We start from the raw sequence: 141,625 nt of genomic DNA, 5'->3' as shown, positions 1-141,625 counted from the left end.
ATCATATATCCTTAAAAACCTATAGATCTATGGGAGAGGATGAAGAATGTCAACTATCCTCCTCTTTAGTGATGATCCACGTGGTAGGGCTGTGAAGACTATCCTCAAATCGTTGTACAATCCTTCTCATTGTGCGGACCACGCAATCAAAAGGGGGGTTGCCCCTTCTTACTGTCCACATGCCCCAATAGGGGCTGTAGGTTAAGGAGGAGAGGGAGAGAGGAGAATAGGAGGTGACAGCAAAAAAGAACTTAGTCTATGGCTCTTTGGTTTTCTCCTATTAGTGGGTTTCTATCCAATAATCTCTTATTGGGTCTTATTGGATCTCATCCATAGGATCCAATAATTCTAGGGCTTATTGGATATCCAATAAGATAAGGGCACCAACGGATATCTTATATCTGAATCGTCGCAACACCTACCATATATGTGTGACCCTTTAGGTCCAATATCGAGCTGGCCATAAGTTATACTTGTCAGAGATTATTCTAGCTCAATGAATTATTATAAATGTTCTAGGCCACTACGTCGCAATACCCAGATGATACAAGGGAATCTAATCCATTGGATCTGTTCTCCCTTAGTTATCTAGTCTTTTATCTATCTAATACCCCAAAGATCATATACCGGGCATGGTGTTGTCAGACTCATATGATTTCTACTCGAGTCTCGCTCTAATCGGATTCCCCCGGAGAACTCTTTTTCTCTCAATCTGAATGACCCTAGCAAGGGATTTATTTTAGCAAGAACATATAGGATATTTCTCTTATGACACCGAGAGTGGATGATCCTTTATCGACTCTCAATAGCCCTCGTATGGTTGGCTAACACTCCCGATTATCGGCTATGTTAGATCTGAAACTTCTAGGCCTGAGTCCGGTATCAAAGAGTGGAGTACTCATACAAGACATCCTTGGTGTCTCAAGTCTAAGGACCAGATACACCACTAGGATGACAAAATTATTATTTGATAATAAAGCATCATTAACTATCCAACATCCTCTGAACGGATCTATTAGTAAACTCATTCTCCAATGAGCACCTACACTATATCCTTAGGATCCCCACATGAGCAACCATGAGATTAGCCACCTCCATCATATGGACGGGTATACAACACACCAGTCTATCTGATTATCTTGATATCCCTCTTGAGTAACCTATAACCAGGATTATTTAGGGTTTGTGTTTAAAGATGAATTGGTCTCATTATCATGATCTCATTATTGAATCTCAAATTTTGATGATGAAATCAATTGATAAATTGTTTGATCTAATCTATATGTTGAGAAAAGTGTGCAGGATTAACTACGATAGCAATCAAGGCATAAAGCAAAATGAAGTGCTGGAGTTAAGATCAAGAATTCTTTGGGAGTTCGAGAGTTCCTCGGGAGTCCGGAGGTTCGTCGGAAGTGCCGTCGGAATTGGCCAAGGAGAAGCTCGTCGAAACTCGCCAAGAAGACCATCGTAAAGTCCAATAGCTTATCAGGAGTCCGTTAAAAATTATAGAGAGATCATCGGAAGTCTGTCGAAAGATCATTGGAAGCTCGCCAAAAGAAACCTAGACTTACCGGACTGGTTTTGTTTAGTGTATGCCTTAAAAATCATAGTTAGCACATAATTAGGCTTAGGTTTGGGAGGTAATCACATTAAACCTGTTAAGGGCCAACTAGGCCCCTAATTGGACTAGTTTAGGCCGAATTCAAGGCCCAACCAGGTTTCTGAACCTTGTTTGGTGGTAACACCACTAGATTGGGACGGTGAAACCACCCAGGGCTCAATCACCAAGAAGCCTGTGTGGTGATACCACCAGCAATTATTACTACCAAGCGATGGTACCGCCGGTAGTTATTACTGCCAAGCGATGGTACCACTAGAGCACAGTCTCCAAGGCTCTATCAGGCAGTAGTACCGTCAGACTGGGTGGTGGTACCACCTAATGTTAGTGCTGCAGGCGGTGGTTTTGCCCAACACAGGCAATGGTACCGCTAGTACCAGGAAACCTGTGATGAGGCACTTTTTGGCTCTAATTTTGAAGTTATTATGGCCTATAAATACCCATCCTTTTCTGCATGAAAGGACAATCAAAGTGTGAAAAAAATCTTTACGTATTGGGGTGTAAAAGTATTGTAAAAGTGTAAAGAGTCCTCCTCTCTCTTTTTAGTTTTGCAATCATCCAAGAAGAGGTGTGAGGCCTGTAAGGGTTGTCTCCTAAACCCGTGAAAAGGAGAAAGCACTGTAAAGAGGTGGTTGGTCTTCGCCTATTGAAGAAAGACCACTAGTGGATGCCGGTGACCCCGACGAAGGAGGAATCGGGAGTGGACGTAGGTCGGACGACTGAACCACTATAAAATTGGCGTGTTCTTTTCTTGGTGCATACTTTACTTCTGCTGCATTCCACTTTACTTCATTGTAAACTATCCAATCCCCTCTTCTCTACTCACTTACAAACTTGTTCAAGTCAAATGATATTTTAATATGGTTTTTGTTAAACTAAGAGTTTCATCATACGAAGTTTTCCGAAAGTGATTAAATTTATTATTTTTATCCATTGTACTAATTCACCCCCCCCCCCCTCTCTCTTAGTGTCCTTCTTGATCCTAACAATTGGTATCAGAGCAAGGTTACTCTCATTTTGGTTTGAAACCTAAGAGAGATGACATTTGTCGGCAACCAAGAGGGTCACTCAATCACACTTCCACCTATGTTCAATGGATCGGATTACACCTATTGAAAAACTAGAATGAGAATTTTTCTAATTTTTATGGATTTTGAGTTATAGAATATTATGAAAAACTGCTTTCAAAAGTCTTCTCTTCCAATGAACGATTGGAATGAGTTGAAGAAGAAGGCTTTCTCTTTAAATGCCAAAGCTATGAATGCCTTATTTTACGCTTTAGATAAAAATGAGTTCAATCAAGTGTCTATTTGTGAAACGACTTTCTATATTTGGCATACACACGAAATTACTCATGAATGCACTAGTAGAATAAAGGAGTCTAAAATAAATCTTTTAGTCCATTCTTATGAATTTTTTTGGATGAAACCAAATGAGACTATTGGAGATATGTACACCCGGTTTACGGATATCATCAATGGTCTAAAAGCACTTAACAAAAATTTTTCTAACTTTGAACTTGTTAATAAAATATTGAGATCCCTTCTAAAGAATTGGGATCGTAAAGTAACGGTCATTCAAAAGACTAAGAATTTAAATAATTTTTCTTTTGAAGAACTTATCGAGTTGTTAATAACCTATGAGATAACTTGCAACGCTCATAAAGAGCTTAAGAATAACCTTCCAAAGAATAGGAAGGATATGACACTAAGAACTCATGAAGACCACTTGAAAGGAAGTTCAAGTGAGGAGGACTATGATATGTTGAATCTCGAATTTTGATGATTAAGTCAATTATAATTTGTTTGATCTAATCTATATGTTAAGAAAAATATTCAGGATTAACTACGATAGCAGTAAGACATAAAACAGGTGTTGTGCCAAAGTCAATATTGAGATCTCATTGGGAGTTCGAGAGTTCGTTGGAAGTTCGAACATTCGTCAAAAGTTCTACTAGAACCAACCGAGAAGTCCAGAAGCTTACCAAAGAAGCTCATCATAAAGTCCAGGAGATTGCGAGGAGTTCACCGAAACATTACTGAGAGTTCGTCGAATGTTCACCGGAAGTACGCCGGAAGCTCGTCGGAAGAGCAATTGATGCACCAGAACAAGAAGCATTATAATTATGTCTTAATTATCATAGTTAGAGCATAAATTAAGTTAGGATCGGGAGGTAATCCCACTAACTTAATTAGGGGCTAATTGAGCCCTTAATAGGACTGAATTGGGCCGAATTGATCAGCCAATTTAGCCCTTGAATTCTTGGCCAACGGTGGCACCGCCTAGAAAGCAGTGCCCCCCCAAGATATCTGGGTGGTGGTACCACCCAAACTAGGTGGTGGTACTGCCGGCAGTGAATGCTGCCAGTGGTGGTACCGCACCTGTCAAGTGGTGGTATCGCCTAGTATCAGATCAGCGGTGGTAGTACCTGCTAGTCATAAGTGCCCAGCAAGCCAATCACGTGAGTGATGGCACGTGTGACTTGATACAGAATCTTTTTGCTTATTATATTTTGGCATATATCACTTTATAACTATTGCATAAATGCATACATATATTGTGATGTCCTTGGATTTGTGCAATGGGAATCGGATCGTGATGAGATCATGATAATGAGATCGATTCACCTTTAACACATATCCTAAATAATCCCGGTCATAGGTTACTCGAGAGGGACATCGTGATAACCGGATAGACTAGTGTGCTGTATACCCGTCCATATGATGGATACAGCTGGTCTCATAGCTGCTCGTGTAGGGACACTAGGGATACAGTACAGGTGCTCATTGGAGAATGAGTTCACTGATTGATCCGCTTACGGAATGCTGGATGGTTGATGATGCCTTATTGTCAGACAGCGATTTCGTAGTCCTAGTGGTGTATCTGGTCCTTAGACTTGAGACACCAAGGATGTCCTGTATGAGTGCTCTACTCTTTGATACCAGACTTATAGGTTTGGCTGTCCCCAGATCTAGTACAGCTGGTCATTGGGAGTGGTAGTCGACCTTACGAGGGCTATTGAGTGTTAATAGAGGATCATCCACTCTCGGCATCATGAGAGGAATATCCTATGTGTTCTTGCTCAGACAAATCCCTGGCCAGGGTCATTCGGGTTGAGAGAGAAAGAGTTCTCCGGGAGAATCCGATTAGAGCGAGACTCGAGTAGAAACCGTATGGGTCTGACAGCACCATGCTCGATATACGGTCTCTGGGATATTAGATGGATGAGGGACTATAGGTACATGGTAACTGAGGACAGACAGGTCCAATGGATTGGATTCCCCTGTATCGTCTGGGGACTACGGCGTAGTGGCCTAGTACGTCCGTAGTCGATGAGTCGAGTGAATTATTACAGAGATAATAATTCACTGAGTTAGAAGGAGTTCTGACAGGTATGACTCACGGCCAGCTCGATATTGGGCCTAGAGGGTCACACACATATGGTAGGCATTGCGATGAGTAGAGGTTCGGATATGAGATATCCGACGGAGCCCTTGTCTTATTGGATGCAGATCCAATATCCACTAGGGAAGGACCCATTAGGGTTTGACACGGGATCTCTATAAATAGGAGGGATTCACAGCCTCATAAGCTATAGTCTTTGCTTGCCTTTCCTATTCTCCTCTCCCTCTCCACCTCAGAGTAGGCCTGAAGTTTTGAGGAGCGTCGTCGCAACCCTGCTGTGTGGATCACCGCTAGAGAGGAGGACGCTTGACCTCCTTCACCCTCTCCTAAGGATCTACAAGGAAACAGGGATATACGATCTCCCTAGGTAACACAATCTCTATACGCAGTTTTGTGTTTTGCGGATTTTTGCGCACCAATCTTCGCACGACGACGAACATCTTTTTGGGAATCGGGGATTTTGTTTTCTTGTTCTTCCGCTGCGCATACGATGTCGCCCCCAATGATTTCCCAACAGTGGTATCAGAGCCAGGTTGTTCGTGCGAATGATTGCTTTTGAACTGCGTGTGTTGTGTTTAGGAAGAATTTTGACGTCAAAATCGTTGACGCAAAAGCGAGGAAGGGCAGCAACAGTTGCTGCCCTCGATCTGCATGCCTGCAGCCACCTGCAACGGCAGCCGCAGCCGCAGCCAGGCAGCACAACGCCGGCGCATGCGCAAGCGCTGTGCCTGCAGCAGCCAGCCGGCGGTCTGCTTGCAGCAGGCTTGCTGCTGGCGGGGCTGGCAACCCACGGGCAGAGGCGCCGCAGGGCAGCGGCACCTGCAGCCGAAAGGAAGCGGCGCCTGCCGCCGCAGGGCAGCGACGCGCGACGCTTGCCGCCGCTGCTCCCGCGGGCGAAACCCCCCCACAGGGGCGGTCGCCCGGCGGTACAGCACCGCTTGCGGAGGCAGCGGCGCCCGAAGGGGGCGCCCACCCGCAGCGGCCTCGCCCCGCCGCACAGGCCGCCGCCAGCAGGGTGGCGGCGGCGGCAGCGGCGGCAGCGGCAGCAGTAAGAGGGAATTAGGGTTTTGGGCAAAAAGACAGTTTTGCCCCTGTGTATTTGAGAAATTCCAGTTTCTGTCTTTTGTCAAAATTACGAAAATACTCTTAGGAATTGAGAAATTCCCTATATATCCCTGATTTCAGAAAATATTAATTAATTAAAAGGTTTAGTTGATTATTATTTTTATTATTATCTAGTAGTCCTACATGATGATGATTATTTATACATATGATGTATGATGTGTGGACGGATGATCATGGACCGTGTGATGTGTGTACTTGTGATTATTATTATTGAGGTCTGCGAACCTCCATTATATTTCTCGTTTATTGTCAGGCCTGCGTGCCTATGATTAAGTTGTAATCACATGAGGAGGCGCAGCGGGAGCGTGGATGCGATAGCGGGACCCACGAGACGGACGATCGTGATGCATGGAGATGCATCAAGATGTTGACGAAACCGACGAGGACGAGATGGACGATCACAGGGCATGGAGATGCACCGTTGCACACATAGATCTTGATGTGAGTGATTAGGCCTACTGGCTCGGGCCTAATCATATTAGGTTGTGGTCCATGATCATCTGGTGTGATTGCTTATACACATACTAGATATGTATATATATTTGCATGCGATGTAGATATATATTAAATATGTATATGTGTGACATGTCATATTAGGAGACCAAATTATAGAAACATCTCTCGATAATATTAAGTCGGTAAACGTGAGGCAATTAGATTGACCCACGTGGCCTTCCATCGTTATGAGTAGGAACCGATTCCCGGTGTAGGTTGAGTTGGTCGAGTCCCTCGAGACTCACATATATCGCGATTCGCTATCTTGCTTACGACATAGAGATGTCACCGGTGACCTAAGGACATGGTATGCTTGGTCGAGTCCCTCGAGGGTATATCATCAAATCAGACTCATCTTGTAACGAAGGTGTTGACTTAACCGAGCATCATGGTTGGTCGAGTCCCTCGAGGCCATGGTGATTCGAAGGCCGAACAGGACGGGAATCACAAGGAGTTGTGATCGGCAAGAGTTGCCTACCTTTTAGGCTTAGTGTGATTGGTCGAGTCCCTCGAGGTTACACTAAGACGCTGATTGGATCCTGATCCCCACTAGAAGTCTGCCGGAGACTTCCGTTTCACGTGCTGAGGGTGTCGCGTGACTCGTTAGTAAAATAGTGGGAGCTTATTAAGATAGAAGTCCATATCTTGATAGTTTATTTCTTGCAAAATCTGCATGTTATACATTTCTGCTACATCTTTATTTTCAGAAAATGTCGCTTTCAAATCCCTTACGTGGCATACTTGATGTCAACCGCCTCACTGGTTCAAATTATACGAATTGGCTCCGTAACTTGAGAATTGTTCTCACAGCGGAGAAAATCGTGTACGTCCTTGATATAGTGATGCCTACGCCCGAAGAAGGGGCAAGCGAGGATGAGATCGCTCGCTACGTGAAGTACATTGATGACTCCACTCTTGCTCAGTGCTATATGTTGGGCTCTATGACTCCAGAGTTATAGAGACAACATGAAAATATGGATGCCAGATCCATTCTCCTACATGTCCGCAAATTGTTTGAGGAACAGGGAAGGACTCAACGATATGAGATATCCAAGAGCCTTTTCCGCGCTAGGATGACTGAGGGGACACCAGTTCAGAACCATGTCCTAAAGATGATTGAGTGGATAGAGAAACTCACAGGTCTAGGAATGGTCCTAGAGGATAACTTGTGTGTGGACATTGTGCTTCAGTCCCTACCAGATTCCTTTTCACAGTTCATAATGAATTTTAATATGAACAAGCTTGAGGTGACTCTCCCAGAGCTCCTTAATATGTTGAGGGAGGTAGAGAGTACTATTAAGAAAGCGAAGCCAGTTCTCCACACTGGTGAGACCAGAAAGAAAAGGAAAGCAGAAAGGTCCCTTAAGAAGGGAAAGGGCAAGGGCAAACAAGGTAAAGCAAAGGTTGCTAAGAAAGACCCAATAAAGGACAAAGGCCAATGTTTCCACTGTGGTAAAGATGAGCACTGGAAGAGGAACTACAAAGAGTACCTTGTAGAAAGGGCGAAATAGAAGCTTAGAGAAGCTTCAGGTATATTCATGATCAATCTCCAATTGGCAGATTTTTGTGATAATGCATTGGTATTGGATACCAATATTGCTTATCACATCTACAATTTATTGTAAATTCTAGCAAAGCCGAGGGGAGATTGACGAGAGGAATATTGCATAAAGGTTTGTTTATGCAAGACACTACTCCACATATCATGAATGTAAGTGTCTAAGAGGAAACGAGATGAGGTGAACAGTGCATACCTATGGCATTGTAGGCTAGGTCACATCCATGAAAGAAGGATTCAAAAGTTGCTAAATAATGGATATCTAGATCCATTCGACTATGTGTCATATGCAACTTGCGAGCCTTGCCTTCGTGAAAAACTGACCAACTCTCCATTTAACATACATAGTGATGTATGTGGACCCATGTCAACTCATGCCATTGGAGGTTACTTCTACTTCATTACATTTACTGATGATTTCTCAAGGTATGGATATGTGTACTTAATGAAGTACAAGTCCGAGGCCTTTGAGAAATTAGGAGAGTATAAGAATGAGGTGGAGAACCAGACTGGAAAGAGTATCAAAACTCTTCGATCAGATCGAGGAGGTGAGTACTTAAGTACAGAGTTTACTCAATTCCTCAAGGATCATGGGATATTATCCCAATGGACACCTCCTTACACACCTCAGCTCAATGGTGTTTCTGAAAGGAGAAATTGTACTTTATTATATATGGTACGGTCCATGATGAGTTTCGCTGACCTACCCATCTCATTCTGGGGATATGCCCTAGAAACCGCAACTTACCTTCTGAACAGAGTTCCAACTAAGTCGGTAGTGTCTACACCATATGAGATATGGAAAGGGAAGAAGCCTGATCTTAAGGTTGTTAAGATTTGGGGCTGCCCAGCCCACGTTAAAAGACACAACCCTGATAAGTTAGAATCAAGGACAGAGCGATGCATATTTGTAGGATACCCCAAGGAAACTTGTGGGTATTACTTCTATCATCTCGAGGACCAAAAGGTCTTTGTAGCTAAGAGAGCAGTGTTCCTTGAGAAGGAACACATTCTTGGCGGAGACAGTGGGAGAATGATAGAGTTGAGCGAAGTTAGAGAACCAAGCTCAAGCACCACTCTACAGCCCGAGTCTGTTCAGGTACCTAATACACAAGTTTTAACTTTACGCATGTCTGATAGAGTATCTCATCCTCCTGAGAGATATGTGGGACATATTAGAGGAGAGGATGCTGAGGATATTGATCCTCAGACCTACGAGGAGGCTATTATGAGTATAGACTCCGGGAAGTGGCAAGAAGCCATGAATTCTGAGATGGATTCTATGTACTCCAATAAGGTTTGGAACCTAGTTGATGCGCTCGAAGGTATTGTACCCATCGGTTGCAAGTGGATCTTTAAGAAAAAGATCGGAGTAGATGGAAAGGTAGAGACCTATAAAGCAAGGCTAGTGGCTAAGGGGTATCGTCAAAGGCAAGGTGTTGACTACGACGAAACCTTCTCACCCGTAGCAATGCTAAAATCCATCAGAATTCTATTGGCTATTGCAGCACACTATGATTATGAGATCTGGCAGATGGATGTGAAAACTGCATTCCTCAACGGGAACCTCGAGGAGGAGGTGTATATGATGCAACCTGAGGGATTCGTGTCCAAGAACTGTCCAAATAAGGTGTGTAGGTTGCTTAGATCCATTTATGGACTAAAGCAAGCTTCCCAAAGTTGGAACATAAGATTTGATGAGGCAATCAGATCTTATGACTTCGTTAAGAACGAAGATGAGCCTTGTGTGTACAGGAAGGTAAGTGGGAGCGCTATCACCTTTTTGGTGTTATATGTGGATGACATCCTCATCATTGGGAATGACGTGGGAATGCTATCCACAGTAAAGACTTGGTTATCTAGACACTTCTCCATAAAGGAATTAGGGGAAGCATCCTATATCTTGGGGATTAGAATCTATAGAGATAGATCCAAGAGGATGCTTGGCTTGTCCCAGTCCAGGTACATAGAAACCATTGTTAAAATGTTTGGCATTGAAAATTCTAAGAAAGGGCGAACATGGATATGATACCTTATGCCTCAGCAATATGGTATATCATGTATGCCATGTTATGTACTAGGCCTGATATAGCGCATGCTCTGAGTGTCACGAGCAGGTATCAGGCGGATCCAGGCTTGGAGCACTGGAAAGCAGTAAAGTGTATCCTTAAATACTTAAGAAAGACTAAGGATCTTTTACTAGTATATGGAGGTAATAGCCTTAAGGTTGAAGGCTTCACTGACTCAAGTTTTCAGTCTGATGTCGATGATAGCAAGTCGAATTCAGGGTATGTGTACACCTTGAATGGAGGAGCAGTGTGCTGGAAGAGTTCCAAGCAAGATACCACTGCTGACTCGACCATAGAGGCGGAGTACATTGCTGCATCGGATGCAGCAAAGGAGGGAGTCTGGGTGAAGAAGTTCATCACAGATTTGGGAGTCGATACAGATAGCGATAAGTCGACTTCCTTATATTGCGACAACTATGGGGTGATTACTCAAATAAGGGAACCCAAGTCTCATCAGAAGTGTTCTGAGGAGGTTCCAACTTATAAGAGAGATCGTAACCCGAGGAGATGTAGCAGTGGAAAGAGTTCCATCCGAAGATAACATTGCAGATCCACTGACAAAGCCATTGTCTCAGATTGTCTTTGAGCGTCACAAGAGTCTGATGGGGATCAGACACATAGGTGATTGGCGTTAGGTCAAGTGGGAGATTGCTAGTCATAAGTGCCCAGCAAGCCAATCACGTGAGTGATGGCACGTGTGACTTGATACAGAATCTTTTTGCTTATTATATTTTGGCATATATCACTTTATAACTATTGCATAAATGCATACATATATTGTGATGTCCTTGGATTTGTGCAATGGGAATCGGATCGTGATGAGATCATGATAATGAGATCAATTCACCTTTAACACATATCCTAAATAATCCCGGTCATAGGTTACTCGAGAGGGACATCGTGATAACCGGATAGACTGGTGTGCTGTATACCCGTCCATATGATAGATGCAGCTGGTCTCATAGCTGCTCGTGTAGGGACACTAGGGATACAGTACAGGTGCTCATTGGAGAATGAGTTCACTGATTGATCCGCTTACGGAATGCTGGATGGTTGATGATGCCTTATTGTCAGACAACGATTTCGTAGTCCTAGTGGTGTATCTGGTCCTTAGACTTGAGACACCAAGGATGTCCTGTATGAGTGCTCCACTCTTTGATACCAGACTTATAGGTTTGGCTGTCCCCAGATCTAGTACAGTTGGTCATTGGGAGTGGTAGTCGACCTTACGAGGGCTATTGAGTGTTAATAGAGGATCATCCACTCTCGGCGTCATGAGAGGAATATCCTATGTGTTCTTGCTCAGACAAATCCCTGGCCAGGGTCATTCGGGTTGAGAGAGAAAGAGTTCTCCGGGAGAATCCGATTAGAGCGAGACTCGAGTAGAAACCGTATGGGTCTGACAGCACCATGCTCGATATACGGTCTCTGGGATATTAGATGGATGAGGGACTATAGGTACATGGTAACTGAGGACAGACAGGTCCAATGGATTGGATTCCCCTGTATCGTCTAGGGACTACGGCGTAGTGGCCTAGTACGTCCGTAGTCGATGAGTCGAGTGAATTATTACAGAGATAATAATTCACTGAGTTAGAAGGAGTTCTGACAGGTATGACTCACGGCCAGCTCGATATTGGGCCTAGAGGGTCACACACATATGGTAGGCATTGCGATGAGTAGAGGTTCGGATATGAGATATCCGACGGAGCCCTTGTCTTATTGGATGCAGATCCAATATCCACTAGGGAAGGACCCATTAGGGTTTGACACGGGATCTCTATAAATAGGAGGGATTCACAGCCTCATAGGCTAGAGTCTTTGCTTGCCTTTCCTATTCTCCTCTCCCTCTCCACCTCAGAGTAGGCCTGGAGTTTTGAGGAGCGTCGTCGCAACCCTGCTGTGTGGATCACCGCTAGAGAGGAGGACGCTTGACCTCCTTCACCCTCTCCTAAGGATCTACAAGGAAACAGGGATATACGATCTCCCTAGGTAACACAATCTCTATACGCAGTTTTGTGTTTTGCGGATTTTTGCGCACTAATCTTCGCACGACGACGAACATCTTTTTGGGAATTGGGGATTTTGTTTTCTTGTTCTTCCGCTGCGCATACGATGTCGCCCCCAATGATTTCCCAACAGTACCGTCCAATAACGGTGGTGGTACTGCCAATATCCCGGATTCCGAGGATGTGACACTTTTTGGCTCCAATTTTGAAGCCATTGGGGTCGATAAAAATCTCACCCTTTTTTGCCTAAAAGGGCACGAAAGCATTAGCTTAATCTTGATTCTTGAGTCATAAAAGTGTTGTAAAAGTTAGAGTTCTCCTCCATCTCTTGGCCTTGTAAGCATCCAAGAAAGAGAAGTGAGACTTGTAAGGGTTATCTCCTAAACCCGGGAAAAGGAGAAAGTATTGTAAAGAAGTGTTCGGTTCTCACCTATTGAAGGAAGGCCTTTAGTAGACTCTAGTGACCTCGTCGGAGGAGGAATCCAAAAGTGGATGTTGGTTACATTGATCGAACTACTCTAAATTCTGGTTTGCTTTTCATTTGTGTAATTTACATTATTGCAAACCTCCTTAATCTTCTCTTGTACTTTTACAAAAGCTTTCAATTTATAAAAAAAAATAAATTAAAAAATGATACTAAAAATAAAATTGAACCTAAAAAAGAACAAGTGATATGTTATGAATGCAAAAAGCCGGGACATTATAAGAGTGAATGTCCCCAATCAAAGAAGAGATAACAAAAGAAAAAGAAGGCTCTTAAGGCAATATAGGACGACTCAGGTGTTAGGATTAAGGGTCAGCACTGAGAGGGGGGGTGAATTAGTGCAGCGGTAAAATAATGTCGGTTTAAAAACTTTCGTACGATAAAATCATTTCTGATGAAAACCGATTTTGGAAGCTTAATAACTTGGAAGCATATTGACTAAGTAAAGTAGTTTGTAGTATGTAAATGGCAAGAATAAAATGCAAACCAGAGAACACAATAGTTTTACCATCATAAGCTAGGAGCAAGAGATGATACCTTGATAGTGGATGCTTAAGGTATATGACCAGAGATCCATATCAATTCTCTAAGCTCACTAGCATAGACGAAGGATATGTCACCTTTGGAGATAATAACAAAATAAAATCATTGGCAAAGGAACCATAGATAACAAATCCACCTTTTCTATTGAAGATGTGTTGTTAGTTTGATGGCTTAAAGCATAACCTTTTGAGCATTAGTCAATTGTGTGATAAAGGATACATCATTAAATTTGAATATAATGCTTGCATTATTGAAAAATCACACAAAAACACATCTATAATTGCACTAAAACAAAATAACGTATACACTATTGACATTAATAATCTTTATAATTAAATATGTCTTTCGGTTTTGAATGACGATGCTTGGCTTTGGCATAGGAGATTAGGTTATGCTAGCATGAAACTAATCACTCAAATTTCATCTAAAGAACTTATAAGAGGAATTCCTCATATCAAGTTCGTCAAAGATAATGTGATGCATGTCAACTAGGAAAACAAATAAAATGTAGCTTCAAAACTAAGAACCATATAAGCACCTCTAGACCTTTACAATTGATCCATATGGACTTGTTCGGATCAATTGTTACATCAAGCCTAGGAGGTAGCAAATACGCATTTGTCATCGTGGATGATCATAGTAGATACATATGGACTTATTTTTTGACACACAAAAGTGAATGCTTTAGGTATTTCTCTAAGTTTTGTAAACTTATTCAAAATCAAAAGGGTTTTATGATTTCGTTAATTCGAAGTGATCACAGTGTGAATTTTAAAATCATGATTTCCAAGAATTTTGTGAATCTAATGGATACAACCACAACTTCTCTACTCCAAGAAATCCTCAACAAAATAGAGTAGTAGAAAGAAAGAATAGAAACTTACAAGAAATGACAAGAACCATGTTAAACGAACATAGCCTACCCAAATATTTTTGGGCCGAAGCTGTGAATACGGCATGCTATATTATGAATAGGGTTCTAGTAAGACCACTACTTTCCAAAACTCCTTATAAGTTATGAAACAACAAAAAACACAACATTTCATACTTTAAATTTTTCGGATATACATGTTTTATTTTGAATGAAAAAGATGTCTTAGGTAAATTTGATGCAAAATCCGATGAAGGAATTTTTCTTAGCTATTATTTTGCTTTTAAAGCATTTTGTATCTTTAACAAAAGAACTTTGATTATAGAAGAATCTATTCATGTTGTTTTTAATGAAGTTTTCAAAGTTAAGAAAAATGATTTTGATGATGATATTAATTTTGACGCTTTGAATTTAAATGAAATCCTTTCTCCATCTAGCAACTTGGATGCATCTACTTTCGAAACATCCTTACCCAAGGATTGGAAGTATATAGATGCTCATCCTAAGGAGCTAATCATACGAAACACATCTAAAGGGGTTCAAACTCGTTCCTCTCTTAAGAATTTTTGTACAAACGTCACTTTTCTCTCCCAAATTGAACCTAAATGTATTGACGAGGCATTGAAAGATGATTCATGGGTCATCGCAATATACGATGAATTAAATTAATTTGAGAGAAATGAGGTGTGGAAGCTTGTTCCTAGGCCAAATGACCATTTAGTTATTGGTACTAAATGGGTCTTTAGAAATAAGCAAGATAAATTTGGTAACGTTGTTAGAAATAAGGCTAGATTAGTGGCCAAAAGTTTCAATTAAGAAGAAGAGATCGATTATGAAGAGACATTTACTCTTGTGGGACGATTAAAAGCCATAAGGATGCTCCTTGCCTATGCTAGTAGTAACAATTTTAAGTTATTTCAAATGAATGTTAAAAGTACTTTTCTTAATGGCTTTATTTCCTAAGAAGTTTATGTTGAACAACCTCTCAGATTTGAGAATGATAATCTCCATAATCATGTGTTTAAATTGACTAAAGCTCTCTATGGATTGAAACAAGCCCCAAGGGCTTGATATGAGAGACTTAGCTCATTTCTTATCGAAAATAATTTTTCTAAAGGCAAGGTCGATACTACATTGTTTATCAAAAATTTTAAAAATAATTTTTTTATTATTCAAATTTATATTGATGATATTATTTTTGGTTCTACGAATGAATCTCTATGTGAGTCATTTACTAAAAGTATAAGTCTTGAATTTGAAATGAGTTTGATGGGAGAATTAACTTTCTTTTTTAGGCTTACAAATCAAACAACTAAGTAATGATATTTTTCTTAGTCAAATAAAATATGCTCTAGATTTACTAAAAGGGTTTAATATTGATAGCTCAAAAGCTATCAACACTCCTATGAGCACCTCCACTAAGTTAGACATTGATGAAAGTGGAGAAAGCTTTGATCAAAGAGCTTATAGGGGTACGATAAAAAATTTACTATACCTCACCGCAACTAGACCGAATATCATGTTTAGTGTAGGACTATATGCTAGGTTTCAATCATGTTAAAAAATTTACTATACCTCACCGCAACTAGACCGGATATCATGTTTAGTGTATAACTATATGCTAGGTTTCAATCTAATCCTAAGATATCTCATCTTAAAGTAGTTAAGAGAATACTTAGATATCTTAAAGGAACCACAAATCTAGGATTATGGCATCCAAAATCCGAGAACTTTGAGCTAATTGCTTGTACTAATGCAGATTTTGTAGGATGTAGATTAGATAGAAAAAGCATATCTGGAACATGTCAATTTTTAGGACACGCACTTGTTTCTTGGTCTTCTAAGAAATAAAACTTGATTGCACTATCTACAACCGAAGCTGAGTACATTGCAGCTAGTGCATGTTGTGCACAAGTTATGTGGATAAAAAACACTTTAGAGGATTATAAGATTCATCTTAAAAGCATTCCCATAAAATGTCATAACACAAAAATCTCATTCAACACTTTAGAACTAAACATATTGATATTATGCATCACTTTATATGAGATCATGCCAATAATCATGATTTAATCTTAGAGTTTATTGATACAAAACATCAATTAGCCGATATTTTTACAAAGCCTTTAAGTGAAGAATAATTTGATTTTATTAGAAGAGAATTAGGAATGTTAATTTGTCCGAATGCATGAGTTTGTTAAATTTCATTTTTGGACTTTCTTGATTCTTTGGATCAATCACTTAAATCTTCTCCTCTTATGATGTGAATTTTACATGATAATATAAATAAGGTTGTGTGCTTCACGACAATAAGATGTTTACTTTGATGTTGGAATTGTGTGCTTTAGTGCTAGAAATTTCTATGATATTGTGATATCTTTAAATGATGAGCATGTTATCATACAATGATGCAATATCATGTTTACTTTGATGCTGAAAATTTCTATGATGTTGTGATCTCTTTAAATGATGAGAATGTTATCATACAATGATACAATATCGTGTTTACTTTGATGTTGAAAATTTCTATAATGATTATGATCTCTATTGAATATTGAGAAGTTTTAATCATACATCGGATTCTTAACTTTTGAGTGCTACAAGCACTAATGGTATTACCTCATGCAAGTAGTGATGAAAGGCTATGACAAAATATTTTATAAATACATAAAGTGTTTATACATATCTTGATATTTGATATATAGAAGTAATTGACAAATGCATCTCTCATGGATTTCACTCTTATGAATTTTTAATGAGAAATGGATTCGATGTAATACTCTTCTCACTATGAAGTTTTATTCGTGAATTTCTCCTTCGTTTGATACTCCTCTCCCATGAATTCTTCTCATGAAAATTGAAGGAATTCCAATTGATATCTTAATCCTTGAATGATGAATTTTCGTATGTGATAATGAAACCATGTATTAACGAATCCCTTCTCGTCTGTGATAATAAAAGCATGTGTGTGATAATTTTCGTGGGAATTTGATTTCATATGGATATCTCGATCCTTTTCATGAATCCCTTCTCTTTATCAAAATGAAAGCATGTTTTAATGAAATCTTATTTATCGTTTTTTGACTTGATTCAAATCATTTCACAAATTTAGTTCTTAATGGATTCCCTCCTTACCTTCTTTCCTCCTCTTCACGCAAAATTGTGATGACAAAGGAGGAGAAGTTGTTGGAATCTATCACTTTAATGTTGATAACATTAATGATGAGAACTTTTGAGTGTGAAACTTGCTTGATGATAAAGGGGGAGAAATAATACCAAAATGTGGTAAATTGATGACAAATGTATGTAATATATTTCATCATATATACTTGAAATGTTTGCTTGATAAATTTCTTTCATTATGATATGATATCTAGAGCTTAACTTGCTATTTTACAATTGATATCTTGCCATAGAATGATGAATTGCTATCTTTATCATCTTTCATATTTGAAATATCATACTTGAAAATGGATGTCATACCTTGACATCATTTTGAGAAATACTTGGCATCGTATTTTGAGAATGTTAGATCATGATAGGAATCATGATGTGCATGTTGATAAGTTTAATGAACTTATCTTATCAGTTTGTTTCTTGAATTCAAAGGCCTTGAATTCAAGAATGTCTTTTCTCAAGTATGGCATATAGATAGGGGAGTTAAGGTTAACTCCGTCATCAATTGATTGTCATCATCAAAAGGGGAGAGATTATTGAATCTCGAATTTTGATGATGAAGTCAATTGTAATTTATTTGATCCAATCTATATGTTGAGAAAAGTATGCAGGATTAACTATGATAGCAGTAAGATATAAAGCAGGTGTTGTGTCGGAGTCAAGATCGAGATCTCATTGGGAGTTTAAGAGTTCGTTAGAAGTTTGGACGTTCGTTAGAAGTTCTGCCAAAACCAACCAAGAAATCCAGGAGCTTGCCAAAGAAGCTCATCGGAACTCGCTAAAAAGATCGTCGTAAAGTCTAGGAGCTTGCCGAGAGTTCGCCGGAACATTGCCGAGAGTTCGTCGGATGTTCGTCGGAAGTACGCCGGAAGCTCACCGGAAGAGCAATTGATGCACCGGAACAACAAGCACTATAATTATATCTTAATTATCCTAGTTAGAGCATAAATTAAGTTAGGATTGGTAGGTAATTTCACTGACTTAATTTGGGGCCAATTGGGCCCTTAATAGGGCTGAATTGGGCCAAATTGATCAGCCATTTCAGCCCTTGAATTCTTGGTCGACGGTGGCACTTCTTGGAAAGCAGTGCCCCCCCAGGATATCTAGGCGGTGGTACCGCCCAGTATCATATCAGCGGTGGTAGTACCGCCTAGTAATAGCGGTGGTACTGCTAGTAACCCGGATTTCGGGGATGTGACACTTTTTTGCTCCAATTTTGTAGTCATTGGGGTCTATAAAAATCCCACCCTTTTTTGCATGAAAGGGTACGAAAGTATTAGCTTAATCTTGAATTCTTGAGTATAAAAGTGTTGTAAAAGTTAAAGTTCTCCTCCTTCATCTCTTAGCCTTGTAAGCATCCAAGAAAGAGGAGTGAGACTTGTAAGAGTTATCTCCTAAACCTGGGAAAAGGAAAAAGCACTGTAAAGAGGTGTTCGGTCTTCACCTATTGAAGGAAGGCCTTTAGTGGACACCGATAACCTCGTCGGAGGAGGAATCCGAAAGTGGATGTAGGTCGCATTGACCAAATCACTCTAAATTTTGGTTTGCTTTTCGTTTGTGTAATTTACAGTATTGCAAACCTCCTTAATCTTCTCTTACACTTTTACAAAAGCTTTCAAGTTCAACTTCTCTTCGAAACAAATTGAATCGAAACCATTTTTATCATAATCGGTTTTAATCGAAATAAATATTTTTCTAAAATCGTGAAAGTTTTTAGCTGCACTAATTCACCCCCCCTCTTAGTTCCGCTCTTGATCCTAACATGATGATGACTTGGCACTCTTGACAAGAAAGTCCAAAAAATTCATAAAAAGAAATAAATCTAAAAATGATACTAAAAATAAAATTGAACCCAAGAAAGAATAAGTTATACGCTACGAATGCAAGAAGTCAGGATATTTCAAAAGCGAATGTCCCCCAAATAAAGAAGAAACAATCAAAGAAGAAGAAGGCGCTCAAAGTAACATGGGATGATTCGAGTGATTCCGAAGACAAAGAACAAAGCAACAAGGAAATTACCAACTACGCACTAATGGCTATTGGAGATGAGGTAAGCGATTCATTAGATGCAAATTTATTTTTCAATGAGCTTTTAAGTATTTTTCATGATTTGTTCAATGAATGTAGAATAATAAGCAAAAAGTTTAATTATTTGAAAAAGGAGCATGCTCTTTTAAATAATGAATTTAAAAAACTTAAGCATGATAATCCTTCGTTGCCTCCATGCATTAAGTATAAACACTTAGAGGCACTTAAGAAGGAAAACTTATGACTCAAAGAAACTCTAGAAAAGTATAAGACTGGTAGCAAGTCCTTGAACATGATCCTTGCCAATAAGGGTCACGTTCATAGAAGAGGCAGAATTGGATTTGTGAGTAACTCTCACCAAAATCCAACCACCTTTATTAAAGATCCTACCTTGCATGTATCACCCCGCACCAAATGCAACTCTTGCTGCAAACTCAGAGATATTGCTTATAAATATTCATTTAAGAGATATAGTCCACATAAATTGATTTGGGTTTCTAAAGGTGTTGAATCTCAGATTTTGATGATGAAACCAATTGATAAGTGTTTATGATTTGATCTGTGTTTTGAATGATGCAAGATGCTTCGATTAGGATGAGACAATTAAAGCAGGAAGAATCATGTTGGGCCAATGGAACATGTCAGAAGATTGGACGTCGAGCCGGAGGATCGGTCGACGTATCGACAGAAGGCTTCGGGCCATAGATTCGGGCCTCAGGCTAAGAAGAACGGATATTACGCCAAGGATATCAAAGTTGCAGAGTCAACTAGCCAATTGGGCAATAGGCCACAAGAGAGGACGATGCACCAAAGAATCGGACGAAACATCGATGGACCAATGACATACCGGACAACATGATTCAAGCTTAGCAATAATTGTCTAGATCGAAGTGTATTTTTAAATGTGCAGGATTAACTATGATAGCAAAGCATAAAGCAAAATGAAGTCCCGAAGTCAAGAACGCGATTTCGTTGGGAGTTCGAGAATTCGTCGGAAGTCCATACATTCATTGGAAGCTCTATTGGAACCAACCGAGAAGTCAAAAGCTTCCCAAAGAAGCTTGTCAGAACTTGCCAAGAAGATCGCTGTGAAGTCCAGGAGCTTACCGTGAGTCCACTAGAACATTGCCGAGAGATCGTCGGAAGTTCATCGGAAGATCGTCAGAAGCTCGCCGGAAGAAACTAGACTTACGAACTTGTTTAGCTTAGGAAATGTCTTAGAATTCATAATTAGCACATAATTGGGATTGGAATTGGGCCAACCCAATTAGGAGCTAGTTGGGCCCATGTAAAACTGTGTTGGGCCCAATGAAAAGGCCCAAACAATGACCCAAGAGGTGGCACCGTCATGGCACAGTCTCTAAGACTGTGTCAGGCGGTGGTACCATCGATCTGGGCGGTGGTACCACCTAGACACAGCCTCCGAGAGGCTATAGGCGGTGGTACCGCCAATCTGGGTAGTGGTACCGCCCAACACAACCTCCCAAGCGATTGTACCGCCCAGTGTAGTGTCAGTGTCAGACTGACATAGGCGGTAGTACCGCCCAAACCCAGGAAACCTGAGATGAGATATTTTTAGACTCAGTTTGAATCAACTTGAGGCTTATAAATACCCGTCTCATCCCTGGTTAAACAACACAAGACTTGAGAGTAAAAATAGAAAGAAATGCTGCTGCAATCTTGTATGAACTCCTCTCAAAAGTTCTAAGTGTTAGAATAGTTTAAGAGAGGAGTAAGTGGGGGAGGGGGGGGGTGGGGGTGTAATGGTTATCTCCTAAACCTAGTAAAAGGATAATCAAGTTGTAAAAGGTGGTTGGTCTTCCCCTATTGAAGGAAGACCGATAGTGGATGCTGGTGGCCTCGACGGAAGAGGAATCGACGGAGTGGATGTAGGTCACGATGACCGAACCACTATAAAAATCTGATTTGCATTTCCTTTGAGCACTTTACTTTTATAGCAAACTGCCTCTCCTCTTTACTGTGCTTTTACTATGCCTATACTCGCATATGCTTTCAAGTTTTCGAAAATGGATTTAATCACAACAAAGTTTTGAATCGACGTAATTTTTACCGCTGTACTAATTCACCCACCCCCTCTTAGTGCCGACTCTTTTCCTAATAGTTAGTATCAGAGCCTCGTAATTTCTCATTTGGTAACACCCAAGAGAAATGGCTCTTTTCGGCTTTCAAGAGGGTCACTCTCTCATTCATCCTCCCTTATTCAATGGGACGAACTACACATATTGAAAAACTCGAATGAGAGTTTTCTTACTTTTCTTGGATTTAAATTTATGGAGTATTGTTGAAAATGGTTTTCGAATGTCTTCTCTTCCAATGAACCATTAGAATGATTTGGAGAAGAAGGCATTTTCTCAAAATGCAAAGGCTATGAATGCCTTATTTTGCGCTTTAGATAAACTGAGTTTAATCATATTTCTACTTGCGAAACAGCTTTCGATATATGGCATACTCTTGAAATCACACACGAAGGTACAAATAGAGTAAAAGATTCGAAGATTAATTTTTTAATGCATGATTTCGAGCTGTTTCAAATGAAGCTGAGTAAAACTATTATTGACATGTATACCCGCTTTACAGATGTCGTCAATAGGTTAAAAGCTCTTGGCAAATATTTTTCGAATCTTGAACTTATGAATAAAGTTTTACGCTCACTTTCTAAAACTTGGAATTCAAAAGTAATGGCTATTCAAGAATCAAAAAACTTGAACCATTTACCAATTGAAGAACTTATAGGATCTTTGTTGACCTATAAAATGATATGCAATTCACGTGAAGAACTTGAGAACCACCTTCCAAAGAACAGGAAGGATTTTAGACTTAGAACAATTGAAGACCACTCGAGCATAAGCTCAAGTGATGGTGAACTTGAAAAAACAAGAATCAAAAATTAAAAATGAACTTTAAAAGAAGAAGAAGGCTACTTTAGATGAATTAAGCTCATCCGAAGACGAGAAGAGAAATAAAGGCGAGGTGGCAAACTACGTCTTAATAGCATTCGACGATGAGGTAATCAAAATACCTTTAATTTATTTTAAAATTATATGATGCTTTTCATGAGTTATTTTTAATTTAGTTTAGAATAATTATTTTTCTTAAAAATTATATGTTTAAAAATGAAAATGTATAAAAAATATGATCATGCTAGTAATTTTGAAAATGATAATGAAAATTGTATGTTTTATGTTAATGTAATAAAATGTTAGATTTAAATCTAAAGATCCTATGTTTGTTTTTCAAGAAAAAATAATGTGTATCTTGATGATTTCCGATTTTGATTAAAATCATGCTTAATGTCTTAATGAAAATATTAAAAAGTTTGATATCATGCTTAATGATGATGCATGGCTTTTGTATGAAAAACTAAGCATGAAAAGTTAGATTCATCTAAAAAGAAAAATACATGACTATAACAAACAAAATGATCTTGATGGAAAATGCTTTATGTTTGATGAAATCAATTTCGATGATGCATAATGATGTAATTATGTAATGAAAATATTAAATATTTTGAAAAAATGTTTTGATGTCATGCATAATGATCATGCTTAATAAATTTCAAAATTATGCATGATTCTTGAGATTTATGGATTATCAAATTTTACGGTACTGAAAGTGGCTTTTTTAGTTTTTAAACGTTGATGTATATTTTTATTTAGCATAAATAAAATAAATCACATGAATTGAAACAACTAAAAAGAGGAAAGGTTTCTCCTTGAAAAATTTATTTTTCCTTACTTTATCAATTTTTCCAAAAAGGAGATTAACGAATCTATTTATATCACCTTTATGAATATTTGGACCATAAAAATGATTTTGATGAGTTGACTTTGAATGAGACTTATCTTGATTTTTTGAGATTTATAACTTGAGATTTCTTATGCATGAATCAAGATATTATATCATTTGATCTCCTATGTTTATTTTTGCTATTTATAAAAACAATTTGATTAAATAAATCATGTCTTGTGGCATTCATGATTTGATATTATTATCTTTCATGACATGATATGCAAATTCCTTTGTATTTATGGTTGTAAACCTCATGTAATAAGTAGAGCATTGATGTGAAAATTGTATTCTTCCACTCTACTTCTTGTTTCTTGTTTACAATAACAAAAAGGGGGAAAGAAAATAGCTAGCATCTTAAAGAAAACCAAATTTGCTAGCTTGAATGATAAACTTAGACATGTTAGATCTTCCAAATGCATAAATTCCTCTTATACATTTTTCGGATTATGATCTTGATCTCTTGAATTTTAGACTTGATCTATCATTTTTTATGATTGAAATATTGATATAATGATTTGGAATCATACATTTTATATTTTGGAAATATACATGATAATTTGGTATTATGCATGCTATACTTCAACTTATGATAATGATGCATGCAATGATGAAATGTTTATGATTAAAAATTGTTTTGACATTCATGACTTGATTTTTCATCTTTGTTGTTTAACCTTTGTCATAATTTGGAAATTGATGAATTGCATAATTGTTTTAGTTATTTCCCTTTGTTTACAATGACAAAAAGGGGAGAAAGAATTTCTACCATGCACATCCCTTCTATTTGACAATGACATAGGGGGAGCAAATTTTGCTAACTTGCTAGCTATCTTGTATACTTCAAGAAGATGCAAGAAGATTGCTCATCTCAAAAGATGTAAAAATCTTGCCAACTTTCATGTGTGTAAAATTTGCTAGCTCACAAATTGTAAGGAGAAAAAAAACTTGCTAGTTTGCTTGCACATCTAAAGAGAAGCAAAAACTGCAAACATACATATCGTAAAGAGAGGCAAAACTTATTAGTTTGCTCATCTCAAAAGTAAGAAATGCTATCTTGCAATATCAAGCAAAAGTGCTATTTTGCCTATCTCAAGAAGCAAAACTTACAACTTGCACATTGCAAAAGGAAGCAAAAATAGCTAGCTTGCATATTCTAAAATTTTGTAAAATTTTTGCTAGCTTGCATGATGATAAAACTGGAGATTTATAATGCAACGATTTGAACTTGTATCTCAAACACTTAGATAGTTGCACTTCTCCTTTTTGTTGATGACAAAGGGGGAGAAGTATGATGTTATGCATAAGTTTATGATAACATGTTGCTTGAATTTTTGAATCTAAGAGTCTCTATCAATATGGCATATTGATAAGGGGAGTTTGTTTAAACTCAGGGAGTTAAGGTTAACTCCATCATCAATTAATTGTTATCATCAAAAAGGAAGAGATTGTTGAATCTCGGATTTTAATGATGAAACCAATTAATAAGTGTTTATGAGTTGATCTACGTTTTGAGTGATGCAGGATGCTTCGATCAAGATAAGATAATTAAAGCAGAAAAAATCATGTTGGACCGGTGGAACATGTCAGAAGATTGGACGTCGAGCTGGAGGATCGGTCAACGTATCGACAGAAGGCTTCAAACCATGGATTTAGGCATCGGGCTAAGAAGAGCGGATATTGGCCCAAGGATATCGGAGTTGTGGAGTCAACTGGCCGATTGGGCAATAGGCCACAAAAGAGGATGATGCACCGAAGAATCAGACGAAGTGTCGATGGACCAATGACATGCCGGACAACATGATTCAAGCTTAGTAATAATTGTCTTGATTGATGTGTGTTTTTACATATGCAGGATTAACTACGATAGCAAGGCATAAAGCAAAATGAAGTCCCGGAGTCAAGAATGCGATTTCATTGAGAGTTCGAGAGTTCGTCGGACATCCAAATGTTCATCAAAAGTTCTACCGGAACCAATCGAGAAATCCAGGAGCTTGCCAAAGAAGCTTTTCAAAACTTGCCAAGAATATTATCGTGAATTCTAAGAGCTTGTCAGGAGTCTGCTGGAACATTGCCGAGAGATCGTCGGAAGTTCGCCGGAAGATTGTCGGAAGCTCGTCGGAAGAAACTAGACTTACGGACTTGTTTAGCTTGGGAAATGTCTTAGAATTCATAGTTAGCACATAATTGGGATTGGAATTGGACCAACCCAATTAGGGGCCAGTTTGGCCCATGTAAGAACTGTGTTGGGCCCAATGAAAAGGCCCAAACAGTGACCCAAGAGGTGGCACCATCGTGACATAGTCTCTGAGACTATGTCAGGCGATGGTACCGCCTGTCTGGGCAGTGGTACCACCTAGCACAGCCTCCTAGGCGGTGGTACCGTCCAGTGCAGTGTTAGTGTCAGACTGACACTAGCGGTGGTACCGCCCAGTATAGGGGGTGGTACTGCCTGAACTCAGGAAATCCAGGATGAGATGTTTTTAGGCTCCGAGTTTGAATCAACTTAAGGCCTATAAATACCCCTCTCATCCCTAATTAAATAACACAAGACTTGAGAGTAAAAATAGAAAGAAACGATGTTGCAATCTTGTGTGACCTTCTCTCAAAAATTCTAAGTGTTAGAATAGTTTGAGAGAGGAGTAAGTGGGGAGTGTAAGGGTTATCTCCTAAACCCAGTAAAAGGAGAATCGAGTTATAAAAGGTGGTTGGTCTTCGCCTATGGAAGGAAGATCGATAGTGGATGCCGGTGGCCTCGATGAAAGAGGAATCGATAGAGTGGATGTAGGTCACGACGACCGAACCACTATAAAAATCTGGTTTGCATTTCCTTTGAGCACTTTACTTTTATAGCAAACTGCCTCTCCTCTTTACTATGCTTTTACTACGCCTACACTCGTATACGCTTTCAAGTTTCCGAAAATGGATTTAATCGCAATGAAGTTTTGAACCAACGTAATTTTTACCGCTGCACTAATTCACCGACCCCCTCTTAGTGCTACTCTTTTCCTAACAAAAGGAACCGTAAAGAACTTTATGCAAAATGATAAGTTAAGTAGATCGATTTTTGAAGCACCCAAGGTCAAATGGTTACCTAAAAATCACCCTTTCTTGTAGATATATCTACAATCACAAGCCAGGAGTAAGAATGATAGTTTGATAGTGGATGCTCAAGGCTTATGACTAGATATCCAAAATACCTCGTAAAACTCTCTAGCCAAAACAATAAAAAAATATCATTAGAATTAGAACTATCGGTTACAAAATGATTTTAATTGAAGATGCTTTATATTCGATGAAGTCACAATTGATGATGATGTAATTATTATTTGAAATCTTATGTTTTGGTATTATGTGTTACACAATTGATCTTGATGATGGTTGTAAAATCTTGGTTTTGGTTTTAAACGATGATGCATGTTTTTATTTAGCATAAAAGAAAAAGGCATGTTTGTATAAAATATATCACATAAATCAAAAATCATAAATAAGGGAGAATGCATTATTCTTCAAAATATCTCTATCCCTAAAATCTTATCGAGATTTCAATAAAAATTGATAAATCTATTTATATCATTTAGAATCCCTTGAAAGTGATTTTGATGATTTGACAAATTGAATGAGTTGAAAATAATGATGATTTGACAAATTGTATCATATATGATGGTTTTACATTTTAAAATTATGCATGATGAGTTGAAGTAATAATAGTTTAAAAAATATTTACTCAAATGCATGAATCGATAATCTTTTTGTTACATGAATCATGATTCCTTCACTTTATAACCCAATATTTCTTATGCATGAACCAAGTTCTCCTTTCCTCTTGTTGTTTACTAAAGAGGAGATTTTTTTTTTATGAATCATGACTTTATGAATTATAACTTGAGATTTTTTTTAATATATAAATCATGATCTTGACAACTTGAGATTTCTTATACATGAATCGAGATATTTTATTTGTTTCTCCTATGATTCTTTTTGTTTTTTATAAAAAAAAGTTTTATCTGCATCATGATCTTGATTCATAGATAATAATAACTTGAGATTTTTTTGAATTAAGATTGTTTAATATGATTCTTCTTTTCATATCTAAAAGAATCATAATTTGTCTCTTGATATTCACAACTTAAAATTTATTTTCATGAATTGTATATCTCATCACCAAGTTAATTTTTATTGATATATTTCATACGATGATTTGAAAAATGATGTAATGAGAAAAGTTTTGCACTATTGTAACCATTCATTCTTTTTGACAATGATAAAGGGGGGAGCAAAACTTGCTAGCTTGCTCATCTTAAAAAAGAAGCAAGAAGTGCTATCTTGCAAATCTCAAGAGAAGAAAAGTTTGCTAACTTACATATTTCAAGAAGATGCAAAAACATGCTATCTTGTACATCTCATAAAATAAATATATTTTTGCTAATTTTTATATCTCTAAAACTTACTAAGTTTGCATGTTCTATAGTGAAGTAGGAATTGCATGTTTCAAAAATATACTAGTTGCACTTTTCTAATTGCATGACAAAGAGGGAGAAATGTATGATGATGATTTGAATCATGCATGATATGATGCATTTTAATTATGCATTGGCTAATTGGTCTATCAACTTTGTTTAGTTTAAATCACTGGCCAAAATACTTAAGTTGAAGTTGATAATAATACACTCATCAGACCCTTATAAATCAATCTTAATCTTGCCCACTTCCGATGTGGGACTAATCAGGGGTGTTACAATAATACATGCAACACTCTAAGAATTAGGCATGATAAATATTTTAAATGCATAAATTCCTTGATACATTTTTTGAACTTCTCAGTTTTTGTAACTTGAGTTTTCTTTTTAAATCGAGATCGCTTTTTCTTTCTTGTGATGATCAGTTTTTGAACTTCTCAGTTTTTGAGTTTTCTTTCTTTTTAAATCGAGATCACTTTTGGTATTTATAACTTGATGTCTTCTTTTCATGTGATGATCATGAGTCCTTCCTCCTTCTATTTGCAAAGGAAGAGCCATGATTCATGGATTTTTAGAATAATGACTTGATCTTTTATCAATTCCTATGAATCCTTCTTTCTTCTATTTACAAGAAAAAACATTTTATTTATTCATGGATTTTTTATCCTTTATTTGATGATCCTCTCCCATGAATTCTTCCTCACTCTTCTCACGAAAGAAGAATTTTTATTCATGGACTTTTAATGTGTGATGATCATTTGCAAGAAAATGGATTTGATTTTTTGGTATGGACATCTTGATCCTTTATGATGAATCCTCTCTCTTTGCTATAGTAGAAGCTTGATTTAATGAAACTTAACTTTCATGAATTTGGTTCTTGATGGAGAATAAATTCCTCCCTTAATATTCTTCCTCTTCTTCTTATTTTTATAACAAAGGAAGAAAGACACTTGCACATCTCAAGAAGAACCAAAAAAGCTTTTGCACATCTAAAGCAAAAATGCTAGCTTGTCCATTTCAAAAACCAAAAGTAGTTATCATGCAAAGTCTTTGCTTAACTTCTCTTTTTTTTTTTCTAGCTTGGATAAATTGGTGTAGAATTTACTTGAATATTTTTTTTTAAAACACTTGCATTGTTGAATGGTTCTCTTTTTTCTTGATGACAAAGGGGGAGAAATATGGTAAATTGATGACAACTTGGTATTATGAATATTTGAAATAATGTGTAAAATGTATCGTATCGTAAATGCTTGAATGTATTGCGAATGCTTGAAATATGATTGGTATCGTCAAATACATCACAAATACTTGAAAAATATCAAAATATATCGCATATGCATCGTATGTATCATAGATACTTGAAATGTATCATGAATGCTTGAAACGCATCGTAATGTAGCATGGATACTTGAAAATGTTTCATGCTTGATTTCGTACCGTTGTGATGAGGTATCGAACTTATCATTCTTAATTTCCTATTTACAATTAGTATAATGCCTCGGATTGATGAATTGTCATCTTTTATCAAACTTGAAATTTGAATCTTGCTAAATTTCATTTTTGAAATTGGTATGAAGCTTGAAAATAATGATTGTCTATCATCATTCGATATTGGAATTGACAATGGATGTCATGCCTTAACATCATTTTTATTATGATAAATACGTGGTATCATATTTTAAAATGGTAAACCATGATTAGTATCATGATGTGCATATTAATAAGTTTAAATGTATATAGCTTATTGATTTGATGCTTGAATTCAAAAGGCCTTGAATTCAAGTATGACATATAGACAGGGGGAGTTAAGGTTAACTCTGTCATCAATTAATTGTCATCATAAAAAAGGGGGAGATTATTGAATCTCAGATTTTGATGATGAAATCAATTGGTAAATTGTTTAATCAAATCTATATGTTGAGAAAAGTATGCAGGATTAACTACGATAGCGATCAAGACATAAAGCAAAATGATGTGCTAGAGTCAAGATCGAGAATTCTTTAGGAGTTCGAGAGTTTGTCGGGTGTCCGGAGGTAAATCAGAAGTGCCGCCGGAATTGGCCGACGAGAAGCTCATTGGAACTCGCCAAAAAGATCATCGTAAAGTCCAAGAGCTTATCGGGAGTCCACTGGAAGATTGCTGAGAGATCGTCAAAAGTCCGTCGGAAGATCACCGGAAGAAACCTAGACTTATCAGACTTGTTTTGTTTAGTGTATGCCTTAAAAATCATAGTTAGCATATAATTAAGCTTAGGTTTGGGAGCTAATCACAATAAACCTGTTAAGGGCCAATTGGGCCCATAATTGGATTGGTTGGGTCAAATTCAAGGCCCAACTAGGTTGTTGAACCCTGTCTAGCGGTGGCACCATTAGACTGGGGCGATGGAACCGCCCAGGGCTCAGTCACTAAGAAGCTTGGGTGGTGGTACCACCCAAACTAAGCGGTGGTACCATCCAGATTGGGCGGTGGTATCGCCGGTAGTTATTACTATTATCAGGCGGTGGTACCGCTAGAGCCCAGTCTCCGAGGCTCTATCAGGCGATAATACCACTATACTAGGTGGTGGTACTACTCAGCACAGGCGATGGTACCGCCAATACCTCGGAAATCCAAGATGAGACAATTTTTTGCTCTAATTTTGAAGACATTTGGGTCTATAAATGTCGCACCTTTTTTTTGCGTAAAAGGGCAATCAAAGTGTGAAAAAAATCTTCTAAGTGTTAGGGTGTAAAAGTATTGTAAAAGTGTAAAGAGTCCTCCTCCTCTCTCTTTTTAGTTTTGCAATCATCCAAGAAGAGATGTGAGGCCTATAAGAGTTATCTCCTAAACCCATGAAAAGGAAAATGCATTGTAAAGAGGTGGTTGGTCTTCGCTTATTAAAGGAAGATCATCAGTAGATGCTGATGACCTCGACGGAGGAGGAATCGGGAGTAGATGCAGGTCGAATAACCGAACCACTATAAAATTGGTGTATTCTTTTCTTGGTGTGTACTTTACTTTTGTTGCATTCCACTTTACTTTATTGTAAACTGTCTAATCCCCTCTTCTCTACTCACTTACAAACATATTAAGTCAAATGACATTTCAATATGGTTTTCGTCAAACTAAGAGTTTCATTGTACGAAGTTTTTTGAAAGCGATTAAATTTGTCGTTTTTATCCATTGCAAAGATTGGTGCGCAAAAACTTGTATAACCAAAAAACTAAATATACAAGTGAGATTGTGTTACCTAGGGAGATCGTATATCCTTAAATTCATATAGATCTATGGGAGAGGATGAATGAGGTCAATTTGTCCTCTCTCTAGCGGTGATCCACATGGTAGGAGCTACGAAGACACTTCTCAAATCCCTACACAATCCTCCTCGTAGCGTGCACCACACAATCAAGAAGGGGATGCCCCTTTTTTGCTGTCCACACACTCCAAATAGGGACTACAGGTTGAGAAGGAGAGGGATAGAGGAGAATAGGAAGTGACAGCCAAAATAGACCTAGCTCATGGCCCTTTGGTTCCCTCCTATTTATAGAGGACCTTATCAACTTAACCCTAATAGATCCTACCATATTGGGTACTAGATATCCATCTGACTACCCAAGCCTCTAAGATTAATGGGTCTCTACCTAATAATCTCCAATTGGTAATTATTGGATCTCATCCATAAGATCCAATAATTCATGGGCTTATTGGGTATCCAATAAGATAGGGACTCCAACGGATATCTTATATTCGAACTTCTACTCGTCGTATCACCTATCATATGTGTGTGACCTTTTAAGCTCAATATTGAGCTGGCCATGAGTCATACCTATTAAAACTCTCTCTAGTTTAGTGAATTTTTATCTCCATAATAATTCACTCGACTCATCGACTACGGACGTACTATGCCACTACACCGTAGTCCTCATATCATATAGGGGAATCCAATCTTTTGAACATATCTATCCTCAGTTACCGTATATCTATACTCCCTCATCCATCTAATACCTCAGAGACCATATATTGGGCATGGTGCTATCAAGACCATACAGTTTTTACTTAAATCTCGCTCTGATCGAATTCTCTTGGAGAAGGGCCATGCTTTTTTTACTATAAAATATGTTTAAAATAGACATTGATTCTTATACATTCTCAATCAATATTTTGTAAAACACTAAGAATAATATTTTTTTAAAATATATACTTCAACTTTAAAAACCAAAAACATAAACATACTATTTATCATATTTATAAAAAATAAATATCATAAATCATAATAAGTGAAGATAACATATATATTATTTAAACTTCTATTGACATGCTAATTATGGTTCATATGACTCAAAAACTATAATATCCAAATTATTATCATACACTCGTCACTGCCACTAGTAATCTTAGATCTAATCTGAAATTTATTCACAACTTATTTTGTAATTTAATGCTCCAAAACAAATGTGTCAGAAAACACACACACATAAATGTTGATTATAGTTGACAAGAATAATAAATTAATAAAAAATGACTTATACATCTATACATGAAAATTGTAAACTTCGAATGTTCCGAGTGAAATCAAAATTTGACTGTTTTATTTTTTACAAAAAATAAATGACAAACACAGGATTGGAGCCCACAATCTTATGATAATCTATCAAATGACTTTATCAGCTAAGCTAGTAAGCATATTAAAAAACAAATGAGGACTTCACATCCTTGCATTTTCCCGCATTTTCTCAACAATATGTCTGCTCTTCTCCTCTATATGGCGTTTCTTTTCTTCCAGCTTATCTCCCATCATCGTTCCCAAATCCATCATCCTCGCATGCCTACTACTCTTCTTTGGCTTCTCATCTTCCTCAGGAGGTAGTAATGTTGGTTGATCGTCCCGTCGCAACTGCCTCCATGCTGCTTTGGCTATAGCTATTTTCGGTTTCAAAGGTCAACAACGGTGTCTTCAACTAAGTATTCATGCCACCATGAGAATGATCAGGCGAAGCAGATCCAATCACTCTGCCACCGTAAGTGGAAGACTCGGGGAGGGCTTCCTACGTTGGCTGTTCGACATGTATTACATTCTTTGCTTCGTCAACTTTGTCATCAAGACTGTCTTTAGTTTTGTTACTACCATCAAGCTTCGGTTTGTCTTCCCTATTTTGGGGCACCGGAAACTCAGGCCATGTCATTTCAGTGTTTTCATTGTTGATCCACATAAATGGTGCGACTTTTCTTGGTACCCAATCATCCTTTTCAGCCAACATCCATGGGATGCATATGGTTTCACAATTAGGGAGCACAAGACTGTCTCGAATTGCAGCCTGCAAAGTAACATTGCCATAAAGTTAGACGAGCTTCTAAAAGCGCAAGATACTACATAAAAACTCGTACCAAGTTCCTGAGCTATTATACTAACATTTCAGACAAACGAAATATGAACATAGAACTAATATAGCACCTTAAATCGATTGCTGATAAGCAAAGCAATGTGGCTGCTGGTTATTTTCCGATCCCCAACTGAAGACTCCAAATTCCAATCTAATTCTGGCATTGTTGTGAAGCCAAACCATAGTTGATCAGAAGGTGGTGGCTTTATATATAAGCGCAATGTCCCACGAAGTGAAATGACTCGTATTGATAAAGAAAGTGGTACCTTTTGCAGAAACACAAATGTCATCCTTATAAAATGACTCTAAAATTATGTGGATCTGAACTTAAATGTTCAAATTGTAGAAAACAGCAAATGGATTCAACAAAGAAGAGAGAGCCATTGAGCACAAAATTGATGCTAAATTATAGAAAAAATCAAAGCAAAAAAGAAAATGTTATCAAATAAGTCAGTCCGTACAATTAAGGAAAGTACTTCAATCAGTACAAATTACAAGTATATAACATGCATATCCTGTTAATTCATTACCATCAGACTGTAAGATTACTCATTTTCACTGGGCTAAAACCTTCTTGATGAGAACACGACATTCCCCTATATATAGTATTACTCACTGAGCTCAAAACTGCTTGTAAATATATATACTATTACTCATCTTCACTAGAGCTCCAAAATTCCCCTATCTAGTTTCTTCATCAGGGTACTGGTCTAAACATCAGTTGATAAAAGGGATGTCTCTGTGATCCTATACGAGAGCAAATATGAGTCAGACAAAGTCAACATGGAAAGGACATTAAAGGGAATTAAGTGGCTGTCTATGTGATCCAACTGTAGTTTCCCAATGTGCTTCTTAAACAACTAATTCCGTTATGAAGAACCGGAGTATAATAATGTTGAAAAAGTGATAAAAAAGATCCATCAACATCTTTATCACATCTGCTTTCAAGTAATAGATTTCCAACTGCAAGTATCATATTATCGAAATTAATTATCTTTTAAGAAATATCAACTTTCTGAAATACATTATACTGAGACAAACCTGTGAAACTTGATTAGCAAGAGAATGTAGGATGGCCTTCCATCTAGACACATGACCCGAAGTCCAACTGGCACTCTTGGAGTTTCTAAGGCCATCTGAATAACAATACTTGCTAAATTTAGTGACAGAAAAATCTACAATGAATATTTTCTTATTCACTTGGTGCTAATATGCATCTCCACATCCTACCTTACTGCATATATCTTTGTGTGAAGACAAACATATGTTATAAGATGCACAATTTTTTACCAAAAGCAAAAAATTACACTATAAAAATTGAAAGAATGATAGTATGATGATATGAGAACAGAATACATGATAGAATGAAATTATTTCAGGTACACACAATTTCATTTGTCAAGGCCTGTAAAACACAAATTTGAAAAAATATCAAATGAGTAAAGTTATTGATACCCATATAACAAGTCTTAAAGGCAAAGAAAGAATTTTTTTAATAGTTGATCCAGATAGCATTGTTTCTTGTCAAAACATATTGGCCAGAATATCAACTTACAAGTACAAAAACTATCTTTATTATGCTCAATAACAAGGTTCGCCACACCGCAACATCGGGCGGTACATATTGGTCTGACAGGGGACTGGTACAGGCGTTATTTTAGTACGCCCTACCATGTGTTGGTATGCTCGGTATAACTCGGGACAGTTTGGTATATACCATAACAACAGCTGGTCAATACACCGGTACAAACTGATAAGATGAACAATGCTCAAAGGTATAAAAGTTTTGTTATGTACCATCCATCAAATGGATCATGCTATCCAAATGTGATTAAAGGTCTCATTTCATCCTAATAAGCTAAATCTATACCATATCACCTTAGACTTTTAGCATATACAACCCACATGAGAAGTCGTACTTATTAAAAACATGCTATATTAAGTGGTTGATTCACAGTAGGGGTCACATACCTCAGGATGAAGCAAGAGATCGTTGTTGGAGGAAGTAGAACACATTTCAAGTGTTTTCTAATACTGGTTTACTGTGGCATTTTTTTTCTACTTTTTTTTCACTTATCTTCCAGTGAGAGACAAGTCAAATTCAGAGAGGATATGGATCATCAAAGTTTATCTTTTTTGTTCTAGGGGGCATTACTAAATCTCATTATAATGTCAAAATACATTGGAAGGTGATTCATAGTTTTGAATTTAAACTTGCATTTGAAACATAATTTAAACATGGCATAACAAATATAGTTCACAGAGCATGGAATAATCAATTAGCCACCTAATATAGTAAAATGGACCATGGCAGAAAGCAAGAAAGTTATAAATACTTTTTACTCGCTGTTAGAACATGGTAATGTTGTGCGTCATGCCTGATTTTAGGGAAGTACAATGTGAACTAGTGTGACCAATATCAGTCTCCTAATTGTTTATCTAAGACAAAATCTAAAATTAGCAACTTAATTTTAGATTTTGTCTTAGATAAAATCTAATTCATGAAAGACAAAATCTAAAATTACCAATTTTTTTTAGTAGAAATTTTTTAATTTTTTCTAAAATTCATGAAAGACAATAAAATCTTTGCAGTCAGTCAGAATACGGACAATTTGGTCCGGTTATCATTCTCATGTTCTCTCTGGAAGAGACAAAAAGGAGAGCTGAAACATGAGATGATGACTCCTGATCTTAGCGAAACCAGAAACTCAGATTACTCATACAACAGTATGCATGGAGTGAAATGGCAGTGAGCTTGACATTGGCTTCTCTTTGTTTCCCATATTAAAAATACATTTCTATAATTCAACATACTGCAGCATTCTATCAGAACAAAAAGATATTTAACTTGCAAAACATTACTCTCACCTGCTTTATCCACTTCATTTCTGTTACCCATTCCAGTGGCTGAGTTGCTTGGAGATTTCAACTGGTTTCCATAATGCTCAATACCTTCAAGAAAATCGGAATTCAACTCGTAAGTAGAATTTGATTCTAAACTTGTTTTTATCAAGTCCTTTTGCAATTCCAATTCACGAACTTTAAGTCTTGTCTCTATGTCTAATATTATACCACCAGAGTATTCGATATCAATTTCCATAGACAACACCTGATTCAAGTCTACAGGGAAAACTCTCATTCTATGAATGTAAGGTAGAACGCTACCAAGATCTAAGCCAGTACATGATATTTCACACAGATAACTTGGTCTTCTTGTATTTGACAATGTCGTCTGTTCACATAAAAAGGAAATATCAGAATACTATATATGAACAAAGAAAGCAAGAAGGTGATCAATCGGGATAATTTAATATGAAAATAACCTGGATGCATGCTTTTATGAGATTATTGATCTCAATACTATTTTTTGCATCAAAAAATAGCCTTGATAGCAACAGATTCCAACAAAGTGTACCTTTATCATTTACAAACTTTTCATCAGCAGCTGCATCATGAATACCAGAATGCAGATATTATGAAAACGAGTACAAGTTTGTTATAAAGAAAGGCTGTGCTAACATCTCAGAATGGCTTACTTGAAAATTTGTCTTCAGATGAACTAATTACAAATCCATCACTTGATGATGCACCAGTCGTGGAAGGTAACCTGTTGTCAATCTTCCTTTCACCACAACTTGATGATGAGATTGAACTTTGTCTACTTTCTAAAGCATTTTTCGAAGCCTTCTTAGAAAATTTTTTCAGAAACAATTGAACTCTGGAGGATTCATCAATCCTACTTGTTCTGTTAGTAGTCTCAGTATAAAGCGTTGATGGCTTCAGAAAGGAAGGATATTCAATACTTAAGGATGACAGATAGTCTTGGAAATCTTCACCCAACTGAGAGAACCAGTTCCATTTTCCCCTATCAGGGCAGGAAGCAAGACGGAGTGCTTTGCACCAAGATTCCTTCTCCCATGAAGTGTCAAAGTACAAGTAACATGCCTTACTCCCCTTATAAATCTTTGAGTCATTGCTCTCCAATTTAATGGGATACCTTTTAGCCCTAAGACGGGCAAGTCAGACAAAAAATATTTTGTTAAGCTTGGCAATTTATTCTAGCATCAAACATGAAACAGGAACATATAATGAATGACCTTTGTTGTGCACATCCATACACGGTATTCAGATTACATGTTGTGGCAGAAACCAACCTAGTTAGGCCATCAACACTGATAAAAATCAGTCATTTTTGGGATTACAACCCAAAACAAACTGCTATGACACCATTATACTTTCACTTGACCACATTATACTGAGTTCCATTAGTTCTAATTACCAAGCAGCAGCCCTTATGGAGATAATCCCACATCCAGGACAAAAAAGATGTAAAATATAAAGATGAGTTATGGAGGCCTGTCAGCAGATATAGTGGATCTCAAACCTTATTTCAGACTGTTCTAATTTCTTTGAAATCTAATCATGTTTTCTAAAGATGTTTCCACTTTATTTCTTTTAATATTTATGAGGTATAAGGCTATTCTAGAATTTACTACTTGATAAGGGATCATTTGGTCAGTCGACCATTGGTACAGCCCGTAGGCTCGCGAGGAATTATCCGCTTTGGGCGATGGGCGTACCCGCACGGTTTTGTCCTTTCAAAGCATGTGAGCTCCGAAAGGCCGCCAAAGTTTTGTCCTTTCAGAGCATGTGAGCTCCAAAATGCACCTTTGACGGCCTTTCGAAGCATGTGAAGCTATTTAGTCCCACATTGGTTGAGGAGTATGGGAACCAAGGGCTCATAAGTCCGCTAGGTCTTCCTTACCCTCAGAGGCGCCTTTTAGAGCTCACATGTTCCAAAGGGACAAAACCGTGCAGGTACGCCCATCACTCAAAGCGGACAATTCCTTGCGAGCTTACGGGCCGCACCAATGGCCGATCGACCAAATGATCCCTTATCAGATTGGCGCTAGAAGGAGGGCCCGAGGCCTGCACCTCGGCCGAGCAAACTCGCTCCCGAGCCGTGCACCTTGACTATAAGCCCTTAGCTCCCCTACGGGAGGGAGCATTGATAAGGTCATTTAGTCCCACATTGGTTGAGGAGTATGGGAACCAAGGGCTCATAAGTCCGCCAAGTCTCCCTTACCCTTAGAGGCGCCTTTTGGAGCTCACATGCTCCAAAAGGACAAAACCGTGCGGGTACGCCCATCGCTCAAAGCGGACAATTCCTCGCGAGCCAACGGGCTGCACCAATGGCCAACCGACCAAATGGTCCCTTATCACTATTGAAGTGATTCTTTTCAATATGTCAATTCAACCATACTCATGAACTTTATATTTAATATTTGTTGTTTCCTTTGTTGTTTGGTGGATCTTGCAACAATATCATGCCTTCATAGCTTGATAAAAATATAATTGCCAAAACTAGCATATGCTAGGGTTGCTCAATTCAGTGTTTGAAGACTTGTCTAATATATTGAAATTCAGATGGTTACTGAAGAAACGCAATCATATTGGCTTGCTCGAAGCCAACAGGATATAGTGATCATTGCTGGTACAATCACCTAGAAACCACATGGGCACCAGTGTTAGACATAATTGTTTTTCTTTTCTTATTGTATCAACAAAATTCTACAACAAAATATCTATATCCATAAACACAAAAAAGATTTGTCTGTTTCCTTTACATGTCATTGATATTGATATTCTTTTTCTCTTTTTTGTGAACGAACTGATGAACATTATGTAAAAGAATTAAAGCCTCAAAATTAACTGAAACTCAAAAGACCCAGAACAAAACCAAAACTGAAAATGGACTTGGAACCTTGAGTGGTACTGAAGATATGCTGTTTAAAGTAGATACAGCATATCTCACAGACAATATATGTTTCAGAAGGGTCTTTGACTACCTACCTATACTTCATAGACATTATACACTTCAATATCATAGTATAGCTGGTAAAGGATAAAGTTTTGTAGCTCAAACTGTGAATAGTTCCAAAGAACACTCTTGTGTTACATAAGTAACCAAGTTCAAGAGAGCAGTCTTGTATAACAGAAGTCATGTTCCAAAAGTTGTAGAACTCTTTTGGGTGATGCAGTGCATATGACAAGAAAATGCTTTAGTATGATAGAAGTAAAACATAACAGGCTTCAAATTATTCTTAAAAATACATAAGAAATTCCCTTATCCTAAATCCTCCATGTAAAACTGTGTCAATGTGGAAATTTCTGAAAGAGCAGTCCCTTTTAAGTAATTTACCACTTTCGTGAAGCTAAATTTGATGCAGAAACAGCTACCACCGTACAGCCCAAAAGTTGTATTGTTGTTTTAGAACCATCAGAATTGGACAAGATTAATGACTGATCCTTAATTTTAGCATATCTTTTGACAGGAATAACCTCCAGGATATCATTTTTCTTTTGTTGTTTGGTCCCTTTTTTTGGCAATTCATCAGTGTTAATTTTTCGAACTTTTTTTGGTTCTAGTACCCAAACTGAGCCCTGGTATTCAAAAGACAATAAAGCATAGATGTCAGCTAATGCAACACATAATGTAAACAGCAATGTTCATACATAGGCACAAATATCAACACGAAAAATGCAATGAAGGTATAACAAATCATGGCTAACTGATTTTTATTGACACATGAAACCATGTTAATACAAGCAATATCTTCAGAACCTATTCTACTTCCAGCTAGCCACAAAAGATTTTAAGAGCTAAAATCTGTCAGAAAAGCTCAACAAGCTCACAGAATTAAAGAAACACATTAGATTAGTTCATGACACTAAATAGCTGAATACATACTAAACGATCTTAATTCAAATTGTTCAGAAAGTTCATCATCGGCAAAGAGCAGTGCATGCAAAATTTTAGATACTAGAAGCAATGTATGGATGACCAATCTGATTCCATTAAATGTACCATATACATATATGTACATGTACATGTACATATACATACATATACATATACACATATATGTACACACACACACACACATATATATATACACATACATGTATATATATGTATATGTATATATATATATATATATACATATATATATATATATACATATATATATATATATACATATATATATATATATATACATATATATATATATATACATATATATACATATATATATACATATATATATATATATGTATATATATACATATACATATACATATATATATATATGTACATACATACATACATACATATATATAATAATAATAATAATAATAATAATAATACAAATTACCACAAATACATCGCAAATATAAAATACCACTAAAGCACACTCAAATTCCAACATTAGTGTAATGAAACAAAAACTCCAAACCTGATTCAGTTAAGATCATCGTAGACACAAGAAACTCATATTCCAGGTTACAGATATTTAGTTTTGGCAGAAGTTTCATGAGTTTTTGAGTCCTAATGCATATGATGCTGATAAGCATATAAGCCTCTGAGTCACGATATCTCCTATTGTTAACACAAGGAAAATACCAAATTTAAGAATCCAAAACCAACAAGTGCAAGCCAGAAGAACAAGTCAGATGAACTAATAATGCACTGAGCAAGTAAAAGGACTAGCTTCACTTAAAGGGTCATTGGTGCAAGGACTACGTGGAGCACCTCAGGACCTATCCCTGAAGATATAAAACTTCTTCTTATTGCTAAATGCTATGGCTGCTCTTACTAATTCATAATAATCATTGGGAAATTGGGAATTACTACCAAATTGCAGTCTTTGAGATGTCAGTAAAACGACAGATTGGCAAGTCATTCTTAGACGTTGTTAAGCAAAAGTCATCATATTTGGTTCTATTTTTCCTGATCATCATTCAGATAACTATCCCTAATTTTCCTCAAGTAGAAAACCAATGGCACAGGACATCAACCATCCAAAAAAAGCAAGTTTCAACATCTATTTTAAATGAAATCCTTCGAACTCAACAAAACCGGACCCATAAAACAAGGAAAACTACCAAGACTAAACCCAATTCGATACCGAAAGAAGCAAAAGGCCAGCGAGCAAATCGATTAGAAGCACCGACCTTCTTCTCAAAGGGAACAGTGAGCGACCGCTCGGCATCGAGACCGCGGGCGATCAACTGCGACCGGGAGGCCACGCCCACAGCGAGGCGCTTCCGGCGGAGGCGACCCATAAGCCACAGGAAGGCCAAGCCCTCGGCGGCCACCAGGGCCACGAACCCCGCCACGAAGCCGAACAAGAAGGAGACGAGCATCGTCTTCGCATCGACGGGAGGCCACCGAACCCTAATCCGAGGGGTTCTTCCAAGATCAAAGGAACGAAAATCGGAAGAGAGAAGGGAGGCGAATCGGCCACTCTCTCGCTCCCTATCGGGGATTAAGCGCCACTACCGAGTCATTTCGTCGAACGCTTCTAACATAATGCGAGTCCGCTTCAAACGCCGGCGCTTTAGATTTGTTGGGTCGAGATAAAATGGACGTGAAGACTGAGATATTGGGGCCCCAAGCTAACGGTCTATGGGTGGGGACGAATTTAATGCTACGTCATTAGAGAAACAGAGCTTCGAAAAGGCACACGAACACGTGGCAGAAATCAAGGGTGGTGATTAAATCTCCATGATGGTAAATTAATGGTTACGATCACTTGCATCTTTTTGTGGGTGTGAAAATTATTAAGCTTCTCTTTTAATAAGTTTATAATAATTATATTTTTTTAAAAAAAATGTTATTTTACATTTCCATTCTTCTAAAGTTTTGTAGCGTCATGTTTACCCTTAATTTAATATGACATTATATATATATATATATATATATATATATATATATATATGATGACTTAAATCTTTAATTTTTAATAAATGAGTCTGATATATTATCAATCATACCAATATTTTAATTTTAAGTGTGTGTATATCAATCTTCTTTACTATGACTAGAAGAATAACAACATGATATTGGATGTTTCCTGTTGATAGAGAATATTCTCTCATATGGATTATGTCATTTGATCGGAAGAAAACAAGTATAGCCTTCATGTTTCTTATCAAATTTTTAATTTGCATGACACTCCATCTGCTTATGAATTATCAATTATAAATCTAAAATAATATGACTGACAATACTTCTATCTAAATTGATGAATCAGCATGACAATTGACATCGGGAGGATGGAGTAAACTAAACATAGTGAATGATTATATATATATGTGTGTGTGTGTGTGTGTTGCATGCTGATTTATTGGAATGATTATTCTGCATTTATATGTTAAGCTTTTAATTTAGATTAGCAACATCAAACACATTAAACTCATAAGCTAAATGGAAACGTAGCAATTAACAGAAACCATCTAAACCAACACATTAAACCCCCACAAACAACGATGCTTAGCGGACTAATGTACACGTACAGGAGCAGCTTAATTAAGAGAGAGAGAGAGAGAGAGAGAGAGAGAGGCGCATCGCTCTCCGCGCTCGTCGAGTCGAAGAAGCTAATCCAGCTGCTCCCGGAAGACGCTGAGGATATCAGAGAAGGCGACGATCCCCACAAGGAAGTAGTCGTCGTTGACGACCCACACGTAGCTCACCCGGTGCGTCAACGCCTGTATCATCACCGCCACCAGCGAGCTCTCCGGATGGCACACGATTGCTTCCTCTGACCGTCTCCCCATCCTCGCCGAGTAGCTCCCTGACCTCCCCGCCGACCTCAGCCGCCTCGGCCTCTGCAATGCCGCTGCTGGCGAGGACTCCTCGTCGGACGAGGACGAGGACGAGGACGAGGATGCCGAGGACAAGAACGGCGGGGAGAAGTCGGCCTCCAGGAGCTCCAGCATGCTCAACAGCCCCTTCTCCTGCAACCTGGCCTTGATGGCGCCTATAGCGGACTCGGGCGGAGCACCGAAGCAGTCGACGTAGGCCATGAGGTCGCCGGCGGATAGCGCGGCGAGGGCGGCGGCGACGCGCTGGTCGCAGTGGACGAGGGTGGAGGGGGAGATCTCCCCGAGGAGGCGGCCGTCGTCGGAGACGACAGCGACGGAGGTCTGGTCGACGAGGGCGGCGCGGATGAGCGGGAGCGCGGAGAGCGCGGGGTCCTGGGGGCGGACGGCCAGTGGGGCAGGGTGGACGAGGCCGAGGTCGGTGACGGAGAGCGCGGGGGCTGGGGAGAAAAGGGCGATGGAGTTGAGGAAGAAGCGGACGAGGTCCTCCTGCGTCAGCCAGCAGAACTCGAGGGCGGCGCCGCCTCCGCCCGCGGGCTTCCTCCGCGACGCGGCGGGACGGAGGGGCACCACCAGGCTCTGCGCCCCCTCCAGAATCGCGTCGAGGGCTTCCAAGATGCTGCAATTGCCATCAGGAAGCGTCAAATTAGCAACGCTGTTCATCAAATCCACGAATTTAAAGCAGAAAGGTCTAAAAATTCTACTAGAAGAGTATGTATCGTAACAGAGAACCAAAAAAGACCACTGTTTGTCTTCTATTTCCCCTTCCGTAGATCCAGAGAACAACATAAGATACTGCATCACCGAAAAAATATCATCTTTTTTGAGGAAAAGGATGGCGGATGCACCTGGAGCTGGGCTCGACGCGGCGGACGAGGGGGGCGGCGGCCTTGGGCGGGAGGATCACGGAGACAGGTGCCGCGAGGGCGGCACCAGGCGCCGCGATATTCTCCTTGGAGCAGAGGTAACAGACGATGTCGACCATGCACACCGTCCCGACGCAAGCCTTCCTATCGGGCCGATTCCGGTCAGCGGCCCAGACGGCGAGGCGGTCCTCTCCGCTGCTCCGGATGGCGATAAGGGCGTCGCCGATGGTGGCAGAGAGCGGCAGCGACCTCACTGCCGGCTTCCCGATGCAGAGGTCGGACACCTCACGGGCCAGGGAGCTCACTGCCATGCAACGCTGGCGTTTCCCGAAGAAGAGAAACAAAAAACGTCGTCCAAAGGCCAGATGGAGTCACGGGCGAGGGAAGCGGGGTGATGCGCGGGGCACTACTTATAGGCGCGGTGACCGGGAGCAGCCGGTGGAAGCAGGTCAGCCCGCTGAGATGGCGACGTGGGAGGGGGCTACAGGCGGTAGTAACTTGGCCGGCGGGAATTCGCGACGGAAGCGGTAACTTTGGTCGTGAAATACAACGCGTCGCCAAAAAGTTGCTTCCGGGGCAATCCGCTTCACGATACGGATTCGCTTCCCTTCCATCGCAGCCGTCTTGCCTCGTGATGCACGTCACATCTTGATAAGAAGCCTGATCTCGATAGAGACCTCATCTTCATAATAACTATTTAGTTATCTCACCAACATATATATATATATATATATATATATATATATATATATATATTGCAAGTGGCTTGGAAATAACCTTTTTGGCTGTAGGTGAGGTGACACATGTTTGACTTAGTAGGCTTAGTACAATCAAGAGTTCCATAACTAAATGATATTTTACAGACAAAGGCATGAAATCGGTCCTCATAAAAGAATCAACAATAAAATATTCTATATGATGTCAAAATCATGTGATGAGTAAAAGATTTTAAGTAATAATTGAGAAAATAAATCATAAAATGACGCAGATGAGTGAACCATTCTACAATGCAAAATAGTGAAACCAAAAATAATCCTCACAAATCAGAATCTGGCCTAACTATATATTGAGGAACAAATTGAAAAATATTCATGTATAAAATACAGAAAGAAAAAAAATACTGAATTGGACTCTAATTCAAGAAAATCCAACATAATGAAGGTCACATTGTGGCTTCATTTAGATGCAGCATGAAACAAACATGAGTGGGTGTAAGGGAAATTTCTTATATTTCTCCACCTAATATTTGGGATGTCATGCTTTCCAATCCCTTCAACTGATTCAATCACCATCAAGAAAGAGAAAGATTTCTTGATAGAAAAAGAAAATGAAAGAAAACAACATTGGTTAAGGACACAAGTCTTAATTTTAGGACTCAGTCCAATCCCTAGGAATTTGGCTGATGCAAAAAATAATAATAATGTTTGCTACATAATACAGCATGAGAACTCCTCCCCAAAAGTTCACTCCCAAACACTTTCTTTCATGTGTGAAATGTTATTCTAATGATAAATAATCATAGATCTTATCAATGTGAGGGAAGGACTAATAGAAGATAAAAATAATTATTGAATAAGTTTTATTGAAAAAGTTTTATCAATGTGGCTGTAGCAACGTTGGTCGCTGGCCGAAAGCAAGGGCGAAGCTTCACTTTTCTCAATGACATTGATCGCTGGTCGAAGGCAAGGGCGAAGCTTCGCTTTTTTCATTACTCTAATATCATGATGAAAAGAATAGAAGATAAGAACAATTATTGAAGAAGTTTTATTGAAGAAGATTTAACTTGAATACATTAATATGTCCCTCTCTTATTATTTATATAGGAGAAAGGATAATATTATTGTATTCCTCTTCTCCTCGGAAGCATGCTAGATTTACTAAGTGGATGATGAACTCCGGCATTGGGACTTCTTCTTTCATGGAGGATTCTGAGGTGGCTGGATCAACATGAAGGAGATAGTGGAATCCAAGTTGTCCTCCATCTAAATTCTACTCCATGAGAACGATGAGCAAAGGATTTGATGGCAAAATTAGATTAATATAAATGAAAACAACATTTCATGATATCTCAAAATTAGATCAATCCAAAAGCAATGAAAACAGATCGAATGGAGGACAAAGTCTAGGAAGTTTTTGCTTGAAGATGGAAATTAGTCTCTGTATCTCAAAGTTTTGGTACATGAATATAAAAGAAAAATATTTTTGAGTGCTTATATGAATTTTCTTTAATAGATCATAGGAGATCAAGAGAAATTAGTCTCTGTATCACAAGATTTTCGGGTTGATATTTAAATTTATTTTCTAATTTATATGTAATTTTATTAATATTCTGAATTATTCTTTTGTTACTTGTAGTTTTTTTTTTTTTTTTTTTGGGTCTCTTATGATTTGTTCGAGAGTAAAATGTTTTATCTGTTCCATTTAGGTTTCTTCCGAGACATGAAGAACACATGAAATATATCAAAAAGCTTACTTATATTTCAGGTTCTGAGAAAACAATTTACAAGATTTTATTTATCCAATATTAGTTCCTAAACTTTGGATTCATTGGGGAAATGTCATCCGGATTCCAAACTTGCACCTTCAGTCAAATTACTGTGGGACAGTTGATCGGGCACCGAATGCTTCACTTGTTCATCATACTTGACTCGTCTCGGTCAGCAATGGACGGAAAGCAGCCGGCTTCCTTTAACACCTCCGGCCGCCCATGCGCACCGAGACTTCCATTACAATCACGTCACGTATATATATATATATATATATATCTATATATATATATATATATATATATATATATATATATATATATATATATATATATATATATATATATATATATATATATATATATATATAAGTCATATACCTTTTTTCTTTTATTACGGGTAAGAGAGTCAGATTAATACGTAGAAAAAGGAAGCGAATGGTATGGAGATGGAGACCGTCTCCCTTCTTCCCCAGGAATCTTTCAGCTAGCGAACTTGCTCTGATGACGCATGAAAGAAGACTATTGATATCTCATTATGATACAATATGATCGATATGTTACGTTCGATACGACACGATCGCATCTGTGATTGAAGGGAATGTGCATGTAACTATTTTGATATTGAATCATAACCTCGAGTGCAACAATCATAAATTACATTATAAAAAGGCTCCTCAGATATGTTGTTTAGGATTGAAATTTTCTCGGTATATTTACTCTCGCACATACTTAAAACATTTGAAAGATTTTGTCAAATATGTTTTCACACTTCGGATAATTAACATATGAATATTATATATATATATATATATATATATATTAATTAATGGAAGAGAGCTGCTTTGTGCAGGGATGAAAGGTACTTCATCGGTCTTCTCTCTCTTCCTCTCATGTTGGAACACAAAATATCAGCTCTCCTGCAGCGTGTGTTTGTCGGTACCTTCGGCATTTCATGGTGGTTGGACGACTTTTGGCGTCCATCTTCCTTAAATATTGTCTCTTCCGTTTTAGGTTTGGTGTGCAGTCACATTTCATGCGATGAGCCATTTGCATGAACAAGAGTGTGAGAGGAGGTAATTAAGGTCAAAGAAAGAGATTCGTGGCCGCCATAGCAGTAAAAGAATCATCACGTGGTGCAGAAACCCTAAACATGATGCAGAAAACATTCATTATTCTGTTGTGGGAGATCCAAAGCTCTGTGAAAGTATTAAGGTTGCCGAGTTCAGAAGCAGGAAGTCACAGAAACCCCATGCATTGGTTCCGTTCTTTACAGTGCAACCTCCGCAGATCATGCTCATAGTTGATCATCGATTATTAATCTTCTAACTCGCCTCATCCTTGAGTTCCACATGGGACTACAGATCTCCTCTCACTAGGTAGTGAGTTGGATGAGATCTGTGAGCTAATTAAAAGCTCCTACATGTGGATCCCAAAAAAAGGTGGGTCTTATGGAGATTTAAAAGTATAGGAGTAGTCAACTTTGTTGGCTAGCTGATAAGAACATGTATCACTAAAGAAATGATAAGACCACCCAACTTTGATCTGCCATTTTGGTTTTGGGTTGTGACATAGAATAAGCTGTCTATTCTGCACAGATGATATAAAGATGAGTTATCTGAATGTGAGTTGGTGGAATAGTCAAATCTAAATTGTCATGGGCACAGATAAGGGTTGTCTTACATAGTCAGCTTGATGTACTTTACGATGATAAGGAAATACCATATGTATAGTAGAAGATATCAAGCTTATGGATTCCAACTCATTATATCACAAGATCCAAGAATTGAGATCTAATTTACCCATGTGGTTAGAGTGCAAATTAACAAGTGCCCACCACCACACCACACCTCACCTAGCTTGGCATGTGGGGTGGGGATGGTCTCTTCCTCCTGGTGGGAAGAAACCCTAACGAGAAGAGACCCACATGGAGACCGGAGGGGGTGAGAAATAAAGAAGAGAAATTGGAGCAGGCAGGCCAGGGTAGTAAATAAATAAATAAATAAATACTCTGATTTGTCTTTCTGACTTGTGAATTCTCCTTGGAAGAGACATGTGCGAGGGAGATGGAGTAGCATATATATCCATGTTGATCATTCCCGAGAGAATATGGATTAGTCCTCCATGTTGTTTCTGCAACTGTTCAGAGTAGAAGATATCAAGCTGATGGTCAAAGAAAATGTCACTCCTTGATTAAATTCAATGGAAAAACCAAGATCCATCAAATTCTGCTGGAATACATGGAGGTTAAGCAAGCAGATTATTTTACATGGAATTGTTATTTTTTTATCAAAAGAAGGATCATACTCTTTCCTGGTGCTTGATTTGAGGTCCAAATTCAATTAATCATCTGGTTTTGGTGTCCAAATGCAGCAGCATCAATCAGTACATTGTACATTTTTTAGTGTATATTACAACATATTGGTAGCTTTCATCACCGTGGTTGGAGATCATTATTTTAGCTCTCAGAGACCTTAGTTGCAGATTAGCTACTCTCGGAACGTTGGCTCTTGGAGTGGTGGTTGGGCCTCCTGCTTGCTTAGCCAATGGAAGCAGCCGGTGATCAGTTTCGAGACATATCCTTGGGTGCTGCAGATTCTTCCGAAGAGGAACACAGGAAAGCAGCACCAAGGTCTGATACTTGGAGATTAAAAGTTTCGATGGCAAAATAACTAACTTTGTGCATTACATCTTAAATTGAAAATGAATTGATGAAATCTTCATCAGCATGCATGCAATCTTTGATGGCTAATTTTGATCTGTCCCTGCACACAACTTTGAAAATGCATCAGTCTGACAAATATGAGTTGAAAAGTGGTTGAGATATATCTGAAATGAAAAGGGTTCATGGATTATAAGCAAATAAATGCATCTATCATGATCCATTGCAGATAACCTAAAAGAGTTGACATCTGCTGTGTGGCACAAGGTTGGGTCAGACATCCATCTCGATGGGCTTCCTCGTTACAGATTTGGAATCTCACAATGTAAACTCTTTCATCTTATTGCACCCTTTAACCAGATCATCTATAACAATATGGAAGAACCGTATCTCTTAATTTTATGGAAGGTTATGATGTACATAGATAGTGTTTGTTACCTCTTGAGTTTATTTTTGTGACTTAAACATTGATTTCTCGAACTATAAATGAACAACCTTTCGATCGTATCAAGCTTCGCCCACGAACTTTAATTATGATCTTATATTTTTCTCAAATATAAGATATTTATGATCGTAGCAGATAGATGGGTCAGACGTCTATCTTAATAGGCTTCCTTGTTACAGATTTGGATCTCACAATATAAACTCTTTCTCTTAATTCTATGGAAGGTTGGTGGTGTACATAGATAGTGTTGTTACCTCTTTTTAAGTTTATTTTATTGTGAGGTTATTTTTGAACTTAAATATTTGATTTCTCGTACTACAAACGAGCAACCCTTTGGATCGTATCTAAAGACCCACAAACATTTCCTCTATTTTTTAATCATTAATATATTTTAGTTTTACGAAACCTAAATCTCTTAGTCTTTTGTCTCACTATGTTCCAAGGTCAACAGAAAATATATATATATATTTCTATATATATATATATATATATATGTAATATATTTCTAATATATATATATTACATGATGCTCTGAACAATGTAACAGGACAATTTATTTCTAATATAACTTGTCAAATCATCTTCTTATATAAATATAAAAAATCAATTTAATATTATAGAAAAACTAATCCATGAAAGCAGATGTGTCTTTTTCTCATCAAGCAATATATTATAAATTTCACCAATTACATTCGAGAAACCATTAAGAATTTCCTGTGATGAATATGACTTTTTTTTTTTTTTTTTTTACGTGGGCAGCTTATTCGAGCACAACAGAGAACAAAAAATTGTAGGCCAATTGACTTGATTTCTTCCATGAGTAGGTGACCAATGCACGCACAGGAGGAGATGCCTCCTCCCTATTACAGGACTCTAAACTAACGTGCCTTTCTTACTCGAGAGAGAGAAGACCCAAATGAACAGTTTAAAGTTGAAAACAGTATTTAACTTTCCTGAAATGTAACCAAATGCAAGAAGGTTGAGATGATTAACAAACTTCTGGTCGAAGACTGTAGAGAAAGGAAAAAGGAGGCTTTACAAAATGAAAAGTTGGGATATTTTGTCATGGTGGGGGTTCCTTATGTTCCCAGCATTGATAATTGAATTAATCGTCTTCGTCCGGATCAAAATCCTTGATCTTCACATCGGCATCTTCACCGTACTGGATGCAGTTGTCAATGCACGATAATACATACTGAATGCTGCATAAAAGAAAAAAGAATAGAAAAAGGTTAGTGTTTTTAAGGTTGGCTCAAGCCTGAACAATTATCAGCAGGAGGCTGGTCTTATCATCAGCAGGAAGTGGTGGCTAAGGATGCAAATAAAATCGATAGCTAATAGCACGATCAAATAAATTTGGACCCAGGGATGCGCAAATGCAGGTGAAGAATCTGATAGCAAGCTCGACAGCACATTGAAAACAGGAGCAAACAATTTGCTTGATCACCAAATTTGAAAAAGAAACTCTCAAAATCATAACGATGGCTGCCAAGCAGCAAAAAAATCCACAAGCACTTCAAATATCGATTGTGTATAAAACCACAGTTACCTCAATACTCTCAAATATAAGAAAGTGCTGGGTCTTTACTAGGATGTTTGTTTACCTGCTCTCCTTCCTTAAGTCGAGGGGTATAAAGTTGACCATGCTGTAGTCATCAATCTAAGAAAAGAACAAAGATTATAACAATTGCATAAACCAATAAGAAAGTTATGAATAGACTGAAGGCACTATTTCAACACCAAAGTAAAATTTATTTGATCATTACAAAGCTAAATCATTTGCATTCTAAAACCAAGTTCCAGTGTCTTAATTCATACACTAGTCATGTTTTTCTAACAATTCATGTCACGCATCAGATTACGCCAAAAAAATATTATATACCTAGCAACTCCAACTCCTTATTTATTTAAACACTGGGCCCCATATTTCCTATATTAGAAAATGTAGTAAACATTACAAAAGAATCTCGATAATACAGACCCACCAAAACCGGAAGATTTATAAACATATAACTAATTGATGTCAAATATATGTTGCTTTTACTCGTACCAGTTCTGCCAAAGCTTTATTCAGGTTTGCAAACCGAGGAGCCATGTGCTTATTCAACTCAGACAGCAGAATCTTTGCCTCTGGATTTAAGTAACTAAATCAAATGAACAAGAAGTAAGAACCACAAGTAACAACAGTAAAAAACAATACAACTAAAGCATAGACGAATAATAACCCACTTCTCAACATCCTTTTTATCTGTCACCAAGTCCATTTTTGAAAGAATGTTGACATGAGGTAGTTCAAGCTGAACCATCGCAGAAAGAGATGCCAGGCAACCACTTATATACTTCGGCACATCTGTCATGAACTGAAAAATGTAACAAATACAATTAAATAAATGTTCACCAGTTTGAATGAAAGACTTTGAACCTTACTAAGATAACTCGGGACAAACCTGTGAATCAAGCAAGTATACAGCACAGACATTGAAATTCTTGCGCTTTAGATGGTCCACAAAGTTCCGCAGAACAGGAACATGTGTAAAGAGTTCAATCTGACCTGGAGATCATAAAGTGACTATAAGCGGCAACCAAAAGTTGTAAATATGTTCCATCCTACCGGGCATGGTCAAGGTTACAACTTATAAATACCAGTCTGATACCAGATTCAATAATAACGGACAGGTAACTTATACTGGTTATAGATATTAATGCAATTCCCATTTCGTAAGTTATTCGATCAGTACAATATACCATTTTTTGAGCTGTATAGCTAGATAATAATCACTATTTTTTTTTTTTTTTGATGATATCCGACTATACAGATTAGTATCCTATACCACCTCGTATACTGGTACTGTATTGGTCCGTTAAGTTACCGGAACCAAGATTGGACCGGTATTTAGAACTCTAATGGCGCACAAATACAAACTGAAATTCCATAAAATTTGAATGTGTTTGATATAGACAATATATGTTACCGGAACCAAGATTAGTTAGATAATAATAATCACTATTCTTTTTTTAAATTTTTTGATGATATCCGACTATACAGATTAGTATCGTATACCACCTCGTATACTGGTACTGTATTGGTCCGTTAAGTTACCGGAACCAAGATTGGACCGGTATTTAGAACTCTAATGGTGCACAAATACAAACTGAAATTCCATAAAATTTGAAGTTTGATATAGACAATATATGTGCAAATCCAAGGGCTATCAATTTTATAATGGTTGATAAAATAATATTTTGTAATTCTTGCAAATATACCATTGTCTTTAGTAGCTAGTGTGATTTGTGTTCACTCAACAACAGTATGATGTTACCACTCATTTACAGACCAAAATATTTAAGACTATAATATCTTAACTTACACTTTTGGCTTAATAGAAACATGAATTCAAGATTTTCTGCAGCATTTAGCCATACCTATGTCATACTCAGGATGCACTTGGCCATGGGAACTCTCCTATTATCACTTCCCGATACCAGGCTTTGGGATACCAAACCACGATTGGGCAATCGATGGTGGCCCTATCAATTAGCCCAAACAATAATCAATTAGCCCAAACAATAAATTACGTGAAACCTGGAGTACATAGCGCAGGTTTATTCTAAAACTTGGCCAGGCCACACACAGGGAGAAGGTGGTTTACCGATTGTTTATTTCTAAACCTCACAGTCACTTCTTCTGATTTCCTTTAAAATAAATAGGAAGGCAAGATTCAAACATATGATACTAGTTCAAGTTTTCCTTTCTCTTAAAGATTTTCAAGTTAGTTGTCATTTTTTAAAAAAAGTATTATTTAAGCTTCTAGTATTGCACCTTTGCAACCAAGGTGACTAGACTTTAAGTGTGAAAGCAGCCTCTCCGAGAAATAGGGTTGCACAAATTGGACCTTCCTAGACCTCATATTGGTAAGAGCCTTATGTATAGAGTTCGTCATATTATTTTTTGAATTAACATTAAATGGTATACATGATAAAACTATGTTAATACTAAATCCATCTCAAACTAGATTAGTTTGATGTCTGACTTTGATCTTTGGCAAAGTTCTAGGTCTACCTTTATCAACTTACAAACACGATTTATGGGAACAATTACGTCTAATGTTCAAATATTGTTAAAATGCAAAATAGACTCGATAACAGAGACATACAATGTATATATATACATATACAAATGTTCTCTACGGATGAGAAATATACAAACCAAAGATGATGGGCTTTATGGGACTAAATACTTATGATCCATGAAGATTACATTCCTTTGCCAGCAGGTATCATTTAAATTCTACAGCACTGTACTGTAAGAGATCCCTAATGCACATAAAGTAAACTGTTTTACAATCCTAAGGAAGATAAGTAATTCGTTGCTTTTGTTGTTAAAGTTTGAAAGACCAATTTTTACCCATAATATCAGTTAAATTTGTATCTTTTTAGTACCAACAAACCATTTATGCAACCCTTGAGAAAAAATTGTCTTTAAACGGTTTTTGCTTTAGCATCTAACTATAATTGTTAAAATTAGAAAAATAATAATTATTTAAAACTATGTGCTGGCATCGAGATAAGCATAAACAACCACAATTTGAACTAAATAAAGTTAAGAACTCCATGATAAATTTGGAGTAGGCTGGAAGTGTGATAAGGTACCACTTGCATGCCACGATACTAGTTTCTCCTGTTATCATGATTGTTTAATCCATGATGCAGGCAGCACTATGCTAATGGCTAATGGGCATATGGTGGCACACAAAACTCTAACTTGGTTTTGCATCTTTGGGTAAAATTTAGCTAATGGCTAATCACTAACGTTTCACATGAATATCCATCATGGTAAAAATTAATTTATCCAATAACATCAATAGGAAGCATACTTGGTTTCTCCTTCTTATCATATACAAAGTCTCTCTAAAGCATAATATGTTTTATCTCAGTAATATTACCTGGACAATCAAACACAAGATAGTCATCATCCAAATAGTTGTCCAGTTCAACTGTCAACCAATCATCCAGGCTATCTTCTAGGTGCCTGAAAATACTTTAAGGAAATTCAAAATAAAACAAGAACAGAATGCAGCCTTCACAATAATGTTGCAGGTTCCTACCCAAATAATAAGATGATTATGAAGGAAAAAAGCAAGTTCTTCAAGCCATAACCAAGATCTCCACATCTACAAATCTAGTGTAGAATAGGATGCCCTAAAGTTTGTTTATCAAGAAGAAAAAATCTTTAAAAAAAGGCATGATGTCACAAAGACATAAATTCAAAAAAATTCAACCACATAAGAATTTTCAACACCATGAAAGACCAATGGATTTGTCATGAAACCACAAAAGCAGCTATTCAAAACCAACATTTGCAATTCCAAAAAGTAGTATAACCGCAATGTGAGTGAAATTTCTTCACATGCCCCTTGTAAGTCAGATGATATTTCCAAATCTAAGTGTTTAGAACTGCAGTTTTCAAATCACAATAGGATAAATGCTATTATCAGCATGACACAATGAAAGAAAAAAATCTAAAAATAGCATGTCCAGTTTGGAAAATAAAACATGCATTATCTTTAGCATATATGATAAGGTAAACGTATGACCATTCCAAATTTCACTAGACAGTATATGATAGTTTCTTTGCCTATCAGTATATTAGTTTGAAGAGCCTAAACTATACAAACTAAGACTGAACACAGCAGCCTCAAGGAAGTTAAAGTATAAAGGAAATAATTATACAAATCAAAGAAGTCAGAGTAGTAAACTAATCATTGGTCTCAGGTTGCAATAGAACTCTTAAGGACACTATGAACTACCGTAGGAGATTCAAACACATAGAACAAGCTGACGGAAACAAAGCTGATGGATGATGAAGCATGAAGATCAGGTTCTTCAAGTCACATGGAAGATGGGAAAATTATTTACTAGAAAAATATAAAGTCCATAGTATGGGTTGTAATGAGGTTTTCTATTAGGTGCTCCAGAGGTGGACTTTGTTATCATTCATAGTCCCATACATATATAATTCAGACGACTAGCAACACATTGATGTTTCCGCCATAATCAGACTCAATGTGTGAAACCAATGCATGAAAAACCCCCAAAAGTCAATCATACATGCATCTTGAATATACTTTGACAAGCAGAAAGCTTGGCAAAGCACAACACAAACCAATATGTCATAATCTACTCGGAGCAATTAGCAGTCTAAACCAAGTTATGGATATCTTATATATAAAAACATATGCATAATTCCCAGATATTTATTCCGTTTCAAGGTTCTGCAGAAAAAAATCATGCTTTTCTGATATTATTCTGTCTTCCATCAAAAAGCTTGACATAATCCTTTGAGGAATTGTGCATTTATATTCATTTTCTTAACTAGTCATTTCAATTAGTCTTTCAGGTTAAAAATCATCCAATTTGGGATGCTTTAATCAAACAAGGACATTGTTAGAAGAGAAGGAAATTATGTGAAAGGATACTCCATGCAATAGATAAGCCCCCCATTCGGGCCCAGTCCAAGTTCCTCCTTGACATCATCCAAGGATATGAGCTCTCTTATATCTGCATTTCGATAATATGACATCACAAGTAAGTCAACCATTTCAAGTAGTAGAACCTGGAAGAGAAGGAAGAATAAAAGAACACAAACCCATAGCGACAGGATAGTCGAAATTTTCAGCTGCTGGGTCTAAATTCACTATATGCATAGTCCTTCTCACGGTCTCGCAGTGTTGATATAAGCTAGAACAGTAAGTTGACTGCAGTACAAAAGAAGGCACATCGAGAAGCAATGATCAGAGTAGCGATCAGCATGATTCAAGCACCAACAGGGAAACAAATTCTTCACCTTGCCGCTTCCGGCAGGTCCAATAACAAGCTGCGCGAAGCCCATCGCGGACGCTTACGACTATCCTATCGGCTACTTGTGCTCCAGCTATTGCTTTTGCTGACAACGACGACGAAGACAGACTCAGTATAATCGGAAAAAGACGAGGACTGTGGCAGCATAAGCGGCAATCCAGATAGCTGCGGCGTACATCAGGTTGAGAAAAACAGAGAGTTGCATGTGTGCGTCACCAACCAACACCTGAAACGATTCAAGGATAAAGAATCTCCAGAAAAAATTCGTGTTATCATGTTAAATCGATCGATTGCATGATAAATCACTCCCTACAAACATCAATACCCTAACTTTACGACAGGGGCGAAGGGCAAACCAAAAGAGATCAACAAAACAAATTAAGATAAGGAAGGAGACGAAAAGATAGCGAGATTGGGGAGGAGAGATTCTTCACCACCTGTCCTCCTTCGTCGCAGTCTCTCCCACCCGTACTAGCTTCTAGGGCAAACAAGGCCACCGCAAGGGAAAATGACCGAGCACGGAAGCATAAATATAGCGCTCCTCCACGACGCGGTAATGGGGACGACTTTGATTACGAGCATACGTCTCACGCTCTCCAACACCTCCGCTCGTTAGGTCGATCGCGACCCATATCGTGGTCTCAGTCAATCCGTATTATATTTGTTATAACATATTTCTTAGGACTTCCTTTTTCTATGGACCGTCGATAAGGTGATTCGATCTAATTATAATATTTTTATGCTATGTTATAAATATTTTAATACTATAATATAAAAATATGAACCATTCAAAATTGAACCGAATCGATCTACCCAGACATCCTCTGCTTCTGCGTGTGCCGCCTAATGTGCCCGTGATACGTTGATTGGATTGTGATTTTTGTGACCTGATGAAATCTAAGCCGTCCATCAGACAGTCGCTATCTCGAGGTTCATCTATTTGCAGACGAACATCCGCCGGAGAACAGCACTAGGGTTTCTTGCTTCAAATCTTTCCTCTCCTCTTCCTCGCGTTGCTGCTTGCCGTCTGTGCTTCGACCTCCGCGGCAATGCCAGAGAAGGAGAGTAATGAGAATTCGGCACCGCCGCCGCCGCAACATCGCGTGGCCACAATCGTCTCCAAGAAACGCGCCCGCCCCCCGAAGCACCACTAGACCGAACACAAGGCAGAATCCTCCCTCTCTAGCCTTTCCTCCATGTTCTCCAATAACAAAGCTGAAGATGCATGCTTTGCCATTTCACAGTTGATTTGATCCCTAAGCTCCGAGATCCTGAAGGAAGCCGTCAACCAGCAGAAGGAAATCCTCCAGGAAGCGGAGGAAGAGAACTTCACCCGCTCTCCGCCGTTGCCGTCGATCCGTCGGTCGCCTTGAATAACGACGCGGAAGACGTGGATGAATTCGATGGGTTCTCCGAGACCCAGAGTCGGTATGATGGCGGCGAAGTGAGTTATCTTCGTCTTAGTTTTTCGGATTTGATCGGCCGTTGTTTAGAGTTGGAGATCTGTGTTTCCTTTTAGGTGGAGATTGATGAGGAGGACGAGAAAGGTTATGGCAGCATTCATGTCTACCAAGTCAGGACGCAGCTCACACTGGCGGACATCATCATCCAGAGGATCAAAGAGAAGGAAGCGGAGGTCACTTCTGGTCAGTTTAGTCTCCTTTGTTACTTGTGTGATTTTTCCTTGTTCACTTTATAATGTTCAGTGGTGGTTTTGGAATATGTTGAATTCACTGATATCTATCAAAACCCGGAAATTTGAAGTTACTATTTACATAGAAAGAAAGATGCTGTAGTTGCAGTCGGACTTGGAACAAAACAAATATTGATTGCTATGGTGCTCAATTTGTAACTGAAATTTAAAATCCAAGCTTAGTCCATCTTCTTCTTTTATTTTCCCGTGTGATATAGTTTGCTATGGTGCTCAGTTGGCCTCAAATTGACTTGATCAAAGCAAGTTGGCGAGACTCATATGTTGCATACTTTGTCATTTACTTATTTATTCACATGATTTTTTTGCTGCAATCTAGGATGATAAATGGAATTATCATTTGGTTATTCTATAAATTCTTATCTTATTTGCCAGATTGTTACATGTTAATTTTTTCTTCTATTTTGTTAGGTACCTATTGGACATTTCCATGTAGTTAACATTGAAAAACTTAAATATTTCTTTCACTTCAATATCAAATCTTAGAAGATTATAAAACCAAAAGTCAAAATTTAGTCTGCCAACTTTATGCCAGTGCTCTTGGCATGGTATCCTCTTCGGCATTTTGTTTTGGTAAAACATTGAAATTGCAGAGGTCTATTGAGTTTGGTACAAAGATATTTTTTTGCTGTGTGCAAATACCAATGTAAGTTGGTTTACTATGGGCCAGAACAGGGATCCTTGTTTGTGGGATGTGCCTTCTATAGCTGGCACAATAGTTACCTTTGTCCCACCATAGGAAAGGTCTGTTATCTGTAAAATTTCCTGCTGGGTGGGTATATCTGCATGGATTAAACAAGATGGATGTGAAAAACATGGAGTCAAAGCGTGACACAAGAAGTGTTCCTGATTGACATTGGCAGCAGGGATCTTGGCTATCCTCTCTCTCTCTCTCTCTCTCTCTCTCTCTTGGAGTTATGACTTCAATGCTACTTGCTAGATGTTATTAATCATTTTTACTTATCATATATTGACAAAGTGATTTTATCCTAGTGGCATGTAACATCCAGTAGAGTTATTTGCTGTTTCATGTCTCTACAACATCCAATAGATGGATTTATGTCTTGTACCATTTTTATATCTTGTATCATTTTTATGATTTTTTTTTTCTTATGAATTTAAGATCTGAAATCTTTTCAGTGCTTATGTTTTGTCACAGAACAACCTCTCCCTAAATTGGATAGTAGCATCATTGATCTGTATAAGGGGTATGTTTCAATCTTTCTCAATTTTCTTGTCGTTTCATCTTCCTGTACCTTATGTGATATGATGGTTGTAGGATGTTTTAACTTTTAGGTTATACAGTGTAGGCAAGCTGCTTAGTCGGTATACCACTGGGAAAACTCCAAAGGCCTTCAAACACATCCCGGCCATAGAATTTTGGGAGGATGTATTGTATCTAACAGAACCAGAAAATTGGTCTCCAAATGCAATGTATCAAGCTACCAAAATAGTCTCTTCTAACTTGAGTGTGAAAAAAGCCCAATGATTTTACAATCTTGTTGTGCTCTCACGAATCAGGGAGGATATAAGAAAGAATAAGAGTACATTTTGCTCTGTATCAGGCTCTAAGAAAGTCCGTCTATAAACCAGCTGCCTTCTTCAAGGGTGTTCTGTTATCACTTTGTCAGGTATGCACCTTTGGTTGCACAAATTTGATCAAGTTATATGTAGTCAGCAAATCATGTATGTTTGATTATTGGCAGTCGGGAACATGCACTCTTCAGGAAGCAGTTATCATTGGAAGCATTATTCAAAAAGTATCCATTCCTCCCCTTCATTCAACATATAGTGCAATTAAAGAATCTAGTTGTTGGAGTGGCTTGCAACTTGGTGATTTCCTTGGTTGACAAACCTCTTCTACGGATGCACAAATTCATCATTGTCCACAGTGCAGCTCTCATGAAGCTGGCAGAACTGGATTACTGTGGCACTACTATGTAAAATTAATCTAATCTTGTTACTCTTAACTCCAATTGAATCATTTTCGGTGGATGAGCAAATATTGGTTACTTCGCTGTTTTAGTAATTACTTTTATGATTCTGGCATTTATTTGTTTACCATACATGATATATCCAACATCTATTTTTTTGTTTATTCTCTACCCTCTGAATGTATGTTACCTAACCATACACTTTAGTGGTGTTGACAGGATTTAAAATACAAAGTAAGATTGTAAGTTACATGTCATGTCCTTTTGTCCAAATGCAGTTTAACTTGTTTGTTCTTATGAGAAAACTGAACAAAGATTTGCCTTCAAATTTAAAATATCTAACATATTTAATTCCTGTGTTGACTATGATAAATTGGCCAACTTTCAGCATTCTGTTAATGATCTCTTATTCATAATTTAGTTTTTTAAAGTAATATGCAACTGTGATGTCATAGATGAGTATGCTGAGTTTCTTCCTTGCTATTTTCTTGATATTGAATGCTTTGTCTGCAATAAGTATTTTCACAGTATGCCAATTCTTTGTCTGCAATGAGCCTGGTTGATGTATGTCATTAGCCATAGGACAATATAATGGAAAATTATTTTTCTTGTTGCTGCCAAATGCAACCTTGGTACATGGCTTTGTTGAGAACAGTGTCTTTTACCTTTTTAGGTCTATTTACATATTTTGTCTTGTACGCACTCAACTAAGAAGGTCCTATAGATAAAAGTCTCCCTTCAGAATGATGTTGTCATTTCAGAATATCAAAAATTAGGTCCACCTTTCTTCCTCTGATAATTTGATGTGAGAAGGTTTTCATGGACTTGGATTTAATGAACTTCTATGAAAAGAAGGGGTAAGATGTGTGATAATGTTTCTTCTTTGTTAATGAAGTGATTTGTGCTGCTTTGTCTTTTGGTAGATGTAGTAGTGAACATTAGGCATTTAGCTTGAGCTATATGTGCATTGATTTAGTTGCCTATGTATATAAAGGAGGCATGATTATCTACTGTAGAACTTAATGCTGTCTATCAATTTATTAATCCTTTTCTCGGCAAGAAATATGCATTACCATATCGAGTGCTGGATGTGGTAGTTGCACATTTCATGAGGTGCCTGGAGGATACAAGAATCATGCCTGTCATATGGCACCAATTAGTTCTTGCATTTGTGCAAAGGTAGTAACTCATTCAACCTGTGCTGACAAGTAGAACAATTATGTTTTATAGGACATGCTCTATGATTATGTTTTGTTATAACCATTTATTTAAAGTGCCTTTATGAGTAAGGGCGATACTCAACAGGTACAAAAATGAATTAAACAAGGATCATAAGGATGATCTTCAGCGGTTAATATAAAACCAGAAGCATCACTTGGTATGAAATTAGTACTTGTTGCAGTTTTTAAATGATTTTGAATTGAAGCATCTGCTGATTTCTCCTATTGTGATATTTACTTAGGTCACTCCTGAAATCTGTAGAAAATTGAAGAATAGCTGGAATCATGGGGAGGAGGATGATCCCATGGCTACATATATCCTTGTCAGTGTCGTTTTGATAAAATCTAGTTGGTTGCTTGTACAATATTTCTGATGTCATTGTTTTCCTTCTACTTTCTCATGTATCTTGTTCGAATTATACGTTTCTTTTCAACTAGTCACTAGTTGGCTTTTATAGAACTTCACCTTTTGGGTCAGCTCTATAATTTACGAGCTGAAAACTATCAGTTAACCTTTTATGTGGTGGAAAATGGTTACACTTTTTCCAGTTGGGTTCTATTTTTATTATCTTTGGTTGTTTAACCTAGACTTGAGATGTATCATCTTTTCGCCCACTGTGTGGCCATTACTACCTTGACTAGCCTTACCTTTACCTTTTTCTGTGATCAACAAACCAATTGAGGAGGACAGATGGGACTTCCCAGAAGTCCCAATGGTCGAAGATTAGGTAATTCCGTCTACTCTTGGCTATAGCTTCAAACTTTGTTCATTGCTCTTCTGATTCATTTTTGCTTTTGCAATGTTACAGATGCCATAACCCCATGGGATCTTCCACTTATATACTTGGAACTGCTGCTGTAGAGCCAGTGTTTTGTGGTTATGTGAGAGTTGCAGCTCATTATTTGCCTCGAAGGCTGCTGCGATTGGTGTCCCAATGAATGATTTGGTTGAGAGCTAACATATAAAGGCCATAAATATATCAAAGCAATTGTTTGGGAGAGTCAATGGTGTGGTTATGTGATTCTTGTACAGCAGCGTTAAGAGGTCATACATCTGCGTGCCTTTTCCTGTTACCTATTATTGTTTATGGTTTCATTTAAGGCGTTAATTTTGTCATGGATTAATCTACTGATGATTTAATTAAAATGATGGATTCCTTTCCTGTCACCAAAAGAATTCTCGGATAAAAGGAGGGACTTTTAATATTATTATCGTTATTTTTTTAATCTTATTATTGGCCCTATGCTCACTTAAAAATCATTGGGAGGAAATAATAATAATAATAATAATAATGTTTGAGCCTAATTGTTGGCAATTAGCAGACCAGCAGTCACGAATCCGAATGGAGATCTTCTACCGTTCATATGTACCCTCGTGTCTACGTAGCAATACTTTTCTACCGTTGAGGCGTACTCATGAATCTACCCGTGTAATGACCTGAGGTCAAGATGGGGCCCGACGCGTGGGAACCACCTTTCTCTCAAGGTTAGCTTGGGAGTTCGTGATCAGGCGAGTAAGCGAAGAAATTTTGGGATGAATATTCCGAGTGACGGCGAGACGGTGGAATCCAACGCCTCTCCACGGCATCTCGACCGAAATATTCGCAATTGTTTATTCTGACATAACAACCCTCGTCTTTTCAGAAAACACGCCATTCGTCTACCAGCAGGTTCGTTGCCTGCGTGTCTCTATCAGCAGCCTCGCATAAAATATTGGAGTGATAATACCAGCAATCCTCGTGAACAAGTACGGTTTACCTGCAGACTATTTTAAGCCACCGAACCATCCGGTAGACGAAGCGTTATATACCGTCCGATCTGGGAATCGAGACTTACTCGTTTCCGATCCTGACGCTTCGCGAAGTAACACACCCGACTCTTCGAGAATGAACTCAAATTGGGAACAATCGAAAGCGAAAACGGGGCGAGAAGGAAGGAGAGGGGCGAATGGGTGATGTACTGAGATGGAGGGTGCTTCCGATGCTGGTTTTACTCGCCTCCTCCCTCGTTCTCTACGTCAGAATCCTCCCCAAGGTCCATCTCGCCACCACTCTCCTCCTTCCTTTTCCTTGTTCCAGAATCAAGACAAGCTTGGCATTTTGTCGCAAACAGAGACACTAGGTGTCGCTGCATAACGTCTTTCTTTGCCTTTGGCTAATGTCTTTAAATTGACGTCTATTATTCTCATTTAATGAACTTAGATAGAAGTTCCTTATAAGAGATGGACGTTACTAGGTCTCGATTGTGTTTGTGGTAGAGAGAAACGACCAAATCTGTGCTTCCTTCAAATTTCCGACCATTGATTGATTGGAAAAATCAGCCGTTGAACCTTTTTAGTTTTCCTGTGTTACAGAAGTCAATCAGTGAATGTAGCCTTCTACCCTATGATCACTACTGGATAACCAGCAAGCGCATTGTTACACCTCAGGGTGTCATAAATGGTGCAGGTATGTTCTTTATGAAACAATAGCTTATGTGATTGAAATTTATGAAGCATTGCATTAGCTCCCGATTCGGTTCCCATATGCATGATTATGTGTGAACAGTGAATAGCTGCTATTAACTTCTACTTCTTTCTGAACTTTTCGATGGTCAGTGGAGGTAAGAGACGGGAAAATAGTCTCGGTGGTTGAATCAGACTATCAGAAGGGGTCGTTACTTGGACGAAAGGTTGTGGATTATGGAAATGCAGTCATCATGCCTGGTCTGATTGATGTGTATGCAATCACACCTTTTATCAATTTATTACCTTGCTGATACATGAAAGCATAATTGTAACTTAAATTCTGATGTTTGGAGTCAGAATGCAAACTATTCTATTGTATCAGCAGATAGGTAACATGTAGTTAGATTACCACTGTTATCCTTGCTCTTGTTGGCTTTTCCCTTGGAATTGTCTTTCTGTATTTTTCCTAGGTGCAAAAGTTTGGCATTGCATATAGAAGTGACCAATTATGAATTTGCAATTTGGTAAATGAAAATAGCATAAAGTGCTAAAAGAGTGCTAAGCTCCAAAAGATGTGAATAGTACCTCTGTGTGCCTGTCTTGGTATTAATTATGAACATTTTATGCTGAATCATTTACTCTAATTTGATCTCATACTTCTATATTAGTGACTATCGGCTATTTACTGATCCCTATAATTACAACTATGCACTATGAGCTTTTGCTGTGAACTTTTTTATGCTGGTCAATTGTCAATTTATGTACCAAGTTGACTTTTAGTGATGTACATTTCTCAAGTGTTTTAGGCGAAAACATCTGTTTATGATTGTTTAACACTTTTGAAAAATTAGATTTATGTCCCATCTTGTGATCTTCAGCATGCTAGGAATTTTTAATTTCATGTTGGCCAACAAAGTATAGTACTAATGTTGACTTAAATAGCACTTGGAACTGACATTTTTTTATTAGTGGTTTTGTTACTGAATCATGTGGCGATGAACCATGACTAATGTCAGATCATACATAACATTTGGTGCAAGTTGATTTTGCAAAATATTTGATGCCCTGTTGATTCTTTTATGTATGACCATTTGCTTCTCTCTTGATACCTAGATATGCTTTTATAACTTTATCATTTTATCTAATGAATTTAGAACAACTTTTATAATTAATTTGGTGGATGTGCTTCTGTGCAACAGTCATGCACATCTTGATGAGCCTGGAAGAGTTGAATGGGAAGGATTCTCTTCAGGAACTAAAGCAGCTGCTGCAGGTACATAGCAAAAGTCTCTGTTGATCAAGATTCTATAATATCACATATAGATTGGCAATGACATACTTGAAATTAATGTAGGAGGTTAACTAACATGGAGATTGATGTTGTTGTAAGTATTGGATATAGGTGCACTGGAGTTAACATAAATCTCTGAAATTCTAGTCTATATATTCACAAGAATGCATCCTATGTGCAAAATTACTAATATTGTCACCAACTAAATCTTGTTATAGTCCACTTATTTACCAATAAAAGTATTGTATAACAGAAATACAGCCACAGACAAATATATATAACCTTCTGCACTGTTTAGGCATAGCTATTTGAACCCATATTCTATGAAACCACCTTCAGGTAAACATCTATTTTGGTTGACTTGATTTTCATTAATTTTAAGCACTAAGAGTTAAACACTGGTACAGTTCATATTCCAGTATATTTTTCAGATTCTATTTGCCAACAAAGAAAAAGCAGAACATAATTAATCAGATGGATCACTGCAATCCAATCAGCCAGTAGGCCTATCATTTTCCTTTTCAATCATTGATATAATTAAATAGTTATACTCCCTAATGGACTTGGCTTGATTTCTAGTTTCTTGACTTCTAAATTCTGTTGTTATCTTGGCAAATTGGAGTAAAAGTTAATGATGTTAGACTGATATCTGGTTTCATCTTGACAATAATATCATATTAATTGATTTTACAGTAAGATATATTAACTTACTTGTTCTGATGGTTATACTCTTTTTCGTATTATATTAATTTGATTGTGATCCAAAGGTTGACTGACTATATCAAGATTGTTCTCTTGATCCTTTGTGCTGCAGGTGGTGTAACAACACTGGTAGATATGCCTCTAAACAGTTTTCCTTCTACAGTTTCCGAAGAAACATTAAGAATGAAGGTCCAGTTTTTGATGATCTTGGTCTGCATCAATCTAGTATATTGTCAACCTATGACAGTATGACTAGTATTTTGTTCTGCATCAATCTATGTGATCAAAATTTTCTCACTTAGACAGTTCTTCTCTGCTAATTCATCAAATTCTGTACATCAATCAGGTTGAGGCTGCACAGAAGAAAATTTATGTGGATGTTGGTAGGTTTTGAATCATCCATGTAGAAGATTAAATCACAAAAATAATGTCTCAGTATAGCATTTTTCTTACTTTATAATTTCGAAAGAACTATATTTAAGGTTTTATTTGCTTTCTGCTTTGGAATATTTTACTGTTTCAATTGTCATCTCTAAGGCCCTTATGTTTATCATTTGTTTATTTGTTAATTTGTTGGCATGTAGGTTTTTGGGGAGGTTTAGTTCCACATAATGCCTTCAATACAAGTATGTTGGAGGGTCTCCTACATGCAGGTGCACTTGGTCTGAAGGTATCCAACAATGCTGCCACTTAAACGGTTTTTGGATTGATACTTGATGATGCAGCTTCCAAGGGCGTTTTACCAGCTACTCTGTTTCATATCCTTCATTAATTGATGATGACAGGTTATGAATTGGAAGAGCTAGAGTTGTTTATTTGGGACCACCTTAAATGAAATACTATACCATAATAGTTATGAATAAGATTTATGAGAAGTTTCCTAGTTCTCCCTTCTCCTACTCTTCTGAACCATCTTGAAATTATACTTGAATATATTAGCAAATTAATTCACACAAGCCCAAAAGCAGGCCTAAAGTTATCTGGCTGTTTAGTTTGTCAGATAATAATTCACATGAATGCATAATAATTTCAGAGACATGATTGCCGAATACAAAGAATTTACACTAGTATTATTCTTACAAGAAATTATTGCACTAATTGTAGATTTAGCAAGAAAAAGTGTGTTGCAATTCAGTAGCAAGGCAAGATGTATTTTGACTGTCTTAGAAATTGTTAACAAAGTCAGTATTATTCTTCATTCCTATTCAATGTTGGCAATTGATGATAAAGAAGAATAGTGGTTATGCTGTTGAAATTGTACTCAATTAAGAGACCATATAAATGATGGCATCTAATCAGCAATTTAGTATGAACTAAAATTCTGCAAGTATTTTGGTATAATTTAGAGTTTAGTCATTACTAGTGGTAGAAATAGAATACTTGAAAATGAGTTTGAAATAGAATCGGACATCAAAATTCTGACTTTTCGTTTTTCTTTTTGCTCTGTGGAGTCTTTTATGTGCCCTTCAGGAATAAATGACTTCCCAATGACAAATTCAACACATATCAAGGTTTGATTCATAACCTTCTCTCTTTAAAAGTCATCCACTATAGTTATTTCATATCTTAAGAATTCCGATGTGCTTGCATTTTTAAATTACTTGGATAGTTGGTAACTTGATATGCTTCTGCTGATAATTTGACTAACCATTTAATAGCCATCTAAAACAATGTAAATTTAGTGCTTATTTATCTCTCAAATAAATCAATTATTAAATTTCTATGAAAACTTGAAATTTTTTTCCTGTATTCTAATGTTTTATAATTTATGCGTTAGTTTGCTCATACATTCTGACTTGGTTATTCAGTTCTAACTAACGTGGTTAACTACTTGTTTCCAGAACCTAGATTGATTGTTTTTGAATCACTTTTCTGCTTTTGGTCATAACTTCTTGACTCTGTTAGTGGAATTACTGATTAACATTAACAATTTTTATGGGTAGGAGATCCAGCTGGTCATTCTCATTCATAATGTAGATTTATGGAACATTATCATGACAGATGACTTTTACATAAATTAAGTTCAAGTTAGAAAAAATAATGTGCATCTTAGTTTTAGTATTAGTATTCGTGCATCAAATTGTTGCTAGAGTTGGTTCTTTTTGCTGTAGGTGTATACCTTGAGGCTCTTTAAAAAACCTGCAAGCTTGAGCCATAAATCTACCTGGATTGCTTTAATGTTTGGTTCGATAAAAAATAAATCTATAGGATACTATGAGCACAATTCAGGTCAAATGCATGGATCTCAAAGCCTTTTAACTCTTTTCGTATGATTTTTTACTTGAATTGGACACCTCTTCTCTAACGACCATATCCATTGTTTATCATTGTGGAAAAGTGCCTAAGATGGAACATATAAAAACTTTGGCCGAGGTGTCACGGACTTAGTTGGTTTTGCCTAAGTCGTGCGGCACCTATGCATGTCCGTCCGTAAAGGTCAGCTTTCCCGAAACCTCCCATGGTCCCTTAGAACCTACAAAAGAGAAAACTGGTTAGAGAAAGCACCTCACTCGGGATCCACAAGCAAACCTTTCAGGAAACACTTCATAGACAATGCAAATTATAAACAGACTTTACAAGCTCTGAACGGTTGCATAACAAACGGTTAAAATGGTCCACTACAGACCGAATATCTCTCACAAGTGTCCACATGATACAACCTTTATTTACAAGCCTAAGAAGACCACCAAACCCAATTAAAATGGGGTTGTTAAGCCTTTGATCGTCTCTCTACATGCTGTGCAAAGCATGAACAAATCAAAAGACACGGACATACATAAGTATTTTATTAAACATCCTGTTTAGAACTTTGTCCGTGACATTCTCCCCCACTTATTCCTTCGACGTCCTCGTCGAAGCTTTTGCCAACACTGCAACTCCTCGCCTTTGTTGAGTCTTCAATCTTCTGCTCCAGCTGCAATGCGCCTTTTGGCTCTTAGCTGCTCTCCGCTGCTGTTTTTGAGTAGTCGAACTTTTGATCTGCTATGCTGCTTCAACTCGCCAATGACTCTGACTCTAGTGTGGGGTTGGCTGAGTTGTGCTGATCTCTGTTGGTTCCTGCGGATCCATTAGATGAAGGAAAAGACCATCCTTACTATGCGTCAGTCTCTCAAATGCTTCATGCTGCTTGAACTGGGTGGATGCTTGTTAGAGCTTTAACGAGCATCGCCTCGTAAACTTCTAAAGTTTTGGGTCATTCCTCTTAGTGATTTAAAAAGCGCTAGGCGCCAAGGTCCAAAAACGCTCGAGGCGCTAGGTGCTCGCCCGAGCGAAGTGAGGCGCTAAAATATAAAAATATATAATATAATTAATATAATTATTTAAATAAAAAATATGCTATTAAATTAAGAAAATCGAGTACAAAATCACAATGTCATATTAATAAAAAGTCTCAAAAATCAAAATAATAAAATTTTACATCAAATCTATTGAGTTGCTCTGTACACTTGCCATTTATTCTGAAATCTAACAATAATTTTAAATAAATAAAAATTAATAGTATTAAAATCAAAATAATATATTATTAATCTAATAAATAAAAATACTATTATTAGTATACAGTTAGCAGTATACTGTTAATATACTGTTAACAGTATAGTGAGAAGAGTGTGAGAAGACCGAGGCTGCTAAGGCAACGACAGCGGTAGTGGGAGCGGGAGCGGGAGCGGGAGCGACGAGCAATAGCGGGAGTGGGAGCGGGAGCTACGAGCGGCGAGCGACGACAACAGCGATGAGCGACGATTGTGGTAGCGGCGAGTAGCGACAATGGCAGCGGCAGCAGAGAGCAACGACAACGGAGAAGAAATCTCGACGGCAAAATCACGAGTGTTAGGGTTGGGGAAGTCGGGGAAATCGTGAGAGGGAGCCTATCGGTGATTTAGTTGGTTCGATTGAACCAACTAAAGCACCGGAGACTGAACCAGACGTAAAACACTGGTTCGGTCGCTTGGTTTAACCCGGGCGCTCGCCCGAAGCGCCCGACGCCTGGGCTCGGGCGAGCGCCTAGGCGGCGCCTTGTTGAAGCGAGGCGCTCGGGCCTCGCCTCGCCTCGCTCGAGCGCCTAGGCGAGCGCCCGAGCGCTTATTGAAATCACTGATTCCTCCACAAAATTTGTCCATCGACTCTTTTTTTACTTAGTTGTCACTTCCAAGTAGATTCGCATCACTTCCTCTTTCGATTGGCATTCTGTTGAGAAATGAAGCGAATAATCTACTCTCAGTAGCACTGATCACCATTGGTAAGGATTTGACAACTATTGTCATCTAATATCTTCGAAGGATCTTTGAACTTGTGTAGGGCTCCTCTACTGGATAGATAAGAGAATTGGGGTACTCGATTTCACCCATTCTCTTAAGAGTTGAGAAGACAATTGTTACTTGACTTCGCCTGCCTCCTCAAGGGTTGTATTCCATGCATCGAGCTGGTTACTGACTTTTGCTTGCTCTTTGCTCACACTTCTGAAGCACACGAAGTGTTTGCACTCCTTGCATTGAGTTAGCTACTGTGATTCACCTTCTCAATGACATCGAACTTCTAGAACGTAGGAAGTTTTTACCCCAACTTGGAGTAAGTCTCTAATAGTTTTGGTCGCCTCTGGGATTGTACCGTCTTCTCCATCAACCCTACCGCCTACTCCATTGAGTAACAAAGGTACAACAGCACGTACTGCCTGCTTCGTTCCTTAGTCGTGCACTCTTGCATGACCCGAAGTTCTTCACTTTCAGCTATTTTGATGAGAAGCTCATTGACACCGGTCTTACGAAGTTCCTTGGTCTTTACCCTTCAGCCTTGTCTTGGTACTTGGAGTTTGCCTTTGCATGCTCCACCTTCTCGGCCCCTTTCACGACCAAGCGCTCTCCCTCCATGAGAGCAAGGGATCAATGACATTTACGGAAGTCTCGCCTCTGCAGTACCATGGCGTTGCCCATGGCCCTTCATGATCAGTAGATATGTCTCTATGACACTCCTCCGAGTCCACCTACATTCTAACTGATGCTTGATTTTGGGTAGTTAAGTCCCTCTGGGCTCATCGTCGCTTCCTCGCCCCTTTCGACCCCCTGCTTCAACACTTCTGTGTTCTCCAAGCAGTTCCCTTTGGTCGATGGAGAGACAGACTAGAACTCCTGCATGGCCTCTGTCATCATGTTGTAGGGTTTGCACTGATTCTGTTCTCCTTAGTTTCCTTAGTAGCAATGTTTGCTTACTCGACCTTGTCCTTTGACTTGTCAAGCTCCCTTAAGCGAATATAGGCTCTGGAGCAGTCCAACTCTCCAGCTGCTTTAATGATACCTCTGTATGATCAAGTCCCTCCCCTGGGACTCACTAGTACTTGCATTCGAACTTTTCCCTCGGTGGTACACATCCCCCATATACTGATGACCAAGGCTTTCATCCGATGCACGCACGGAAGACCCGCCTCTGTGGTACCATGGCCTTCACTCGAATCTATAGCCCTTCTTGCCGTCGTGTTGTTCATCGAAGTGGAGCTCCCAGTAGCTCCCGATCATACCTCCGTATGATATAGTCCCTCACGGGATTATGTCGTGTGTATCGCATTACCACGAACTGTTCCACCACGATCCGCTGCACCTTGTCGCCTCCTGGTGACATCTCCATTGCATTCTGATCCTTATGGGATGAACTCAAATTGTGATCCCTCCATGTGTGGCCTCTACCAATACATCGCAAGGTCTCTTCCACCTTCGATTTTATTCGCTCCTTTGGTAATCAACCTTCATCTACCCGCTCTTGGGTCACACTTAGATGAAGCACCGCTCTAGGACAGTCCGTCGCCTAGTAGCTCCCGAAGTCCACCAACTTCGCTGAAAATGGTGCACCATCGTCTGGATCCTAGGCCTCTGCCCCCACCAGCATAATTTTCGTTGCGCACCGCTTCCTTCATGGCAACTTTAATGGCAACACTATGGCATATTCTTCAAGAGCACTCACCTCCGCGTCTTCTTGCCCCGTGCCAAGGTCTTCTGAACCCAACTTCGCCTCTGCAATTTGAGTCACCTTAGTTCCTCCATCAAATGCTTCTCTGAGATAAGGTGCATGTGCCCAGAAGCTCTCTTCGTCTTTGGCACCATGCAAGATAAGTCCGCTCTATCAGAATGAAGGACCCATGGAACAACATAGTCCGGCTCTTGCCTCTGCAAGAGTTCATGTCCTTGACCTCTATCCAAGGAAAGCTCTGTGCCTCTGCTCCATGTTCCATCTTTTATGCCGGCTCACTTCATGCGGCTTAGGTACTTTGCCAAGTTACACCTAAGTTGCTCCGCTCCTCGTTTTTGCATTGAGTTGATGGTGGCCCTCGTGCTCATCATTCCACGGGTCAGCCCTCCCTTGAGTCTGATCTCCATATCGACTCCAAGTGTGCCTTCGTTTGTGTTGCTGCTTTGGGTCGCTCCCCCACTTGATCTCGTAATGCATCCACTAATGCATTCTCTCAAGCGAAAATATGCGACGACTCCTCGCCGCTCGCTCGGTCCATTGAGCTTCATGGAGTTGTTGTTTTTGAGGTATTACTCAACATGTGCGGTCTATTGCACGTGATTCTCCCTCTAGAGAGCTGGGACTTATCCATCCTGGATATCTATCCCGTTGGAGCAACATTTCTTTTCGTTTCCTTCTCTCTGAAAGTTTCGTAGACCACCATTCCCTTGGACTACTTCGATTTGCTGAACAAACTATGTATTGTTCTGCCTCCTGCAAACGCACTTGCTAGATTGCGACTCCACGTCAATACAGCCCCCGCTGCACCACTCAAGGCCTAGCAACATGCTGAACTCGCTGCACACTTCAGCCTCCTACGGACGTATCCTTTTCATGTCGAAGAGAAAGTTCCAATGCTCCATGGCGCCGAGTTTCGATCGCCTTGGGATGGCCGCGAACATTCCATCGTCCACATACAAGCCCTTGCATGAGTACCGAATTCTTCGAGTTAGCAATTCCCTTCACCTCTATGAGCTTTGCACAACTCTTTCGGTCATTGTGCAACTCATTCCACCTTGTATGGTCTCATCCTTTACCAAGCGCCTCGCTTGCCTTGAGCACCATCAAGTGTAGTTGTCAACGTCGAGCCGTAGCTCGAACTTAGCCATCCGAACCTTTGTGCGCTACGCATTCTTCCAAGCTTGCTTGTTCTCGTGTTGCCTCTTGCGCGAAGGGTTGGCCATTCCTCTGAATGTCAATCTTGGATGCTCGCTATTCCGAGCGACTCCTTTTCCCTAGGACAGTCAGCACACGCAACCCCGTTAGGTCCCCTGCATTTGCATGCCAAGTGTTTTTATGAGTGCTTGTCCCGCTCTGATACCATCTGTCACGGACTTAACTGGTTTTGCCTAAGTCGTGCGGCACCTATGCGTGTCCGTCCGTAAAGGTCAGCTTCCCCAAAACCTCCCATGGTTCCTTAGGACCTACAAAAGAGAAAACATGTTAGAGAAAGTGCCTCACTCGAGATTCACAAGCAAACCTTTCAGGAAACACTTCATAGACAATGCAAATACAAACAGACTTTATAAGTTCTAAACGGTTGCACAACAAAGGGTCAAAATGGTCCACTACAGACCGAATATCTCTCACAAGTGTCCACATGACACAACCTTTATTTACAAGCCTAAGAAGGCCACCAAACCCAACTAAAATGGGGTTGTTAAGCCTTCGATCGTCCCTCTACATGCTGTGCAAAGCATGAACAAACTAAAAGATACGGACATACATAAGTATTACATTAAACATCCTGTTTAGAGCTTTGTCCGTGATAGAGGGTCGGTATGAGCTTCTTAGGAAGAGACATGGTAGCTCAACTAAGATTTGGGAGGCAAGCCATGAAAAGGAGGGGCTTATGTTAGACATGTTAACTGGTCATGTACCTGAAACAAGAAAGATGTGATGAAGAACTAATTGTGCAAACCTTTCTAAAGTAGCCTTTATCAAGTTAATTAAATATATAGTTATCTTTTTAGGCACACACATTTCCAATTGTCAAATTTGTTAATGTTCTTCTCTTCTAACATGGCAGAAAAACCAAATAATGGAGGAGGTCTTGTTTATGTTAGGTATGGATGGTAATGTTGAAGGACAAAGTTTGAAAGTTCATAGATATGAAATATTAAAAAGGAATGGAGTGTGTGAATAAAAGGTACCTTCAAACACTGTATACTTTGCTGTATCAAGATTCAGTAGCAATGTACTTGGAACTGACCCATCAAGTGAAAGAGAAATTTATCAGATACTTAGTAGGTGCATTCTACTAAAAAGAAGGTTGATATTCTTGTAAGAAGCCTTCAGTATCTAGGACTTATATAATTCTTTTAGAATTGTATCTTAATAAGACATATCAACTATGTAGGACTTTTGCTTTGACCAGTTACAGGATATAACTCTCCTACCGTGATTTTTTTCCAATTTGAGGAGAAAAGGACTCTCAAAGAAGAAAAAGAGAGATGAAAACAAGAATGAAGTAAACCATCACTAGATTAATTGCATAAAAAACAGTCTCCAGGAGTAACATCAAGGCTACACAGGTATTTATATTCAGAATTGTAGGAGATAAGCTAATATCATCATTCCACAAACTTATATTAATAATGAACTCTATAACAATCAAAATATGTTTCTAATAGGTAAAAATTGCCTATCTGTGTGATATAATTAATCTAAACACTAAATAATCTTAAGATCTCAGATGCCCAAGAATAGCTATTATGATTAAGGATGAAAATTCTGTCTGAAAATAATATTAAATAAAAATTCGTAATCTACTACCATTCTAAGTATAAATCAATCAAAATTCATCTAAAATCAGCCCTTCTTAATCCTCCTCGAAATCATTGTCAATGGATGTTGTTCTCTAAAATCAACCATATGAATGCAAAAACCAAAGGAAAATATTTATTTTATTTTGAGATTTTAACTTGTTAAGCTGACACCCATCTGTTTATTTTGCTATGTTTTCTCATTTTTAATTTTTTCGTTACTTCTGTAGGAGGGTTTATATGTCTTGGCCAAGTTCAAGAGACCCTTGCTTGTGCATGCAGAGGTAGTTTTGGATTCCAAAAACAATGAAGGACTTCTTGATGATGATCCCAGTTATCGGTCCTATGCAACATACCTTAAGTCCAGGCCACCATCATGGTAACCTACAGCATGCTTTTGTTTTGTAGAGGACACCATTTGCATTTAGAGCTGAATGCTGAAAAGAATATCATTAGCATTCTGAAGAGTTCACTAGTGTAAACTATAACAGTGAACTGTGTAACAGGTCTTGATCAATGCATCTAGAAATTGAATGTTAAATGTTTTGATTATGTTATGGTCTTTTGAAATGATATGGTCTGCCTCTGCCACATCCTCCTTTTCATTGTTTATGAAAAAGTGTTTTGTGGTCCTTGTCCATTATTTTTCCAAAGTCTGTATTCTTTACCTACCTCTTTATCTCCCTCCCTCCCTCCGACTTTCTATCTGATTCTGGAAAGGTGATGGAGAGGACTTATTAATCATTGAAGAACCTTCTTCAGGGGCAAGAAACATATATATTGTTGGGAGAAAATTACATGATAATTTGTTTCTTTTGTTGAACATCATTTACTTTTGTCAATATCGTATGTTGATTTGTAAAACTTCATAACATGGTCTTGATGTCATGTCCACATCATTATATACCCAGTGGCCCATCTCATAGTACAGAATAAAAGTTGGTTAATACAAGCTCACATTAACTTAATCATCTTATATTAGAACCTTTATAGTGCAACAAACCTCCCCCTCGCCTCACCACACCATGCATGCCCCTTTTTCTCTATCTAGGTGTGTATGTATATGTATGTGTTTACTTTGGTGATATCCTCTCATATCTGGGCTTTTCTAACTTCCAAGCAAATCAATGTGCTGAATTTGTGGTCTCAATCCTTCGGAATCCATTTCTGTCTTTGAGACATATCAATAATGACACTTCACTAGGTTCATCTATCCACTAGAAACACATCATTTTAGTTCAAATTCATTATGGGAAATAAACCCTTCTTTCATAAGTCTTTTGCATGTTTGAGAGTAGAATTGAGATGAATACACCTAATTTGTAACATAAGTTGGTGACTTGTTTAGCTGCAATTTTCTTTTCAGGGAGGAAGCAGCTATTAAGGACTTGCTAGCAGTAGCACAGGATACAAAAACTGGAGGTCAAGCAGAAGGAGCTCATGTTCATATTGTTCATTTGTCAGATGCAAAAGCTTCACTAGATCTGATTGAGGTATATAAACATGTATATGTGCCACTTATTATCTTTTTTCCTTTCCTTTTTCTGGATTTAATTTGATCTCGAGCTATTGATTAAAGTTTGCTCTTAAATTATTCACATGTTGTAAAAATGTGTAATGCTGCACTTGAGTATCCTTCTTTCTAGTTTCAACCATATCAATCGTTATTATATACGAAGAATAATAGGGCTAATTGTTATGCATATCACATACTATTGCGTAGTGCATGGGTTTGAAAGACTGCACATCTCAATGGACCTTCTCAAGTTGTTTTCAGATGCCCAATTTGAATGCATATCAGACATGCCGGAACAGATCGGACATGTCAATCCGGCCACTAAGAACTGCTAAGAGTGCTGGCACTGGAAATGGATATTGTCATCATGTCTTATACACTATTCTGAGTTTGTTTCATCCTTGCAAGACAATGCATTTGTTCATGCAAGTTTTCTATTTTTGAAACTATAATCAGCCCACTTTTCTGCATCTCATTTAATAGTTAAAATTCATTTTATACTCAAATGTGCCACCTTTTTTTTTATTCAGGATGAAAAAAGAAATGGACCAAATGGTGCTAGTATAAGTGTGGAAACTTGCCCTCATTATCTGGCATTTGCAGCTGAAGAAATTGCAGATGGGGATACTCGATTTAAATGTGCTCCACCTATACGAGATGTGACCAATAGGCAAAATCTGTGGGAGGCATTAATCGTATGTTAACTTTATGATGCAATTTTTGTTTCTAAGAGTTATTCTGTTACATGTTTTACAACTGGGTTTCAGGATGGACATATTGATATGTTGAGCTCTGATCATTCACCGTCTATACCAGAACTCAAGTTATTCGATGAAGGTGACTTTCTAAGGGCTTGGGGTGGAATATCATCTTTGCAGGTCAGTTAAGCATTCATTTCTAGATGCCAGGACATATGCATGTCTGTATCTAATCTGATTTATTTCTTTTTCAAACCTCATGTATGCTCTTATGCTGAAAAATACTTCAATCTATAGATATGTACACTAAATTCCTAACTACTTGTTTGGTCCAGCGATTTCAATAGGCGCTCGGGAGAGGCGAGGCGAGGCGAGGCCCGAGTGCCTCGCTTTAAAGAGGTGTCGCCTAGGCGCTCGCCCGAGCCCAGGCACCGAGCGCTTCGGGCGAGCGCCCGGGTTAAACTAGGCGATCAAACCAATGTTTTACGTCTGGTTCGGTCTCCGGTGCTTTAGTTGTTCAATCAAACCAACTAAAGCACCGATATCAGCCTCCTAGCATCCCTCTCGCGACTTCCCCAACCCTAACCCTGCTCGCGATTTTGTTGTTGACATTTCCTCTCTGTTGTTGTTGCCTCTCTCCGCTATCGTTGCCTCTTTTCATTGTCGTTGTTCTCCACTACCGTTGCCACTGTCGCTGCTTGTCGTTGTTGTCGCTGCTCATCGCCGTTGTTGCTGCTGCCACTATCACCGCTCTGTCACGGACTTAGCTGGAATAGCCAAAGTCGTGAGGTACACTTGCGCCAAAGTCACGGACTTAGCTGGAGTTGCCTAAGTCGTGAAGCACCCTTGCGCCAACTCCTCGGACTTAGCTGGGATTGCCTAAGTCATGAGGCGCCCTTGCGACATATGTGTCCACAAAAGGTCAGCCTAGTTGCAATCTCGTACAGGTCCCGAAGGACCTGTGAAACAGAAAGTTGATTAGTTATGGTTTGAAAGTAAACCACAACAAAAGTCTCAATGCATGACTTAATTATATGATTCATAAATCTTATGAAAGTGCTAGGAGCATTAGATAGCCCAAATGACATAATCAACCATTCATATAAGCCTTCTCTAGTTTTAAATGTTGTTTTTCACTCATCTCCGGGCCTCATTCTTATTTGGTGATAAACACTCCTCAAATCAATTTTAGAGAAAATAGAAGCACTACAGAATTGATCAAATAAATCATCTAACCTTGGAATAGGAAAACGATAATCCACTGTGATTTTGTTGATGGTGCGGCTATCCACACACATTCTGTAAGAATCATCCTTCTTAGGCACCAACAAGGCTGGAACCGTACAAGGACTCATGCTCTTCCGAATTAATCCTTTTTTTACTAACTCATCCACTTGCCCTTGAAGTTCTTTATGCTCCTTAGGACTCATTCTATATGTTGCTTTATTAGGTAGAATAGCCCTCGGAATAAGATCAATGTGATATTGGATCTCTCAAAGGTGGAAGGCCATGTGGAATCTCTTCTAGTATATCTTGAAACTCCTCCAGGATTGGTTTCATGATTGCTGGTGTCTCCTTGTGTTGTTCATCCTCCTCTACTACCACTAGAGCCAAAACATGACCACCCCTGTCTAATTTACCTTTGCATTTACCATAGGATATAAAAATGCTAACATCTTTCTTTGGTGCACTGATTTTCGAAGGTTGTAATGGAGCTAAAATAATCTTCTTTTCATTCACTTTAAAAGAATAAGTATATTTGTAACCATCATAAAACAACCTTATATCATTATGTCAAGGTCTTCCCAACAGCAAATGACAAGCGTTCATAAGAGCAACATCACACCATATTTTTTATCTTTATAATACTTTCCAATAGAAAAGAAAACTAAATATCTTTTAGTTACCTTGATATCATTTTCTTTCTACAGCCAATATAATTGGTATAGATGTGAATGAGGGATTGTGTCTAACTTTAGCTTCTGCACCATCTCCAAAGATACCACATTCTTAAAGTAGCCTCTATCGATGATCACCAAGCACACCTTGCCAAGAGAAGTGCATTTAGTGTGAAACACGTTCTTTCTCACTCAACTTTCATCCTCGACCACATAGGACACTTATAAGCTACGTTGCAGTACAATAGACAAACCATGATCAGCATAAGTAACCTCTTCCTCATCATTATCATATTTTGGTTTGTCGTCGGCTTCATCTTCTCCTCCATCACTATGATCTTCAACCAAAGTTACAATCCTCCTATTTGGACAATCTGAAACAATATGCCCAAAACCATGACATTTAAAGCATTTTCGGCCACTTTATCACGGACTTAGCTGGTTTTGCCTAAGTCGTGCGGCACCCCTGCGTGTCCATCCGCAAAGGTTAGTCTCCCCGAAACCTCCTATGGTCTCTTAGGACCTAGAAAAGAGAAAACGGATTAGAGAAAGCGCCTCACTCGAGATCCATAAGCAAACATCTCAGAAAACACTTCATAACCAATGCAAATTACAAACAGACTTTATAAGCTCTGAACGGTTACACAACAAAGGGTTAAAATGGTCCACTACAGACCGAATATCTCTCACAAGTGTCCATATGACACCACCTTTATTTACAAGCCTAAAACGATTACCAAACCCAACTAAAATTGGGTTGTTAAGCCTTCGATCGTCCCTCTACATGCTGTGCAAAGCATGAACAAACCAAAATACACAGACATACATAAGTATTACATCAAACATTCTGTTTAGAATTTTGTCCGTGACATTCTCCCCCACTTATTCCTTCGACGTCCTCGTCGAAGCCTTTGCCGACACTACAACTCCTCGCCTTCGTTGAGTCTTTAATCTTTTGCTCCAATTGCAATACACCTCTTGGCTCTTAGTTGCTCTCCGCTGTTGTTGTTGAGTAGTCAAACTTTTGATCCACCATGCTGCTTCAACTCGTTAATGACTCTGACTCTAGTGTGGGGTTGGCTGAGTTGTGCTGATCCCTATTGTTTCCTACGGATCTATCAGATGAAGGCAGTGATTTAAAAAGCGCTAGGCGTCCAAAGGCGCTAAGGTCCTAAAACGCCCAAGGCGCTAGGCGCTTGCCCAAGCGCTCGCCCGAGCGAAGCGAGGCACTAAAATATAAAAATATATAATATAATTAATAAATATAATTATTTAAAATTTTAAATAAAAATATACTATTAAATTAAGAATAATATATTATTAATCTATTAACAATATTGAAAATTAATAATTTTAAATAAACCTAACAATATTAACAGTATATAGAAGGAGAAGAAGGAAGAGTGTAAGGGGGTGCTGACTGAGAAAAGAGGAAGCGGCAGCGGGAGTGCAAGGAGGCAGCGACAGTGGGAGTGTAAGGAGGTAGCGGGAGGCAGCTGTAGTGGGAGTGTAAGGAGGCAGCGGCAGCGGGAGCAGGAGCGGCGAGCGGCAACGGCAGCGGCTAGTAGCGACAGCAGCAACAGCGAGCAGTGGGCAGCGGGAGCAGGAGCGGCGAGCAACGGGAGCCGCGAGCGACGATAGCGGCAGCGGTTGCAAGCAACGACAACGGCGAGCAGCGGGAGCGGGAGCGGCAGCGGCAACGAGCAGGGTTAGGGTTGGGCAGCGACAGCTGATATCGATTTTAGTTGGTTCGATTGAACCAACTAACCACCGGAGACCGAACCAGACCTAAAATCCTGGTTCGATCGCCTGGTTTAACCCAGGCGCTCGCCCGAAGCGCCCAGCGCCTGGGCTCGAGCGAGCGCCCAGGCGGCGCCTCTTTGAAGCACGCCGCCTGGAAGTGAAGCTAGGCGCTCGGGCCTCGCCTCACCTCGCCCGAGCGCCTAGGTGAGCGCCCGAGCGCCTTTTTAAATCACCGAATGAAGGAAAAGACCATCCTTATTATGTGCAGTCTCTCAAATGCCTCATGCTGCTTGAACTGGGTGGATGCTTGTTAGAGTTTTAATGAGCATCGCCTCACAAACTTCTGAAGTTTTGGGTCCTTCCTTCACAAAATTTGCCCATCGACTCTTCTTTCACTTAGTTGTCACTTCTAAGTAGATTCGCATCACTTCCGCTTTCGATTGCCATTCTGTTGGGAAATGAAGCAGATAATCTACTCTCAGTAGCACTGATCACCATTGGTGAGGATTTGACAACTATTGTCTTCCATTATCTTCGAAGGGTCTTTGAACCTGTTCAGAGCTCCTTTGCTGGATAGATAAGAGAATTGGGGTACTCGGTTTCGCCCATTCTCTTAAGAGTTGAGAAGACAATTGTTACTTGACTTCGCACGCCTCCACAAGGGCTGTACTTCATGCATCGAGTTGGTTACTGACCTTCGCTTGTTCTTTGCTCACACTTCTGAAGCACTCGAAGTGTTTGCACTTCTTGCATTGAGTTAACTACTATGATTCACCTTCTCAATGCTATCGAACTTTTGGAATGCAGGAAGTTTTTACCCCAACTTCTGGAATGTCATCGAACTTTTGGTCGCCTTTGGGATTGTACCGTCTTCTCAATCAACCCTGTCGCCTACTCCTCTGAGTAGCAAAGGTACAACACCGCATACTGCCTGTTTCGTTCCTTGGTTGTGCACTCTTACACACCCGAAGTCCTTCACTTTCGGCTATCTTGATGAGAAGCTCGTTGACACCGGTCTTATGAAGTTCCTTGGCCTCTGTCGTTCAGCCTTGTCTCGATACTTGGAGTTTGCCTCTGCATGCTCCACCTCCTTGGCCCCTTTCACGACCAAGCGCTCTCCCTCCATGAGAGCAAGGGATCGATGACTTCACGGAAGTCCAGCCTTTGTGGTACCATGGCACTGCCATGCCCATGACCCTACTATCCATTACCTCGCATCTGCATCCCTTTTTTTCACAATCGGTAGATCTGCCTTTGTGGCACTCTTTCGAGTTCACCTCCATTCTAACCGATGCTTTGTTTTGGGTAGCTAAGTCCCTCTGGACTCGTCGTCGCTTCCTCGCCCCTTTCGACCTCCTGCTTCAACACCTTTGTGTTCTCCAAGCAGTTCCCCTTTGTCGATGGAAAGACAGTCTGCAACTCCCATGAATGGCCTCTGCCATCATGTTGTAAGGTTTGCATCGATTCTGTTCTCCTTAGCTTCCTTGGTAGCAACGTTCGCTTACTCGACCTTGTCCTCTGACTTGCCGGGCTCCCTTAAGCGAATATAGGCTCTGGAGCAGTCCAACTCTCTAGCTGTTTCGATCATACCTCTGCATGATCAAGTCCCTCCCATGGGACTCATTGGTACTTGCATTCGAACTTTTTCCTTGGTAGTACACACAGTGATTGAAAAAGGCGCTCGGGCGAGGCGAGGCCCGAGTGCCTCACTAATCTCCCATGCGGCGCGCTTCAAACAGGCGCCGCTTGGGCGCTCGCCCGAGCCCAGGCACTGGGCGCTTCGGGCGAGCGCCTGGGTAAACCAAGGCGACCGAACCAGGATTTTAGGTCTGGTTCGGTTGTTAGTTGGTTCAATCGAACCAACTAAACCGATATAACCCTTACCCAACCCTAACTCGCTGCCGCTGCCGCTCCCGATCTCGATCTCGTTGCTCGCCGCTGTCGTTGCTCGTAAACGCTGCCTCTGTCGCCGCTCGCGCCTCCCGTTGCTCGTCGCTCCTGCTCCCGCTGTCGCTGCTCGCGCCTCCCGCTGCTTGCGCCTCCTGCTGCTCGCGCCTCCCGCGTTCCCTCCTACTGCTCGCCGCTCCCGCTCCCTTTCCCGCTACCGTTGTCGCCGCTCGCCGTTGCCGCCGCTCGCCGCTGCTTCCTCGTTTCTCCGTCAGCAGGCTTATACTGTTAATATTAAATTTATTTGAATTTTGAAATGATTAATTTTCAATACTGTTAATAGATTAATAATATATTATTTTGAATTTAATGTTGTTAATTTTTATTTACTTGAAATTATTGCTAGGTTTTAACATAAATGGCAAGTGTAGAGAGTAACTCAATAGAGTCTCCAATGGTATCAAAAAAAGATTCTACATGGAAGTATAATTATTTGAAGGATCCGAAAGATCCTAATGCTGTGACTTGCATATTCTGTGGTAAGACTACCAGAGGTGGTATTTTTCGTGCAAAACAACATCTAGTAGGAAATTTCAAGAATGCAGCAGTTTGCAAAAAATGTCCACCTGAGGTAAAAGAAGAGTTGCTGAGTTATATGAATGAAAAGAAGACACAAAAGAATGAATCTTACGGGAATTTACCAGAAGACAATGTTGAACATCTCAGGGATGAAGAAGAAGATTATTCTATGAGTATTAACCCAAGTGAAAAAAGAGTATACGACAAAAAGGGAAAAGAAGTTATGAGTACTAAGAAAGGTAAAAAAGGACCGATGGATCTATATATGCTTTAATGATCCCAAAAACAACAAGTGCAAGCAGGAGGCTCAAAATTTAGTCAAACAAATATAAGTGATGCTTGTGATAAAGAAAAAAAGGAAGAACAATTCAGCACATTGCTCGCTTCTTCTATCAGGCTGGTCTTCCTCTTTGTACAACTCGTTTAGACAGTTTTAAGGATATGATTGAAGCTATTGGAAGATATGGTGCAGGATTAAAACCTCAAGTTATTATGAGATGCGAGTTCCATTGCTGCAAAAAGAGTTGAATTATACAAATGACTTACTAAAGGGTCATAAAAAATCATGGGCAACACATGGTTGCTCTATTATGTCAGATGTTTGGACTGACAGGAGGCGCAGGAGTATAATTAATTTTATGGTTAATTGTTCTTTAGGGACTATGTTTGTGAAGTCAATAGATGCTTCATCTTTTGTAAAATCTGGAGACAAGATATATGATTTACTTGACAACTTCGTGGAAGAAATTGGAGAACAAAATATCGTTCAAATCATAACCGACAATGAAAGCAACTATGTTTTAGCTGGTAATATTCATCTTTTGATTTTGTTAATTATTTTATCTTCAATTAAGTGTGTTAAACTCTTAAGTCTTATCATTTTTGTTATCCTTTGTCTCAAGTAAATTGCTTGAATAAAAAAGACAACACTTGTATTGGACTCCATGTGCAGCACATTGTATTGATTTAATATTGGAGGATATTGGAAAGATCTTAAAAATCAAGAAAACCTTAGAAAGGGCAATTTTTGTTGTTGGATTTCTTTATAATCACATTGGGGCTTTGAATATGATGAGAGAATTTATAGGGAATAAAGAATTAGTGAGACATGGTGTCACCCGATTTGCGACTTCATTCTTGACATTACAGAGCATGCATCGTCAAAAACATACTCTGAGAAATATGTTTACCTTTGAGAAATGGGTGACAAGCAAATGGGCAAAAGAAGCAAAAGGCAAGAGGGCTTCTGATATCATCTTAATGTCATCCTTTTGGAATCATGTAGTTTATATATTAAAGGTAATGGGCCCTCTTGTTCGAGTCCTTCGGTTGGTGGATAATGAAAATAAGCCTGCAATGGGATATATTTATGAGGTTATGGATAGAGCAAAGGAGACGATTAAAAGATCTTTTAATGAAAATGAAGAAAAATATGAGAAAATTTTTACAATCATTGACGAAAAATGGAATTATCAACTTCATCGTCCCTTACATGCAGCAGGATATTATTTGAACCCTGAATTCTTTTATAAGATTAAATCTGTTGGATTTGATGCAGAAGTTTTGGGTGGGTTATATCAGTGCGTTGCAAGATTAGTTCCCAACCTTGAGATTCAAGATAAGATTATTCATGAATTATCTTTATATAAAAATGCCGAAGGTCTTTTTGGAATTCCAATTGTCGTTTGATCCAGGACAACTACGTCTCCAGGTATTAATAATTTGATATAATTAATTTCATATATATTATGTTACTATGTTATTGCTAATAATAACATAAATTTTGTAGCTGAATGGTGGAGTCTATTTGAAAATTCCACCCCGAACTTACAGCAATTTGCTATCAAAGTACTTAGTTTGACATGTAGTGTTTCGGGTTGTGAGCGAAACTGGAGTGTCTTTGAGCATGTAAGGATTACTAAATATTTTTGTTTTAATTAATTAATTTATTTAGATATATGTATTAATATATTTTTAAATTATATGACATGACAGATTCACTCGAAGAGAAGAAATCGGTTAGAACATCAACGATTGCACGATCTTGTTTATATAAAGTATAATCAAGCTTTGAAGACTCGTCATGATTTGCAAAATAGATTGGATTCAATCTCATTGCAAGATATTGATGATTCAAATGAGTGGTTAGTAGGAGAAATGGGTGCTAACTTGCAAGATGCTGAAGACGAACTTGTATTTGAAGATGATAGATTGACATGGGGAGATGTGGCAAGAGTTTCAGGTGCTGGAGAATTACAAACATATACAAGACAGATGTCAAAGAGAAAAATGAGTGCAAAAGCATTAAGCTCGGCTCCTGCTATTGTTGAAGACATAGAGAATGAAACATATCTTGATGAAGAGGAAGGAATCGAAGGACAAGAGGAAGAAGACGAATTCAATGAAGATGATTTGTGTGAAAATGACGATAATATTGATTATGATGAATAACTTTGATGTAAAATTTTATTGTTTTGAATTTGGAACTTTTTGTTAATGTGACATTGTGATTTTGTATCTTAGATTTTCTTAATTTAATAGCATATTTTTATTTAAAATTTTAAATAATTATATTTATTAATTATATTATATATTTTTATATTTTAGCGTCTCGCTTTGCTCGGGCGAGCGCCTGGGCGAGCGCTTAGCGCCTCAGGCGTTTTTGGACCTTGGCGCCTAGCGCTTTTTAAATCACTGAGTACACAACCCCCATATGCTAATAATCAAGGCTTTCATCCGATACAAAATTCGATGCACGCATGGAAGACCCGCCTCTGCGGTACCTTGGCTTTCACTCCTTAAATCCATAGTCCTTTTTGTCGTCGTGTTGTTCACCGAAGTGGAGCTCTCAGTAGCTCCCGATCATACCTCCGTATGATCTAGTCCCTCACAGGACTAGATTCGTGTGTATCGCATTGCCACGAACTGTTCCACCACGATCCGCTGCACCATGTCGCCTCCTGGTGACATCTCCATTGCATTCTGATCCTTGTGGGATGAACTCGAATTGTGATCCCTCCATGAGTGGCCTCTGCCAACACATCGTAGGGCCTCTTCCACCTTCGATTTTGTTCGCTCCTTTGGCAATCGACCTTCGTCTACCCGCTCTCGGGTCATACTCAAACGAAACACAGCTGTAGGACAATCCGTCGCCTAGTAGCTCCCGAAGTCCATCGACTTTGCTGAAATTGGTGTACCATTGTTTGGATCTTGGGCCTCTGCCCTACCAGCACAATCTCCGCTGCGCACTACTTCCTTCATGGCAACTTGAATGGCAACACTATGGCATATTCTTCAAGAGTACCCGCCTCCGCGTCCTCTTGCCTCGTGCCAAGGCCTTTTGAACCCAACTTTGCCTCCGCAAGTTGAGTCGTCTTAGTTCCTCCATCAAATGCTTCTTCAAGATAAGGTGCATGTGCCCAGAACCTCTCTTCGTCTTTGGCACCATGCAAGATGAGTCCGCTCCATCAGAATGAAGGACCCATGGAACGACATGATCGCGCTCTTGCCTCTGTAAGAGTTCATGTCCTTGGCCTCTGTCCAAGGGAAGCTCTGTGCCTCCGCTCCATATTCCATCTTCTATATTGGCTCCCTTCATGCGGCTTGGGTACTTCGCCAAGTTACACCCAAGTTGCTCCGCTCCTTTTTGCATCGAGTTGATGGTGGCCCTCACGCCCACCATTCCACGGGTCAGCCCTCCATTGAGTCTAATCTCCATATCGACTCTAAGTGTGCCTTCATTTGTGTTGCCTTAAGTCGCTCCCCCACGTGATCTCGCAATACATCCACCAATGCATTCTCTCAAGCGAGATCATGCGATGACTCCTCGCTGCTCGCTCGGTCCATTAAGCTTCGTGGAGTTGTTGTTTTTGAGGTCCTCCTCCTCAACATGTGCGGTCTGTTGCACATGGTTCTTCCTCTGGAGAGTCGGGACTTATCCCTCCTGGATATCTATCCCGTTGGGGCAACTTCTCTCTTCGCTTCCTTCTCTCTAAAAGTTTCGGGGACCACTATCCCCTTGGACTACTCTGACTTGCTGAACAAACTGTGCATTGTTTTGTCTCTTGCAAACGCACTTGCTAGATTGCGACTTCATGTCAATACAGCCCCCGCTGCACCACTCAAGGCCTAGCAAAATGCTGAACTCGCTGCACACTTTAGCCTCCTACGGACATATCATTCACATGCCGAAGAGAAAATTTCAATGCTCCATGGTACCGAGTTTCGGTCGCTTTGGGATGGTCGCGAACATTCTATCGTCCGTATAGAAGCCCTTGCATGAGTACCGAATTCTTCGAGTTAACAATTCCCCTTCACCTCTGTGAGCTTTGCAAAACTCATTCCACCTTGCATGGTCTCATCTTTTACCAAGCATCTCGCTTGCCTTGAGCACCATCAAGTATAGTTGTCAACGTCGAGCCGTAGCTTGAACTCAGCCATCCCAACCTTTGTGCGTTATGCATTCTTCCAAGCTTGCTTGTTCTCGTGGTGCCTCTTGCGCGAAGGGTTGGCTATTCTTCTGAATGTCAATCTCAAATGCCCGCTCCTCTGAGCGACTCCTTTTCCCTACATCTCTATGCCCGTTTTCCCCCAAACAGTCGTGCGTGCTAGCTGCCCTCAACGTAGCTCCGCTAGGTCTCTCACGTTTGCATGCCAAGTGTTTCTATGAGTGCTTGTCCCGATCTGATTCATCTGTCACGGACTTAGCTGGTTTTGCCTAAGTCGTGCGACACCCTTGCATGTCCGTTCGCAAAAGTCAGCCTCCCCGAAACCTCCCATGGTCCCTTAGGACCTAGGAAAGAGAATACGGGTTAGAGAAAGCGCCTCACTCGGGATTCACAAGCAAACATCTCAGAAAACACTTCATAGCCAATGCAAATTATAAACAGATTTTACAAGCTCTGAACGGTTGCACAACAAAGGGTTAAAATGGTCCACTACAGACCGAATATCTCTCATAATTGTTCACATTACACCACCTTTATTTACAAGCCTAAAACGGCCACCAAACCCAACTAAAATCGGGTTGTTAAGCCTTTGATCGTCCCTCTACATGCTGTGCAAAGCATGAACAAACCAAAATACACGAACATACACAAGTATTACATTAAACATTATGTTTAGAATTTTGTCCGTGACAACTTGGCGTAGAAGAATTATGTGTTTGTTTGCTACCAGCAGGTCCTTCACCCTTGTCTTGCACCTTTGATACCACCTTGCTTTGGACAGTAGGTTTGGAATTTCCTCCTTTTGTATAGCCTTCTTTTGACCTATACTGAGAACTCTTTTCAAACTTCTGTTGCTTTTCAACTTTTAAAGCCAACTTGCTTACATAATTTAAAGAACAATATAACTGTAGTTGAACCACTTTAGCAATCTCATATTTCAAACCTCCTAAGTATCTTGCAATGGTTTGCTCTTTTGGTTCCACAAGCTCTCATTTTAACATGAGATTATCGAATTCTGCTGTATACTCCTTTATACTAAGATCTTTTTGCTTGAAATCATGGATTTTAAGAAAGATCTCTTGCCTATAGTTTTCAAGTAAGTATTTTCTCTTCAGCTCCCTTTTTATTTTTTCCTATGTCACGATCTTACTCTTCCCCTCATGTTCTCTTTGTTTCTTCATATTTTCTCACCAAAAAGATACATTCTGTCTAAGTTTAAGTGCCATAAATTTTACCATTTTTTGTTCTAGTGGTTCATGAAAATCGAAAATGCATTCCACTGTATTAAGCCAATTAATAAAGTCATCAACAATAATTTTACCTTCAAACTCTGAAATATCCAATCTTGGGTTGTATTTGTTTTGTCACTCATCTTGGACTCCATATCTTGCCCGAAATCTTCTCGACTCCCTTGGATGAGGAGGTGTATCATCATCAGAAGTAAATTCTTGGACAACATTTTCATGTTGGTTGTTTTTACTTCGAAGTTCTTCAATTATTTCATTTTTTTTCTTGTAGACTACACAGCAATCTTCATAGCTGCAGCCTCAACGACTCAACATCATCTTCATGGTCGCTACCTTCACCAAATACATCTTTTCCATTCCGCCTTGCCATTATCTCTAACCTTTAGCTTTGATACCAAACTGATACTGGGGGAAAAACCGGTAGTACAATAGTATTTGCAGGAATAAGTTTTTTCTGATAGAAAAGGAACGAACTCACGATAATACTTCAATAAGATCGAAAAATAGCTCATCACAAAGTTTAAAATCACAAAGGGATACAAAAAGTTCACCACCCCAAGGAAATTAAATAAGGATACATAACTGAAAATAAAAGACTCACCACTCAAGGAAGCATCCAAGAGATACAGAGTTTAAGAGAGAACTTCAACATAACTTCTGCCAATATCATCAGTTTCTAAAACCCCTTTTTAACCCCTAAACACCAAAATAAGTACGAATACATGAAACAATCCTTCATGCATAGGAAATTTCGAAATTAAGTATTTTACAATTGGTAACCAACTTCTTTAATGTATTCCTTGGTTATGAAGAAAAGCACCTTGAAACAACTGTAACTTTATCTAAAGAATATGCAAATGAGCTGTCATATTTGAGTGGGCTGAGTTGAAAACTATGAGGCAACATTGTGGGCTGAAAAAAATACCATAGCATTAGCAAGGTCCATATGAGCAGATTGTAGCAAATTAGATACTCCCATGTCATCATCGACGCTTGTTGGTAGTTTTTGATAACTGCTTCTTTATGTCGTAAGATGCCTTCGGGCTCCTAATTGGTTTCGGTTCGGGGAAGCTTTCGTCACTTCACCAAGTACTTAGTCTGCTCAGCTCCATTGGGTAGCTTTATCTTGCGATCCCTAAAATGGTTTCAACTCGCTTCTCGTAGGAGGCTCTGGTGGGGGGTAGCCGAGTTGGAACACTTCGGGAAGCATCTTGCGGATCTGATAGGCTTTCAATTTATTGGCATGAAAAACATTGTGAATTTTGAGTCATGTCGGCAGCTACAACTTATAGGAGACGTTGCTCACCCTATTGATAATTAGGAAGGGCCCTTCATACTTGTGCACCAATCCTTTGTGTACTTTGTGCCTAAAGAATTAGAGTGATATTGGTTGGAGCTTTACCAACTCTATACCGTCGACTTTGAACTCCTACAGTCGCCTTCCCAAGTTTGCTCACTTCTTATCTTTCGGTCACCTTTTCCAAGTAAGCCCGCGTAATATCTATATTTTGTTGTCATTCTTTTGCAAAGTAATATGCTGACGAACTACTCCTAGTATATTCGATAGCTAAGGTGTGAGGAGTCGAAGGTTGTTGTCCTGTAATAATCTCGAAGGGGCTCTTGTTGGACCTAGAGCTCCGCTGCATGTTGTAGGAGAAATAGGCTATGTCCAACAGCTTCACCCAATCTCGTTGGTTGGCACTCACGTAGTGCCGAAGATATTGCTCAAGGAGCGAGTTTATCCTTTCAGTTTGGCCATCTGTCTGGGGGTGGAGGCTTGTGGAGAAGTATAATTTAGACCCCAACAATTTAAATAGCTCGGTCTAGAATCGTCCAAGGAACCGAACGTCTTGTTCATTGATGATATTGTGCGGGACTCTCCAATACTTTATCACATTCTTCATCATCAGCTTGGTCGCCTCCTCTGCTGAATAGTGTAGGGATGCAGCAATGAAAGTTGCTTACTTTGAAAATCGATCAACTACCACGAGTATTGATCCGAGTCCCATACTGTTGGCAAGCTCGATATGAAGTCCAAGGAAATGCTCTCCCACAGCCTTTTTGGTATGGGCAACGGCTTCAAAAGTCCCACTGGCTTCCGTTGCTCTACCTTATATTGTTGGCAAGTACGGCACGTTCGAACATATTCCTCCATATCAATCTCTATCTTCGGCCAGTAAAAGGCCCTCTCCACGAGAGCCACTATTCGGTGAATGCCTGGATGTCCTACCCAAAGAGAATCGTGACACTCTCTCAAGAGTTCACGTCTCAAATTGTCCACTCGAGGAACATAAACCATATTCCCTTTTGTGTAGACGAGTCCCTCCTAGACCCAAAATCGTCGTGTCTTGCCTTCTTTGAGTAGTTGCATCAGGGTTATTGCCTGGGGATCACTGTACAGTCCATCCCTGATCCTGGAAAAGAAGCTGGAGTGCAGCTGACTTGCCTAGCCTTCGTCCTCCAGCTGCATGGCATTCACCTGCTCCACCTTCCGGCTCAACGCATTGGCTACGACATTTGCTCTTCCGGGCTTGTACTTCATTATCATATCAAATTCGGCTAGGAAGTCCTGCCATCGTGCTTGCTTTAGGGAGAGTTTCTTTTGAGTTTGGAAATAACTCAAAACGATGTTGTCCGTCCTCAGCACAAATCGCGATCTGAGAAGGTAGTGCCGCCAAACTCATAGACAATGAACCACCGCTGTTATCTCCTTCTCGTGCAACGAACACCGCCACTCAGTCTTGTTGAGCTTACGGCTCTCGTAAGCCACCGGGTGACCCTCTTGCAATAGTACTTGTTAGAACCCTTGCAGATTCTAAACTTGGGGTTGATCTCTTTAGGGGATCGGCCTCCTTGGAACTCTATAAGGGTTCCTCCCTCCAAGTTGCTGCTCAAAGGCTGCATAAAAGATTCATATATTTCTTATGAAAAGAGGTGGAATACATGACTATTTATAGGGCTTCTAAACCCTAACTCCTAATAGGACTCTTACTTAAGACTCCTACTTCTAACCAACTCCTAATAGGACTCCTAATCAAGACTCCTACTTCTAACCAACTCCTAATAGGACTTATACTCAAGACTCTTATTCCTTTACAACTCCTTATTCTTCTATAAGAAATAACCTCCTAACCCTAGCCGGCCACTTCACCTCTTTAATAGGGGTCGGGTTAGGTAGGTTTTACATGAATGTCCATCTCAATTAGGACTCTCCTAGCTAGAGTCCTAACAAACCCGCCCTCTTCAAATCAGCCTTGTCCTCGAGGCTGACGATTCATGAATTTTGGGAATTTGATCTTCAAGTCATCATAGTTCTCCCAAGTGGCATCTTCTGTTAGTAGGTTTGCCCACTGTATTAGCAATTCAGTAGTGGATCGTCGTCGTCGAGTCACGATCCGTCGATCAATAATGGCACTTGGCTTAGTCTGAAGTTCTCTTTGGGTAATCATATTTGGTGGGTGGCTTTGGGCTGTCTCCAAGCACCTATTTACAACTTCCGTCTGGCCGTCGGTTTGTGGGTGATATGTCATACTCCTTTTCAATTTAGTACCCTGCATATGGAATAACTTTGTCCAAAATCTACTCGTGAAGATGCAAGTAGAATTTATCATAGGCACAATGCGTCCCTTATAGTGTAATTCTTTTGAGTCCCAATTGTAATGAGCCATGGGGCTTGGTGCTTCCTCCAATTTTTTTATAATCGTACTAGTCTCTGAATCTTCCTACTATTCCATCTTAATATCCTTAAGAAAGTCGCTGGTCGGAAGTGAAACGGCCGAAACTTCAACTTGCTCGGGTAGCTGCGAAAGCGCATCTGCAAGAACATTCTCTTTCTCCTTTTTATAAGTTATTTCATAATCAAATCCAAGAAGTTTTGTTACCCATTTTTGCTGCTCAGGGGATGATATCTTTCGCTCCAAAAAGTACTTGAGGCTTTTATGGTCGGTTTTAATTTGAAATCGTCGGCCAATCAAGTAAGGTCTCCACCTCGTTGCTGCGCGCACAATGGTGAGCATCTCCTTATCATATGTTGACTTATTTTGATGGGAGGGAGATAATGCCTTGCTAGTGTATGTGAGTGGTCGACCATCTTGCATGAGAATGGCTCCAATTCCGACTCCAGATGCGTCGGCCTCAATAATGAAGGGTCGGTTGAAATCTGGTAGTGTTAGCACCGGCGTCGTCGTCATGGCTGCCTTAAGTTTGTCAAAGGCAGCGGAGGCTCTGTCCGACCATTGGAAGACATTTTTTTTCAGTAAGGAAGTAAGTGGTGCACTGATATCTCCATAGTTTTTCACGAACTTGCAGTAGTAGCCTGTTAAACCCAGAAAGCCATGTAGCAATTTTATGTTCCTCGAGGTCAGCCAGTTTTGCATTGCTCCAAGTTTGAAGGGGGCTACTACCACACCTTCCTCTGATATGATATGCCCAAGATATTCCACCTTTTTTTGAAGAAAGCAAAAATTCATAGTGGTTGTTGTGTGTTCAAAAGGTGGTTTTCGGTATGTCTTCTTCGCATACTCGTATTTGATGATACCCGGATCGAAGGTCCAGCTTTGTGAAGATTTATGCTCCCTTTCATCTAGCAACTCATCTACTACTAGAATAGGGTATTTATCCTTGATGGTTATGCCATTGAGAGCTCGGTAATCAACACAAAATCGCCATATTCCATCCTTCTTTCGTATTAGGAGCATCGATGAAGAGTAGGGGCTGCAACATGGCCGAATAACTCCTGTTTTGAGCATCTCTTTTACAATCCTTTCTATTTCATCCTTCTGGAGATGTAGATATTGAGATAGCCGAGTATTTGCTGAAAGAATCATTATATAATGATCATGCCGACGGGTAAGAGGTAGGTTGTACGGTTCGTCAAATATATCTGAAAATTCAGCAAGCAAAGGAAGTAGGTTTGGATCTTCAAATTTTATTGGCTCTCCCTTAGTTTGCTGCTCAAGTTGTACCAAAAATCTGCTGCATGCTTTATGCAAAACCTTCTCCATTTGTTGTGTGCAAATCGTCGTTACGTCGGCCCCACGTTTCCCGTTCAGTATCACCTGTTTCTCCTTACTGTAAAATTTCATAATTAGTTGCATAAAATTCCAAGAAATATCACATAATGTCGTCAACCATTTAATTATGAGCATGGCTTCATGATCATCAAGAGGGAGAAGGAAGAAATATGCAATTATCTCTTGGTAAGGCCTCATGATCAGCAACAGTTTCACTTGCGCCCGCCTACGATCATACTTGATAGGTAAGGTCATCCATCGGCGACCTTAACGTCAAACCTGTTGTAATTCTTGATAGGTAAGGTCATCTGGATAGTAACCTTACTCTTTAGAAAGTTATTAGTACTCTTTAGAAAGTTATTAGTACTGCCCGTGTTTGAGTAGCCAGCTAGTGTATGTATCATAACTTCGGTCGGTTGTGGCTCTTCTTCTGCATCTTCTTCTTCATATTCAAGGCTCTCTTCTGGATGTTCAATGACCTCTTCTTCTATTGGTTCAATCATAAGAAGTCTCCCTTTACTACAGCGATGCTCACGGCTCCACGGCTCGTCACAATGCCAACATAACCCCGTCGCATATCGCTCCCGAAGCTCTTCTCTTATTAACCTCTTTGGTGTAGGGACTTGGTCGATAGTAGGGGGGGCTGAGGGCTTCAATATTACTGGTTGAGGAGCGACCCTAGTCCTCTGAGCTTCATGGTTCAATTGCTCCTCTTGATGTCATGCGAAAGAGATGGCTGCCATAAGCGTATATGGTTGTCGCGCTTTAACTTCTCCTCGGATCTCCGGCTTCAAGCCCTCAATGAAGGTCCTTAATAGTTGTTTTTGAGACCAATCACGAGTTTGATTAGATAACCTTTCAAACCTGGTTTGGTACTCCTGAATGGTAGAGGTTTGTCGGATCTTTGCTAGTTGTCCGTTAATATTCTCGTAATCGGTTGGTTTGAAGCGGATCAGCAGTCCTTCTTTGAATTGTTGCCATGAAAGGACTCCATAAGTATGTTCAAACCAGTCAAACCACTGTATAGCATCCCCTTCAAGATGTATAGCTACAATTTTCACCATAGATGCATCCGCGGTTTTATGGTACCGAAAATATCGCTCCGCGCGCGAGATCCAACCAATCGGGTCTCCTTCCCAACTAGGGAAATCCACTCTCATGTAAGGATAGTTGGGGTTAGTCATAGAGCTTCCCCTCTCTTGGAAGTCATATCTTTGGGCTTGGTGCGATTGGGCAAAGCTCTCTCCTTGATTTGATTTCTTCGGGCTTAGTGGTCGGCCCAATCTGAGTTCGGTAAAGAGCGTCCGAATCTTATCCTCCAGTCGCGCCTCGAAGGCTTCGAATTTAGCATTGATTACCTCCTCATATGCCATAGTATATGCCGCCAAATCTGTGATGTTAAGATCTCTCTTTTGTTGTCGGGTTAAAGGCATGTATTGGTTGAGAGAGGTGATGGTCGAAAGGGTTGGTAGATCGGTGGATGTAGGCTATGGTTTAGGCTTGTTTTGTGGCTATTTTGGGTTCAGTTTGAGGGTGTGGTTTGGTGGAGTTTTAGGGCTGTAGATGAAAGTTTTGGATCTGTGGTAGATGGTAGTAAAGGTTTGATAGAAATAAGTGGAAGTTGCAGCCAAGGTTTGCCGTACCGGACTGTACCGCCCGGTACGGGCGGTACGTACCGGTCCGATAGGCTAGCGGTACGCGGACCGCCCTGTACCGGTCTGCCCGTACCGAGCACTGTAGCAGTGCACTGTAGCACTGTAGCACTGCTACAGTGCTCGGTACACCTGAGTGTACCGCTCGGTACACCTGGGTGTACCGAGCGGTATACCGTACCGTACCGGTACCGAGCCCGAGTCGAAACGCCGGTACGGTACGGTACGGCGAACCTTGGTTGCAGCAAGTATGTGCTGTCTTGTAAGAGTAGAATTGTCGTCGAAGAAACAACAGTTTCTCGACGTAATTTCCACCAAAAACTTGAGAGAATTGAGGAGGTAATTGATAGCAAAATCACAGTTTATATGACAGCAAGGATATCTAATTTAATCAAGAAAATTTCGGCAGTATAACAGCAAGGAAATTGGTGCAAATCGCGATTGCAGAATTCTCGTCGAGAAATTTCAGCGGGTTACGACGAAAATTTGCAGCAACACAAAATCGTTTTTAGAGATGAATTTCTTAATAGATCAATCATAGATGGAAGCCAAGATGATCTATGAAGTGTATAAGAAATTTCATTCAAAAAAGATTGCAAATAGATGGGTTAAGGCAACAATATGCGGCTGAAATTTTCTGCAGCACAGATTTTTAAGTATAGCAGATTGGACGTAAAAGATCAGTGGTTTATATTGAGAATTTTTTGATAAAACAAAAGGGAATTCCACTGTTAGGAAGTCTCAAAGATGTCATAAAAATTTCGTAGAAATTTGGATAGAAAAAGTATAGTAGCAAGATCAAACAGATGGTGCTATGCGGTTGGAATTCTACAATGTATCTTTCGTCGTAGAGATGAAAACTTTGTGACGAAAAGTTTATGCGGCAATATAGGAACAATTTTTTTTTTTAGATTTTCGAATAAGGATAACTAAATTGCAGCAGCAGTGAGGTAGGAAACCAAAACCTGTTGCAATTCACGGGGAGATCAAAGGATGATCCGCGGTGGTGGAGATGATGGCGGAATTCGACGACGATCTTTTAAGTAATTGTGGGAATTGCTTTGGACAGTTGTGGAGGGTTGATGGATGGTTGTTGAAGGGCAGCGAGACGCCAAGAACGCTGCTCTGATACCAGGTGTTAGAACCCTTGCAGATTCTAAACTTGGGGTTGATCTCTTTAGGGGATCGGCCTCCTTGGAAGTCTATAGGGGTTCCTCCCTCCAAGTTGCTGCTCAAAGGCTGCAGAAAAGATTCATCTATTGCTTATGAAAAGAGGTGGAATACATGACTATTTATAGGGCTTCTAAACCCTAACTCCTAATAGGACTCTTACTTAAGACTCCTACTTCTAACCAACTCCTAATAGGACTCCTAATCAAGACTCCTACTTCTAACCAACTCCTAATAGGACTCATACTCAAGACTCATATTCCTTTACAACTCCTTATTCTTCTCTAAGAAATAACCTCCTAACCCTAGCCGGTCACTTCACCTCTTTAATAGGGGTCGGCTTAGGTAGGTTTTACATGAATGTCCCTCTCAATTAGGACTCTCCTAGCTAGAGTCCTAACAGTACTCTCCCAATAGCGAAGTCTAAAGCATATGTATGATAGACTTCGAAGGGCTCTCTATAGTCCTACAATTTGAGCACCGGGTCTTCCTAACACAGCAACATTTAGATCTTGGAATGTCGATTCACATTTGTCGGACCATCTCCAAGGTTGCTCCATCAGCAACTTCGTCAGTGGAGTTGCGCACTTCGAATTCCCAGCTATGAAGCGTCGATAGAAGTTGACGAAGCCTAGGAAGGATCTCAATTCCGGCACCTTCTTTGGAGTTTGTCATTCCGCAACAGCTTGTACCTTTGATTTGTCCATCTGAATGGAACCATCATCGATTCCATACCCTAAGAATAAGATCTCCGTCTGAGCAAAATAGCACTTCTCGCTTTTCACGAACAAAATGTTCTCCTTAAGAACCTTGAAAATTGTCCGAAGGTGCTTGACATACTTTTTGTGTTGGGAAATCTAAGGGCGACATCATATGCGCAGCAAAAAAATATAAAACAAAAAACCCCAAATTTCTTAATATGTGTTCGTCGTCATATGAAGATTGGTGCGTAAAACCCGCGACACAGAAAATCACGTGTGAGACAGATAGTTGTGTTATCTAGGGAGATCGTATATCCCCGAATCTTTACAGATCTGTAGGAGTGGATGAAGGAGGTCAAGCGTCCTCCTCTCTAACGGTGATCCACACAGTAGGGCTGCAACGACGCTCCTCAAATCTCCAGGCCTGTTATCTGAGAAGGGAGAGGAGAATAGGAGGTGGCTACTAAGAAACCCAAGCCTATGGGCCTTTAGTTCCCTCCTATTTATAGCGGCCCCTAGTTAACCCTAATGGATCCTGCCCTATTGGGTACTGGATCTCCATCCAATTACCCAAGCCTCTTAGATTAGTGGGTCTCTACCCAATAATCTCTTATTAGTTTTTATTGGATCTCATCCATGGGATCTAATAATTTAGGGGCTCATTGGATATCTAATAAGATAGAGGCTCCAACGGATATCTCATATTCGAATCTCTACTCATCGCAACACCTACCTTATGTGTGTGACTCTCTAGGTCCAATATCGAGCTGGTCATGAGTCATACCTATCAAAATTCCTTCTGGATCAGTGAATTATTATCTCTATAATAATTCACTCGACTCATCGATTGCGGACGATTTAGGCCACTACGCCACATTCCCCAAACGATACAAGGGAATCCAATCTTTTGGACCTATCTGTCCTCAGTTACTGCGTACCTATAGTCTCTCATTCATCTAATATCCCAGAGACCATATAGCCGGCATGGTGTTGTCATACGGTTTCTCCTCGAGTCTCACTCTAATCGAATTCTCCCGGTGAACTCTTTCTCTCTAAATCCGAATGACCTTGACCAAGAATTTGTTTGAGCAAGAACACGGGATATTCCTCTCATGATACCGAGAGCGAATGATCCTCTATCGACACTCAATAGCCCTCGTAAGGTTGGCTGCCACTCCTAATAACCAGTTGTATTAGATTTAAAACTTTCAAACCTATAAGTCTGGTATCAAAGAGTAGAGTACTCATACAGGATATCCTTGGTGTCTCAAGTCTAAGGATCAGATACACTACTGGGACTACGAAATCGTTGTCTGACAGTAAGGCATCATCAACCATCTAGTATTCCGTGAGCGGATCAATTAGTGAACTCATTCTTCAATTAGCACCTGCATTGTATCCTTAGTGTGTCCCCACACGAGCAGCTATGATACCAATTGCCTCCATCATATGGATGGGTATACAGCACACCAATTTATCCGGTTATCTCGATATCCCTCTCGAGTAACCTATGACTAGGATTATTTAAGGTTTGTGTTTAAAGGCGAATCGATCTCATTATTATGATCTCATCACGATCTGATTCCTATTGCACAAATCCACGGACATCATAATATATATGCATATATGCAACAAGCAATATAAAGTGATAAAAATGTCAAAATATAATAAGTAAAAAGAATGCGTATCATGTCATACGTGTTATCACTCATGTGATTGGCTTGCAGGGCACCTATGACTAGCACCTCGAGCATTTGGCTATAAATGACGATATCGTCTAAGTAGACGACCACAAACTTATCCAAATACTCTTTGAATTGTTGGTTCATAAGAGTGCAGAATGTGGCCAGGGCATTGGTTAAGTTGAAAGGCATCACCAAGAACTCAAACACTCCATACCTGGCCACGCAAATAGTCTTCGCTTCGTCGCCTTCAACAATGCGCACCTGCCAATACCCCGACCAGAGGTCGAGTTTAGAGAAATACTTTGTTTTGCCCAATTAGTCGAACAAGTCCGCAATGAGCAGGATGGGATACTTGTTCTTCACGTCATCTTGTTGAGGGCTCGATAGTCGACGTATAGTCGGAGGCTCCCATCTTGTTTCTTTTGGAAGAGAACTGGAGCTCCGAATGGTGTTTTGGAACTGCGGATGAGACCACTGCTTAGCAATTCGTCTAACTGTTTTCTGAGCTCTGCCAACTCTGGAGGGGACATGCGATATGGTGGTCTCGCTGAACGCTTTACTCTCGGCTCCAGCTCAATATTATGATCCACGCCTCTACGTGGTGGCAGAGTTTTCGGCAACTCAGGTGGCATAACATCTGTAAACTCCTTCAAAACGTTCGCCACCACAGCAGGTTCATAAATAGCCTCCCCGTCAAGTGGCTCTAGCTTCACAGCAGCCACAAAGGTTAATTCTCCTTTTCGTACCCCTTTCTTCAATTGTAATGTCGATATTTGTTGGGGGTCCTTGGTTCCACTCCGAGAGACGGGAACCACACAGGGGTCGTCGCCTCCCATTAAACATAGGGAGTTCAGGAACGGCAATGGCACCAACTTTGCCGCGTGCGTGAACTTTATTCTGAGAATCACTTTGAAGTCGTCTAATGGCACCGCCATCATATTTGTGCTCCCGCTCCATGTTCCGATCTTGAGGGGGACTCCCTTTGCCAGCCCGGAGATCCGTTTGGCCGTTAAGTTCATCGCCTTCATCCGACTTGGGTTCTTCTCCAACATCAGCCCTAGTCGCTTTGCTTCTAGATTAGCAATCATGTTGTGGTTAGCGCCCGTGTCCACCATTGCATGGGTTGTTTGGCCATTGAGCTTGATATTCACGTACATCAGCTCACTTCTCCTTGCTTTATGTGGCTTTGTCTTCATGTTCCCCCCCACTTGACCCCGCAAAGCATTTAACAAACGCATTGCTCCCATCCGGGGTCCTTGCGACTCATCGTCGCTGCTGGATTCCGAATTACTCGAACTAAGAGCGACGACTTTGCCCTTGTATGATTTGGGGGGGTGGATTGAAGTTGTTAAGGCATCAAGTTCTTGTTTCTGTGGGCATTCCCTCACCATGTGCGGTCCTCCGCACAAGGAGCATCCGTCAGGTTTTAGGGTCTTGCCTTTCGAGCTTGGCCCTTTATGGGAACTCTTCTTCCTTTGCTCGCCCTCGGTCTCCTTTCCTCGAAAATATTTTGGAGGGCGATTTCTTGAAGATTGTTTCCTTTTCCCTGAGTCCTCCGAGGAAACAAAGTTGGTAAGCATTTTTGCGGCCGCAATTGCGTCGATCATATCGGTGACATTCCTTCGATACAGTTCCTGTTAAGCCCATGGCTTCAGGCCATCAAAGAAGCTGAACAGCTTATCCTTCTCAGACATATCTTATATGTCTAGCATCAGTGCAGAAAATTGCTTTACGTAGTCTCGAATGGAAGTACTTTGACGGAGTTGTCTCAGCTTCCTCCTTGCGACGAATTCTGTGTTCTCGGGTAGGAACTGAGTTCTCAACTCCCGTTTCAAGTCCTCCTATGTGTCCACATGAAACTGACCTTGTTGGATCTCCTCCCAACGGTTCGCCACCAAAGTTTTGCATCCCCATTCAGATACATGGTTGCTATTAAAACTTTGGTATCTTTAAAATTGGGCCTTGTAGCTCGAAAGTACTGTTCCATATCAAACAAGAAATTCTCGAGCTCCTTTGCATCCCTAGCACCTCCATAGCAATGATGCTTAAGTGCCCTCAAGTTTTATGGCGACGCAACACTGGTGTTGCTCCCTCCCGCATTTAGTACCCTTGTGAGCGTTGTCACTCTGGAAGTGAGTTCCGCCACGACTTCGTGCAAATGTTGCACGGAGTCTTTGTTATTGTCCGTCAGTCAATCGACTAGAGCCTCAACGTTGTCGATTTGGGATTCAGCTTCTTCTTGCAAGCTCTCTACCCCAAGAAGCCTTCGTTGGCCTAGGTAGAGTTCCTCCAAGCTCGCTTCAAGAACATCCATGCGGGTTTTCGATATTATGAATCTCTCCTTATGGCTCTTTTTCCCGATTGGCGCTCCAGATTGTGCCTCCGCTTATGGAGAGTAGCCAACATCTCACTCATCATGTTCGCTGCCACGTTCTTCCAAAGCGGCTTCAACAACATGAGAGCGAGTTTGCACTTGTAGCCCACCTGCGGTTGCTTGGGGCAATAGTCCGGCTTGCCCCGTCTTGCTCGATTCGTAACAATGCTTTGTCATGGCGAGATTGCGAAGTTTCTTCGCTGCTTGCTCGAATTGCTTGCCTGCTCTGATACCACAATGTCACGGACTTAGCTGGAATTGCATAAATCATGAGGAACCCTTATGGCAAAGTCACGGACTTAGCTGGAGTTGCCTAAGTCGTGAAGCACCCTTGCGCCAACTCCTCGGACTTAACTGGGATTGCCTAAGTCATGAGGCGCCCTTGCAACTATGCGTCCGTAAAGGGTTAACCTAGTTGCAACCTCGTACAGGTCCCGAAGGACCTACGAAACAGAAAGTTGATTAGTTTGAAAACGAGCGATGGATAAGTCTCGACGTCTCGCGAAAAGGGAAGCTTTACAAACAATTCAGCGAGCACCTTGAGTGCAAGAGAGAAAGAGAGGAAGGAGAAAACAAGGACTTTAAAAGGTAGAACAAACAGTTGTAAGTCCGCAAACAACTGCTCACCGGGAGTCGGGCGCGAAGGTAAGTTCCCGTTAAGTTAACGTGCGAACTTGTGAAGATTGTTCAACGCCCGACACTACCCCGAAGCCCCATCCCCCCTAGTGCCACCCAGGGGCTTCCAGGGTGCTGAGATGGCTGATGTTTTGCGTGAGCCTGTAGTCTGTAGAAAACAAGCCGTGGCATATGAAAATGAAACCATTTTGGGGTAGTTTGGTCCGGCGCGGTGAGCGGTCGCACTACAGCGTTGCGAACTGTCATTGCTTATATTTTTCAAGCAAAAACACACAAAATCAAGGCAAAACATGCTGTCATGTATCTGTACAAGCATGCAAAAAGCGACGAACGATTCGTTGAACGAAGTTGTTGCGGGTGCGCCACGACCGTTCGTGACAGCTCGCTGCTCCCGCTCATGCTGTCGCTGGTCGCTACTACCACTGCTGCTTCTCTTAGTCAGCAACCTCGATCTTACTCTTACACTATGCCTCCGCTACCACGATCAATGCCGCTACTCGTTGCTACCGTTATCGCTGCCACTATCGTCGCTCCCGCTCCCACTGTTGCTGCCGCTACTCACCGCTACTATTACTCTTACTCTCTCTTCTCACGTCGACTCGATAGTACACTGTTAACAGTATACTGTTAACTGTATACTAGTAATAATACTTTTTTATTTATTAGATTAATAATATATTATTTTGATTTTAATACTGTTAATTTTTATTTATTTGAAATTATTGTTATTATTTTGAATTTTGAGATTTTTTGTTAATGTGATATTGTGATTCTGTAAGATTTTTTTAATTTAATATCATATTTTTATTTAAATAATTATATTTATTAATTATATTATATATTTTTATATTTTAGTGCCTCGCTTTGCTCTGGCGAGGTTTAGACCTTGACATCTTTTGGTACCTAGCGCTTTTTAAATCACTGGTTTGGTCATAAGAGCGCCACTAGTATAAAAAATATATAAAAAATAATATTCTCGTATAATTTTAGTTTGGAAAAAATCAAATTTCGTATCATTATTAATATGTCATGAACTACACCATATTGTTTACTAGTGTAGCCTTAGTATTTCTTGCTTACAACTAGTGATTCATCAATCTCTCTTGCTTACAACTAACAAAATCTTACAACTAACAAAATCTACTGTAAGCTTGTTTCTGATCTGAAAATATGCATGTTAACCTTGTAGGCATTACTATAGCATTATTAGATGTTCAAACTTTTGAAAATACTATATTTTAGAGATGGCCAAAACCTGTATTTGCATGCAAGAAACTTTGGTGCTTCCATATAAGGATCTGCCATTTACATTTATGAATGAGATTCATGCTGCATCTATGTGAGTCATGGTCCACTTATATATGAACAGAACATCTTATTAACAAATCCTGAGAATTTAAACTATACTCATAGATGGTCTAGGGAAGAAGAATGTATGTGAACTATCAACTGTCATCCTGCATTAAATATGCATATTATTTTCGCTCACAAATTGTGATGGGATAATACAAAGTGCAAGCTCTTTCGTGTGTAGAATTGACATGCTTCATTGTAGTCACTGACATTGAATTTTGATGTGATGTTGAGCAAATTAGATTTCTTATATTGGTACCATGCCAACAGAGTTAGCACGAGAATGGTCTTTCTCATTTTATCACCCACTTTTTTTCCACATCTTATGTTGCCATCTAGGTAAACCCCGTGCATGAGGCATCTGGAAACGGTTAATATACACAACCTTAACTCTAAGATAGTTGTTTTTTGTAATTTGAACCCTAGTTTTTTCATGTACCAAAGCCTGCCTCTGGCATTTGACATCTGACTCTCCTTAAAAGGTGATCATCAATTAGGATGGGACTCGAATGAACTTTGTCATCTGATTTATGGAAATCTAATTTACATATCTAAGTGACTGACCACAGATCCATGCTAAATTTCATAAGCCCCTTCTTGAATTGTCTTTGCTTGCCCTTCTTATATTTGCCCACCCTGGAACCTAATATTTATCTCCTATTCTTCTTCATGAAGCTCATAGGAACTTTCTTGGTATTTATATTTTTTTCCTTATTTCTCATTGGTTGAGTCTCACCATAAACATTTATTTTATCTGGATATCTAGGCCTTGTCATCATAGTTGGGTTAAAAGAGTTTAGCTTTATGTTCCTAGCAAGTAGAAAATGTTGACAGGGTAGTTAATAGCATCTGGGTCAGACGATCCAGTTCAAGGAACATTTATAATTTGGAATGAAAAATATCAACATTTCAAAAATCCTAAAAAGGATACAATAAAAAAGAAAAAGGTACCTACATACAGTCAAATATCCAATAGATAGCAAGTATTTACCTGTGGGCTGGTCATTCTTGTCCATAACCCCTGAACCGTTGTTTATAGTATAATATATATATATATATATATATATATATATATATATATATATATATATATGCTGACGTACAAATGTATACCTATTTATTTATAAAGGTGTGTTCTACATTCGACTTATTTTATTCTAAGAAATTAGAAGAAGTTGACCCCTGCAGTACAACATTTCAGGACTAGTATTATTCTATGCTCTTATTTTCAGGCCACATAGTAAAGCAATTTGCTCTCCAGGTAAAGTTGGTTCATTTTCCCTGTTTTTGGTAACCAACTAAACTGGGGTGTAACTACAGCAAGAAGAGCTGTATTGGAGTGCAAAACAATCGGTTTATATACTCTTTTTCTTTTTTGATTAAAAGCTTCATGACATATCTTTGTAGTAACAATTAGATACATCACTAAGCTTTTCAATGTCACTTCAATAGATGGATTTTTTAATCCTCCCTTTAAAAACTAATGGGACATGAATGTTCTGTAGTATGTTCTTCCTATCACATGGACTTATGGACAAAAGTATGGAGTTTCGTTCAGTCAGATTGCAACATGGTGGAGTGAGAGGCCTGCAAAGCTTGCAGGCCAAAAGTACAAGGTACTAATCTATGTTATCTCTGTTTAATTCAGACTACTTGATTTCTCTTTAGGAAACTTTATTATGCTACAGTAGGATGATAACTTCTAGAACCATTGATATCATTCATGCAGCTATGAATCTACAGTATTGCCAGTCTTTTGCAGTACTTGTATATAAATGAGACTATCACGTGCAAATACTATCACGTTGGTACCATGATCTAGGCGGTAGAAACTTTAGAGCATGAATATTGGTCTTATGCAAGGTTCGTCGTACCGACCCGTACTACTCAGTACGGGTGGTATGTACTGGTCCGATAGGGGACCGGTACGTGAATCATCCTCTACTAGATGGTACCATAACCTGACCCTGTATTGGGCCATACGGGGTCTGTACCGAGCGGTACAGGTCGGTAATGATCGGATTTCGATCGTTACCGATCAAGGGCTGAGATCGCGCTATTTCAAACGGTCAAATTTAGTGTTTGAACCATAGAAAAGAGTTTTAAAACCCTTTCCTCCCTCTTCTTTTGACTCATCACTCTCTAAATCTCTTCAACTCTCTCAAACTCATTCTCACTCACATCTCTCTCTCATTTTGATATTTTCACTCTTTTAAACTCAATGAGGCTATGATTTGTGGATTGGATCAAATTTGGGAGGATTAAGAGGAAGATCCCCCTCGGTCAGAACGTGGCAGAAGGGGCCAAACAACATCGAGTCAGATTGCTCGAGGAACTAGAGACACCCAATTGTCATAGTCGTCCGCCTAGTGTGCAAAGGCAAAGGCAAAGAGGAAGGCAGTAGCATCAGCTACACTGTTGGAAAAAATCAAGTCGGGCGATGAAACACCTTCTCAATTGCATTCAACAACCCGCTCAACCCAATGACATGGCAGCGACGTGGATGGCAATGCCTCAATTGATGATGACAACGATGCTAGGGAGTTGATGGTCCTGTCTACACAATTTGAGGGTGGTGCATGGATCGAGAAGTAGTATTTTACACATGCCACTTAAAATTCATATCATGGAACTTGACGAGGATGGTACGAAACATATCACAATATAATAATTCAAATCATTTCTTTGTAGATAATTCAATATTAACAAAAGGATGGTCCGGAGTGTACCACAAAGGTACTCCTCAAAGCTCGAAAAAGATATCAGTATTCTTTTGTAATTTAGATTATTTTCGCTAAAATTATACTAAATTTATATTTATTTTAAACCAAAAAGCCCTAATCTAATATTTTTTTATTTTCAAGTATTTTTGGAGTTATTTTCAATGTTTTTTAGGCATACCGTCGGTACGTCTCGGTACGTACCATACCGATCATTGGTCGGTACACTGGTACGGACCAAAATTGCAAGCCTTGGTCTTACGTATATTGATGCATTAATACAATTTCACAGTTAATAGCTAGTTTATGTCTGTTAACAATAGCTTATTATCCTACAATTTGTCTTGTTTAAAATCCACATAGGACATTGCCACTTCATGCTAGTGCCCAATCCTGTGTGGTATGAAGCACAGCGTGGATAATGGACAAAACCCTTTTATTTCCACTGGAACTAAAATGAGTTTGAATATAAGATTTTCTTTTGTGAGAGGTTAAGTTTTCATCTTCGGATGCTAATCATTTTATTAAAAAAACTCTAATCAATAAATACGGAATATTTATTGATTGCTAGGTGTTCTATAACTGTATATTTATCATGTACTGTATTTATCATGTACTGTAGAATCTTCATTAGCAAAGCTATCAGAAAGAATGCTTACAACATCTCATAATTCATTTTTAAGCTTTGACTTTGTCATAAATTCATAATTTAGAGCAAGGTATGCAATACTGTACCGTACCGATGTTTCGAGGTTGGCTTGGTACAGTACGGTACCGGCGTACCGAGTGGTACACCAGGGTGTACCGAGCGGTACACCAGGGCGTACCGAATAGTTTTATATATTTTCTTCCTACTGTAGCACTGTAGCATGTTCCGTCCGGTACCAGGCGGTCCACGTACCGGTATGCCGTCGGACCGGTACATACCGCCCGTAACGGGCGGTACCATTCGGTATTGCATACCATGATTTAGAGTAAACCTTGTGACATTCAGAATATCTGACGACTGATTTCAAATTATTGGAAATAAATATACAAAAAACTGTTCCGTTCTAGACAAGACAACTGTGGATGAGATTTTTCTTCTTGTCCTCTTAATATGTAAATCTTTTACCAATCATGGATGCAGTCCTAATCTGGAACTGCACCAAAATAGTGCATGCTAAAATCAGTCAGATTGCTATGCATGTTATTAGTAATATATATGGGCACAGGAACCATCTACATACTGCACTGGGCAACATGGCCTACCTGGACAATCCATGTTATAAGATGTCCTGGGAACATGGAACTATGGAATATGCACAAGAGGTGGATGGTATTTTTGGTTCATATGTATCACAGTAGAGATGTCACATACATATTAATATTATTATGCTGATAACTTTTAAATGATTTGTTTCAGGGTGCCATCATATTGGGAAATGATGCAGATTTTGCTGTATGGGAACCTGAAGTGGAGTTTGAACTTGATGAGAACTACAAAACATACCATAAGCATCCGGTATATGTTTGTTTCTCTTAAAAATCTGTTTACTACTCTGCCACTTAAGGCGCTCATCATTGTCAGATAACCCACTGATTTGTTTAACACGTATGAGTGGTTCCTGGTCATCATTGTTCGTCATTGTCAGATAACACATTTAATCAGAGTCTCTAAACTAAGTTCACTTATGTCAATAGGATATTTTGTGTTGCTAATAAGACCATCTGCAGAATTTGAGGGAACTTGGTAATTGATACAGGTCCCCATATCTGAAGTTACTGTGTATGTCATTGTTTTTGTTAGACATAATTAAATGGTACACCTTACAAGCATGGACTCTGCAAATAAATTTGATTGTGACCCCAAACCACAAATATGCTTGTGCTCCAATGCCCCTCTGCAATCCCATCATTATTATTTAGCTCTAATCATGATTCGTGTGGTTTTCATGGCACGTTATATTTAATGTGCCAACCACCGATGTGACTACGTTCTTCTGCACAAGCAGTATGATTTTCTTTCAATAAAAAAGTCTTTTATTAGAAATTATAGAAGCATCGTGACTTGTCAGCTGAACCATTATAAAGCATGATCAGAAGCTTTACTTTTTAACACCTTCAAGTGGATTTAGTTTTTCTCATAATAAATAAACCATGAATGAAAAATTGTCATTAGGCTTCTTGTACTGATGATATCTGAACAATGAATGAAAGCAAGGGCATCTCAACTCCAAATATACTAACTACTTAATACACTACGAAGCTGTTTCTACGGTGTATTTTTATTTAGCAAGAGACATATACCATAAATATGTGTTCCTTTAAATATGTAAAGCAGTGGCCGAGAATTAGATTGCATCATTCCTGAAAAGGCATCTTGTTGCATGCCAAAGCTTGACAGACAATAGGGACTTTCAGGATAAGTCTTTATTTGGAATTAATGATCATGATGTTTCTGCTTATCAAAAAGAAAAAAAATTGGTGTTTAGTGATGTTCTCTCATCCCTGTGCTTTTGATTCAACAGCTTTTAACGATATAAGCATATGGCTTTTTCCTGAGAGCAGGTTCCATTTGTATTTTATAAGAATTTGAGTCCTTATACCATCATTCTTCATCAGATCTGGTTTGTTCTTCCTTGATATAATTGTGGATCTCCTTATGCAGAATATCTCACCCTATATAGGAAGGAGACTCTCGGGCAAGGTTTTGGCCACTTTTGTGAGGGGAAATCTTGTGTTCAGTGAAGGATCACATGCACCTGCAGCCTGTGGTTCTCCAATCCTTGCAAAATAGGCAACAGTGACAAGTTACAAATTAGCTTCCTTCTTGGAGACCAATCATCAATTCCAATAAGATGCGAGGGAATTGAAGATTCCTGAGCTTCCACCTGCAGTGGCATCTGTTAGTGGAGAAAGGTGGAAAGAAGGGTAAGAGCTAGCTTTCTGTTCATCAGCCAAACATGATATTTGGAAAGTGATGTTTGGTGAAATCGTACTTGATTCATCATAGAATAATAGGGAAAACACTTTTCTCCCATGCAATGCTTTGGCTTGTGATAGATATACTCGGAAAGATATCCGGATTCCCTTTCATAGATTGAGTATCTATTTCACTTAATAGAAAACAGAATAACGCTCATCATTAGCTTAGACACTTCTATAGAAATTAATTTCACATATATTTGACATCATATCCGGCTATCATCTTCTGTCTCTTTTTTTGGTATCACTAATAAATAATTATTGATAATATTTCTCGTATGAAACAATTGCTGTTCTTAAAAATGATGTAGAACTTATTGACACAAAATTGATATTGAAAATAGAATAAATGTGAGATTCTTCTGTTTTTCGTTTTTGGCATACATATAATGGCCACTACAAATCCTATTTCTTAGGAAAAATGCCCTGTTGCTGTGTAGGACTATACAAACAATAGTTTATTTTTGGTCAAATTTAATTAATTCGATAAATGTTCAAATAAATATCTCTAGTAATTTTTAACTACATCCTTTTAATTTCGAGTTTCTAAAATTTTATTGGAAGTTTAAAAAATAGTAATCAAAGAAAAGCATTTCAGTGAGTCTCCACATTTACATGAAAATTTTGATATAAAGAAAAGGTTAAATGATTAATTGACCACATAGAGAACGTTTTTCTTCCATTCGACGGGCATCTTTGCAAGAAATCCATATTTGTAGTATTGATGAAATCATATGTATTTAGGTATTTATATGTGTGTGATGTATGTATGTATGTATGTCTGTGTATGTGATGTGTATGTATATGTATATGTATATGTATATATATATGCATATATTTATATATTTATATATATGTATATATATATATATGTATATGTATATATATTTATTTATGTATATATATATATATATATATATATATATTTATATATAGTATATATGTATACATGTATACATATATATGCATACATACATGTATACATGTCTACATGTATACATATATATACATACATACATATATACATATACATACATGCATATATACATATATATACACACATATATATATACACACACATAGATATACATATATACACATATATACATACATACAGATATACATATATATATATACATACATATACACATATATATATATATATATATATATATATATATATATATATATATATATATATATATATATATATATATATATATATATATATATATATATATATATATATATATATATATATATATCGGAGGGAAGGCCTTAGGCCGCGACTTAGGTCGGGCGATATGTGGCGTGTGCCGTACTGGTCGCGTAACTTAGGTTGCTACAAAGAGATTTGCGTGAACCGCTTCTTAAAGGGCAGGGTTTGGCGTCTCAAAACCATCGTCATTGCGGCGTCCGGCCGCCATCGCGCTCCTCTGATCTCGATCACAGATTTTGACTTGGAGATTCTTCCGTGATTCTCCTCATGGAAAAGCTGCGAATTCATCGGACTAGCTCGGTGGAGTGGAAGCCGTCGGCGGTGGTGGCCTTGGCCACTAGCGCGGACGGCTCGCAGGTGGCGGCGGCGCGGGAGGACGGGTCCGTGGAGATATGGCTCGTTTCGCCTGGTTCCGTTGGATGGCATTGCCAGCTTGTACGGTTCATGGGCCGTCGTGGTGTTGGTTGTTTCTTGTTCTTGTTGCCCTAACTATTTTCTAAATGTTAATCTATGTGTTTTCCCTGAAGACGGTTCAAGGAGATCCTAGTCGGAGGATTTCTTCGTTGGTCTGGTGCCGCTCGAGTTCGAAGAGCGCCGGCCCTGGACGGTTGCTGTCCTCGAGAATAGATGGGTCGATATCAGAGTGGGATCTGTACTCGCTAAACGAAAAGGTTCGGTTTTTCTTTTTTGTTTTTGCATTAAAGACCCGTTCTTGCCTCTTGTTGTACTTGCTGAAACTACAATTCCGCATGCTAGCAATGTAGGATGCAACTGGTCAATGCATCAAATTTGCTCAAATTAGTCACCTAGCCTTGTCACAAGTTTCTTGTGCATGAATTTGCAACTTGATCTGGGCGTTTTACATAGTGTGACTTCTATTATAGTAAATTTCTGTAAGGTGAATCATGTGCTGAGAGCTGCACTGATGATTTGAAACCATGAAAACTAGTTTCAAGAACCTAAGAGTTACTTATTGTGTCCCTATTGTCAACTTCAACTTACATGTGTTATGACTCAATTAAGTACAGTTATGAGCCTTCTCAAATCAATGGAGAGTTATGAGGGATTTATTAATATATTTCATGAGTATGAGAAGAGTCGGACATTTTTGAATTACATGAAACTTCTTGCAATTGCATAAGGTGAGGAACTTTTTCTCAAAAAAGAAAAAAAAAGAGGTTTCAGAGCCTTATGGTTAAGGACCAATCAAAGTCCATATTGGCCACAAGGGCCAAGTACAGATGGAACCTAAGACAGGACAAATGTGGAAACTGCAGTGAGGATCCATTTCACTCTGTTATTAACATCTACTTAGCTGCAGTATTGAGCATTACATATTAAAAATCTAGTTGAAGCTGTAATGCTATCATTAAACGGGCTGGTGTTTTTTTGCTTGATTAATTTTATCATGCAATCTCAATGGATTAAGAAATTTTGCTGTTTAATGTTCATTTGTTTATAATACTGCAATACTCAGATTGTCCTGTTAATGTGGTTCCTCTAGATCGCACTAGATTCGATTGGAGTCTCTATCTGGCAGATGGCTGTAGAGCCTTCTGTTGATTCACTGCAATCAGAGAAGACTGACTCTGGACTTGTACCAAATGGTTGCACAAATCATGATGGTCAGAGTGATTCTGAATCTTGTCTTAATGATGATGACGATGAATCTGATGAGCTTCACACTGTAGCCTCTCAGACATCTAGTCAACGTTTGGCTGTTGCCTGTGATGATGGTTGTATCCGAATGTATAGCGTCTCTGATAAAGATGGGTTGACTTGCAGCAGATCTTTCCCCAGGGTTAGCGGTTAGATTCTTAACCTTATTCCTCATTATTTTTTGTTATTTCTATTATGAAAACTTGTTATTTCCTTAATTGCAGGGCAAATTTTGAGTGTTACATGGAGCCAAAATGCAGAGTTGATATTTTCAGGGAGCAGTGATGGGTATGTTCATTTGTTAATGGTTGTACTGTATATTATATATGTTAATCTTGTTACCCTTTTGTATTTGTATGTAAGCCCAATCCTTCCTTGTTAGCTTCATTCTGTGGTGTGTTGACCTTTCGTCATGTACTACTGTTTTCTTCTCGGCCATTATTTTTGTGCTATTTAGAACATAATTTTACAGGATCATGTTGTTGTCCTGATGGTTCTTGCAGTTTCATAAGATGTTGGAATGTTACATCTTTCCACGAGACATACCGCATTACAGTTGGGCTCGGAGGTTTGGGCAGTGGACCGGACCTTTGTGTGTTGTCATTGCTCTTCTTAAGGTAATTAAAAAAATGCTATAGTTATTTGGATGTCTATGTGAAACTCCTTTCTAGCCAATTCTTCTCTCATCCACAAGCTATTCTATTAGGTCTGGCACACTTATCAGTGGAGATAGTACTGGGAGTGTTCAATTCTGGGACAGTCACCATGGAACACTTGTGCAAGCACTCACTTATCATAAGGGTGATGTGAATGCTTTAGCTGCTGTCCCTAGTCAAAACAGGGTGTTTTCTGCTGGTTCAGATGGACAGGTACTGAGTTCATATCATTATCATATAAGTGGCTTTCAGTTGTTAAATATACTTAGCTTCCAATGTACGTTATTGGATTCTTTTGGTGGATGAAAAAAGAAGGCTTTTTTACCTAGTAATAAATATGACATACCTATTTGTGAATCAGGTATTCAATCGTGTCTACAATGTTTGTTATCTTTCTACAATTGCTTAATGGCTTAATCTCAACTTTACCACTTTGAACATGGGACCAGCTTAAGCAGTGTATAAAATTAACAAGATGATCTATCAAGCATAATTATGAACCATAGCATATGAAATTTATTTTCTTGCTTAGACAAAATATAGGCTTCAGGAAAGGTAACATATTTGTTCTTTTTTGCTAGTCAAAGAGAATGAATGATCAAGAAAACAAGAAGCTAGATTTAGAGTAGTGATGGCTTATCTGTAAGCTGAGGACACCCTCGATAATTAATTAGTGTAGTTGCAGTGACTAACATTTGGAGTTGGTTGAGCTGTAAGATCTACCTCTGAATTGCTATGCTTCAATGCACAAGACTCTAGAAAGCTTGAAGCGTCTGTAGCAGTTCAAGTATCACCCTTGAGTTACAGTTTTATTTGTTCCCCACTGCACTGTGAAGGATCTTGAATATGCTCTTGCAAAGTTCTTCTCTTTCATTTTTGGTCATAATAATCATGTGTATTTGCTTCATTGCTCAATTTGTCATGTAGATATATTCTCACATGATATATAGAAGGTAGATCAACACTATTTAGAGGGAAGCTTTGATTACACCATGCAAAATCATTGGTTTAGCTTATTCTTGTATTCTTAACTTGTAAATACAGGTTTAGATCTATGAATCTAAATGTGTTATTGAGCTGTAACTGATAAACTTCATTCTCATGGTTGTCCAGGTTATTCTTTATAAGCTTTCGACTGATATGATTAGTACGGAGAAAGAGGGGCTTCCTAAGGAAGAAATGGTTAAATGGACCTATGTTGGATATATAAGGGCTCATACTCATGATGTAAGGGCATTGGCAATGACAGTACCAATTAATAGAGAAGGTTTGCTAATATGAACCACTAATGAAGTGTTCAATTTTTTCTTGTTTGCATTGCACTCTAAACATCATATTGAACTTGTGTATGTTCCATAATTTCTTTGATAGATACATTACCTGATGAGAAGGTGCACAAGGTACGTCGTCAAGAGAAACCCATCAGTTTTAGTTATCACAGATGGGCACATCTAGGGGTCCCAATGCTCATTTCTGGAGGCGATGATGCAAAGTTATTTGCTTACTCTGCTAGAGAGTTCACCCAATTCTCACCTCATGATATTTGCCCTGCACCTCAGCAGCCATTGATAAAGTTGGTGAATAATACAGTTGTACATGGGGCTTCAACAATGCTTGTTCAATCCTCTGGCGCATTGGATGTTTTGCATGTCAAGTTAAATGGTAAAGAGGTGGCGACACAACTTCTTGCTCGGGTGAAAAGCAAAGGATCCAGAAAAATTGTTTGTAGTGCAATAAGTACTTCTGGAATGCTCTTTGCATACTCTGATCAAGTAAAGCCCTACCTCTTTGAATTGAGAAAACAAAAAGTTGGAAAAAGCAAGTGGTCTATTGTCAAAATAAAGTTACCTAAGAGGCTGTTGCATGCGCACACTATGATTTTCAGTGCAGATTCCTCACGCCTGATGCTAGCTGGTCATGATAGAAATATTTATGTAAGTTAATTTTGTTTTGTAATTGAGGATTTAGGGCAGATTTAGTCAGCTGTTCTAAGTGAACTTCTTAGTTTTGTTTCTTGATAGCTTATTTATTGTCTTTACTGCCTTGTTTATGCATGGGTTTGAGTGGCACAGATCTTTTGCTAATACTTCTACCGTGTCTCATTTTACTTCTTATCAATTATCACTGATGTTGAGCGTGTTTTGGAGAACAGGTTGTGGAAATCAAAGGATCAGAGCTAGTTCACACTTTTGTCCCTCAAAGGAAGTTGGATAATTTGAAATTTGCACCCAGCGAGCCTCCTGTTACCAAAATGTTCACTAGTGCAGATGGGCAGTGGTTAGCTGCTATTAATTGTTTTGGTGACATCTACATATTTAATTTAGAGATAGACAGGTAAGTTGATTTAGCTATAATGTCATTTACTGATTTGAGTCCTATATCATTTGCAGTTATATACAAATTTCACCAACAGTTGACTATCTTTTCTGATATTTATTATAATCTTTTGGGGTGGGAGAGTGAGAATTTTTAAATAGTCTTTTTGAAATTATTTCTTTTAACTATCTTTCAATTGGTCAAGTGAATAATTTTTGCTGGAACTCTGGATGTTTGAGTATATTCTATAAATTGTTTTTTTTTTAGCCATGATTATCATCAACCTGGAAACTTTATGTTGAGAGAATTTGTATATCTGCTGTGTGACACCTTTTCTTTCTTCAGTTGGCCTAAAAACTTTGCATGTGCCTGTTACAGATTAACATCCCTTTTGTGCCTCTATTTTTTCATTTGCTTGTTAGTTCAATTGTAATAGTCTTGGTTGATCGAGACAGTTTTATTGTCGTTTGGCAGGCAACACTGGTTCATATCCAGGTTGAACGATGCTTCTGTCACTGCTGCCGGTTTTCCTCCTAAAAACAGTAATGTGTTTGTCGTCACAACATCTTGTAATGAAGTCTTTGTGTTTGATTTAGAAGCAAAACAGTTAGGTGAATGGTCAAAGCACCACAGTCACCATCTTCCTCGAAGATTTCAAGAATTTCCAGGAGAGATCATTGGCCTCACTTTTCTGCCTTTCTCCTTATCATCTTCAGTTATCATATATAGTGCAAGGTATGATTTGTCTTCATTGTTTAGCTTTAGTAACATGGCTGATTTTTCATGGTGGTACATAAATGTGCACTTGTATGTTAACTTTCATAAAGCAAGGAAATTAGGTTGAACTATGTCTTGTCTGAGAACTGCTTTACTATTACTTTGAGGACCAACAAATTAAGCAATTATTTTATATTTAGTTGTTGCTTTTACCAAAAGCAGCAACTCTTTGATATTTAATGTGTTTTGCTCACTTGGGAAGTTCTTTTGTTTGCATTAGCATACTTCTTTGAATAATGTGGCACTGACATTTAGTAAATCTTTGTAAATAAAGATCATTATAGTCGAGAACCTCTCTAATGAGTTGAAAGTAAAATTGAACAATCATATTTGTTAACTGCTCGAGGTGATTCAGTGAAATTAAATCTGGAAAGATTTACTTGTGTTATTTTGCATCAGGCTGCCAACTAGTGTGAGATCAACGTCTTCATTTGTTTCATTATATTTTTTTGATATTATATTTCATCGCAAAGGATTTGACTTTTATTGTCTGAAAGGACATTTGTCCACCAACACTAGTGTTCAGGGGGATCCTTAATCATGTTTTGACCTTTTCTTATCCATACAGGGCGATGTGCTTTATCGACTTTGGGTTGCCAGTTGATCAAGATGATGAAAGCTCCATTCATTCAGATCTACCACTAGAGAAAAATGATTATAACAAAATTTTTGGAGGAAAGCGAAAGCGAAAATATCTAGAACAGAAATCTAAACCTTTTAACAAAAAGAATTTTGATTTTTTTGCATTCAGAGATCCTGCCTTATTCGTGAGTCACATGTCAGATAATTCTCTTCTGCTAATAGAGAAGCAGTGGATGGAAGTTGTCAGGAACTTTGATGCCCCCATTCACAGACACATATATGGAACATAACACCAGATTGTGCTGGCATTGCCGCAGAAACAAGTGAGACATGCCGTGACCAAGTTTTATCTTCTTTTCTGCATCAGACCAGGCTTCCGCAACAGTATATCCTTACAAGTATTTATCTACAGTTCCAGATTCTTATCTGTTTACGGGAGGAAGTTTTGTTTCCATCAGACAGGTAATTTAGTATCTGTAAAATGAGTGAACTGATAATAATCGAGTAATTGTTCTTCTATGTTCACTTTGAAGATTATCATTGTGGCATCAAGTTTTTTCTAGGCCAAACAGGTTATTAGCTAATCCATGGAAGGAAAGCATTGTTGTGTACTAAGTGAAATGTGTAAAGCTGAACAGCACTATTGATCGAGCTTGGCTTTTTTACCTCTCCCTATGTTCAATCATCATTCGTTATGTGCCAGACCGCAGTGTTAGATGAGTTTAACACAGGTTAAAAGTAATGTCTCCTCTCCTCCCCTTGCCAGACCTCAACAGTTATTATCAAATGATGTTACTGCTACAACATAAAGATTACTTATTACAGTGTATTCACGATATTTTTTGCAGTGTGTTCGTGATGCACTAATTATTACATTATGAAATAGAATAAGATTTTCTCTCTCTCTCTCTCTCTCTCTCTCTCTCTCCATGTTTAATGATGGAATCATATTATGGCTTTTCTTATCTGTTAACGATAGATCAACGGTATCTATCGAACGAAGGGTGACGGGCGTGGTTTACGCTTCGTAGGTGGCTCCCATCAGCAAGGTCGGCAGCTCGGCCTCGGATGTTCGATCCCCAAGACGCTTCGCAGGGTCCGAGCGCGTAGGACGCCAAACGTGCGATACGTGTCAACGTTGCGTTCGCGCCCAGGCTTCCGTTTGCATAACTTTGACTTTGTGGTCAACCAGGCTGCAAAACACCCCATTTTTAGTACATTCTTCCCCTTTTTAGGTAAATAAATATGTAGAAATTAATTTCCCAATCGAATGAATAGATTATGCTGAGGATTAATATTTGGGGGATTTAAGTGGGACGGATTGTTGTGATGATGTATGTATGTGGATTTGGGATTAATGTGGTGCAGGTTGGACCATATGATGGATGGACGGGGCATGGCCGTACGTGACGACGATTAGCACGCGCTTATGGAGTGTGATGCCGATACATAAACCTTCTCGACATGTAGCAGAAGATTAAAGGCATTTGGTAAAAGCACATCACTAATGGTCATAAATTAGCATAACGCAAGTGGTAACGCAGAGACTGACGATTGAGATGGATTTATTGCTTCGTCAAAGGCGCATTTGCCATGGCGACCGGGCATCATCCGCAGCGGTCGGCCCTGCAGATCACTGCATACGGCCGGTTACATCCCACGGCAGCCACAGCAACGGCGATGACCCCAGCAAGCGAGGTCACATTACCAGTATGCGTCCCAGGGAAGAAGACAACGGGTTTTCAGAGGTCACATTACCAGGGTAGAGGATAAGGGTTTTATTTAGATGCATCGGAATTCCCCTGCACTAGAGGAAAATGACTATGATGATAATGGTGGATAGTCACATTCTCTAGAAAAGTGATCTACGGAAAGCTTGAAAGAGTTTCAAAACCAAACAAGATGGATATGAACAAGTAATTACTAGTTATTGGACATACAAATTGTATCTTCTACTGTCACTTTGGATGTAGCAAGGAAGGATTCCTATTTGCCTAAAGCTACCATGTACAAAACAAAACTAGTGAGAGAGAAGTAACTTGTCAGCACACTTTCTGGTCTTAGTATATGAACCCTAGAAATATTTACACCACCACTGGGTATGTTATGTTGAGCAGTGATTTAGGCTGAAGATGTTTCTGTGCTGTAGAAGAAGACTTCATAAACCTCAGAATCAGAGAACGTCGACGATGCCGGATCAGTGCCAACCCATCAACATTTTTGTCACTGCCTCCACAATTTTGTCCCTTGATCCACAAAGCTCATGATCGTCGCCGAGATGGACTCTGTAAACTTCCCACTCTCTATCACCAACAACATGCCTGCCAATCTCCGCCTGGAAATCCAGATTCGGACACTGTATCAGCTAATGGATTCGGCTTAAAAATTGATGCGGTAAAAGTTTTATGCAAAGAGTGGGAAGAAAATATCTGAAATTGCCCGACCAAAGATTGATGCCAGGCATGTGATGGTTATAACTGCTATATTCTGTCATGGCAATTTCCAGAATATGTAGCTGATAATTTAAAAAATTGGTGGTCTTTGAAAAGATGTAATCAGATTGAAAGAGCAAAGATATACCAGAAAGATTCTTATCTTGAGGATTTTAAGCGCAAGGGTGATGTCAAAGAAAACAAGAGGCCGGCCCTTGCCAGATAATTCAACTGGATTCGCAACTATAAGTTCAGTGTCAGGCCCCCGGCTGATCAGATTCACTCGTAGCGAACAGGATAACTCCATTCTCAAACGAGAACATAAAGCTTTCTGCTTGTTGGAGTCGACAATCTTCTTTCCATCATTTTGCACCACAAACAAGTCTATGTTGCAGTTTCCATTTTCGGCTGCGTTGAACCGCCCGTAAGAAATCTGGTCAGATCAAAATTTCACATGAATAGGCTTACAAAAGGAAGGAAGATAAGTTAGGAATTGCTAATTTTGCAAACAGGCATACTATCTATGCATTTAACCTCTGTGATTGCAGTAGTAAAACCCAGCATAGTGTGCAGGAAAGAAAAAGATTGCTGTTATTATAATGGCAAACGAGCATTCAAAGTAGAGAACGATTAGCAAAAGGAGGACAAATTCTACGAAGATTACCCACTGCTGGAAAGTGATTTTATCCTATCCTACTGCTGTCCACAATATACGATAGAATTAAGGCGCAATAAAAAAACAAAACTACCTTAGTTTTGCACTATGAACAGTGAAATATAAACCGTAGACTCATGAAGCCATTTCAAGACGAGATAAGTATTGCCACTACAAAGTACAAGATTAATGTTTGTCTATTTATTTCTCGTTTATTACCTGGATGTTGTAATCCTTGAGGGTCCTCATGATGTCATAGAGGAGGCCCTTATGATCATGACATTGAATTTGAATCAGTGAATGAGCATGGCTGAGAGAGTTGTCCACCGAAACACTAGACCTAGGAAGAGAACTTGAAGGTTCTTCTTGAAACTCTAGGGTAATCAAGTCCTCTGTCACAGAAGGAGGTAGAAAAGATGATGCTTGCAAACATTCAGCAAGCTCTGCGCTTGCCAGCTCAATGTCACAACTGCACATAGAATCCCCCAAGACAGCACTCAGTTGAGTGCACGCCTCGTCCTTCCTGTTCTTTGTATGGAGAAGCTCCCTGAAATCATCACCATAGTTATCAGTTATGGTATAAGCTGGAAAGGAAGCAAACAGCTAGGCGAAATCCACATATATACACACATCATCATGTAAAGTTTATAAGACTTCAGTAATGCTTCTTCTATCATAGATTGTGATCTAGGATTTATAGTGGCTTTCAAAACCATTAAAGTAGAAAAAATATCCAGTTTCCACTTTCCAGGTTATAGAACCTAACATTTAGAAATGGCAATCAACGATCCTTTAAGGTCAACTGTTACCAGCAACAGGCTCCTGTCACCAACCATATAACAGAAAAGCTAGGACCAATTGCACGAGAAAATCAAGAAAGAAATGAGTGAAAAGGTCACTGCCTTGAACTCCTATTAGCCACTACCAAGGATTGCCAGACCACATGATGCCAATCATTCTGGTTGGTGCAAACCAGTTCATGGTAAATCAGCATTTCAGCCAAAACTCATTTCAATGAACCAGACAAAAAGCTGAAGCTATTTCCTGAATTGATCGATTCCAATTCATTCTAAACCAGTATGTCATACTGTTTTGGAAATTGATCAGTCACTTATTAACTCTGCAAATGCTAAAATTGTTTCAAGTTTTTCACTTCTCCACTTGATGGTGGTAGCTGCTGGAGAAACGAGAAGAAGAAACATAGCGATCCCTACCGGTTGGGTTAGAGAGCAATGCTATTGTTGCCATCCTTCTCAAATTCCAAGCCAGAGATATGACAAGACTAACTAATATAGGATGTTCATCAGCGTACTCAAATCCCCATCAATCAAAATCTCAAACCCCTCTGCCAGGTTGTGCCCCAGGGATCAGTGGTTTGCAAGTCGCAAGATGGATCCTAGTCTTAAATCATAAGTATCAGATATCAATAGCGAACAAAATCTTGCGACAAGTATCTTGCAGTGAACTTCATATCTCTTGTTGCTTTAGCAATGCATATTTTAAAACAACTTTCCATAGATCTCCCGACCAAATAAGTGTCTCTTGTATCCTTGGATACTCAATATTAACAATAGAAGTATACATATCCAAGAATCTATGCTGCTTTAAATGGGGTTTTTTCTCTCATATATAACCACAAACTAAAAATGTTGTTGCACTTTGCCCAAACAGTGTGAATTTTTACGACATCACTGTTTTTTTTAGCAGCCCATCACCCAAAAGGCCATAAACTTTTAATATTTTTAGAGAAATAATTACAACATGGCCAACTGGTTTTTGTTTTTTGTTTTCCAATCAGTGGTCAAAAAAGATTTTCCTTTCATGAACTAATGCTAACAACAATTGATCAGAAAACAAGAATTTGGATATACTAGGCAAAACAAAGAGACTTTCTGAATGCTATTGGAAATGTAAGGAACCTGGTGTCCGTAACCAAGAAGAGGTCCACGACTCTCCCATCCGGAGTTGTCGATACCTTCACCCTCCTGATTGTAAGCTCCAACTCGCACAATACCTCCGTAACATCTGCCGTTTTCATAATAAAAGAAATTATCTCATGCTAAAATGCTCAAAACTGAACAATTCGAGGATGCTCTTGGAAATAGGGGTGAAAAGGACTCAAAAAAGTATAAGAGAAAGAAAGTGCACACACATGCATCACATCGGCATAGGCAAAAGACCCAAAGGAGGGAGTTTGTTTAGAACTAAACATGCACATAAGTGCAGCAGACCTCAATTAATTGTCTCTCTTACAGAAAAGAAAACACGACTAGAGAGTGCAAACCCAAGAAACTCATACATCCACAGATAAACTCCAGACTGTGCACGAACGAAAAGAGATGCAAGCTCCAACTATCTGCGCATACGAAACTAAGAGAAAATAATGAAACCAATACAGTATTATCTCGAAACAAAGGAATGCTCTGAAACCTGATTACATCTAGCAAAACAAGTATATAGATAAAACGTTCCACACAAGAAGCATATGTGCAATGTTATAGAAGCAACTTGAAGATTCCACAGAACGATAAGATCCAAGATTCCTAGATTTAAAGAGAATCCAGATTCCATACAAATTGAAGCATGATAAGCAACAACAGAAGAACAAAGAAGAGTAATATTATTACCATGCAAAAGGCCCATCCTGTCGTAGCACGAGAACATGAGCAAAAAGACCTGAGGGTTCTGCTCTGTGGCCGTCTCCTGACGTCTGTTGAAGTAGTAGCTATCGATCCCCAACGGGGACGAAGCCGGCGGACAGGCCGCAATCAGCCTCTTCTTCAACAAGGCCCACCTCGTCGCCTTCCTACCCCTCTCCACCACCCAAAACAGTACATAGCACCATTTACCATCCGTGCTGAAATCTGGAAACCAAATCGCGTTTCAGTTCTTCCACAAAAACCATATACGATGTTTCTTTCTCTTTTTGTCAGAAGGAAATAGAGAACAGCCAAGATCACGTATAAAGTCGAGCAAGAATCGCATCAAGAACAATTGTATGGTCGAAAAGACGAACAAAGATTTCAACTTTCACACGGAAACCTCAACGAGATCAATCTTTTTTAAGGAAAGAGAAGAATTCATCTCGTTTCCCTCCCAAAAATCGCGTGAAGACGGACTTGTTGGGTTGAAAAGAGAGAAAAGGTTTCGACTTTGACACGGAAAACACACCAAGATTCAGATCTTTACTTGGGGAAAACAGAAGAACTCGACGGGGCATAGAGGGGCGAAAAGAGGACCAGGGTTCACCTCCCCGTACAATGTTCAACCCGAAGAGGAGAATCACGCGGCAGAGGTCGCATCCGAGGCCGGTCTTGTCGGGGCAGCTGATGGTGATCAAGCTCGGCTCTCCCGGCGTCTCCGGCGGCCGAATGATCACCACGTCGTCGCTCGGGATGCCCATCGCTTCTCTCCTCCTCCCCTTCGTTCGTGTCCTCTCCGCTCCCCGTTCCCTTGCTCCCCGACTTGGGAGTTCGGCGGCCTCCGAGTGGAGCACCAGCAGTAGGCGTTGACGCCGCCGCTTGGGTTCCCTATAAGATGGGAAGATGCGAAAAGACTCGGACAAATCTTTGTGTCGTCTGTTTGTTTCCTATTGCTCGCTTATTTTCAGCGATCTTTCTTTCTTTCTTTCTTTCTTTCTTTCCCCTTTTTTTCGGAGCTGTCCATTTTCCGATATTACAGTTTAACTGTAGGAATTATGTTGGATGTATCATCAATCATATTAAAAGGCTTTTCAATAATAAAAGAGTATTAACATAAAATCTCACTTAATTCGGCTGATAAAGATTTTGAAGGCACTTATCATTGCCCCCAAAAAATTTCAACGAAATACTTTTTTCTTGCCACAAAAAAAAAAAAGATAATGATATATATATTTATATAATTTTTTTTCTTGCAAAAAAAAAGATATATATATATATATATATGGAATTATACCAAAAATGTTATCAGACATAAACTCTAATATTTTTTTTCTTGCAAAAAAAAAGATATATATATATATATATATATATATATATATATATATATATATATGGAATTATACCAAAAATGTTATCAGTGCAGACATAAACTCTAATATTTTTTTTCTTGCAAAAAAAAGATATATATATATATATATGGAATTATACCAAAAATGTTATCAGTCCAGACATAAACTCCAATTAAACTTACTCAATACAGATCTATCTCATCGTCTCTCGCATGTTTCTTTACGTCTGTTCTTGTTCTTCCCCTAACAAATGACCGAGACATCACGGTAGGTTCTGTCGTATGCATGTGATCTTGCAAGGATAGTGCGAGTCGTCTTCATCCTGGAGCCGCCTGTGACGTGTGGAAACTGCGTTGCCGGGTGATCGACGAAATGACCAAGGGTCCAGTCCACCCAAATCTCCACCAAGGTTGCAGATTGAATCCAAGAAGATCTCATTAATGGTGCTGAGGAACGAACTCAAACGAAGTAACCAATCTGGAATCGGAGGGGAAGAAGGAAACAACATCTCTTGCTAGTTCTTGGCAGACATCAGCAGCTGCAGTCAGAAACAGACGTCGTCTTCAACCCGGACCCTCTTGTGATGCGTGGAAGCCGTGTCGCCAGGTGATCGATGAAATGACCAAGGGTTTAGAATCCATGAAAAGGAAGAGGAAAGAACATCTCTTTCCGGTTCTCGGCAAACATCACCTGCTGCACCTCGCAAGGCGCCATCGGCCATCGGTGGCTTGTGGCTAACGAAGCGGGCGATCAGCATTTGCATACGTAGAACGGGAGAAGGTTAGAACAGATCGCAAGTTGGTGAAAGGGACGTTGCTACTGCTGCCAACATGAGCGTGCCAGTGGTTACGGTGCGTGCATGTCATTTTCGCCGGCTTTCGTGGCCGTAACGCAGCGGTGCAGCAGTGTGAGACAGTGGAATCGTGGTCGTTGTCACTGTGATCCGTGCCGTAAGCAATTGGCCCCGTCAAAGATACGACGGCTGCGACTGTGCTTGGCATTCTTCTGTAGCTTGCAAGGCAGCATGTCGGTGAAGTTCGATCTGCTGCTAATCCTCTTCGTCTCTCGATTCGGAGCTTCATCGAGGAATTAAAATCCCATTCATTATCTAACAAAATTACATGTGAGAATAATTAAGGAGACTGAATTTAGTGAGAAAAAGCATAGCGATTGATCTTTGTGAGGAATAATCATTTTGTAGACATAAAAATCATAATACATTAATGTTATATCAAAAATTAAAATTAAATATAAGATATGTATCATTCGATACTATTTAGAACTTCTTTATCTAATATGTAGGTGTATCGTTATCGAATTGAAAAGTCAACGATATCGATCTACAAGAAAAGCTAAACTTGTATTCTCTTCTCCTCTTATTCTTCACAAGATTACTATGAAAAATGGATTATGAACAAAGAGGATATGAGAGAAGATCTATAATCTCTCAATAACTAATATTTTTCCTCCTTAAAAGGTCTTATTCTTATCATAGACAAGAGCAGAGGATCGATGATGGTAATTACGAGAGCTTCTTTTATCAAAATCATCTCCTAAAGAATCCTATCATAATTGAACTTATTTTCTATTGATCGATAATCGTAATTAGAATTTAATCATATATAATATATATATATATATATATATATATATATATTAATCAAATAGGGTTATAAGCCCAACATTCTACCACTTAACTCATTAATTGGTAAAATATAAAAAAATTTAAAATAAAAATAAAAAATATTAAAAAAATATTTTACTTAATTAGATTATGAGACTTCGAAAAAAAATAAGATGTGTACACAAATTTTATAAAACAGGCTAATAAGTACAATAAACATAATATTACATTAAGTTTGACTATCAATGCGAGTTATAATAATTGTATGTTATAAATATTATACTTTCTTCTATTTATCACATCACTGTTAGCCCTTCTTAATGCAGTCCAAGTGACCTTTGTAATTTATCTTGTCAAGATAATCATATTATCACATTCAATCATAATATACATATATATAAATGTGAATAGGATGATAGAAATAAATAATTTTAATTACATAAGCAAGAATATCAATCATAATATGCACTCAAACATATATCAATATATCTTTTATGAATTACTTACAAACTCAATCATAAAAATATGATATTTTAAACACTCTAAGTTGTAGGTCCTAAGTGAATAGATCAGCAATTAATATGGTGAGATTTAAGTTTTTAATTGACATTAATTGTTTCTATATATTTTCTCTAACAATCAATCTAATGGAATTATACCATAATACATAGAACTACTAGAGTACTTTCTATTTTTTGAGAAGAAAATTATTGTAATATATCACAAAATATCTTCAACGACTTAATAACTGAGTTTGACTGTAATCAAATCAAATATTTGAGATTGAGATTTAAATTTTGTTTTCCTTACTTGCCATCATAATTTAGGAAATCTTAATCTACTTCCTTGTTTGTTGATATGAATTAAGGAAATAACTATTAAGTATTCCAAATATGATGATATCATATTTGTTAGTATATTAAATGGAAATAATTATATTAAATAAATACGAAAATTAAAATTTATTTCCCTTAATAGAGGCTCACCTCCTCCTATTTAAAGGGGAGGGATCTCTCTCCTTCGTTCCTCACCTAGTCGAGCCTGACAGCGGGAGGAACGAGGAGTTACACCCTATTAACAAGAGAACGAGGAGTTACACCCTATTGACAAGAGGTAGGTTTCTCTACCTTTCTTAAAAGTTTTAGCTTTTATTTTGATTCTTTAAATGTTGAAAGTTTTATAGTTTGAAAAAAATGTGTATCAATTCTTTAAATGTTAAATTTTTTTATATTAAAATAATCAATTAAAGTTTTCATAATATTCTTTGACCCATGATTAAGGTTTTTATTGTAGAATTAAATATGTTAAAAAAATATATGTTTTATATGATATATTTTTTGTATTATAGTTTATCTTTAATCTTATTTGGATTAAAATCTTGTTAGACTAGAATATGTTATCTAAAATCCCTTTTTTGATATTCTTTGATTTGAAATTTAAAATATATTATTCTGAATGATTTAAAATATGACTAGAATATGTTGAAATTTTATGTGTTGAAAACATGATTTTTATTTGAATTTAGAAAGCTATTTCCTTGTGTTAAAACTTATCTCCTAGGCCCTCTTTTAATGTCTTATGATTTCTGGTCAAATTAAAAATGTTATTTCTTTGTATTAAAGCTTTTCTCCTCATCTATCTTTTAATGCATTATTATGTTTTCATTTATGTTGTTAATGGGTATATGCTATGACTAGTCCATGGGCCAGGGCTGGGCCAGTTTTATGTAATGCATGCTTAATCATGTATAATGCACATGACCAGTAGATGGACAGGCTCAATCTAGCCCAATATTATTGTTGAACTTGAGCCCAAATATTGATTGAATTAAACTAGACTTGATTAGTCTAGATCAAGGTGATTCCGAATTGATTGACTTATTCAAGTTAGTTTAACCTAAATTGAACTTAATCTAGTCTAAATTATACTAGTCTAGGGTGGTTCCAGGCCAGTTAAATAAGGATTAGAGATCAGTTCAGTTAGGCTCTAGTAAATCGAGTTCAATTGAATCGATTAAACTAGAGTTCAAGTCAATTGAGGGTTAATTTATATTATTTGATATTGATGATTTTTGAAAGAGATGTTTTAAATATGTTATTTCATCCCGAAATGGATATGACCAGTGTGAGATTATATTCCTGCCGAGAGCAGGTAGGGCGATTCCCTTCGGGGATTAGCGGGCCGTCAGACGTGGCGGCTGGACGGTTCCTCCATCCGCTGTTGGGAGGAACGTGTCCCCACTTTGGCGGGTGTGGGACACCACTCCATCCGCTGTTGGGAGTGTGATATGAGTTTGCCTCCATCCGTTGTTGGGAGAACACAAACTCATCCCGTAGGATAAAGCCTCTCCATCCGCTGTTAGGGGAGTGCTCCTTCGGGTATTTGATATACGCCAATGGGATGATTGATTGAATTTTGATCATGTATTTATTTTGATTTGACTTTTGGGGTTCCTACTCAGCATTGCTGAATTTTCTTTGTTTTTGATTTTCAGAGCAGCCTCCCTCTAGTACTAAATCGGATTCCAGTAGAGAGCGAACCTTCCTCTACCGCTAGGTAGAGTCACTTGGATGACTCTTGAAGTTAACTTTTCTATTTGTAATTTGATTAATAAATGAATTGTAATAAATGGTTATAGATGATGAATAAAGTGATGTTTATTTATTTGGCCTGTGTGAAAATATATGAAAAAAAAAAAATCCAGGATGTGACATTGACTATATCAAATCTTGAGATAAAATATTACAGCCATAAAACTTGATTAGTGGCTTCTAGGCCACTTTGACAACTACATGACTAATACAATAATATAAAATATAATTTAAAATATTATATAAATAGTAAAACTTTTATTATAATTTAAATCTCATAAGTCTCTCGTTTCAAGCCACTTTAATAAATATTAGTTAGATAAAAGTTAGGGATATAAGTTACAAATAATATTCACTAATTTTTTTCATTTTAATATATATCAAAATAATTTAATAATAATAAATTAATAATCATAATAATTATTGAATGTTAATCAGCATAAAAAAAATTCATATGATAACTATAATCATAATAAATCATAAAGAATGTCTTTACATAAAAAATAAATATTATTTCATAATTTCAAACATATGCATGTGAATAACTAAATAAATATCAAGAACAATAATTATATTTTTATTTATTAATATAAAAATTTATCAATATATTATATGAAAAAATAAAAGAAAATCATAATTTATGATTTTTTAAATTTCACATAGAATCCTAAATTAGACCAGTCAATCTTATTTAATTGGGCTAGCTCAAAAATGGGCCACGTGAATTAAGCTTATAGATTTCGGCTATGTATTTGCTCAATTAGGCTCATCAAAATTAAAATAAATCAAAGTCAAAATTTGATTTTCTTCAAATTCGATCAAAACTTGATTGATCACCCAAATTAAACTCAGATTTGGGCTAATTATTTGCTTAATTAGGCTCATCAAAATTAAAATAAATCAAGTCAAATTTTGACTTTCTTCAAATTTGATTGATCAAATTTAAATCCAGTCAAGCAATCAAAATACAATCATGATCAAGTTCAATCAAAATATTTTATTAAAATAAATTAAAATAATTAATATTATAATTAAGAACATTAGTTAAAAAAAATTTACTTTCTAAAGGGCAAAAGTATACTTTTTTATGGCATATATAATGAAAATATTTAATTTTTGAAGGGTATAATTGAAAGGTAAAATTTAAGGACACATATAAGTGTTTTTAATTTTTGAGGGGTAAAAATATCATTTTTTAAAAACATAATTCGGTGTGCGGCCGTCCACTATGCGTAGCCTACAACCGTCACTTTAGGCGGCTATTATCCTTATACTATCGATCAATAACCTCTTCGATCATTGTGCGATGTTGTGCCACTGTGCCCATGCATGGCTTTGCATATGCGTCGCTAGATGGTTACAACGAGGGTTGCTGGGAGTGCAGTTGTGCTCATGCTTCTATTCGAAGCAATTGTTAAACTTTGGTGTGTAGTTGACATTGGCTATGGCCAGTAAATTTTATGATGACATTGTTGCAGCTGCCATAGCTAGGCAATACTACTATAATCACCTGCGACCAAGGTAGGCCAACTACCACAAGGCTGTTGTCCATTAGCAATTATGCATGCAATTGTTGTCGGTTGTTGCACCTTATGGCATTTCTACTACTTACATAGTCGTTGCCTCACGATTGGACTAGCGACCATCAAAGGTCACGACCTTCAACAATACTATCATCGACAATAAGTTGCCAATGATAGTTTATTGATCAAACACGAGAAAGCTTGCATCGTCTGTAAGTAAACAACATGATGGATTAGATAGAAAGACAAATCAACAACACAAATGGATCATTTAAGCATCATAAATCAAAACCAAAAAATATATTTTCACAAGCAAGGAATACTAATAAATAGATCAAAATATAAAATAGATTTAAAATACTTTTCTGATCTAAAGTATTTGATTTCAAAACATGGCTATGATACCGGTTATAAGCATAAAAACTATAATATGCTACTATTATGCGAAAAATTTAATACTAGAAATTAAAATCAGATAACAACAGATCAAATATATAATATGTACCTTTCGATGCTACTCAGAAAGCCTTTATCCAAATTCAAAAACCACAACAATACTGATATATAAGAAAAGCTATATTTGCCTTCTCCTCTCTTCTTATCATTTACACGATTACTATGAATGATGGATAGAGATAAAGTGGAGATGAGAGAAAATATATAATATCTTAATAACTAGTATTTTTTTTCCCTAGTGAGTCCTATCCTCTTTATAGGCAAAGGTAAATGGTCTAGGATAGTAATTAGGAAGTTCCTCCCATCAAAGTTATTTATTAAAGAATCATATGATAATTAGACTTCATTTCTATATGTTATAACTATAATCAACATTCAATCATATCTACAGTATATCTTACTTAATTATATAGAGTCACATAATTTAACATACTCTCTTATTCTTACATCCAAATCACTAAAAAGAATTATTTATTAAGAAATAACATAATATCTTATGTTGACATGTGATCACTCTCATTGTTATATCGGCATCTCCTACCTCAATTATCATCCTCGCTAAAGAGAATGATTTTAGTGACGAATAACATAGCATTTTATGTTGATACATGACCCTCTCATTCTTACATCGGCATCAGACACTAAAGATGTCTTGTATGAATGCTCCACTCTTTACTACTGGATTTATAGATTTGAAAGTTCTAAATCTAGTACAATCGATCATCGAAAGTGGTAGCTAATTTTATGAAGATAATTGAGCATCGATAGAGGATCATTTGCTCTCGGTGTCATAAGAGGAATATCCTATATGTTCTTGCTCAAGTAAATCCCGAACCAGGGTCATTCAAATTGAGAGAGAAAGAGTTTTTCGGGAGAATCTAATTAAAGTGAGACTTGAGTAGATTCCGTATGGGCCTGACAATCCCATGCTCGATATACGGTCACTGAGATATTAGATGGATAAGAGACTATAGATACATGATAACTGAGAACAAACAAGTCCAATGGATTGGACTTCCCTGTATCGTCCAGGAACTACGACATAGTAACCTAGTACATCTATAGTCAATAAGTCGAGTGAATTATTATGGAGATAATAATTCACTAAGTTAGAAAGAGTTTTGATATGTACGACTCACGGCCAACTCGATATTGGGTCTAGAGGGTCACACACACATATAGTAGGTGTTGCGATAAGTAAAGATTCGAATATGAAATATCTATTAGAGCCCCTATCTTATTGAATATCCAATAAGCCTTTGAATTATTGGATCTTATGGATAAGATCTAATAAGTGCCGATAAGAGATTATTGGGTAGAGATCCATTAATCCAAGAGGTTTTGGTAATTGAATAGAGATCTAGTGCCCAATATAGTAGGATTCATTAGGGTTAAGTGGCAAGAACCTTTGTAAATATGCTAGTCACATCTTGGTCATCCCTCTTATTCTCCTCTCCTCAACCGACAACAAGGGTCAGCCTCTTTTTGATAATATAGTACGCATGGAGAGAAAGATTATACAGCGATTTGAGAAGCGTCTTCGTTGCATCTATCGTGCGGATCACCGCTAGAGAAGAGAACAGTTGATCCCCTTCACCCACTCTTATAGATCTAAGATTTTTCAAGAGTATACGATCTCCTTATGTAAGACATCTCGTATGACACATGATTTTTTATTTTATAATTTTTATGCACCCATCTTCGTATGAGGATGAGATATTTTTTTCATCAGAAAATCTGATTTTTTATTTTTTATTCTTCTAACCATATTTCCAATAATAATATAATGTCTTATATTAACACTTTGGCCACTCACATTCTTACTTTTTTTTTTTTTTTTTTTACACTCTCGTCTCGATAAATTTATGTTACCTTTTTTTTTGTTTTTGCCATAAATCTCTCTTTTGACTCTCTCTCTCTCTCTCCTTCCTCTCCTTTTTAAAGTGCCAAAAAAAAAAGAATTCTAATTACTTATTTATCATACAAATCTATCTATATGTAGTGTAATTTAGACGACGCAATGACTTAAATTGAAGTCATGGTATTAATAGACTTGATGAAATGAGTCTAGTTGACTCCATCCATAGTAACTTAGACATAGAACCTTGCATAAATAGCATATATCGTAAACTCAAGCACGGATCTCAAAGACACCAATCAAAATTTGCACGCCTCTCAAAGCTCACCCCGCAAGAGTCCATATATATATATATATATATATATATTGGTGAAAACGTCAACGAGGCTTCATTTACATGCATTTCCATTCATTAGCATCTATAGAATTCAACTCCATTGAGGACATAGAATGGATTAATGGTGGTAGAGATGATCAAGAATGGTTGGACTCGAAAAGGAAATCGTGGAGGAATGTGGCCCATAATTTCTAAGATCAAATTCATACCAAAAATGTCAATGTCGAACGTTGAGAAGCTGTCTCTGACTGGCTTTCTCACAAGATCTACCCCTAGATCGAGTATGTTGGTCAAAGTGTCGTGGACAAGAAAAATGTCACATCAAAATTGTTAGGGTCGCAATATTAATAATTAATAAAAAAATTGTATTCATATCACCATAGCTATCATAACCGAATAAAAAATAATAATAATCCGATAAGTTGCATATAGTATTAGAAAATATTGTCATAAAAATTTAGAAAAATATCAAAATTAATTAATCATAAAAAAAAAATTACACAGTTTTAATCTTAAATGAAAATAAAACTTTAGCCACATAGATTTATAAGATAGAAAAAATAAAATTAACCAATATTATAAATATAGATCTTTACCAATATTAAGGAACATCTGATTATATTAAAAGTATATCCAACATAGTTGTAATGATAAAAATGTAAACGGTAAGTACGATGATGATGATGAAAAAAGTGAGAATTATAATATAACAAGAATGCGTAGACGAATCAGATGGATCCGAGAATAAGAGTGATCAAAGAAAGAGGAGTGGAGCGAAGAAGGAGATGAGAAAAGGTATATCACTTTCTTTCTCAACTTAATCCTAATTTAAAATTAATTTAAATATCGTAAAAAATAGTAATAACTGAGATTAAGTGAAGGATATTAGAATAACATTAACTATAATCATAAAGTTTGGTCTATTTTATTTGAAACAGCGGGTTATCCATAAACTGACGGAGTCAACCAATTTATTTTGATTATCTAACAAATCGATCGATTAGATCAATCCAATTTTAGCTTTTTCTTCGTATGATAGATCTAGTCGAGGACGAGCTTTGGTACAACGATAATAATATTACTCTATAACATAGGAGATCTGATTCACAAAATTTATCTTTTATCATCGGGTCACTATTATACTATCAATCATAATGCTAAGGAAGGATCGAAATAATTATTTCTTCGATCATTTATCTCTCTTCGGGGCAATATTTAAGTGTGAAAATATTTTTTGCGTAGATACATAACCATCCATGTATGTATAGATTTACACCAACCAAAGATTTCCCACATCATCACATGGTCGGCCTGTTGGGCCTCGCCATTACTTTCAAAGTCAACATAGAAAAACCCAAAACAACTTAGGAAGTCATGTAGAACTCCAAGATCTAATGAGTTTAACATGAAAGAGATAACAAAGGCATGCTTTTGATCCCAAAACAAAAAAAATCACCACACGTCAAACAGTCAAGTCATGAATTCTTCCATTTCTTTATGCTATCTTTTATTGGGATTTCATATTCGACACATATTAGTTCATATTTTTATCGAGTAAGAGATCTTATCCACATCTTTTATCAGCTCTCTTGTCTTGCTTATACTCTCATCAACTCAAAAGATTCATCTTAATCTATTATATAATGTTAGGATTGATAAGTTTTATTATTTTAAAAAAATAAAAATTAAAATATAAAAAGAATTCTTTGTATATTAAGAATTATTTGTCCTATAAATACATATAAGAAAAAAAAATACTTTTTGAGTTATATTAGGATGATTTTCTCCGGTAGATTTAGAGCGGTTGAGAGTAGACGTAAGATCGATGAACCTAAGAGAATATTTTACTTCTTATCCTTAGTTATTTGTATATATATATATATATATATATATATATATATATATATATCGATGAAGATAAGAGCTTTAACATTTTCTCTCACACGTAATCGAATTGTCAAAAATGATATCATTGGAGGACTTATCAATGACACCAAAGGAGTAGTTTGATGTACGTAATTGTGCCCCTACAATGACGTGCGGCAGACAAAGGCGGACCGGCGGTCGGCGTCAGCCAGAAAGATGTGGTGGACAACATTGCCCCCCTCACGTCCGTCTTCACCGACGTCCACAAGCTGCACTGCGTTCCCTTTTCGAGGAGGAGAAGACAAACACCTTTTTGCACACAATGCTGTGTTGATGACGCAACGAGAAAGAGACGGTGCCAAAAATATCAATTTCCGGCCACCGACCTCTGCCGACGACTTTGTCTTCTTCGTTGTTTTCTCCTTTTCAAGCATATGCTTAATAAGTCGATCCATCTATGATTTGAACCCCACGTTATAAAATATTAGATTTAATAATAATTGTATTTTAAGATAATAAATTTAATGGCCATCCAATTTAGAAGTTATCGTAGTGTTAGACTCAGATAAAGGAAATAAAAAGTTAATTTATTTATCATGTGACATCAAATTATGAGAGTTATTTAACTCAACTACACTCTTTTATATAAACCCTACACAATTTTCCTTATTTGAATTCCTCATGGAATATAAAAATATTTGGTGGCTCTTTCTGTTTATATTCATTAACAGTAATTTGATTATTCGAGGATGACCATATGAATCTTTGGTCATCATTTGAGATCTAAAAAAATATTAGATGCTTAGTTAAATTAAGAATATTTATAATTTTTATTAAAATTTCTTTAGGTCTTTTTTAACTCTCTTTATACTACTAACGGTAATAATTTAACCCTTCTAACTATTGTATGCTCGTATTATTATAAATGATTCTTTCTCATTTTATCTTTTATCAAACAATAATATCTAATTGTTCATCAAATAAATTTTTTTTTTCTTTTCATATATTCATTCAACTTTCTCATCTTAGTAACATAAGTATATATTTTTTTTATTAGTTAGGTCAAGACATGGCAATAAATTATCAAAGTATTTAATTAGCTAAGTTAGTTAACACCTTCATAACAAAAGTTTATATATAATATTTTTTAACTATCCGATATTAATATTCACAACATATTATTGATCTAATAATCATCTTATAAATTTTTTTTAATCTCAAAGATATCTAATAATGTTTTTATTTATTCTATAAATAATATCTTTACCTCTATATATTTTATATCTATGAACAATATCTTCATTAATCTTCCCATTTAGATACTAATATTTGTGCAATATCATTCCCTTTAATTATCTTACACTCCACTGCGCACGTGGATCCAACAATTAAATTAAATACGAAGGACGGCACCGATCTCCATGGAATCATGATCGAGAGCCTATAGATGACAACGAGGTCACCGTTCAAAAGAAGGCAAGATGTCTTTGGAATACATCCGCATGCTTCCTTTTTGTAAGCAGAGCGGAAAAAGAAAAGGAGGAGGAGATAAGTCAATACCATCATCATTCATATATCCAATGGATCCATCGATACCATCTTCTCACTCAAACATGTTATGCATGTATTAATTTCTTCCTCCCTCCCTAATAATTTATCTCTTGTATTTTATCTTATTAATAATAATTTATCTCTTATTAATAATAATTTAAAATTTATATTATTGTATTCAATCGAAATCTACTACTTCCATAATCATCGAGATATTAGGAAGATAATAAATTCGATGGATGACCTCGCAAAACTTATATTGGGTGTGTGTCGGATAAAAACTTGCTTTTAAGTTAGTGGTGGATTCAGACGATTGAAAAATAAATGGAGCTATACTTTTTTTAGAGGTTTTAGTTGATATACTTTAGATTTTTTTTTATTTTTTTATTTTTATAATGTGTCGAAGACAACTATTGAGTTGAGATAAAGAATATCAAAAATAATTTTGTGAATCATACAATCATCATTAGATTATGAGATGATGCACTGACCACAGCATCGAATATTATAATTATGTAGTTATTATTTCGTTTGAATAGACTACCATGTGGGCATCAAGTCGTCATCCGATAGGACAAGCATGTCAGGTGGATCAGACATGCATTAAATATCATCAGAATGCCTGCCTATATGTCAAACCTCCTTATGTCCATCTTAAATTCTTCTTATTTCGGTGACACAAAGTTTTGTGGATGTTACATTTAAAATCCATAAAAGCTAACTTAAGAAATGTCATACATGATTTTCCTTTTAAGTAAGACTCTTAAGTGGTATTATCGAACCAAACATGTGACATTCTCTATCAATTTTAACCACATAATTTTTATTTAATTAATAATATATCAAATATGCTAATAAACAATAAGGCATCCAAGTCACAATTGTCCAACTTGCATCTTATCTCTCCTTACTCTTATATTCCATTTTTATCGTTTGAGATGAGAAGCAACAAACTAAGAACATAAACATGAACTTCTCATCTTCAAATCAAATTGCAACTCATAAATTTCATGTGACATGTGTATTCTAATTTTAAGGGGTGTTGAAGTTAAACCACATCAAATTTGAGAATCATAAGAAGATAAATGATAATGAACCCAATACACTATTCACCATATGTAGAAAACATGTTTTCTTTTTTCCTTGTTTTTTTTTTTTGCTTCCCTCATTAGTTAAAATCAATTCAAGTGAAGATTTCACCTTTATCTAAAATCCTTTTTGGTTTCATATTCATCTTTCAGAAATAAAAACATAAACTTTGACATAATATTGGTGGCATAATTTGCATTGTTCAGATCAATATTATTCAAACAAAAAGATAGATAGAGAAGTATTTTATGAGTAGATACACAAGCATCATCATATTCCGATGAGATAAAAAGTTGTTGGAGTGAAGAGGACAAAAGAGTCCTCAAAGAATGGTTGGCCATTGGAACAATATATCTACCCCCATTCATCATTTTATAATCACCAATCTTACTTTTTTTCCTTTTTTTCCTTTGGTGGGAATAAATTCTTCCATTTGTTATTGGTTGATTACATGATGGTGTGCAAACGGGATGTAATCTTCATCCCCTACTTTTAAAGCTGATGTCCAATCTTCCTTGTTGATCTTATTTGTTCATTAGGGTTGGTATTAAACATCATTATCATGACAACAAATATGATATCAATCAAGTAACTCAATCTAAACTCAAATATAATTTAAATTGATTGGATACATTAAAAACCCAGAATAAATAAAATTATAATATCTTTATACTATTTGCTCATAAAAGATTATCCTCTCCAAAACCTACAATGAACAAACGAATGAGTGAATAAGCTATCACTTTCATTCCTTCAAATCACGTCGTGGGATCGTACACGACAAAACACCAGATGAGCTAATTCATCATAAATAAAGTTCTCACTCTCGAGTGTCCCCGTGATATTGACTATAAGATAGTGCCATCATCCAATCTTGAATATTATTCCAAAATTCTATCCCAAGATTTAAGGGTGTTGAGATGTCATTATCTTCTCACCTTATAATTATGAATTTCATCTTATATAAATCATAAAACTATTAAATTTAAATTTGATTTAAGTCACTATCTTTTCTATCTATGGAGATATATTTCAAATCTGATCATAAGATAATCCATTAGGAATTGAATGTGAGATAGATATAAAATAGAGATAAGAAAGATTATTTATTATATTGAAGTGTTGTACTTGATTCGCATCACTTCAAATAATATGTCAACATCAATATACAATTTGGTCAAACAAGCCACTCTCTCTCTCTCTCTCTCTCTCTCATACATATATATATATATATATATATATATATATATATATATATATATATATATATATATATATATATGTATATGTATATGTATATGTATATGTATATTATATGTATATTATATATATATATATATATATATATATATATATGTATACATATATATATATATATGTATACATATATATATATATATATGTATACATATATATATATATGTATACATATATATATATATATATGTATACATATATATGTATATGTATATAATATGAACACATATTATGCATGAAGGTGAAGTGTCTTCATCCATTAAAATCCATGCAATTCTATATCATAAAAAAGACAGTGATTTCTGTTAGGGAAAAATTAGTACAAGGTTGAGATACAAGAAAAATAATGAGTCTTATCATCCTCACGTGATATAAAAATTGTCATTCTCGGATTACTTAGTTCTCTTCCTTTTCTATGCTAACTTTATATCTTTAGTAGTGTTCGATGAGCGAATAGTCGTTTTGAATGAGATGGGGGCGACGTAGAAACACGTTAATGACGTCGACAGGATGATAATGATAGATCTTGACCGTTGAAAATTAAGTTGCAAGGGATCGGAGCTTCCGCGAGATGAAGGGTGATCCGAGCGTCCGCCGGTGGGTTGTGCTCCGGGTGGGGCCGTGCGGGACCACAGCGACGGGCACACGCGGAGGTGGATGGGCGAGCGTGTGAACGACGCCGGTGGGTGCGGACGTGTCGTCGTATTTTTTCGGCGAGTCGTGGGCCCCACTGCCTTGACGACTGGGCTTTGCGGGACCCATCGATCAGGCCGCACTGGACAGGCGCAAAGGATGCGGGTGACGTTTGAAGAGCGATGCCGAGAACCCACTTGTGGGACCTCCCTATTACTGGGCACAGAGGTGGATGAGCGAGCGTGTACGCGACGCGGGTGGAGTGATAACTGTCACCGTGATTTCGGTTACGATTTACAAGTCGCGGGCCCACCATAACTCTTATCGCGTAGAGCGGGCCCAGTGGGACCCATTGATGAGGCCACGCCACACGGGTGATGGCGTTAACAGTTTCCCATTTGCGAGTCGCGGGGCCAAACGGCCCCCTTCTCCATGGTGTGCAGGACTCAGTGTGGGACCCGCCGCTGGGGCCACCGTCCACCCGACCATCCAGCGATGGGTAACAACCGGGGTGAACCCCGCCCCTCGATAACCCGCTGCTGCTCCGAATCCTCCGCCACCACCCACCGTCGATCGACGTAACCCATTCTCGTTTAGCGTCCCCCGCCCACCCCCCTCCTTTTTTAAAGTCGAAAACCCATCTCCACCATGAGAAAACGGCAAACGACCCACCAAAACGGACACAAAGTCTCCACTCCAGACAGAGAGAGAGAAACAGAGGCGGCGGTACCAAACCACCACCGCAAGGTGACGGCCCATCCCTCGGGGGTCTCGCTTCCTCTCGCTCCCTGCTCACGACGAGTCTCTGGATCGACTGGCCGTCGTCCAATCGGTAACCTGTCGATCTGTCGGTCATTTATTTCTCTTCTCGCCTTCTTCCGAGGGTCTGATCTTGGGCGTGGCCTAGCTCTTTCATCGCATCTTCTTCTCGTTCTTCACTTGGATTTTTAGTTATTTTGCGAACATGGATCTTGGATCTTGGTCGTGCGGAGTTCCTCCGGTTCGCTAAATTTCTCCTAACCTAGATTTCGTTTTTTGCTGCTAAGAGTTTGCGAATTTGTGGTCCTTCAGAGGTTGATTTATAAGCAATATATGAGCTGGAATTCGATGATGCTTAGTTTACTTCCCACTCAATCTGCTGATGGTCAGAACGGACTTATGGCTTCAATAATTCACCTCGTGGAGATGATGCTTTCTTTATGTTAAGTTGCATCAGTCAAAAGATGGTGGTTGGCTTATTAATATACAAAAGTTTAAGCAACGTCAATCTGGATCAGTTGAACGATATCAAGGAAGTGTGTTTTAGGTCTTTATTTGATGATGTGCCTTTGGCCAAATAATTGGTGTAGTTTTGAGACATTACGATCTTTTGTTTCTGGATTTTTTTTGAATGCTTTTGAGCATTGGATAAGCCATATAATAAAATTGATATAATTCCGAAATCTTGTACTTCTGGTTCTTTTAATGGAATGTCTAGTTCTCTGGCAAAGTGTCCTATACTTCATAATAACTAAGTCCACATGATAAATTGTCTCTCATTTTTCTTACTACATACCTGAAAAGGGATGAAAGGTGTAATAGTTCTAATATGTTTTGCATGGATGGTTCAGTGATATGCGATGTTTGCCAGCTGTGTAACGATTCAACTATTATTATTAGTTTTGTTTCTGTAAGATTCTTCCATGAATTTATATGATGAGATTTCTGAAGAGATTACCTGATGTAAGTTCATGATGTGTCTATCAAGTGATTTATATTCATATATGCACTTTGCTTGTTGCAACTTGTTTCTATGTTTTTCGTTTAGAAAATACAACATTACTTAAGCAACACATCTTTTATTAATTTTGAAATAGAACTATGGGAATCTGAAAAGCAAAACATGATTTGGACGCCCACTACTAGTAATATACCGATTAGATGTAAATGAGAGTTTAGGTATACTACAATGCAAAAGAAGCAAGTTGGATCACACCGAAACTGTATTTGAAGGAGCCAAATTATATGTGAGATGACATCATCAAGGGATGGGTTTGTAACAGGCACATTTAAACATGCATCTGGATCTATGACTTGTAAATGTAACTGAATAGGTAAGCCCTTGGTGCAGCCTCTTAGCTTTTCTCTTTTGTTGACCTTCATCTAAGGTTATGGAATTTATTAGAATATGCTTCAGGGATTCAAAAATTTCCTGTACCTTATAATTTGTCTCTTCATTTAACTTTGACTGGAGAATATTCTAGGAAGTTAGTATTTGCCTAGGCCACCAGGAAATTCTTTATGGCATTTTAATGTTTCCTTTTTTGCTACATTGTTGCAGCTGAAGATTTCCTTCCGCTGAGGGATTAAATCCTTTTTGTAAGTTATGCATGTCACGCCCTGGGGCGCATGTTGATGATGTGGAGAGACTTTCGTGTTGCAGAGGATCATCGCATGACACTGGTTGCATTGATGACAAAGGCCTCTCAGTCCATCTGTTCAATAGTCAGGATACTCTTGCCTCTAGTTCGTATGTTAGCTTTAGGGTTACTGAGGTTACACTTCCCAGTGGGGACAAGTATTGTGGCACATTACTGGGTAACGTGCCAGAGGGATCAGGGAAATATGTTTGGTCCAATGGTTGTGCTTACGAGGGCGAGTGGAGGAGAGGGATGAGGCATGGGCATGGAAAAATCATGTGGTCTTCAGGAGCTGTTTATGATGGAGAATTTTCTGGTGGATACATGCATGGGAATGGCACCTACAGTGGACCAGACAACTTGACCTACAAGGGACGGTGGAAGTTAAATCTCAGACATGGTCTGGGATATCAAACATATCCTAATGGAGATATCTTTGAAGGATCTTGGATCCAGGGAGTGATAGAAGGCCATGGTAAGTATGCTTGGGCTAATGAAAACATGTATATTGGTAACATGAAAAGAGGAAAAATGTCTGGGAAGGGTACTTTTACTTGGAAAAATGGTGACTCGTATGAAGGTAATTGGTTGGATGGAATGATGCATGGTTTTGGAGTCTATACTTGGGTTGATAGTGGCTGCTATGTTGGAACATGGACCAGAGGTTTGAAGGATGGAAAAGGATTCTTCTATCCACATGGAAGCAAAATTCCAGCTGGACAAGAAATTTATCTTAATGCTTTAAGAAAGCGAGGCCTGTTACCTGATTTCAAGAGACAAAACCATGGCTCACGCATCCTTCATGCTTCATCTGTTGATATGGGAAACATGAAGGTCGGTGAAACTCGAGAATCAGGTAACGTTCCAACTATAAGTGTTCCCAAAGGACACCTGATAAATTTTGAGCAGTCTCGGGCCAAACATGTGTCATTGGAGCGGCGGTGGAGTCTCGAGGTTGCTATAGAAAAAGTTATTGGACATGATATGACACTAGAATCTGTTGCAGAGAGTGATGAAAAAGCAGTTGATACAAATGTTCCAATCCTTGAGAGGGAGTACATGCAAGGAGTTTTAATTAGTGAGGTAGTAATCAGCAACAGCTTTTTAATGTCACCTAGAAAAGCAAAGAGACGTCAAAAGAGACTGATGAAGGAAATAAAAAAGCCAGGCGAGGCAATAATAAAAGGACATAGGAGTTATGATCTAATGCTCAGCCTTCAGCTTGGAATCAGGTAAAATAAAGATTTCTGAGATTTTAGATTCATGAATATTTATTTTTTGAAATCATATTTATTCCACGTTGCACTGACTTCTCATTTTCTTTCTCGACTGTGCTTTAGCAAGTACTTGTTGCATTTTTATTGATGATTACTGTCTTGGTTTCATTTCAGCATTCATCACTGGCTTTCTCCTTGCTGATTGTTCATGCACATTATATTTGTTTATCGTATTGACTCTTTTTATATTAGAGATCTCTAATTGATCTATATTTTGAAACAATGTACATTGAAGTTAAATATGCACCAACAGGGTTGTGTTATTTTCCTTTTTTTTTTGTTTATGAGTCCCTTCTTTGATCTTGGCAAAGTTCAAAAAACTTGTCAAGTTGAGACAGTCAGATATATGCTTGATGTAGACGAAATTGGTGCCTGGACAATTTAATTCTTGACACTCGAATGGGGTTCCTATTAGAAAGGTTTGCTACTGCATAATGAGTATGACAATTGACTACACGCATAATATTTACATATCCAAATTATTTGAATGTAGGGCATGCTTTTGGCATAATCAATGTTATCAGTAATTTGCAGATG

General features: G+C 38.4%; 7 protein-coding genes and 1 pseudogene across 16 annotated transcripts in view; 4 read left to right on the top strand and 4 right to left on the bottom strand.

The window, feature by feature from the left end:
* Positions 1–32,188: 32,188 nt before the first annotated feature.
* LOC135650001 (uncharacterized) lies at positions 32,189–41,447 on the bottom strand. Of its 5 annotated transcripts, none has more exons than XM_065169055.1 (9): positions 41,026–41,447; positions 39,212–39,453; positions 36,546–37,015; positions 36,333–36,454; positions 36,175–36,241; positions 35,878–35,961; positions 34,051–34,145; positions 33,081–33,275; positions 32,189–32,943 (listed from the first exon to the last, which is right to left on the bottom strand). In XM_065169055.1, exons 1-9 carry the CDS (start codon positions 41,215–41,217, stop codon positions 32,674–32,676), a joined length of 1,737 nt encoding a protein of 578 aa, XP_065025127.1. In that variant the 5' UTR covers positions 41,218–41,447; the 3' UTR covers positions 32,189–32,673. The 5 variants fall into 5 exon arrangements, with proteins under 5 accessions (XP_065025127.1, XP_065025132.1, XP_065025111.1 ...); XM_065169060.1 differs by having other exon boundaries at positions 36,193–36,241; XM_065169039.1 differs by having other exon boundaries at positions 35,878–36,241.
* Positions 41,448–42,304: 857 nt separating this feature from the next.
* LOC135672458 (CBS domain-containing protein CBSX5-like) lies at positions 42,305–43,934 on the bottom strand. The gene is made up of 2 exons (XM_065180938.1): positions 43,524–43,934; positions 42,305–43,294 (listed from the first exon to the last, which is right to left on the bottom strand). The coding sequence occupies exons 1-2, from the start codon at positions 43,850–43,852 to the stop codon at positions 42,451–42,453; spliced, it is 1,173 nt and encodes a 390-aa protein (XP_065037010.1). The 5' UTR covers positions 43,853–43,934; the 3' UTR covers positions 42,305–42,450.
* A 6,116-nt stretch (positions 43,935–50,050) lies between these two features.
* On the bottom strand, positions 50,051–56,563 carry LOC135649996 (uncharacterized). 2 transcript variants are annotated; one of them, XM_065169022.1, is made up of 11 exons: positions 56,429–56,526; positions 56,168–56,217; positions 55,978–56,076; positions 55,780–55,888; positions 55,610–55,691; positions 54,077–54,162; positions 51,581–51,684; positions 51,363–51,493; positions 51,184–51,277; positions 50,738–50,793; positions 50,051–50,335 (listed from the first exon to the last, which is right to left on the bottom strand). In XM_065169022.1, the coding sequence occupies exons 3-11, from the start codon at positions 56,020–56,022 to the stop codon at positions 50,239–50,241; spliced, it is 804 nt and encodes a 267-aa protein (XP_065025094.1). In that variant the 5' UTR covers positions 56,023–56,076; positions 56,168–56,217; positions 56,429–56,526; the 3' UTR covers positions 50,051–50,238. The 2 variants fall into 2 exon arrangements, with proteins under 2 accessions (XP_065025094.1, XP_065025101.1); XM_065169029.1 differs by lacking the exon at positions 56,168–56,217 and having other exon boundaries at positions 56,429–56,563.
* Positions 56,564–56,824: 261 nt separating this feature from the next.
* On the top strand, positions 56,825–61,973 carry LOC135649990 (bystin-like; annotated as a pseudogene).
* Positions 61,974–62,727: 754 nt separating this feature from the next.
* On the top strand, positions 62,728–108,451 carry LOC103972977 (probable allantoinase). 3 transcript variants are annotated; one of them, XM_018821236.2, is made up of 15 exons: positions 62,731–62,890; positions 63,210–63,303; positions 63,453–63,573; positions 64,502–64,575; positions 65,408–65,541; positions 65,642–65,678; positions 65,880–65,965; positions 66,747–66,806; positions 74,285–74,433; positions 75,421–75,547; positions 76,101–76,265; positions 76,338–76,448; positions 104,159–104,269; positions 106,779–106,877; positions 108,024–108,451. In XM_018821236.2, the coding sequence occupies exons 1-15, from the start codon at positions 62,804–62,806 to the stop codon at positions 108,150–108,152; spliced, it is 1,584 nt and encodes a 527-aa protein (XP_018676781.2). In that variant the 5' UTR covers positions 62,731–62,803; the 3' UTR covers positions 108,153–108,451. The 3 variants fall into 3 exon arrangements, with proteins under 3 accessions (XP_065025081.1, XP_018676781.2, XP_009385678.2); XM_009387403.3 differs by having other exon boundaries at positions 62,734–62,890; positions 65,408–65,484; XM_065169009.1 differs by lacking the exon at positions 104,159–104,269 and having other exon boundaries at positions 62,728–62,890.
* Positions 108,452–109,701: 1,250 nt separating this feature from the next.
* LOC103972978 (WD repeat-containing protein PCN) lies at positions 109,702–116,214 on the top strand. 2 transcript variants are annotated; one of them, XM_065168990.1, is made up of 12 exons: positions 109,702–109,994; positions 110,087–110,230; positions 111,064–111,184; positions 111,251–111,367; positions 111,443–111,506; positions 111,722–111,835; positions 111,925–112,087; positions 112,988–113,141; positions 113,246–113,808; positions 114,027–114,208; positions 114,665–114,925; positions 115,536–116,214. In XM_065168990.1, the coding sequence occupies exons 1-12, from the start codon at positions 109,827–109,829 to the stop codon at positions 115,837–115,839; spliced, it is 2,355 nt and encodes a 784-aa protein (XP_065025062.1). In that variant the 5' UTR covers positions 109,702–109,826; the 3' UTR covers positions 115,840–116,214. The 2 variants fall into 2 exon arrangements, with proteins under 2 accessions (XP_065025062.1, XP_009385680.2); XM_009387405.3 differs by having other exon boundaries at positions 109,703–109,994; positions 111,064–111,367.
* A 1,244-nt stretch (positions 116,215–117,458) lies between these two features.
* LOC103972979 (ACT domain-containing protein ACR10) lies at positions 117,459–122,231 on the bottom strand. 2 transcript variants are annotated; one of them, XM_009387407.3, is made up of 6 exons: positions 121,896–122,231; positions 121,264–121,500; positions 120,556–120,661; positions 118,856–119,183; positions 118,130–118,414; positions 117,459–117,884 (listed from the first exon to the last, which is right to left on the bottom strand). In XM_009387407.3, the coding sequence occupies exons 1-6, from the start codon at positions 121,936–121,938 to the stop codon at positions 117,747–117,749; spliced, it is 1,137 nt and encodes a 378-aa protein (XP_009385682.1). In that variant the 5' UTR covers positions 121,939–122,231; the 3' UTR covers positions 117,459–117,746. The 2 variants fall into 2 exon arrangements, with proteins under 2 accessions (XP_009385682.1, XP_009385681.2); XM_009387406.3 differs by having other exon boundaries at positions 121,886–122,229.
* Positions 122,232–138,055: 15,824 nt separating this feature from the next.
* The window catches only part of LOC135649955 (phosphatidylinositol 4-phosphate 5-kinase 9-like), an 11,956-nt gene continuing 8,386 nt past the window's right edge, over positions 138,056–141,625 (top strand). Inside the window, exons 1-2 of the mRNA XM_065168964.1 lie at positions 138,056–138,244; positions 139,733–141,043. Coding sequence (XP_065025036.1) covers positions 139,782–141,043 — 1,262 coding nt within the window. The 5' untranslated portion in view covers positions 138,056–138,244; positions 139,733–139,781. The remainder of the gene's footprint in view (positions 138,245–139,732; positions 141,044–141,625) is intronic.

Source organism: Musa acuminata, chromosome BXJ1-4, assembly GCF_036884655.1.
Source record: "Musa acuminata AAA Group cultivar baxijiao chromosome BXJ1-4, Cavendish_Baxijiao_AAA, whole genome shotgun sequence".
Lineage (NCBI taxonomy): Eukaryota > Viridiplantae > Streptophyta > Magnoliopsida > Zingiberales > Musaceae > Musa > Musa acuminata.
Note: the sequence above shows the minus strand (reverse complement) of the source record. Positions and strands in the feature narration are given on the sequence as shown.

Coding starts and splice junctions, on each gene's coding strand:
- LOC135650001 (XM_065169039.1), bottom strand. CDS start 41,217: ATGCTCGTCTCCTTCTTGTTCGGCTTCGTGGCGGGGTTCGTGGCCCTG. Junction 36,242..36,332: donor TCATAAAAGCATGCATCCAG/GTTATTTTCATA, acceptor TTATGTGAACAG/ACGACATTGTCAAATACAAG. Junction 34,146..35,877: donor AAATGAAGTGGATAAAGCAG/GTGAGAGTAATG, acceptor ATTGTTATTCAG/ATGGCCTTAGAAACTCCAAG.
- LOC135672458 (XM_065180938.1), bottom strand. CDS start 43,852: ATGGCAGTGAGCTCCCTGGCCCGTGAGGTGTCCGACCTCTGCATCGGG. Junction 43,295..43,523: donor CGCGTCGAGCCCAGCTCCAG/GTGCATCCGCCA, acceptor TGGCAATTGCAG/CATCTTGGAAGCCCTCGACG.
- LOC135649996 (XM_065169029.1), bottom strand. CDS start 56,022: ATGGGCTTCGCGCAGCTTGTTATTGGACCTGCCGGAAGCGGCAAG. Junction 55,889..55,977: donor GACCTGCCGGAAGCGGCAAG/GTGAAGAATTTG, acceptor TTTGTACTGCAG/TCAACTTACTGTTCTAGCTT. Junction 51,494..51,580: donor TATACTTGCTTGATTCACAG/GTTTGTCCCGAG, acceptor TACATTTTTCAG/TTCATGACAGATGTGCCGAA.
- LOC103972977 (XM_018821236.2), top strand. CDS start 62,804: ATGGGTGATGTACTGAGATGGAGGGTGCTTCCGATGCTGGTTTTACTC. Junction 65,679..65,879: donor GAAAATTTATGTGGATGTTG/GTAGGTTTTGAA, acceptor GTTGGCATGTAG/GTTTTTGGGGAGGTTTAGTT. Junction 76,266..76,337: donor ATCTGTGGGAGGCATTAATC/GTATGTTAACTT, acceptor ACTGGGTTTCAG/GATGGACATATTGATATGTT.
- LOC103972978 (XM_009387405.3), top strand. CDS start 109,827: ATGGAAAAGCTGCGAATTCATCGGACTAGCTCGGTGGAGTGGAAGCCG. Junction 113,142..113,245: donor AGTACCAATTAATAGAGAAG/GTTTGCTAATAT, acceptor TTTCTTTGATAG/ATACATTACCTGATGAGAAG. Junction 114,926..115,535: donor GTTATCATATATAGTGCAAG/GTATGATTTGTC, acceptor TTATCCATACAG/GGCGATGTGCTTTATCGACT.
- LOC103972979 (XM_009387406.3), bottom strand. CDS start 122,039: ATGGGCATCCCGAGCGACGACGTGGTGATCATTCGGCCGCCGGAGACG. Junction 121,501..121,885: donor GTTGAACATTGTACGGGGAG/GTGAACCCTGGT, acceptor TTTGGTTTCCAG/ATTTCAGCACGGATGGTAAA. Junction 117,885..118,129: donor TCAAGATAAGAATCTTTCTG/GTATATCTTTGC, acceptor CTGGATTTCCAG/GCGGAGATTGGCAGGCATGT.